This window comes from Seriola aureovittata, chromosome 10 (assembly GCF_021018895.1).
Source record: "Seriola aureovittata isolate HTS-2021-v1 ecotype China chromosome 10, ASM2101889v1, whole genome shotgun sequence".
Taxonomy (NCBI): Eukaryota; Metazoa; Chordata; class Actinopteri; order Carangiformes; family Carangidae; genus Seriola; species Seriola aureovittata.
Window position 1 is genome coordinate 19,821,448 of NC_079373.1, and position 111,857 is coordinate 19,933,304.

Sequence of the window (111,857 nt, forward strand, 5' to 3'; positions counted from 1 at the left end):
GGTCATAGTCTGTGATCACGTTCACTTCTCCCACTGGGACGAACAGACTCATTCTCCTATAGGTGCGGGGAAGTGGCGAAACCCATGTGACACAGTTACAGGAAATGATTGTAAGTGCGCCGTCTCCTTTCTCAACTGTCGTCTCTGCTTTCAATCAATTTTCTCATCCACCTACCGTTAACTCTTGGGGAAAAAAAGACAATAGGCAATTTTACCCTAATGTAATGTCGAACTATTCATTGAAGTCACAAGAAATCAGTTTCATTTGAATTGACATCTCCGGTCTTCTGGCATGTGGATTCAGGAGGATAACTAATACAAAGTGAGGTGATTAAGGCCCACATGTTACTGTTTCCCGAGAACAAGTAAGACCCACTCAGAGAGGTGCAAATGCTCATTAACAGACGCGTGTGTGAATACACATAACAAACCCAGGAAATCCTTCTTTGCATATCAGTCAATTGTTTAATGGGAAGACAGCCTTCACTTTTGTTTGCATGGGGTGGAAGGAGAGGAGGAGGGAGTAAAGGAGGGGGTGTTCCTTCTTGTCTCCTCCTCCACAACCACTAGGCCTATATGTGAAGAAAAAAAAAAAAAAACTTGACCAGCCCCCTTTCCATTCCCATGGATCGTATTACTGGAGACTCCAGCTCCGAGACATCTGCTCCGCTACTAACAACGGAGCGCGTCCCCGCGTCCCAGACCTGCGACCGATCCCGTCTCCCGTGGTGCCCCCTCCTCCTCTTGCTCTCTTCCCCAGAACTATGATCACTCCGTTATTTGCTGTGGTCATGAGGAGCCACACTGCCCTCCACGTTTCCCGGCTGTAGTTCAACACAGCCAAAAGCGCGCCCCTGCTCCATCACGCTCCCTCCTTGCGTCCGAGAGACGAGACGAGCAGCGGCGGCGGAGCGAGCAGCGGCCCCCGGTGCCATCGAGCAACACATTTCTTATTGTCTGTGCGCTCCGCAGGCTGCTGGCTGTGGGCTTAGCGGCTTCGCATCCTCTCCGCTGCGGGCTACATTGTTGTAGGGGAGGACAACGAAGGGCGGATGAACAAAACAAAGATCTCCATGTCCGCTGTTTTAATAACGTTTCACCAGTCGGATATTTAACCTGATTTTTTTGTCTTACTACGAGCTTTTTGTTTTGTTTTTGGCACCATGGAGTCGGTGGAGAAGGAGTGTGGAGCGCTGGGTGGATTATTCCAGGCCATCGTGAACGACATGAAGGTAACACACACACACACAAACACACACATATGTATATTAAAGTAGACAGGGGATTGTATGTGACCTTTGTGGCTGCACGGTGGCTGATCAGACGCATATTTTTTTTACTGCCTTTGTCTCTTTCACCGGGTGCTCCCCCACTGGAAACACCGCTGCAGGACAAATTGAGAGATGAAACATGTTTCTCTTTGTGTTATTAGCATAATGTGCAGCAGGTCTGTCAGGGTCCTAGCCACATTTAACAGTAGTTCAGCCGGCGTGTCAGTCTGTGTGCCATATACTAACTGCTTGCATGGAAGTATCGGTAGAGTAAAATGTTTATTTTGTTCTGTTAAGTGTTTTGGGGCTCATCTGTTTGGTCCAGGGGTCAAAACCTAGCCACATCATCAACATCAAGAGAGTCAGGTTAATCAAGAATTCCCTTCACTTTGAATAGAAAAATCAGTGGACAAGAAGAAGAAAATTACAATCGAAAGTAGCAGATAATTTACATTTTATGCAGTTATCACAGTGCAAATGTTCTGGGCTGCGATCTGACCTCAAGCAACTGTTCCTCCTTCCTCCCAGCCTCCAAGGTTTTCTAGATTAAATGACAGGCATGGAAGGATGCTCTGATAGAAAATAACCGACTCCATCACCTCAACCTCCTGGACAGAAACAGGCATGAAAGGTTATTGATTGTGCTTCCTGATGCTTGGCCTTGTGGCAGGAAATCGCTACTTTACCAATAAGCAGTTTAATACAAATTTAACCCACGCCTTACCACAGAATAGACTTCTGTTTCACCCTGTTTGTGAAAAACACGAGTTCTCCACCATTCAAGGCAGTTTAAACAAATTTCTTATGCAGGAACTAGATGTCTCCCATTATCTATCACTCAACATGCAAGTGAGTGTTTTTGTGTGTGTGTGTGTGTTGGGGGAGGGGTCAGGTCAAGGAAGTTGAATCAGGGTGGTCTGTTGTTGTTCACCACAACAGATGGAAAGTGTGAACGTATTCATCTGGCCTGGAAGCAGCTCCCAGTCATCTCGTTGTGGAGGACGCTTTCCATCCAAAGTGTTGATAACGGCGAATAAGTCAAGAATCGGGCGCCACTTTCCACCTAACAGATTTCTTATTGATCACTGGCTCACAGGGGCATGGTGCCGCTGGACAGACTATTTATGGACCCTCGTTCGTCAGGCTCCAATGAAATCAGCTCTCAGCTATTGGCAGCCCCAGTTGGGCTTCATATATTTCCCCTTTTGTGTTGCGCTCATGCCAGGGTCAGAGAGAGAGAGAGAGAGAGAGAGACAGGAGCTCTTAGAAAAGGCAGTCTGTGTATTGATAAGCAGCACAGATGAATGAAGCTGAAGCCCTGAGTCAGCACAGTGTCGATGTCCACTGTCTGAGACAGACATCTGACCTCATTCCTGCCGCCTGGCTGGGCCACGCAAGCCTGTCAGACTAGCTTTACCCCCTGGGAGCAACGCAACAGCATGGCTTTCCTGTGCTGATCTCACTGATTGTGAACAATGTTACAGTATAGTGTACAACTACTTATATGATGAAGTACAGTGCACACACACACAGCCTCCTGTGGACTGTACTGTGCTGTTTCAAGCAGCACCTGTTGGTTATATAACTGTCTGATGAAGCTACAGGAAAAGAAGTAAAAGAGTAGGAGTTGGTAATACAGGAGGTGTGGGGTGAGATGATATGAAATAAAATGATTCACTTGGATTAAATCACCAGCCAAGAATTAGATCAGCAATGGAGTTGGGTAGATGTGAAAGCAAAAAATGTCCTTGCCAACTCTAAGGATGATAGTTTTGATCTCACCCTCCAGTATGAATGACAAGGCATGGGAGGAAGAGCCTTTCTCTCCTTCCTTCCCTCTTTTCACCCCTCCTCACCTCCCTGGGCGCTGCTGGGTGTGGATGAAGAGAGAAATCCTCCCCCCCCCCCCCCCCCCCCCCCCCCCGCAGCTCTGTATGTAGTTCTCTATGCCTGCTTCTTCAACCTCCTCCCTCAGCTGTCTTGGCAGCGCATCCCTCCTGCTCTGGGAGTCACAGGCCACACAAGCTAATTAGACACCTGTTGGAGTCAAGTGCAGACAGCGAGGCAGGGAGGAGGTTCATGGCAAACATTTTTGTTAGGGATGATGGCTCCTAAATCACCTGTGAAGGCTGAGGCTTTATCCGAGCTCGAGAAGGTGGGAGTTAAACGCTGTCATTGCTACAATGGAAGTTATACCAGAAGTGATGAAAAGCAAGACTGTTTCCAGATTGCATGCTGACTATATATAGCCAGAATGTGTGGCCTCTTTCGGTTCCTCTCCATCAAAGAGGCGCATAGGGGTTATGCCCTTCCTGTCCTTTCGCCAGGGCTCAAGCTCTTGCTCTAATGGGATCGAGTCCTGAATGTGTTTTATGTTAGGCTTCTGCTCTTATAGCTCAAGGCAGCGTGGGATGATCCTGGGGTAAATGTAATCCAGATTTTTCAAAGACCAGCTATAGTACCTGCCCTGTGCATGTAAGCGCTCAAAATATGAGAGCTTACCCAGATCATACATGTGAACCACACCAAAAATATATGCACAAAGTATACATATACTGGCTCACAGCAACTTGCAAGAGGAGGGTGTGCAGGTTGATTGAGGATAACAATAACATAAGTGTCCAGCGTTAAATCACATCAGAGTACGGAGCTTATACACCAACCTGTTTCTAACCATGGGGGGAAGAAGCCAAGCTCTTTGAGTCATTGTAGCCATATATGGATTTCAGTATCTTGTCAGTGTAAATAAAGAAGAAAAATAGTTTGCAGTGAATAAATCTGCCATTGAAATTTAAACAAGCTGTTCTATCAAGTTGGAGAGAACATTATGTATTCTTAAATCTGTATGCATTCACTGGTTTGTATGTGTGTGTGTGTGTGTGTTTGAGAGGAGGATGTCTGTGTGCTTAAATGTCCTTGGCGAGATATTTATTTGACTCATCTCTTTTCCCTTTTCTTATCAGAGCTCTTACCCTGTGTGGGAAGACTTCAGTGCCAAGGCCACAAAACTGCACTCTCAACTCAGGTGAGAAGTAGTCCCAATGAATGATATAAACCTCAGTGAAAAGATACTTGTGCAACATTTGCAGCCACTTTTATGCAGTCACGGTGCAGTGAACATGTACCAATGTATTTACAGGACCACAATTCTGGCAGCAGTGGCCTTTTTAGATGCCTTTCAGAAGGTGGCAGACATGGCCACCAACTCTAGAGGTAAGAGGGATGTTTTTCAATTAATTCAAGGTCACACACTGTGAAAGAGCTGGTGGTGGTGGGGGTGGGGGTGGGGGTCACTACCTTTTTTTTGGGCAGTTCGATTTGTTGTCTTCACGGGGTGTTGCACAGTGATTGTTTGGGGCTGGGTTAGAGAAGTGAAAATCTGATCTTATTGTTTCTTTGGTCTTAATGAGGTCTGCTGATCTGCTTTGTCACCCTGCTGGCCAGAGAGGCAGCCGATTAACACAGATTTCTTTTGAGTTGATCGTCGAGAGCAGTATGTAGGTCAAAAAAACCCTGCACACCCAGACGAGCGTGCAAAGGCTCCTGACACATGCACAAACACAATCACACGAGCATAGAGGCACACACACACACGTACACACACACACACACACACACACAGACAGATATTCAAAGGATGACAGCTGGTAGCCAGCCGCCTGACCTTACAGGTCACATGCCACCATGCTTTGAAACAGTTTGTACCAGCACAACCCCTTACTGACCACTGACTGCTGGTGAAAATAACTGAAGAGGCATTTCTTCAACAGTGTTCACACATTGTCACCAGTTTCACTCCTATAGCCTCTCCAGTAACAGTGGAAGTTTATTGCCTCAGCGATACATCAGGTTTCGTTAAATGATTCCCGATGTGAGTGCACGTGCACTGTGGGATGAAATGAGGTAGACTAGGGTCAGCCTGCTTCAATAAAGCACAGGTATGGAGGATGGCAGGGCAGGACTTCAAAGCAGAGGTGTGTCTGCAGTAAAAGTAGGGAAAACAGCAGAATGATAGATGGTCCAGAGAGAGAGAGAGAGATGAGTGAGAGAGGGACGAGAAAGATGATCGAATTGAGTTTTACAGCTATAGATGCATAAAATCCCCGTAAGTGTGTCACTCACACGCCCGCTCACTCTTCTGCTACTCTCCCAGGGACATTAACTTTAGGATTAATGTCATCTTTCTCAGGCCACCGACTGTATGAGGGATGGAGGGAACACTTTGAGACGACAGACTTTGAAACAATTAAAGAGGAACTAATGAAACATGGCCTAGTATAGTGCTGAGTAGTTGATGGACAGAACATTTTTTATCATACAAAAATATCAAATATTTGATGGTTTTAACATGTCAAATGTCAAATTTTTATGTTTTCATCTAGTAAGTATTTGTGTGTTTTCCCATGGTGCTCTTAACCAACGTAACGTTTCAATCCCATTTCTCCTCTGGGAGCTGTGTTGGTCTCCTCGTGTGCTCCAAACCCTAGCAATTAATTTGGCAGGAGGAATGTCGATATTTACTTGACCTGGCTTGTGGTGGCCTGGAATAACCTTTGAACCCCAGGCTGCAGGTCCCATAGACATAGTTTAGGCAAATTTACCCTCCTGGCAGCTGCAATAGTAAAAGTTATTATCCCAAAATATATTGGCATCCAGATGTTCCTCTCTCTCTCTCAAACTCAAGACTGTTCAGGAAACAGCGGTAGATAAATAGAATTCTGAGATTACTTGCTCAACAAGTCTCTGCTTCTGTCTCTGTGGCTGTTTCTCTCCCTCTCCTTCCGTCTTTCTCCCTTCACGTGTGTGTGTGTCTGTCTGCCTGCAGCGATCTTGTTCGCCTCAGCGTCTGCACAGCCATATAGGGCTGATTGCACCACAGGGGAGTGGGGGGGGGGGCTGCCTTGGCTATAAACTGTTGGCCGTCATCACTGTCACCCCGATTCCCCTCTCGTGTTTGGGGACGAGCTGCAGCTGCTGGCACAGCTGGAGGTTTCATCGCGTTCTTCTTCTCCTTCCTTTAATCTACCTTTGACACACTCACCCCGTCACCCCTTTAACTCCGACACACACTCTCCAGACTGTAGACGTTTCCCTGCCAAGGAAAGCAACATTTCCTCTCATTCAGTGCCTCTGGATGAATCCAGGGAGAGAGGGCAGTGAATGAAAGAGGATTTCCTGTCCTGACGTTTGTCTTGTCTTTAACTGGGCGGGCAGATTTTCATATATATACCCATAATAACCGCATCATATTTGAGATCGTCCCCTCTGTTTCCACCTCCATACCGCCTCCTCTCTGTGTCTGCATGTTCATGTGTCAGAGTGCCTTGGTCTGCGTTCCTGTCCAGGCTCCTTCTCGCCCATGTTGTCCGCTTTTAGAGTTTATGGTCACGGTCGTGGCGTCAGCATCTGTGTTTTATGTAGCAGCTGGGGGAGTCGGCTGCCAGGCGTTTTGGCACTGTGTCTGACAGCGCTGTTTCTCTAAGCTGTGTTGATGGATCTGTGTCTAAAGGCACGTCTGTCTCCCTGAGCTGGCGGCTCGCATCTGGGTTCAATAGTGGTCCGCCAACCACAAAGTCTATATTAGATGGATGTATTTGGAGAATTTTAGCCCCTTTTAAAGATAAATGTTTGACGTTTCAACACCCATCTTTCCTGGGACTTAGCTTGAGGCCCTGCAGCTCTCTGGAATGTTTTTATTGTTAGATTGGTCAGCCTAATGGTTTTTGGTGTGTTGTCTAGACCAGTTTAGTCGTTTATATGAAATTGTTGTGTGATGTATTTAAAAGGACCGGACTTATCTGGAGAATAGCAGGCTCTGTGTTTGGTGTTTTGTTGTTGCTAGGCTGGATGACATGTGTTTCAGTGGAAGGTTGACTTCATTTCTTTCCATTTTTGGTCATGGTTGAACTGGATACAGGTCAAAGAGCCGGTAGTTCAGGGCTAACGTTCCATCATGGTATGAGATACAGGCTCTATGTTTTTTCGGAGAGCGAGGTGAGTCTAGTGAGGGGTGGGTTGGCCTGGGAGTGGGGGTTGTGGTTGCAGTGGGATTTCCACAGCTCTGGGTATCCAGGCTAGGCAGAGGCGTTTAGCTAATCCTCTTAGCCCCACTCTGTAACACACAGACACAGACTGCCTTCCCTTCCCTTCCTGATCAGCCACCCCCAGCTTTAAAAATTCACACTCTGGGATCACCGGCCAGACTGCGATGCACTGCAAGTTTGTGTTCAACAAAGACCGAACCTTCCTCTCTTTACATCTGTGCGCCAGAGACTGTAGAGTAAACACACCATTGCACTCGCTCATAATGTTCCAGTGGGTCATTGCAAGCCCTCGCTCTCTGTCTCTCGTTCTTTTCTTTCTTACTCAAACAGTCTATGCTCAGTGGAGATATGGAGGTACTAGTAGATCAGTGTGTCAGCGAAGCAGTAATCTGCTTGGCCGCTGTGCTTCTCGGGGTTGGCAGATGGGATGGATATCCTTACCCGCCATCTGGACAGCCTGGCATGGACGAGATGCGGCCGTGGCCTTGTGTAGAGCGAGATCAGGGGATTACTGTCCTCTGCGCTATCCCAGCAGCGTAGCTATTTTTACGGACATGTCAAATAATGAGAGTGTGCCCATGTGACCAGCACTGACATCCATCAAGCTTGGCATTTCATGTTCAAGCCTTCTATGGGCCTGGGAGGTGAGCTCTGCATCTTATGTTGGTTCGAAAATGGATTTTGATTCTTTTAGACCGGACATGCAGTACATGTACATGCAGCCACTCTGATGAATGCACTAGCCATTCTGCTGATTGTATACGCTGCGGTCTTGAGGTATTTCATGACCTCCAGCCATCAGGTCACATTAAGTATCGACGAGAGCCTCTTATTTCTCCTTCAGCTGTCTACCTCGTGTGTCAGACCGAGCTGAACAGTTCCAAACCTCCTTCCTTTCTCCCCCTCTCTCTCTCTGGAGTTTGAGGGCTTCAACCTCAAAACTCAATGTGGTCGTCCCACAAATGAATGTTTTCCAGCTATTATAATGACTACATGCGAAAAGTAAAGGGTGAAGTGGCTGGAACAATGATGTGAAGAACAGATGAAAAGAGGGGGAGTAATGATGGCAGTGAAAACAAATCTTTTGGCGCTGCGTAACTTTCATTCTGAGGAATGAATACCAAACTAAGTAGACAAACATGAGACCTGAGGGGAACAGTGTGTTCAGCTATATCCTGAACACGGAGTCGGCGTGGAAGGGAGCTGGAGAGGGGAGGGAAAATACACGAGAGAGCGAGGGAGAGAGAGAGCGAGAGAGAGAGAGAGAGAGAGAGAGAGAGGAATGTAAGGGAGGACATTAAAGGAGGGAATGAAAAGGACACGCGCATAGTTTTAATCAAATGAGGTGGCTGATTGAAAACAGTTGGAGAAATTTGCTGAGAATAGAATTTACTTGTGTTGACTTCACCATTTTTTTTTTTTTAATGTGCTGCTTTTTTTTTTTTTTTTTTTTTTCACATTTTGCCATTGTAGTGACACAACCAAAGTCTTTTGTTTGTGAGCCAGTCTACCAGACGGTCATGATCTCCTGAGGTTGAATCCCTTTGACTTTCTCAAGCTATTTGTAATTTTTGATATTGCTACATCGCCAGCATAAGCATTAACAGCTGCTTACTTACCAGTCTAGAAGAAATGTTGCAAGCTCAGCATCAAACTTCCTTTTTACTCACCAAGAGCTATCTCCAGAGGTGGAAAGCAACACCAGTGTTAACTCTTTTCTCTTCTCTTCTACTGACGTTAGCACCGTAACCAGCTAGCCCCGGCCTGTCTCGTCACTCTCTGATAGCGACTCACTGTAGCCTCCAATCTGTCCTTAAGATTATAAGAAAAGGATTCAGTGTGAAAACAGGTGGAGTTATGTTTTAAAGTTTAGGTCTACTAGTAAGAGAGACTTGATGAAGGTCACAGAAAAACTCATTGTTTTGAGAGTAATGAAAATTTTAGTCACCTAAGTAAAATTTGACGTCAAGGTTCTTAAGCATACACCAAGCTCAGTGCAGAGGAGAATGGAGACTGACCTGACGATAATAGACTTCCCCCCAGGTTAACTTAAGACTCAGAGGCTACAGGTGGAGATAGAGCTTATTAAATGCCTTATGAGCAGCAGCAACAGCACCCAGCAGTGCTGTCAGCATTGTTTGGAGGGTTGTTCGCAAATGAGCCGTGCAGCATTAACTTTGGCCGAGCAAAAGAGTGGGAAGTGCATTGTCAGCTGAGATAAAGACAACCTTATTGCAAAGGGTGTAAAGCAGGGCAACCTACGAGTCATCTGATTGAACTGGCTCGCAGGCTTTGCTCTATTTAATACTGAGTCATTCACTGTTGCCTCAATGTCTGTCTTTTTTTTTCCTATTTGGAGCTTGGATACATCTGGGGTCCTTTCCCTTAGCTGCAGGTGAAGACAATCCCCTGTGGATCTTCTGTTCTTTCCATTAATTGCATGATACATTGCTTCTCTCCTTCCCTGTGTGTTACATTTTCCCATTTTCTCTCTCTGTGTCCCTTTTTCATGTCCAACGAAAAAGCACATCTGGACAAGAGGCGCTGTTTATTTTTAGCAGCATTTATGTCCCTGAACAGGAAGCTCCTCCAGCAGCAAAATAAAACTTCCTCCTTGTTCTCCCACTCCTCCTTTAGTCTCATCGTAATGCTCTCCAGAACATGTTTACACCACATCAGGACACACTGAGATCTGTCTGCATCTGTGGGTGTTTCTGGTCGAGAGGTGAAACTTGCCGTGCGTATTGTCTGGCCAGACTACAATGGGATGAGTGTGTGTGTGTGTGTGTGTGTGTGTGTGTGTTTGACTGTGTGTGTGTTGGACTAAAACAATTGATCTTGAGGCTGTTTCCTCTGCCTTTCATTAGTATTGTTTCTGGTAAGAAGAGACATTGTAAGGAAGTGACACAAAAGGCTTTGAATACTGTTTTGATAGCTACTGCAGACACATATATGTTCACTCAAAAACATTCTCACATTTGTGTAGGGTCTGGGTTATTCCCAGCTTCTCAAATGTGTGAGTGTGCTACTTTTCTTGGTTTTATTGCATTTTAAAATAAATATCTTTGGATTTTGGACTTTAGCTGGGACAAAACAAGTAAGTTGAAAGTGTCACCTTGGGAAATTGTGTTGAAGTTGTGGCTGTTTACACTATTTTCTGACATTTTATAGACAAAACAAATGATCAGTTTAGTCAAGAATATGATTGACAGATTCATGGATGAAAATAATAATTAATTGCAGATTTATGTATATTCATATTTACAAAAGAATCCTATTAACCTGCACAAACCTATACATCCACATCTTTGTTCTTTCTTGGATGGAGTGCCATGTCTAAAAAAAACAGAACCCTAATGTTCTGTTTGGGGTCCAGGAGGTCCTGGGCTCAAAAAAGAAAAGAAAAAATTACTTCATTGTTTTATCAGTTTCAAACTTAAGGACCTCTCACTTATCTCACTTCATAACAGTTGCTTTAATTAAGTTTTGAAAGTGTTTTAAAACTGAAAAACTATTGTTTAAATGTCTGAAATAACTGTTTCACTCTTACAAATTTTTGTAGTGTAATGTTTTCAGTGTTGCAGATATTCAACACACTCCTTTCAGAAGTTCCTGACTTACCTTACCATTGTTAAGTCTCATTGAACTGAAGGAATATAAACACAGATGAATGCTTCTAGTCATTTCAGTATGAAACCCCTTTCTCAAAATATATATTGTGCTTTGTTTACAGAGTAGAATACCCTTTTCACCCCAGTCTTTCATTTTGCACATTGAGCTTATGAAATATTAACATAAAAACCAAGTGAAACAGACTTTTACTTTGCATTACAGCCACGAACCAAGAATCTTTCTGCAGAGTTTCTCGAAAGACTCGCACACTGTCTGTGTCTGTCATCCAGTATTTATGTAACTTCGCTTAGATCTGTAACTCTGTTGCTGCGGGCGTACAGCACTGTAGTCTTGTTCCACAATCAATGTCCGCACGTGGCTGTTTTATCCGTCACTCTTCCCTCCATCAGAAGCTATTGCTCCCTTACCAGCAGACACATGGGGGTGCTTCTTTATTAATAATACTGACTGCTTCGACTGAGCTACACCAGCAGAACTCCAGCTGTGCTTTGAAGCAAATGTTTGATGATGTGAATGTATGATGTTCTGAAGTTTTTGAATTCAGAAATCTCAGCTGAGATCTCGTTTAGTTAAAATCAAGGTAATTCTCCCTCCAGTCTCTTTTTTTTTGTTTCTTCTCTTTGCTGAATAAAGTGTTTGTTTGATGTTTTGGCTTCATTGAAGGACATACACACACAAGCTACATGGAGATTTTGTTGATACTGGAAAACATTACATCAACCAACTCTTCCTACGTACTCTTACTCTTCATCTGTCAGAGCTTATAGATATATTTACTAAAAGTGAGAGACTTTGTCCTGGCAGTGACTGCTACACCTGCAGCAGCCGGCTAACACTTCCTCTGCCCCGTGACTGGCCAAACCCAGCCGGCACCTCAGCAATGTGTACCCTCTTTCATCCTCCCCTCTCACCCCACAGCCCTTTTCATCCATCAGTGGCCTCCGCTGTGTCCCTGCCAGTTCACATTCTGTAGCACTTAAAAGGGATGAGGGAGGGTAAAGGCAGGGGGCTTAACTGTCTGTGCCAGCCACAGTCGGCTCCGTGGCCAAGGTGCCAGCGTGAGGAATAATTGTTGTCTCACGGACGATGGAATTTCCTCAGCTCAGCTCTCCGTATGAGGGTGTAGCGAAAAAACGCAGGGACTTCATATTCCTGGAAGTGTAACCATGAGGATGTTCTGTACCTTTTTGCTCCACATCCCACGCAAACATGCTTTATTGACACAGGAAGCAGCCCCTGCTCCACTCAGGAGAACTGTATTCAGCTTGCGAACCGGCAGCAGAATCTCACTCCAGCTCGGTAGTCCTGAGTGCAAATGAAATCTGAGCTGAGCTGCAGGGTTTAGATGCTGAGAGAGAGTGAGAGAGAGAGAGCGAGAGATAGTTGAGCTAAGCTCCTATGTTGAAGACATCAGGGAATGAGGCCCGTGGCAGTTTAGCTCCTGGCTCCCGGCTCCTGGCAGGAGAGTTCCCTATAAAGCAGTCCTATTAAAACGCTCCTCCTTCCCCGAGGAATCAGGGGAGTTAATCAGAACCAGAGCTCTGGATGGAACCACTCACTAAACGCTTAGACCACACTGTGCTGGTCCTGGATACTGGAGCTTAAGGTTCCCACCAAAACCAACAGCGGGGGCTCGACCTTCCCACCAACAATCCCATGTACTCCTCGACATGCACAAGCAGATCTGATGGCAATTTTTATTTATGTTTGAATCAGGCGCCAACCGCATCAGAGACATGCACAGCAATGCTGTTATAATTAACCACACATTGCTGCACTGTTCAGTTGCTCCAAGTTATTTGCTCCATGTCTTCAGATATACGGCTGGGTTGCATAAAGGCTCTCTTCCATCCTGATCTGTGTTTTGCTTCATTCATGCATGTGTGGGTGTCTGCTGTGAGGTCGGCCCTGCTCCCCTTAAAGCCCCAGGGGTCCACGCCTGCTAAATAATCACTTTCCCATTTCCTACACAATGTTCGCCAGGTTCCAAGCTGCTACAAGGGCAAATATCAGTCGATCTAGATGCAGAGATAGAGTTGAGTGGATTTTATTTATGCAGCCCAGAATCACAAATCACCTTTTATCATGGGTGAAAAAAGGAGGAGACCTCAGTAAGGGCGACAAAAAAAGCAACAACTTGTCTTTCAAGTCAGTCTTAACCCTCTTTCCAGCTTGTATGTGTTTGTCACATGTCTGTGTACATGCAGGTTGTTGAGGGAGTAAATCTGCGTCCCTGTCCGTCCGGTTGAGGCCAGAGGCCAGCAGGGCTCTTGGACATGGGCAGGAAGCCTCTGGACCTCCCCAGGATGTAGCTGTCAGCTGATCCCCCTCTGGGAGGGGAAGGAGGAGAGGAGGAGACGGGAGGGAAATTGGCAGGTGTGGATGGGACAGGAGAGTGGGGGTTGAGGGCTCTCTCTGGCTTGACAGTGACATTGAGAAAGTCTGTTAGAGAGATAAAAGAGCCAACATTACTCTCTCTCGCTCTCTCTCTCTCTCACTCCCTCCCGTCTCTGTTAGACACAACACCCCCCCACCCCCACCCTCCCACCCAATCCTGCACATTTACCCTGCAAGAGCTGATTTGCAGCTGTGCATGCCTCCTGTAATGCTTTTAAGAGATGCATAACCTGTGGATACGTGTTCTGTGTGCGTGTTTGCATTTCTGATTCTATCATTACACTTGGCTTTATGAGGCACTGAATCAGTGCCAATAGAGGCTCTTCTACGACAGATACTCAACACCAATCCTTTAAATATGGAGACTTCTTTGGCTATTTATAGCAAGAGCTCAGAGTATAGGTTCCACATGTTACTTCAATCACTTCCTGCTGGTGTTAAATGCCTTTGTGCGATACAGCTGGATGACCTTTCATCTCTCAACCCTAGAACAGCGATGCACACACAGGACAACCTTCCCTTCCTCTCCCCAGTGCACAAACACACTCAAGTTGTTCTACATCTGCCTGTCAAAAATGTCTCTCCGAGATCGAGTCCAGATCCGCAGCTGATTGTCTTTGAACTAGTGCAACAGTCAGTGAAGTTGACAGCCAAGTGTTGGCGTGAAATGGTCTTTGTCTCACAGTGTGACGTGATATCGACTGGAGACAGTAACCTAGTTTCTTTATATGATAGCTGAAAAAGAGCACAGATCTCACCGGGCAACCATCTGGAGCTTTTCTTACACAGTGTCTGATTTCAGACCTGCTATGTCGGTCTTGTTTTTCTTTCTGTTTTATTTTGTGTATCGCTCTTTGTTTTTGCATTGCAGGTTCAAGCCAGTTTCTTTCTCTCTCCCTCTCTCTCTCTCTCTCTCTCTCTTCTCTCTCTCTCTCTCTCTTCTCTCTCTTTCTGCCCTGCATGAATGGTGTTTAGGAAACAGAGAGAACAGGAAAGGCAGAGCAGGCAGGGAAGAATAGAGGGATATCCCCTTACAGGGTTCCCTCCTTTTTCCTCCAGGATAGAGGGGGTGAGAACTTTGGAAAAGGGGTGGGGTGGTGGTAAATCACACCACCTGTCCAATCACACAGAGACACACACACACACACACACACACACACACACAGACACGCATGCATGCCTCCACTCTGTGAGGCCTGTCTGCCATCTGAGAGATGTCCTCTCTCTTTCCCTGTGTGTGTGTTTGTGTGTGTGTGTGTGTGTGTGTGTTTGTGTTTGTGTGTGTGGTGAGAGACCCTCAGATTAGCCCTATGTGGCCCAGATTACAACCGGATCAGTGCTGCCATATATTACACCGGCCTGTGAACTATCAGAGAGACAGTGGGCCAGCCTGGGCTTTAGGGGCTTAAGACCCCATTTAATTACACTTCAGCAGAGAGGAAAAGTACAGTAACCAATTCACACGAGCTGGTGTTTACACGGTTGCGAGCATCATGTGATGATCTTGAAGTGTCAAAAGGAAAAATGCACTATTTTGGCAAGAAGAAAGGAGGGAGTGTAGGGTTTCAGTTTGCAGGCACTGTGTCACATTTGCTTTCCCCAAACAAATATGACATTTATGGGCTCTGCAGTCCATTACAGTCCATACTTGTCCACCTAGTGGCTGCAGCTGGTGACGCCTCTCCAGCAAGGAAAAAAGATGACAGATAAATTCATCTGACAGTAGAGAATTAGACCTTTTCAAAATGCTCTCCTGATAGGTTGTCTCTCCTCTTTGAATATCATATTCCTCTAGGCCAAGAGGCAAATCTGTGATATGTAAAGCCAAGCTCTTAGATTGTAAGTGACAATTTGTTTTTTCGTATTGTTTTTCTAAGGTGCCACCAGGGACATTGGCTCCGCTCTGACAAGGATGTGTATGAGACACCGCAGCATTGAGGCAAAATTACGCCACTTCACCAAGTAAGCTGTATTTTTTTCTTCTCCTCCACAGTCATTTTCTATGCTCCCATTTTTGTTGGCCTTCCTCTCATCGTGCCACTCTTTGCTGAGTGTTTTTGTGTCATGGAAATAAAACTATTATGTCCCTCGCTCTCTCACTGTCTGCTCTCATGTTCTTTCACCTTGTCGCTGTAGTGCTCTCATGGAAGGTCTGGTTACGCCACTTCAGGACAGGATAGAGGAATGGAAGAAAACAGCTAACCAGCTGGACAAAGACCATGCCAAAGGTAAACAACCAGCAAACACAAATGACATACCACTTTCCAAGTGTTCGCAGAAGTTTGGACCCCACTGTACACCCTTTTTTTAAGCAATGTATATTGGACAGAAAATTGATACGCCTTTTGGCTTTGGCTTTGACTTGTTCTCCACAGAATATAAGCGCTCTCGTCAGGAAATTAAAAGGAAGTCGTTAGACACCATAAAACTCCAAAAAAAAGCAAGAAAAGGTAAGGCAATCTTTCAAGACCTTGTTGACTAACAGACCAGCGACAAAACTCTATTAACATTTTACTGCTGATATTCACAAAGTCGGCTTGGCTGCTGGTCCCTGGTCTGTACCAATGTTTTAGATTGAACTGGTGCCATCTACAGTGTAGAGCTGGATATGACAACTCAATCAAATCAGAACGCCTGGCACAGTTTCAGAGGCTCCTCTCCAGCCTCGGATGATTTATCACTGCCCACCTTATAAATCAAAGAAATGTTCTTCTTTCCTGGCTGTGCATGCATCAGTCCCTGCTGCTGGTTGTAATTAAACTCCTATTTCCAAACGGAGCTTACACCAGTGGTATGGGCTAGTCATAAATAAGCAATGTGTCCTGATTTGATACAGCTAACACTGCCTGTTCTTCTGTCTCTCCTCCCCTTGCCTGTCCCTGCAACCCCTCCTCTGTTTCTGCCTATTTCCCCTGGCTGTAGAGCTTCTAGGTATGTCTGTTGTGCTTAGCCCCGAGTGCGACCTTCACGCGATTGTTTCAAAGTCATCATCATCATCTTTAGGGTGAAACTGCCAGTCAAACAAAACCCAGTACTGTCTTAGCAGATGTGGTTAAAAGAAATATGCTTATTCACTTTCTGGATGAGCGTTAGGAATTTGATGCCACTTTCATGTCTATAAGGTAGATATACTATCACTAGAAGCTGGTTAACCTAGCTTAGCACAAAGGCTGGAAACAAGGGGAACTACTTGCCTGGCTACTCAAGCGTAAAAACAGTGTATCCTCGTTTCCAGTGTTTATACTATGCTATGCTAAGCTAAGTGGCTGCTGGTGGACAGACATGAGAGTGGTATCCTCTCACCTAACTATTGGCAAGAAAGCAAATAAGCATATTTCTCAAAATTTAGAACTATTCGCTTTTAAAGAGAAACCTCAAGCAGTGCACTCATTGTAAATATCCTGACTTCTAAGAATGTAAATAATACCCAGGAATAAGTGAATGGGCACAGGTCAGAGTGTAAAAAGCACAGGCGTTAACATAACAATTGTCCTGTTCTAATCATGAGAAAGAATGTACAATGCCAGCACCCAGAAACTGAAGCAGCTAAATACAAAAAGCCTTCATTCATTTTATTTTTTGCACACATACAGTTCACCTGACTTCTTTCAAATATAGCTCCTCCATTTTTTAAATGCCTTTTAATAGAGTAGGAAACTGCCAATTTTATGGCATCCCATCATTCCTCTGGGTAATTAAATCTTGTCTTTGTCATCAACTGACATTTGGCTCCATGATGACAGCTAATTGTTCTACCGAAGACCTAAATTTCTCTTTCTAAGGACCTATTAGCCTAACTGGCAAGCTGTCATATCCTCATCCTCATCCTTCGTTTAATCTGTGACTTATTAAATGCAGGTCTGCTGAAAGATTAGCCAATTAAGCTGATAAGTATTACACATAAGGAAAGTTGTAAGACAGATGTGCAATGTGTTGTCTGCTACAGATGACTAGAGCGCTCATGTTTTTGGGATCAATGCAAGATACAGTAGATATATATACATTTATGATATAGCCAGACACAAATTTGAATTTATTCACACGTATAGCTTATAACCTACTATATTTTCAAGTTGCATGGTACATACAATGAGTGTACTGCTTGAGATTTAGCCAAAAATGTCAAGACACGGTAACGTTTAACTGGCAGTGTAAATCATGCAGTCAGAGCAACGAAGAATTGAGCATCTCAGTGGTCATCTCCATCCTTTCAACTGTCATCTAGTGTCATTGTGGTGTTGTAGTGTGTCGCATTCATTTCGGGACCTCACCACCAGCGGCTTCGCGTCGACTCATGATTGTCCTCTCATTCCCATGTACATGAACCATTTGAGTGTAATGTTTGTCAGTGCGTTGACCTCTACCACACAAGCAGTTTATCATTGTGTCTTCTAATCATGTCTCATTTTTTCTTTTTTCTTTTACTCTTTCCCTCCTCCCTGCACTGTGTACACTTTTCTTCCTTCATGTCACCATCCATAATTATCACCCTCCACTTTCCAATCTCTTTTCATTCCTCCTCCTCTCTTGTTTATCTATACTCAACCCTCCTCACCCCTGTCCTCCCTCACTCCGTCCTCCCTCCCGTCATCTGTGCCCTCTGCCCCCCTTTGCTTTGCCTCGCGCAGGCCGGGGTAACCTGCGCCCCCAGCTGGACAGTGCCATGCAGGACGTCAGTGACTTGTATCTGCTGATGGAGGAGACGGAGAAGCAGGCAGTGCGCAGAGCCCTCCTGGAGGAGAGGGGGCGTTACTGTACATTCATTAACCTCCTGCAGCCTGTGGTGGTGAGGAACATTTGGCCTTTGTACAGCTGAGAGTTGTAGAAAATAAATATAAATAGCACCAATTATAAAATTATGTTTTACTAGGCTCGCTCTTGTTGTTAATGTGGTAGCTGTTTAATTCAATCCATCCTGTTTTTCTTCCTCCAGAATGTAGAGATTGCCATGTTGGGAGAGATAACACATTTACAACCCATCGTTGATGACCTCACTGTGTTGACTGAAGACCCACACAAGCTGCCACCAGCCAGTGAGCAGGTAACAGAGGTGTAACGCTTAAGATATTTCCTCTAATGCTGCTCATGCACTTATCATCCAACATCCCCAGAGCTGGTCAGGTTATTTGGATCATAATCAAATCTTCTGTAATTGTAGTCCAAGGCTATGAAATGATGAGTCTGGTGATATTCTATATTTTTCTTATTATCAACAAAAAGATCCTAATAATAAGCATTTTCTGTGTATCCAGCGTCTGATACAACTTATTAATTGCGTCAAGTGTATATAGTGTATCACTCCATCACTGAAAATAGTCCCCAAATATATACTATTGACTCCTTCTTGAGAAATATTTGTTAAAAGCTACTGTGCCCAGGTATTTTTGGAAGTTATTTAGCCACTTCTACAAATGAAAGTAGGTTTGCTACCTGTCTGTAAGGATTTATGTTTTCAGCAGGAGCGAATGGGCTCCAGGCTGAGAGTAATAGATTGGCTGGAACAAATATTGCGAGACTAACTAATGCACTCTTGGTTTTGTCTTTTCATGACATTTGATGACAGCAGCAACATTATAGAATTATGCCTTGTCCTTTTAAATTACAAAATAGTGCTAAGATGCATCACTGCCATTAGCCAGTTGTTGTTGTTGTTGTCTGATGCATTAATGTATGTTTTTAGAAGTGTGAAGCTGAAAATGCTTGTTTTCCATCTATTGTGACTATGTGTCTGCAAAATCTTTTTTCTGCTCTTACTCTCCGTCTTAATCTTACACAACAATAGCCAATTCCATTATGTGTTTTTTTTTTCCCCTTATCTTGTGTAAAAGCAATTTCACCTGATGGCTGTTGTTGCCACTGCATCATCACAGTTTGTTTATGTGTTCTCGCAGGTGATCCGGGATTTGAAAGGATCTGACTATAGCTGGTCCTACCAGACCCCTCCCTCCTCCCCCAGCAGCACCGGCTCCAGGAAGAGCAGCATGTGCAGGTATATCCTTACACACCTTGTTGCTCTTTGTTGTCTGTTTAGTGTGATTATTTTGCACTTACGCTTGTTGTGCAATGTGTTAATTACACCTTAAGATGTGATGCATATTGTGTGCTGTGTCAGATGTGTTGTTAATTAGTTTGTGGATTTAGTTTATGCTGGATCAAAGCTGTTTTGAACACCCTGGCATATTCCTGATTTTAGCCCACTCTATCACACAATAGCAAAGGAATGAAATATTAAAGGTCATCATGAATACATGAGCAGGTGACCCCCCCCCCCCCCCACACACACACACCACCCCCCTCCCCTTACCACACAGCCAGACTAGCACGTGACGTATCTTGCCAGCTTCACAGCTCTTGCAGATTTGCAGTTCTCAAGCTTCTTACACCCAGATTAGGTCCAAAGCTGTGAAACATCACAGCCTGAACCATGAGCCTGGATGAGAATCAACATCTACATATTTATAAGGCTGATGGCAATAGTTCAACAATTTATTTATAAATGTGGGTCAGAAGTCCATTCTCTGGGAGGAAATAAGCCTTTCTTTACAAAAAAAAAAAAAACCTTTAATGTTAGAGGAATATCAAATCTTGTTGTCACAAATCCTCGTCTTGCTTAGTTGCTAACAGAACCTCCTTGATATTTCCACCAATTAACACTGCAGATTAAATAGTGTTCTGTATTTTCAGCCACTGACTATACAGTATGTTTGACTAATTGACAAATTTTAACACAGACTTTGGTTGTAGATCCTAGTTAGTTTGATTTTTTAGGGTAAAATTAGACTTTCCCATGAAAAACACATATCTCCAAAATGTCAGTTCTGGAACTTACAGAAACTTCAGTCTGGGCTTGACCGCTTCATATTTTTCCATTTATCTACTCAGTCTGAAAAGCTGTCACTGAATTTCCTTTGCATGTGGAGAAACATGACATGATTCAGTTGTTGGTAGAATATAAAAAACTCCCAAGATTGATGTTACAGGATTTTCCCACTACAACAGTGATATAATGAAAAGAAGTCTCAAAGACTGGATGGAAGAACAACAAGCTTAGTGAACACAGAACACAAAAAAACACAGGACAGAGAAATCGTATGAGGTTATTTAATTTGTCATGTTTAATTTGGCATTCCTCCTTAATCCTCATCCTAGAGGACAGTGATTACTTCAGATATAGTCCAGAGGGAGAGGGGGAGAAGGAAGTGTGAGAGAGGAAGGTGAGAAGTACAAGTTGCACATTTAAAATAGGGTGGGTGACAAAGAGAAGCAACGCTGAGTGAGAACGACACAACAGGAGACGAAAAGAAGACATCTGTTAATATTCAGAGGGAAAGAAAAATCAAGAAGGGATAACTTTTTTTGCTGTTTGATGCACCAAAATTAGAAGAATGGCGTCGTTTAGAATTTTCGCCTTCATGTTCACAGCTTTTGTGATCAATTTTTCATCTAGCTCTTTCTGTTTTTGCCACAGCCTGCTCATAAATTCTCAGAAAAAAAAGATAAAAACAAATTAAGGGAAGAAAATATGTGCTAGAATCTTGATCACGATCCTGTATGTTGAGTTATATACTGATGTGATGTCCTGTCAACAGTCTCCTCCAGATGCCCTCTGCAGGAGCCCACCGGCTCAGCAGCGTGTCCTCCCACGACTCAGGCTTTGTCTCGCAGGACGCCAACACCCACTCTAAGCCTCCATCGCCCATGCCTTCTGACATCACCAGCCAGGTAACAGTCTCGGGCGTAATACTGAAGTTTAATCTTTGATCAGGTGGGGGAAAAAAAAAGGGATTTTATCGCATCAAAACCAGGAACAAAGCGGACTTGTAAGCTCCAGAGATTCCTCTGGCAGAAAAGCTGCAGGGCAGGAAGACACAGCAACAACACCAGAGACTCTCTTTCTTGTCAAAGTAGATCTACAACAATTCAGCCCTATTCCATCTGGCATCTCCAATCTGGTGTGAGATATACGTTTTGTCATGTTTGCATTTCAGGGATAAACACGTAGTTACAATAAGAGTCAAACCCAGGCAGTTCTCTTCGTGTTTTGCTGCAATAGCACTTTATCAGTTGCGAATGTTGAATTTCTATCCCACTGGATTGATAAAGTTATTCAGACGGTCTGGACAGATTGCAGTGTACAGAATACGCTCGGCAGCACACTAGCTCACCCAGTGATGCAATGTTCTTTTTCTGAAAAAACTGATCTAAAAGGCTGCTTTATTTTCTATCTAGGCTATGGTCTATAGATCCCCTCAGAGAGGAAAATAACTCCCTCTCTCTAGAACTCACCAACACTCCAACTCTGACCCCGGTCCTGTGTATCTCTCATCTCTCACACCTACCCCTCTCTCTCTCTCTCTCTCTCTCTCTATCTCTCTCTCTCTCTCTCTCTCTCTCTCTCTCTCTCCCTCTCTCCATTTGCTCTCCCCCTCCACTGTTTTTACTCCATCTCCCCTTTCCCAGAAATCAACAAGCTCAGCCTCCTCTGAGGCTTCAGAAACCTGCCAGTCTGTCAGCGAGTGCAACTCTCCTACAGCGGTTAGTACTGCATGCATCTAACCAATCGACTTGCTTTATTAGACAGATATACACTTGCAGACGTGCACATGTACACACAGGCGATGCGCAGTGCCCTTCACTCATTGTTATCTATAGTGTAAAGAGTCCTGTGGGCTCTTCTTGACAGCTGCAGTGCGGTTTGACGTGGACTATTCATGGATGTTGAGCACTTTGACTCAGACTTGTCTGTCCGTTCCGCAGTTTGGCTCATGCTCATCCTTCGGTACCTTCCGCCCTGCTTTCTCTCACACTGGCACCATCAGGCCTCTCTCTGTCATACTTCCTGCGTCCCCCACATTTAACCACTCCCCTGGATCCAACACCCCCTCACCCACATCAAAGGTTCCTAGCTGGAAGGTTTGTTTTCATTTGCAATTTTACTTTTGAGTTTTTTCTCTTTTTAAACGTTCTTGCTTCTTTGCTTCTTGTGTTTTATTGCCTTTAAAGCACATAAATCAGCGTGAAGATTAACCTCACAATCACCATTTTGCTGTTGCTCATGAAGCTCGGTTTTCTAATCTTTCCTCATAAAGATGTGCTAAACTGATATCATTTAACAACGCACTCATAGCCTACTGTAGTCTGCTCATATCTTCCTCAGCATCTAACCAGTTCATGAGCCAAATCAGCAGCTTCCATGTTAGCTGCTTGTACGAGCGGTGGATGGCAAACACTGGAGATGCTCAGTTGGAAGACAGTCTCATTGTTCCGTCTGCTGCTGCAGGACTGGGCCAAACTGAGTTCCTGTGAGCCGTCGTTGGCCAGCACTCTGCAGCGTAGGAGGGAGTCTGTGGATAAGATGAGAGAACTGGAGGCTCCGCCCAGTCCACAGGGGTATTCTGGGATGCAACCAGATGATCCACACAGAGGGAGAATTGGCCCAGGAACCATTGCAACCAAGGTAAGACGTCCTCAGGGAGTAAAAATGTAAATGTCAGTATATAAATTTATATACCTTGGAAATTGTAGTGTGGTGAACTGCATATGTAAATGTGTGCTAATCTTTATGTATTTCCTGCCTGCCTGTATCTCTTGATGTGCGTGTTTGTGTGTGTGCGTGCGTGCACTTCAGCATGGCGAGCCCCTCTCTCCAGCAGCCAGCACTCTTGCTATGGTTCTGACTAGAGGGTTAAGTATGGAGCAGCAGAAGAGCAGCAGAGACTCTCTGCAGTACTCGAGCGGCTACAGCACCCAGACCAACACCCCGTCATGCTCCGAGGACACCATCCCCTCACAAGGTAACACTCACCCTTGACAGTCACACAGTCCTTATGATACGGCACACATGACATCCATATACAGCACAGACCTTCTGAATTCCCTGTTCTTTTTCCAGGTCATTTTGATTGGAATCTTTGGACTTGCGTGCTTTTAAAAGTGCAGTGCTAATTACCTTTTGTGTCAATGTGATTACTGTAAATTACTATGTAAAAAAAGCAGCTGTGAATAACTCTTCAAAGCATTGTTGTTGTCAGTATTTTTTCAGTGTGAAAAATAGATACTCATGACTCATTGTCACTTCTAGGTTCAGATTATGAGTGCTATTCACTCAATGGGGATGCTGACAGTGAAGGACAGGCAGACTTTGACAAGTCCTCCACCATCCCTCGCCACAGTAACATTGCTCAGAGCTATCGCCGCATGATCCAAACTAAAAGGCCTGCCAGCACAGCAGGTCTGCCTGCAGGTAAAACTCTGCAGGGAACTCCAAATGGTGCAGGGGGAAGCGGCTCTGGAGTCATTGCGTCGGGGACGGCCACTATTCGCCGGACACCGTCCTCCAAAACTGGTGTGAGGCGCACGCCATCCACATCTGGCCCCATTCCCATCCGGCCCCCCATCGTGCCAGTTAAAACCCCCACAGTGCCGGACTCTCCAGGGTATGCCAGCCCGTCACAGCATCGTACCGGCAGCGAGGAGTTTCTTTATGGTGATGACCCATCTCCTAGTGACTTCATGAGGGCCTCTCCAAAGCGGATGAGTCTTCCCGACAATTCATGGGGCTGTGGAGGAGGAGGGGTGGACAGGACTGTTTATGCCCAGCAGGCCCCCGGCATGGCCACCCACGGTGCTGAGGAGGACCCTCTGCTTGCTGCCAACCGCCACAGCCTGGTGGAGAAGATAGGAGAGCTGGCAGCCAGCGCCCACGCCCTTGGTGAGAGTCAGTTCCCCTTCCCCAGCTCACTGCCTGGGGATCTGGCACAGTGTGTGCCCCAAGAGCCATCTCCTGCAACCCAGGAGGACAGGGATATGCTGGTGTCGATACGCCGGGGAGTGAAGCTCCGCAAGACATTGACTGACGACAGGTCGGCTCCTAGGATCCTGCGGTAGCTGAGGGAGAAGAAGGCTGTGAAGAAGCAGCTGTGCTGTCCTTATTTACAAACTGAAGCTTTGTAGTGAAATACAACAGCATTCATGTAATACATGAACTGAGGCACAAGTAACAAAGAGGATGTAACACGTGGTGAATGAAGGCCAGTCGATAGATTAATGAGTGACAAAGGACAGTGTCAAGTCATTTCGTTTTATGTCATGTATGTATTGCGTACGTACAAAGTAATCCATATTTTTTTGGTTTTTATTCTTCTTTTTGTTTTTTTGTCTGTGGGCTTCGTGGCTGTGCATCTCTGCTCCCTGTGTGACCGGTTGTTTCAGCCTAGTTGGTCCCTTTAGACCCAGTGATCAAGACATCACTCATGTGCATCATGGGATCGAATGCTCTGTGTCTTTGTTCTTGCTCTTATGATTATTATAATATTGTGCGTTTCTTAATTAACACAGCCACCTGTCAGTGGAAAGTGATGGGCGAAGTGCTCTGTGAGCCTGTCTGTATGTTGTGTTTCTCATCATTACTGTACAAGTACCGTATTACTGTTTTGTCTCATAAGCTGAACAACAGCTGTGTAATTCATGTAAAATAGGAGCAATATGGCAGTGTTTTTATTGCTGTACTGTATTGTCAATATATTCTGCAATTAAACAGGCTTTTTACTGGTATAGGGCTTGATTTTCTTTGTCAGAAAATGTAATGTCTTTAGAAAATCAATATTTATTTAGTTATCACTACCAACATGTATTAATCACTGTATATTTATATCTTAAATGGGCTTCAACTCTTACCCCCAGACTTTTTTGAAGTTTTACTTCTTATTACTTTCTCCACTTTAGATATTTCCTCTGGATCTCTCTACTGGAGATTTTATACTGCAGTTACAGTGGGCTATCAGTATTTTATGATATGTCCAATGCAGTAATCTTAATTTTCCAGCGGTCTGTGGGCTGTAGTTTTTTATGTTAAAGTCAATTTTTAAACTTTTGACTATCCCTATTTTCTTCAGTAATTTTCTGCTTTAGTTCTCTATAACATTGCCCACAGTCATACTATTCACAAGCCTGCAGTCCTCTAAGAAAACAGATGGCGGCGCCAAAGACCCTTCACTGTGGCTGAGCTGACTGGCGCCAAAAGGAACAGTAATGGAGGATATCCATCGACATTACTGCTTCAGTAAAGATATTTGGCAGGCTCTGAAGATGGATAAGAGGTGGGATGAATAAGGTAACCAGGTAAGGACGTTACACAGCGCCCAGGAAGAACTTGTATACCCGCGAAACAACGGTAACATTAACAAGCTTTGCTAGCAAACTCACATTTACTATGTTTACAAAGAAACAAAAATGGCCAAAACTGCATGTCTCTCACTTGAATGATGTCGAATGACAAAACTATAGCTCACATAAGCAGCGAAATATAGGCCATAGCTTACATGTACAATTCATTAAACGGCACAAATTCATTTTGGCCAATTCTGTGGTGGCTATATGAAATTTATAAAACCCCGTCATTATTCTTTTAATGATAGGCCCTGCTGGAAAACAACTCCTAAACTGACTATAAAGCAGTTTCCCTCCTGAACGGCAGCGAGGATGAACCACACTGCGTTTTGCGATGATAAGGAACCTCTGTTGGAGGGCACAATATGATATATGAGCATGAAGTCCAGAGCTACTCTTGTTAAAAGGGCACTTAACAGTGTACCATGAACAATATGTTTCATAGAATTAGAAGAAGTGGAAGAATGAAGCAAGGTTGAGTGTGTTTTTGAGATAGAGAGGAATATAAGGGATCTATTTTAATCTCTCTGACACTGAGTCATCACTGACAATTCTCACTGATTTGCAAAGGAAAATGGAGGCTCATAAGGTTTGAATAGGAAAAGATAATGAAGATTCTGCAGCTGGATCCAGTGGTTTGACCATGGATAATGAGCACTGGCAGTGTCTTTGCGTTTGGTCCCATGTGTAAATCATATAAGAGATGTTTCAGGACCACCATGACTGAAGAAATGATTAGTCGGCTTGGATCTGGAAGCCTTTAGTATTTTTTATGTTCTCTCTAAATGGTTCCCTCATAATCCTCTCAGAATCATAAATAGCACATTATTGAATTTACACTTTTAGTTCGTAGCCTTGAACTGGTCGAGTAATGGAAACCTGCCTAATGGCAGGGGCTTGCTGGGATAATTAACTGAGAAAAAGAACTGTGGAGTTTCATTGTACATCCAAGGCAATGTTCTTTCTCTCTCAACTGTGTTTCAAAGAGAACATTATCACGGCTTCTCTCGAAAATCTCACCTCTTGGTTTCGCAGAGCGAGAGGGACACCGAGCTGTGCTAATTTTCATTTTCTTTTATTTTTCAATGACTATCTCCTGTGTCTTTTGATGATGTGAGAAATCTTTTAATGTGCTAATAGAAAGTCGTCTATGTTCGGGGCTACAACGAGACACTGTTTAAATCAATGATCATTTCTTGTGTGCTAATCACTGAGGCAACCTCAGGCTCCCTTTAATCACAATGTTGATATAATAAAAGCTTTCCTCAGACAAGATGTGGCCCTGAAGTTGCACATTTTGTTTCTATTGAAACAACAGGCCATGCATTAATCATGAAATTATTTTTGGCTTTTTTCCTTCAAAGTGTTTGCTGTTCTCATTTTATCATACTCAATGAGTCTTTCAGTGAACAAAACGTCAGCCTTTAGGAGACAAGGCGTTCAAAGTACAAAGGCTAAAGAGAGACACAGTAATGAGATGGTTTGGTTTTGTTGGTCTTTTTTGTGCAACTGACATTTTCAAAAACCTGATGGCAGCTCCACTGCATAATTATTGGGGAAAGGTAAATTCTGAGCCAGGTTGCACACTTTGCTTAATAATGAATACCTATATTAATAAACAGCTATGGTTTCTACACCATAGCTTAAATACTACAGTAGGTGGTAGGAGCCTTAAGGGAATCATAGATCAAATCTAATTAGCCGTACCTAATACACGAGGGAAATGTCTTTATATTTATCCAGCTCCTCTAACTGCTTTTTGCCTTCAGGTTGTGATGAGGGAAAATGTCCTGAGGGACCCATATACTCAGGAACACAACAGTGAACACTTCTACAGAGCTGCTGCTCCTGTCGGGTGTCATGGTGTTTCCAGAAATGGCTCTTTGCAGCTCTTCCAGGAGAGCATGTGGGGTAGGGTTTCCATAAATGTTCACAGATGAATAGCAACCAGAGAGCTGGATGCTTAGTCATCCATTTTAATTGTCCTGTCATTCTTTAATAAACCTGCCTGTCTCAGCCAATTATTTCATTGACTTCTGCTGAACAGTCTATTTTTAAGACATTTTTAAACACTGTACTTACTCTGTGACATAAACTGCCTATTAACTGATGTTAGTGCCAAGTCCTCTTAACTTTACCTTCCATCATTTCCTGTTCTTTTCGACCTTGTTTTTCCAGGAAAAATAAGATGACAATCAACAACTTACAGAACATACAAGTTACATTAAGGAGCCGTCACCCCCGCCCCCAAATCCCATCATCCCTTGTCTCCGAGGAGCACAGAAGCAAAGGTAGAATGTTTTAAATGCTACAAGGCTACAACCTACAACCTTCAGAAGCCACGTCTGCCTCTGCCTCTGTCTGAGTGAAGGGAATGGATTCGGTCAATTATTCATTAAGTAAGCATGAAGCTTTCTAATGTTCGTTGGCTGCTTTCTTCAGTGTGATTTTTTTTTTCCTTAAATGCCCTGCAGCTCTCAGTTATCTGTTGGAGAAGAGGGATGATGAGACCGTTTTTTTTAATTCATTACAGCTTTGTTGTTTTTTGTTGTGGTGTGTGTTGGCGTTTCATCTCTGTAGATAACTGCTGCAACCCTCAAGTAAACTATCCCTCACACTCTGGCCTGGCCCCGTGATTGAATTAGCCTTTGCTACAGCTATCTCCCATGCTGGCAGTCACAGTGAATTTCACCATGTGAGACAACATGATAAAAGACAGGATTTGATTTGCATTCATGAAGCACTTAGGAAGTTCAAAGCGAAGTTACAGAGCAGAACAGAGCACGGGGGCCCTCTCAGACAGTTCAGACAGTGTCTATTTTAGATTTCACAATTTCACCTTAATGACAGTACCAGTGATGCTACATGAGGTCATTTCCCATCAACAGACTCCTGTCATATTTTGGTCTGAGGCTATTTTTGTGCACATATTTTTGAAATGCTTCTCCCTCCTAAGGTCAGATATTGTAAAAACACCAGTGAGTGTGGGGTGGCTCATGTGTCCTAGTGACACAGCCCACAGCTTGTGCCACGTAAAAAGAATGCACTGATCAACCAGTATGAGTTTTGTCCTCCAGCTGCAGGCTGAGATTCAAAATTGTCTGGGGACTCACAGCCAGTTACCAGTTATTGCCTGAAAAGAACAGTTTACTGCAGAGAGGGGTTTCGTCTAAAATTGCAGTGATGGATAGTGGTTTCAAATTGATAAGGATCTTTCAACGTGAGCTTTGATGAATTTTCAAACTGAATAAAAATGTAGTCCACAGTGTGTATGAGCAGAGGAACATTGCATGGCACTGTATTACATACAATGCATAACATTGCATCCCCAATGCTTATGAATATTGATCCATGCACATCTAAAGTAAAGGTTGACATGACATGGGAGAGAAACTCAATAGAGCACACAGCCGTGCTCTCTAGGCCATTATTTCCTTATCTTTTTGACAGTTCAGAGCCCTCAAGTCCATGTAATATTTAGTCTTCTGACTTGTCACGTAAAGAGGAGTGAGGGGAATTGGAAGTGTGCAGTCTGTGGGAATTAGCAGTAGCCACCTACAGATTAGGTTTAGAGTGCTCTGGGTATTTGGCACGCTAGCAGAGTGGGAAGGGAGAGGAAGAGCAGTCAGGGTGACAATGTTAATTTGAACTCTGGTGTGCATATAACACTGACTGCAAAGACACACGGAGCTACTCAGTGTAGGCTGTCTTAAACCATCATGTTTACACAGTTTAGCGGCCCAGATCCCAGCATTTGCATTTATATTGATGGATTTTACAGTTTTTTCTTCAAGCTACAAATGAATCATGGTTGTGTGAACATGTGATTGAAGAAATGCAGTGCATTATAGCAAGTGTGACCTGAAGTTTAGAGAAGACCAGAGGGTGGTGAGTTCAGTTCCTAAGATAGCTACACAGGGAGAAGGTGAGTGCAGTGCATGAGTAAGTCCTCTTTCAACAACAACGGCTGCAAAAGTGTTCTTGAGCAAGGCAGCTCTAGCTGCTTCATTTGAGCCATTACTTTCAGAGAGACTTTATTGGTTGGTTTCCAGACAGAGCGTCACTTGGAAAAGGAGCATATGTGTTCACTCGACCTTCTCTGGACCAGTAGGATGAGCGGTTTTCTCTCTATCAACACTTCTTTACGCTCAGAGCGGATTTGTAGCAGACTGTGTCATGCAGCTGGGAGAGCTCTAGCTGCGTGTGCACAGGCTCAGCCAGTGTAGAGAGGTTTGAGGCGGGCACCCTCCTGACCATCACACAGGGTGGGGTTCACCGAGGAGTTTCCGTCCCTGTGCGCCGCCACGCCCCCGCGCTTGGCGCTGTCCGGTGCTCTGGTGCTGAACGCTGGGTACGAACACAGCCGACTGCCTGCAGCGCTGTTGACTGCGCTCACACAGCCGTGTTACCTGGAGCCACGAGACGGATCTCCCAGGATGAAAAAGCCTGAAGTTCAGAGGGGTCTCCAGGAAGGATCATATCGTGGATAACTATGAGGGAAATGTTTCTCAAGTGTTTCTCTTTTCCTTTTTAATGATTTTCTACCAACCACCTTGAGTCGCTTGGAGGTACATAACTTGGCCACCAACATGATTTGGGGTGTTTTGTTAAGCTGCTTTCTGACGGCGGCTGCTGGATATCAAACACAGGCGCGACTGCCTTTCTTTCACGGGCATGTTTTTGAAAACTCGCCAACGGCTTCTAAAGTGAACGGACTAAGCATTCCGGTGAGGCGCATCAACGCGCAAAAATGGTGTCCAGTCTCCGGAATGCACTTCAAACTGTATGGGAACGGCAGCGAAGATTTCCGCGCCTTCGCCCACCACAAACGAGGAAACATATTATTAAAAACTTCCCGGGTTTTAGACAGAGAGGCTCGCTCAGAATACCTGCTGAGCGTGGGTCTGTGCTGCCAGACCTGCGTATCGGAATCTGTCGTCTCCGAGGTTGCGTCGGTAAAAGTGGATGTTTTGGACACCAACGACCACGAACCGACTTTTCGCAGTGCAGACACCCTTCACATAACTTTAGACGACACCACTGCTCTCCGTAGTGTGGTGTACAGGCTGGAGGCTGTGGACGCAGACAGCGGCAAGAACGCAGAGTTGACATTCATTTCTGTCCCCAAAAATGGCAGTTTCTATGTTGTCCCGAAAACAGGCGAAGTTTTGCTGGTTGACTCCATCCTGGGGCTCCCCTCGAAAGTCAAATTCTGCGTTTTTGCCAGAGACCACGGCTGGCCCCCTCTGACCAGTAAAGCTGTAGTGGTTACTATTGCTCCACAGAGATGGGCGACGCGTTCTGCTGAATTAGCGCGCTCAGGAAGGGCAGGGCGGTCGCCGAGGGCATTACTTGACCCTGGCACCGTGATTTCCCTCAACGTGTCTGAAGATGCCAGTATTGGCTCGGTCATAACGAGCCTGAGTCCCACCAGGTTTCAGTCAGCCGCCTATGAGTTGATCTACCCGGAGTCAGAGACCTCTCCGGTCACCGTGGGGCGCGACAGTGGAGATATCACGATAACCAGGAGGCTGGATAGGGAGACAGAGCCCTTCGTGGAGCTCACTGTTAAGATTCAGGATAAACGAGGTGTGTAGAATATTCCTCCATTAATCCGCACTTAAGTTGGGTAATGCACTCCCCTGCTTTCCCCGGGAATTATTTGCATTGTGGTGATCATGCCCTATTTAAAAGGAAGGCTGCGCATTATGTGCACATGGTAAATTGTGCCGCCATCTGGACACCTCACCCTTCATCAGTGGAGCCCCCCAACAGGCCTGACATGTCCATCACATCCATACAGTGATGTCAGTGTATCTGCACCATAGGCTTACTCCACAGGTGTGCCTCATTATCATCAAGCCATCCACATACCTGAAATATCCTCCCAATCATGACACCTTCAGTGTGGAGATTTTTCATGTACACTGATATTTGGTAAATTTATTATGATATGCATGAGATGTTTGAATTGTGATCGAACATTAGACGCTCGTTTGAAGCAGGGAGCACATGAGTTTATGTTTAAGGGTCTTTGTGAAGTGGTTGAATTATGTCCTTGATTGACATAGTTTGTGACTGTGAAGTTGTTTTCAGAGCTAATCCTTGCAGAGTGGCAATCCACAGCGACCCGGTCTCTCTCATCGTTTGGCATTACCCCTCTAATCCTCCTCTTATTCACTCTCTAGTCCCAGGGATTTGAAGTAGCACTGCCACATTCAGGCATCCTCTGAAAATCTGGGAGGAAAGGTGAATCCTGTCAGTTGTTAAAGTTCTGTTTCGCTCCTCCAAAAGTTCGAATTCAAGCTTAAAAACAAGAGGGGAAAAAACAAAAACAAAAGCAAGGAATCCAAATGATTTGCTTTGTAATTGAGCTGCACGGTGTGCAGGAAACAGTGTGCACTGTTTTCATTTGAATTGCGTACTGCTGTTACATTGCACAGCATGTTCTAGATTGTAATTGCATGCCTGATTGGGACACATTCTTGTAAAGGAGTGTCTGGAGGTTTTTCAGAGAGAGCAAAAATAGTCAGAATTCTGACGGCTTTTTTTTTTTTTTTCTTTTTCCCACAGATGCGTAACAGAAATAAGCCGCTCTAGCCTGACAGATATTCAGATACCTTCCTCCATTTTACCTCTCTCACCTGCAAAACTCTCCTCTCCTGATCAAAGGCATGGCATGTCCTTTATCCTGTGACTACAGCTTTCCAGACAGAATCCTGACGGAAGTCTGGGAGGACAGGCCTTTCTTCTGCTTGTCTCATTCCCAATCCTTTTTTTTTTAAAAGAATTTTTAGAGATTTATGCTAATCTCCCATGTGAATTTGCTTCCTACCGTTGCATGTGGGTTTGCTTGGGTGTTGCAATAAATTTGTGGTCTGTCTCACAGATAAAGGAGCGAGCTCACAGATACACGAGAGAAAGAGACAGGATGAGTGAGCTGCTTTGTAGGTGTGCATCTGCCCTTGTGGGTGTTTGTTTGTATGCAAGTGTGAGACTGCGTGGTCATATGAAAATTGACCCCAGGTACAAGAACAACAGTTTTAATAAGGCCCCATGTGTTGCATCGTCTCCGCTTATTTCACCATGGTGAACTCGCTGTAGCACAGAGCTGTCCGTGGTGCTGACAGTCACCTGCTGAATGTCAAACAGAAAGCACTGTCAGGCAACAGTCTGGCAGCAGTTCAAAGAATAGTCTAGTCAGCAGCATTTAGTGATAACCTTAAAAATATTTACTATATTATTCACATATATGGGTGGACCAAATGATAGCATGCAACAGCATGACAAGGCAAGGCCTCAAAAACCAGTGCAACAGTTGAAAAAAACAAGGCAGTGACAAAGGTATAGTACCACCTGTACCTTTGTAATAGTGCAGGTAGTTCTTATTGCAGCATCATTGTCGGGATTCCATTCAGCTGTCGAGTTTCCTTTCATTTTATCCACACCTTGTGCACTCTGAGCCTGTCATTTCATTCTAACACTAAGGTACCAAAACAGATGAAAGTCTAGCCTCTGATGCAACTACTACTACTACGACTATTAGCATTATCACCATACAGGCATCTCCTATAGCCTACATGTAAATGTGTACATTAGTGATTGGTTTTCTGCATAACTACATACTGTTTGTTCGCCAGTATAATTCCAAGAACACACATGTTCATGTCCCCCGTGAAGGGGGAAAAAAGTCCATGTGGTTACTGGTTAATGCAGATTTACTAAATGTGTGGTGAATGTGTTCATTAACTGGTTAATGTGTGCATGAAATGCTAATCACACTGGTGCAAGGCTTTCTTATGTTAATATGTTTGCTGTGGGTACAGTGTTATGATTAGAGCTGTTATTTGTGCTGTTCAAATGGTGATTAAAAAGTCTAGTTTGACACTTAGATATCTTAGATAAATTATTCTGGCACACTGCAGATAAGGGGGAGATGGAACAGCAGTCCTGGATTACTCTCAGTATGGGGTCTATCCTCATTGACATACTTACCTGAAAGAAAATGTGCTTACTAAAAACTCATCCTCTGTCCCCCCATGGCTCTTAGACGTGACATGTTTGAACACTGAGCTGTCTTTGTTGTCTGTTGTATTGATCAAAAACAACGATAAAAGATTTTTGTTTGGAATAAATGTTGAATAATAATGCTATAATTAGCCAAGTATGTGCCATCGAAATGTTTTACTATTAGGGCAGGGAGTGGAGTGCCACAGTATTATGCACAGATTTGACTCAGGAATTGCGCAGTTTGTCCTCCATGCAATAAAGAGACAGGCCTACATGGACCGCAATGTGTTTGCTCCTCGTAGTTATGAATATAATTAAAATAATTTACCATAGCTCTCATATCAGCCCCTGCTGATAACCACATCTGAAATAATTAGTCAGCGGTGTGATTGGCATTTTCAGCAGAAATTGATCAGTTAATGTAATCATGCAACATATTCTCACATCTGACTGCTCAATGGAAACAGTTTCATTGTTTAACCAGTATGCACGTATTCTTTACTCTTGCTCATTACTGAGGTAATATTATATCGCATATTACTTTCATGGCACTGTGATTCATTTCACCACTTACTTTTTAATTTCACCCCCAAAGTTAGGAATTACTTTCTCTTTTGCAAAAGCAAAACAAACATTTCACTTAATTTCTTTTCGTTTAATTATACTTTAGTCAAAACTTTCTTTAACTTGATAGGGAAATTAGGTTGTGTAACTCTTTATCTGAGAATATTTACAGTATGGAGCATTATTTTTAGATAGCTGTACTTTTTCAGAGATCATAATAAGAGGTTTTTGGGGGGTTTTGGGATCTAATTAGGACTTTAGTGAATGTACATAAAGAGGATTTCAGGACCCCTGACAAGCTTTGACACTGTTCCTCCCACTCTGATGCATCAGATTTAGTACACAGTAGTATCACCTTGTTTGTCTAAGGAGTCTGTTCTTGCTCAGGGCGCCATGAAAGCATTCCTTCTTTATCCTTGACTAGATCCCCTGCTAATGCTGGAGAAATATTTACCTTCTAAACTCTATTCAGAACACCAACAATCCCCAGAGAAAACAATGAAGTGATATTTTTCTGACATAGCCTCTGTGTATCAAACCAGCAGTACAAGAAAAAAAAAAAAGGTAAAAAGCAATGGAAGTAGGCCATGACTCATGACTCACAGTTATGTGGTGTTGTTTTGAGGAGAGGGAGTGAGGGACCTCTACAGCTCTTCCTGTAAAGGATTTTTGCTGGTCCACAGAGGACGTCAGTTTAGATTTGTATTGGTGGGGAATTTCTGCTTTTGGTTGTCCCTCCCAAAGAATCCTTTTCTTTGCACTTGAGTAGGAATCTGTTAATGGTATTTGACGGGTTAGGAGGAGTATTGAACAAGTGGTGCAGTCCTTTGTGAGTTGGAGTGGGGGATATTGGAGTGGTTTCCCCCTTTCCTTTTGGTATATGTGGGCAGGGTGGCATTCAGCTTGTGGTAATCACCTCTTCTCAACCTGTTTTGTCGGGGGGAACCTTCTCCCGCTCTCTCTCTGTCCTCTTCCCCCTTCCTGTCTGTCTCATAGTCAGCATCTGGCCTCATGCTGTCTTTAATCCAATTTCCCCTTTCCTACCCCCCTACCCCCCACCCCCCACTCCCACCCCCCCACCGCTCCACCCCTTCCCAATATTTGCATATTCCCCTTGTGATGTGAAATGAATTGAGAAGAGACCCGATCTCATTTTTGTTTGTAATTTGTGACTGTGGGGGATGTTTGTTTAAGTAGAAAACAATTTCACAAAAAGCTGTCTGCATTTATTCAATGTAGTAAAAAAATACGCCCGCGGTGATAATGTTTTTTATGTGATTGTGAGGATGTGTGTGATTTCATGTGCATATGCATGAGTTTTTTTGATTTTCCATGCACACGTCTAATTGTGTAAATTTGTTTGTGTATCACTCTGTGCATGTGTTAAATGTTATGATTGTCCTTTCAGTATCCCGATTCCCTGCAGCAGAGATTCTCAGATTTGTTGCATGTGACGACATGCTGCGAAGCTGTAACATGCCTGCAGCATTTGATTTCTGCTCTGTGGTCTCCCAGATATCAAATGGATGTGTCTATGCAACATCCCTGCAGTCCTCTCTTGTCTACAGTCCTAGCATGTATCTGATGCCATGTAGGAGGGAAGGGGAGAGCACAGTTTTTTTTTTAGAGATGGTTTTAAGCACAGATAACAAGAGCAAGGAGATGAAGGAAAGTGGATCTCTTGTACATGCAGAAGAGATTTTCAAAGTGGTTACAAGACTGTGCTATCAGGGGCACAGAAAGGTCAGAACAAGCTGTGTTGCTGGGGGCATGGTCAAGATCAAGAAGGTTATGGCAAAGGTAAGAACCCGGAGGAGGAATGAGAAACACAGGGAAGGATGGGGGCAGAAAAAGATGGAAGGAGTGTGTAAAAGTGTGCCAGTTTGTGAGATTGCTTTTTCCTGCGTGCCTATAAGCTTTACTCAAGACAAGTGAAAGGCATCCAGATCAGAGGCAGGGAGTTGTATACTGCTGATGAGAGGTCAGCTTGGTGAAACATAATTGTCAGATGGTTAGAGGGCAGAAGTGAGAAACTATTGGGGTGGTGGGAAGGGAATGAGGTGTGTATGTACTCCAGCCTGCAGTGCAGAGTGGATGGTTACAGGGCACAGAGGGGTGGGAAAAAAATATAGTACTGTACAACTGTGAAAAGGGCAGTGTGCGCTAGTATTGTTGGAAGACTGTTGGGGGACAAATAGTGGGAAGATGAGAAGTATGACCTCGCCTGTGGTATGAAGGGAGAAAGCAAAAGATATTGTGTGTGTTATATAGTAGCAGATAGGGATGTACCTATCTGACTCTTCTCTTTCTTCTGATTCTGATACCTTATTCGGTTACCTGCCGATCCTGAGTATTGATCCGATACCAGTGCTCTGTTGTTACCTAACTGAAACTAACGGGGATCATTTTCATATAAGGTAACATGAGGCCAGGTGTTCTCCAATAAGTCTTTCAAAGTAAAAGACACAATATGCTCTTCGTAGCTTTCCTTCAAAACAACACGTCATTATTAGGCACTAGAAACTGACTTGACTTAAAGGTATAATATGGAACTGCATTAAAATGTCGAATATAATTTGTTCAGTTGTGTACTTACGTTATCCCAACTGCTTCCAACAATTTACAAACCTAGAGAAATCAAGGTAATGGTTCTTTTGATGTGTCAATGGCCTGTCTGCTAGAAGCGGTCAGAATTATCCTCTGATAATTCGGCTCCCTTTAAAAACCTCCTGAACTTCTGGATCAGAAGTTGTCAGAGAAACAAGCTCAGCAAATGTTTGCAGCAGCTCAGCTCGCAGCCCACTTCAGGATGATTTTTAATGTGAAACTACTTTATTCAGTTGTTTTTTTTTTCATGGGTTTTTCGATCACCTGGTCTGTTTGTTTTGGAGAGGAGACCTGTGTGAATAATTCGGCTCCTGGTAAAAAATTTCCTGAAAAATTGACACTGACAGAATCGTAACTGGGAGAAGCTGACTGCACTGTCGGCAGTTGTGGTAAAGACAGCAACTATAATACCAATATCCCATTATATTTCAGAATATCACCAAGCTTCGTCTTTTGCTATTGTTTTGATTGAGAGACCCCTAGTGGCAGAAATATATAATATTACATATTGTGCGTGTAATAATTTTAACTAATAGAAACACTAAATAGAAACACCCCATCACATAATGACAATGACAGAATCTGCATTTATTATGAATCGGTCTTGTATGACTAATATCTGATTTGCTTAATAAGGTCTGTGTCAACCCTGACACCTGCATCAAATTCAGATTCTTGCATCACTAATACCACTACAGCAAGAAGAGGGAGGAAGAGAAGATATTTGTGTGTGTTTTTGTGTGTGTGCTGATGTCAAAGCAGAATAAGTTGACTTAAATTAGCAGAAAACATACAGTAATTATTAGAGCCAAAGTTGTGGAATGATTAGGTACAGTATGTGTCATTCTGTTTACACAAGCAATGTAATATCTCATTACGACAGAAACCTCAAGACTTAACCCACATACTGTAAATTATGCAAGTTTCGCGTGTGAGGTGTATAGGCGGATATGAGTGCTGCATACGACGCAGTGCTGTGAGGATAGTCATGGCGACAGAGAATTTTTATCTGGCAAAGGGTCTGCATTATTGATGCCCATTACCACAGGCATTGTCAACTCTAGACATTGCATGGAGGCAGGCGCTGTCAGGTAAATGTCTTGCTGACCTCCAACGGCACAGATTCCCAGAATGCCTCCATGCAGCCTGGTGTCTACCTGTGTGATAAATGAGCACGACTTGCACATTGTACAAGGCGCTTATCACCAACGGAGAAGGTTTTGTTTTATTAAATCTAATCTGTGATGCGCTGACATCAGCTTAGTGGGAGACAAAGGTGTGAGTATGAGGGCTTTGTTGACATAATAACATTTTCTGCTGTGGTGTTTGTTGCAATTGCCTTAATTTAGAAAGATCTATAGTGAACACATTAACTGCCTGGTCCTCTCCGCACTTGCCATTTTCCCCCGTCCATCCAAAACTTTTGTTTTGGCTCCACCTTTGCATGCTGGATAGCCTCTCAGTGGCATTTCCCCAGAGAGAGCTGAATTGATTTTGTGCTATTGATTAACCAGGAGCTGTTTTGCCCCCAGTCACAAAACATCACTTTAAACAACAATTTATATGTCGCCGAATAGGCAGTGACAGACTGTTGCTGATAGTTTACAAACTCGCAGAGAGGTAGGTTGTGTGATTGAGTCGAAGGGCTGATAGAACTGTCCTGAAGCACTCTAATGAATCAGCCTCTCAGACAAGCCCGCCTATAGGCTAGAATGAGCAAGGGAAAATTGGAGCTAGCGCCGGAATATGTCGTGGGAATTCAGTGCTTGTGCTTATTTATCTATTTGGTCTCGAATTTCTCAACCTTTTGTACCCAAAGGTCCAATTAACTGAGCATAACAATGGTTGCAGCTCTGCTCTCTGTGGCCAAAGGAGGCACTGATAAACACACAGGACACAGACAACTTTGGAAGCTTTGGTGGGTGAAGTGTGAACAAGGAGATTTTTAATGTAGGAAAAAAGATCACATGGCTGGCCAAGTTGCCTAGTGAGATGTTTTGACATGCCATGAACTTTGCTTTGGAGTAAAGCGCACAAATTGCAGAAATTGTGCGACACCAATTTGCACAGCAGAGTGTGTGGCTTTTGTTGAAAAGATGAAAATGACTGCCAAGCAAAAAGAGAAGAAGAAGAAAAATACTTTTGCTAAATTTTAGTCTGACTGGTGATCAAAAAGACTATGCAGAAGGCAAAGGAATTGCCACTCAGATTTGAAAACGTGTTTGAAGATGATGTCCATCTCATGGTTCAGCTATTTAATCAATCCCAGGAAACAGAGAAATAGTCCACAACTCCGTCATAGCCAGAGGACGGCTGATTACAGTAGCAGGTGTCTTTGATGCAGAGAAAATGTAGTGTCTCTCAGGGCTGATGAGCATCTAGCAGAGAGCATCTAGCAGAGAGCATGGGACTACATGGGCTGATATGGATATTTCAAGGTGCGAGATTGAGTGTGTTGGAATGTGTGTGAAAGAGAGCGGGAGATAATATAGAGAGATATGCAGACAGAGGCTCTGACCACCACAAAGGATGATATACAAAAAAACACTTTTGTTCCTGCTTGTTTTGTGAACTGGCTTGGACTGTTTATTGTATGCTTTTGTTGTGTTCTTCCCATCTGCATTTGAACATTTCTGCTATGCCTGTTCCAAACTTGGCTCATGTGCTTGTGCATGTGCATGGGGGTTGTGTGTGTATGAGGTTTTTTTTCTTTTTTTTTTTCTAACAGTGTTCCAGCTACCAATGTGTGTCTGCTCTCAGCGGAACTAGTGAATGTCTCTCTCTCTCTCTCTGCCTCGATAGCGTAGGGCTTAATTCTGTGGTCTAATCAGACCATATGGTCTCTACAGTCTTATGATGTGCTGAGAAGGATGGGATAGAGATGCTGCTGTGTAGTTAATAGTGCCAGCCTTGCTGCGGAAACACAAAGACATGCGCCACTGCCACACATTAAGGATCAAGACCTGGAACTGAGTGCACAGAGTTTGCTGCTGCTCTCATAACCCGCTTTACTCAAAATTAAACAAAGGAGATAAAAGAAAAAATTAAATAGAAAGTGAGAATTTACAGCTTTTACTTTGTGTATCCTATGCAGCATTATCTGCCTTTCTGCTGTTTAGACTCTGTCCACAGCCTTTGCATTTCATTTTTCATTTTTCAAGTTATCGACTCATAATTACTGCTGCCCTTTCTGCCCCGACACCACAGCTGCTGTTTAATTGAGTAATTTCAATAATTAATTGTGTGAATGTGCGTTAACTTGGTTTTGATGGATATCTCTCACTGAGAAATTTCTGTGACTGTCAAACACTAAATTGAGGATCTGTCCCGAAATGTTGGGTTAGCCCCATGAATAATTGTACGCTCAAAGTTACAAATGAGTCACTCAGCTTGTCTTAATATTTGGATTGAGTGTGAGATCATATATTTACACCAAATCCTACTGATGGAGCATTAGTTTTTTAAAAATATTAATATGAGATCCTGTTCATCCACTGTCGAACATGTGAACATTATCACAGATTTGGGGCATTAAATTTGATTAAGATCGCTCTTTAACATGTATGTTAGATATGATCATAGATTTCTGTTGTTAACTTTGCATCTGATAGCAGATGCTGTGGTAAATCGTGATGAGGTGGGGGAGTTTAACACTTGGTTTCTCTCGCACACAGTGGGTGATAAACATTGATCTTGTTTAATCTTGCTGGCCTGCTGCTAATGACAGGAGATGATGGGCCACACAGGACAGACTGCTCACTGGATTAGATATCTAAATGAGGACTTTATCCTCATCCTCTCTTCCTCTTCCCCCATTACCAATAAGCCAGACAGCACATGCTGAGTTACAGTTTAATGCATGTGACTAGTGGTAGTGTGTAGCATGTTTTGTGTACATGTGTGTGTATGTGCGATGCAAACAATGGACAAATCATGTTCATGCAGCATTCACATTGGAGGGACACTGTCAGAGCTTGAGTCCACACTCACACTGCTGCTCCATACCAATCTGCCGTACTTCCAAAGGAATACATTTGCAATGTTCAATTCATTATAGTACCTTTGCACAATAACAGACAGTGATAGGGTGTTCCCAGAATGCCTCCCTCTCTGGAGTGCTAAACAAACACAGACCCAGGTTCTGGTTTCAGTGATAGATTATTGCTGTCTCACCCATACACTGTGGCTTGTTTTCCCATTAAACCTGCGCGGCTCCCTCTGTTGCTTCTGCCTGGCCCTGGTCTTTCAGTGCGTACGTGTTTTGTGTGTGTTGGCATCTCCCACCGTGCATACACTGTGTGTGTTTATGTTTGTTTGCCTATATACTCGTTTCTATGGAAAGATATTGAAAGGGCTCTGAGGACAACCCCCATCAATCACCAACTCAGAAGGAAATGGAGAGAGGGATGGAGGATGGAAAGAGAGATGGAGGTCACCACAGGAAGCAGCATCTGGAGAAAAGGAGAGGGGGAGACAGAGGAAAAGTGGATGAATGGATGGAGCCGTCCGTGCTGGCTCTGATTGAGCTGGGTAGTGTAGTTTATATCCTTTAGAGATAAGGCCGGGGAGCACTGCTCAGCAGCTTCCTCCCCCTGTAGCTTGAACTGAGCGTGATAATAAGAAAGCGTGAATGGGGCAAATTGAATTAATGCCGCGGCACACCATAAAAGCCCTAACTATAATGCATTTTAAAATCCTATAATGAGCAGAGAGCTAAAATAATTTCACACTCCAGTGAAGAAGATGGCCCTCTAACAGATTTTGGGCCTGGCTGACACTGCCAGGGCCTTTGTCATTTAATGTGACTCTAGGTGCTATGTCGAAATGATACTTACTCTTACTTCCTGGTGTACAACAGTGTGAGGCAAACTTAGCGAACAAGCCATTCAGATTCCCGCAATACATACAGAGCTTAATCAGAACAGGAAGCGGCTGCTTGCCTGCTGATGTCTCGCTTGGGTCAGTTTTACCGTCTCAGAGTAAAACAGAGTTGCAGAGAGGGCACATCTGCCATGATAGTACTCCCTCATTACTCTCCATTAACAGCCCATTCAATGATGGGGACAGCAGTAGGAGTTGGACCTTATCCGGCTTGTGTCCACACGGACGCGCACGTTCATACGCATGCATATACACACAGAGGAAAAGCACAGATGTGTGCCCTTGTATGTGCACACATAGAAACACACAAAGTATTTTTCACTGTTTCCTGCCCTCACATGCTCTCAGCGCTCCCATCCTCATCATTAGAGTCATGCCATCATAAAGCTGAAATTACCTCTCCATCATCAAACCAGGGAGAGAGAGAAAGATAGCTCTCTGACACACACTAACACTAACAGACGGGTGCTGATAGAGACTAATGACCAAATGAAAGCCTCTGGTATAAACAGTGCACCTCTCTGGCTACAACATATCAACTGCTATTTCCTCTTTTCTTCTCTTCTCTTCTCTTCTCTTCTCTTCTCTTCTCTTCTCTTCTCTTCTCTTCTCTTCTCTTCTCTTCTCTTCTCTCCTCTCCTCTCCTCTTCTCTTCTCTTCTCTTCTCTTCTCTTCTCTTCTCTTCTCTTCTCTTCTTTTCTCTTCTCTTCTCTTCTTTCCTCTCCTCTTCTCTTCTCTTCTCTTCTCTTCTCTTCTCTTCTCTTCTCTTCTCAACCTTCATGAACATCAAACCCAGCCCTGCTCACCATTCCTTCAGGAATATAGATTTTTTTTGTTCTGGAGCTGTATTGGGTTTCTTGCAACTTCTTACCCTTTCCACTTAACCCCAGGCAACCGTGAGCCGAGGGGTGCATGGGAGCATCTCACTCATCTACTTTCTGTTCACACATGTACACAGCTACTGTTACACATCAGTACACAAACACCACACACTTAGAGAGCACATCACGCTGACATCACATCCATACATACACACACAGTTTCACACACATAAAAGCCCATTAACACACATGAATGCACAAACACAACGCAATTCAATGAAGCTTCAATACTTTGACACAACCAAGCAAACAAATACACACACACAAAATATACATGCCACATGTTCACTGCTCCAAGCTGAAAATAAAAACCCAGAGTGAGGTGTAAGGCAGGACTGAGAGAGGCCAAACAACACTTTATGTCTGTATACCTTAGATCATCTTGTTTGTTTCTTTTTTATTTCAAACACAAAAACACAAAACATATGAAGGAAATATAAATGTACATGCAACTCCTCGATATTTTATGGAAAATTGATTGTATCGATTGATCTAAGGATGTTTTATACAAAAGAAATCTGTAGTCTTGTATCTCTTTTAAATACTAAATATACAGATTTAAGGAATGTTGATGTCAAAAATAGTCAAGAACTGCAATGTCAAAAGAGAAGTGCACTTGGTACAACAGTTTTGAAACAAATTGCTAATCTAGTAAAGTGTGTACAGATAAGTTGCAAAGGTATTGCCCATTCAATATTACATGTTGACCTTAGTGCAGACAAAACCAACTTGTTCTCTCCAAGAGAGTTTATCATCAATCAGAATATCTAAAAAACATGTTCATGAAACTTTGATTTGATTGATTTCATTGTTATAAATATGAAGTGTGATTTGCTCATTGTCATATTTCTTATTTCCAGCAAATAACATGAAATTAGACTTTTTAACATTTACAACATTTGAAAACGTATTTGTTTGAAACCATATAAGGAATTGAGAAGATGATTTAGTTCTCTAATGAGATTCGTTAAATGCCTATTTGAGACAAAAAGATTGGTGTCATCTGCGAAGAGCAATGTAAATGTGATATTAGACACAACGCAAGATCATTTATATAAATAAGAAATAATCCTAGGTCATCATATGAATCCTTGAGGTACAGCATATTGCATTTTTTCTTTTTGACTCATGACTGTAAAAACATATGGTTTTCTATTAGGAACATAATTACTGAGACACTTACAAACATGACCATGAAAGCCATATCTATACATTTTTGAGAGCAAAATAGCATGATTAATATCAAAAGTTTTCGATGGGTCTAAAAACATACCTATTGCATACTCATTATCTAAAGCTGTATATACAGTATACTATAAGAAAGTTCTAGGAGTACCATACAAGTTGAATGATTTTTAAAGAATTGATACTGATGATTAGAGAGAATATTGTATGTGCTCAAATGCACCAGGATTCTTTTATATTCTCTTACCAAAAAATTGCACTGGAATATTCCACCTTGCATTGTCATTTAGATTAACTCTCCTTGCCACCTTTCCAAATGAATAGTCTCTGCTGTGAACTGTGCGACAGGGCGTGCATATGTGCCACTGCACATCCATGTCATTTGTAGTGTAGTGGGTTGGTGGGTGGAAGGATGGGTGAGTTCATCATAGACTGCTGCACTGTACATATGCTCGAGTGCATATTATTTCTACAGTAAGTGTCTGTTTGGATAGCAGCAACATTGTTTCAACATAAATTAGAGAATAGAAAGGATACTTCACAGTCAGATCTAATTATGTATGATATCACAGGTAGTTGTGAAGATACAATACTTGACTACTAATGTAGTGCTTATGCAAATGTAACCTAATACCTGTGTGTACCTGTGTTATTTCTTCCCCAGTTTGATTTGAGAAGAAGCAAGGAATCCCACACACTGTCAATCACCTGGACTCACTTTAATTTCATTTTAAAATTTCCACCCAGAAAGCTTCAATTGTTTATCTTCAACACCCCATCCAAAGCTTCTAGTGAACACAGACATTTATAGAACTGAGAAGAGAGCTACTGTTGCCGTATGCACATTTTAGCTTTTTCAGTTGCCATTCAATCAATGTTTAGGCCTTAAGATCTTGTTCTGACACAACAAATGAGGTGTGTGTTGTTTAGGCTGTTAGAGATTCTAGAAAAGAGTCAGCAGGTGATTAAGCATTTTCAATAAGGGCCTCAAAACTTTGACGCCAGTTGCCTTAAGAAATGCAAACAGCAACACTTAATCTTCTTTTAAGACAAAACTGAAATCCTAATTATCTTGCATTCAGCAGTCAACCTGTTACTACCCTCATTATGCTGTAGGACTAATATCGATCTGTTGGCAGCACTGCGTCCTGTTGGCTTTGATGGTGTATTTAGCATTTTCTCAAATGGCAAGGGGCCTTTTAAGACTGTTTGTCATGTATTGGTGGTACTCCTTTGCTGTGTGGGTTTTCTTGATGGAAAAGTGTAGGCCTTATTGTTTATTAGTGATGGTTTGGTAACAGTTGTATTGTCCTACTTGAAAAAGTTAAATAAACACTGCAACATTTGGGGAAAATCAGTATGCAATGCTGCCTACATAGAGGCAGATGAGAATGTTGATATCAAAGGCACATAGGCTGTGGAAAATGTAAGCCAAGGTATACTACACTACCTAGAGGTAAACAGTTAGCCCAGCTCTGACAAAAGTCAAGCAATTTATTTTTCAAAAGCTCTATATTGTTTAATAGGTGTAAAAAACAACAAATGAGTCATTGTAGTTTAAAGAGCTGTTATCTTATAGCATTCTGGCCTATTGAATTTGCTTGCTTTTTACAGTGTCATAAACCAAACAAAACTGAGGTCGGTCTTGGACATACCGGTGGGTATTTTGCTAACTAAATATGAGTTTGTTTAAATAAGACCGTGTTAGTACTTCATCGACCACAAGCTAAACCAAGCAATAATAGTAGGAACTGTATTTACAACTCTCAAGTTCCATATCCTACATCTTTTCCCACGAACCTACAAATTAGAATAGTTAAATTTAGTTAGATGGTCTTGAAAATACTTTTCATTAGTGTAACAATAATCATAGAGTATTATTTTTTTTATTACTTGAGTAAACTGGATTTATCAGCAATCAAGTTTGGAAAGACCTTTGTAGCCTCCATTGCTGGCAGGACAAAGCTTTGTCCTTCCATCTATATTCATCCACATATTCTGACTAGTTAGAAAAAAACTCAGTATATGCTCCATCGATCAGGACTCTTGACATTTCCACATTACCACAAATGGATTTTCTTTTTCTTTTTCTTTTTTTCTTTTACAGAAATTGGCATTTTAGGAGGACACAATAACTATATATATGGAATTTTGTAATGTGGTGGCCAATGTCAAGTACTGTTAAGTAAATGTGCTCAGAAGTGTGACTCAGTTGAACATAAAATTTGATATGATTTGAAACTGTTTTTTGCTCTTAAATAAGTAAAAATTACAACTTTGAGCCAGCAAAATGAAAGAGGCTGTCTAATGTGTGACTAATAATTTCTCTTTGCTGCAACATACTGTGGCCAAGGCAAATGTAGGATGAGGTCCAACATAAGTATAAAGAAAAACAAATGTTGAGAGAGTTAAGTGACCAATCATACAGCTTAGTGTTTTGTACCTTGATGTCTGTGTGTCACAGTTACTGTGATGACTTGTGTGAAAGCAAAGCAGAGAGTGCTTATACTGTGAGTCTCATCAACAGAGCTTTGTTTGGTAGCTAACATGAAGGTCTGAAGTATGCTTTCCATGGAGGCAGTTCAGTGCATCTCACTCCTGTTGTAGGCTTTTGGGCAGAATAAGGTCTTTTTTTCAATCTCATATTGATTATCTACAGTCAAAGTCCAGGATCAATAAATTGTCCCTTGTCTACAAAGAACATGAGGAAGGAGGAAAAGAAAATGTTTCGTCTTTGCCAGAGTAAGAATGTGTATGTGTTTGAGGTCACACACTCTAAAACGTCAGGCTGTAAATGATCAGGTTTTAAATCTTTCATGAATATTTCCTGAAATTCTGAGAAGAACAAGAATACTATTTGAGTTTTGTCAACAGGTAATCAACCACAGCAACAAACGTAGCCGTGTGATGAATATAACAACATGACTAAAAAGATCCACGGCAGCATGACTCACATTTCTTTTAAAAGCAAGCCAAACATTTTTGTGGGATGGAAATTGGAACTGGCTCTATTGACAGCTATTGACTTGAAAGTAATCTCACCCTTACTTATGTTTAAATAAAGTATGTGAAGATTGTACATCAGAAACGTAAACAGATTTTGAGGAGATGGTATGAAATTTTTATCTCAAAGGTGCAGAATAGAAGATTTCTCCTGCCTCATAGCACAAAATACCCTTCAACTATCTGAAGGGGGTTGGTAGGATTTCTGATCAATCCCCATGACTCAGTTATTGCTTCTTTAAAATTCTGGCTCTCAAAACTCCCTTTCAACCTGTACTCACCAACAACAACAACAACCTTGACACTAACTGATCAGGTACTTTAGTTCTCCATGATTCTGGATTATTGAGGAGACACCGCTGAAAAAAAAAAATAGAATATTTCATACATTGTTTCCTATACAGTGTGGGAAAAAGAACAGGTTATCCATTGTTTTTATGCTACATTATAGATCAGCAGCCGTATGGAATCTTACATAAATGTGTTATCACAAACGAACATAGGATTTGTGTGTGGTGTGTGCCAGTAGAATTAAATAAAGATTTACTTATTAATTCCAATGCTTTGAAATAAGTGGAATAAGCATTTTCAAAAATAACTTTCACACTCAACACGAAGTATATTCACATGGGCTGTACACCAAACATACAGTGCATTTTAAAAAGGACACAATTTAAGACACACAGGCTGACCATATTGAAATTTGCAATGACTACCATCCATCGCAATATTCCAAGTCGAGTACAGTTGTTTTTTTATCAACCTCAAATTGATGCATCATTATTTGTTCATACCACTGTGGCTGGAGGTTTGTGCTTGAGCTTTTGTAGCTTTCATACAGTATCTTTTGCTATCACTGAGGTTACTAAAACCTGAAAAGTTTCCACACAATGGAAGGACCAAGGTCCGTTTTTCACTGCAGACATGACATTTTCGTTTTGGCTAGCAGCACTTCGATGAGTCATTTTGAAAATGACTAACGTTCCCGTCATGGATGTATTTTTGATTTTGCTCTCTTCTGTCAGTTCACGTTCACATGATGTCTGGTATGCATGTATTGCTTCAGCATGTAACAGCTCACAAGCTTTATGTACACAATCTCAGTGACAGAAGCAAATAAAGGGATGCTTGTCCTTTTTTTTCAAATGCAAATGCTGCATTATTCAATCTCCCTAAAACAACAATCAGGGTTTAAACACAGTAGACCTTTTTCACAGCAGACATTTTGACCTGTCACAGTAGGAAAAGCACAGGTGGAATCAATTTAATTAATGATGACTGCATTTCATTTAGGTGAGTCACTTTCAGAGCTCTGGTATTGTGTTTGCTTACTCACTGACATAGCTTACCACAACACATATTGGAATGGAGCCATCAATAATATTATTATTTAACACTTGTGCTTGTTCTGTATCGACAAGTCGGCAGGGGGAATTTGGGCTGTGTGGGTACCAGGCTTATGTTTCCGACCGAAAGAAATGATCCACTCCAGCTTGCAGTATAACTGAGTAGCTCCCTTTACAGTTGTAATAGTCCTTTGCATTATTGTGTGGAGGAGTAATGGGCATATGGGATCCATCCAGTGATCCACAGCACTGATAGCAACCTCATCTTTCTTCAAAGCTGTCCAGGATCTCCTGCAGTTTACCAAATGGCAACGGCAACCCTCCTCTTCGGCTCCATGATGTGGTGTAAATGTGCTTGCTCTCTGTCTGAAAGAGGTTGAAGTTTTCTTCAGGGGATATCGAAAGTGTAATGCCACATGCAAAAATGTGCAAGCCACTGGTCATCTGTGTATGCTGTTGTTTCCCACCACTGCTGAGATCAATGTCTACCCCGTATTGCTCTTAGGGGTAAAATTCCTCCTTTATTGTCTGGTCCTGCGCTCTTTTGCAACTCGCAAATGGCGTTGTCCTGGCAGTTTCAGATGTTGGAACAGCCTGTGCATGTATATTAGTTCTTGTAACATTTTTGTTTTTTTAGCCAGCCTGTGCGAAACAAGTCCGGCAGTTGTCTGGTGACAGACTGATGTAATAACTGTCCACAGGGCCCATTGACCTTCTAGTGGAAGTGACACAGGCAGTAACGAAATCTGAACACAAGTGGTCAGCTGGACACGTTGGAGACACATGATAGACACACGCGTAAACGCAGATGTGTCTCGGCTGTCCACTTGTGTTCGGATCACCCAAGATGCATGTTAATGCCAGGTGTAAACAGACTGTGAAGAGGGTCTATTCACTGAGCAGCCCAACTCAGAGATAGAGGAAAATACTCTGGGCCAGTGAGAAAAATACACTCAGATGACATCAGAACTTACTGAGAGGGCACATTTACCTCCATGTCCATCAATAATAATACATAGTAAAGTACTTTTAAAAAAAAATGTGCATTTAATCAGTAGTTGGCACTAGAGACGGACATAAAAATAAAACATGGAGAGACGGGGGGAGATAACATGCAGTAAAGATTCCTAGCTGGAATTAAACTGGCGACGTTGCGATTACACAGCATCAGCCTTACACCACAGGGATGCCTGAGTATTCTTTTTCACACTGACTGCTTTTGTCAGAGAGTTCCTGTGTGTGGGCAGTGCCTGTAGTGCACGGTCTTACTGGGTTTTAAACCTTGGACCCTGGAGTTATAGAGGATCCCACAGAGAGAAGATAATGATGCACATAGGCCTGTTTCACTAAGGAAATGTGGGTGGAGGTGGGGGTAATGTGGCACTATATCTTTTTCTCCTCCTCAAAAACAACACCTATGCAAAGAGGAGTGATAACCAGTTATTGATCAATCATTTTGTGTTTACTTTCTTTTTCAGCCAATAACTAACACAGTGTTTTTTTTTTATAAATGACTAACTGTTGTCATTAATGGATTGGCAGAGGTTCAGGTGTGTGATTTTTCACAGAGCAAAGTCAGCACATTAATTATTTAATGTTCATTACTGTGTGGAAAAAATGAGATGGAATATGTCTTGCAGATGTGAGCATGGGCTACAGAAGAGAAAATACTTTAAAGCTAATTTGCACATTTCAACATAATAAATATTGTGACATTATTATATTATATATAACATGTTAAGCCGTGTAGTAAATTTTAGGCCATAGTTGTTTTAAATTTAAATGGAATTTAAAATATTTTGACTAAATCATATTATATTTCCCTTCCCTGAAGGCTATACCAGGCTGTACCAGTATATCTCCATTCAACACTTGCTTCTCTCTAAATCCTCCTCTTTTATGTGAGTGAATAGAAGTGAATAGGGCACATTTTTCTCCGCTCAAAGCAATAGAACAAAAGGGATTGAATGAGTTTTGTAATTCTTTTGGCTGAACTACAAGAAAAAAAATGAGCCCACCAGAAAGGGGGCTATGGCTGTCTGAGGTCTGATGGGAGAGAACCATCCATCCATCCATCCATCCATCCATCCATCCATCCATCCATCCATCCATCTTTTAAGGATCATGCAGGGGGTGAGCCAACTCCAGCAGAAAACATATTTACTACACATACAGGGTTTAAATGTACTACTAGAATAGTTGCTGCTGTGTGGATCTTTTGTGTTTGCTGCTTAGCTCCCTATAGCTAATTGTGGGCTTTGATAGCTATATATAAATTAATCTACATCTAACTGTATTTTTCTGTCTATTTCTTTATCACTGCTGTGGAAGTGAGTCACTAGTACTGTGAATGGGGCTGGGTCCTCAGTTTACACTGAAGTTTATGGCACTCAGAAATTAATTACATAGAGAATATTATGTACACATTTTTCTTTTTCCGGAGAAGAGCTGGATTTAAACTTAAAGAACTAGAATATATATGTGAGGAGGTGTGTGTGAAAGCGCCTCATGCTCCCCTGTGAAGCAGGATGTGTGAAGAACAGTGCTGTAAATAAAGGAGAACTAGAGAATTATTTATTGTGATATTGTTTATTGTGATACTATATAGTGTCATTTTATTATATGATTTATTCCCGATTGGGGTGTTGTCACTCATCTCTGTCTTGTGAATCAAGGAGCACCCAACATGGTTAAATGCTGACCCTAAAGATGTACGCTGAAGGCCACCCACTGTTCACACTAATCGTGTGAAAAAAGTGAATGGGGAAATTATTTTGCAAAATACAAACTCAGTAATTTTTCCTTTCAATGTCAAATTTCACGTTTCCTAATATGTATTGGAGACCATTCTGAAAATTGTTCCATTTAAAGTCATAAGAGTTTATGTTTGGAGGAGAGTGAATAGAGTGCTGCACGAATGACATATTTTCATGGGCTCACCAGGAGGTTAGCCTGGTTCCCTCGACAAAAGGCGATGTGATTTTTCCATTGGCTTTAGGATGGTTGCAGGAAACATGCTTTGTGACAAACAGTTTATGATACTGACACACCTTGTACAGCAAGATAATCTTCACAAAGGAACACCACTTCTCGAAGCCTAAATATAATCACCAGAGATAAAAAGCTAATGTTAGGTTATAAACGAACTACACCATGGTCGCATGACGTAACCACCACTAAACTTCCAACTTGTGGTTTGATTCAGCTCCTACCTCTTCTACAAAAGCCTTTTTACAAAGTTAGTAATAGTTCTCAAGAGTGCGATTATAGACACGACGAGGCTGTAAAGGCGGACTGATGAGTAGATCTGTTTTCGTGTTCGCCATGATGACATTTAACATCCCCGACAACCTCTGCAGCCTTATTTAGACACTTGCTAGCAAGCGACCATTTTTAAGACATGTAAAAGCTTAAAATATGAGATGTTTACTGATGTATCTTTTGTCATAGGATAAAACGTGAAAAAGTCTTGACCTTCTTTTAACTTTAGACTTTATTACTGGCATCTGACCCATTCAAAAAACCATTAACTTTGGGATGAGGGAACCAGAAATTCAAAAATGCTGACAGATTTTTTGGGTTTTATCTCTCATTCCTGCAGCACTCTATGGTGCCAATAATCTGATGGTAATGCCACAGATGCTACATCAGTGTTGTACTTGTCTGTATTGCATATATGTCTTATTTTTTATTTCCATTACTCGCAGACATAAGCTGTGCCACAATCCTGTCAAAATTGTTTGCAGATATAGTTGCTAAAAAACACATATTGGCCGCTTTATCGAACACAATTATGTTCATTTTTGGCAGACGTGCAGATTTGGAGTGAAAAATGTGCACAATTTGACCATTTGTAATTGTTCTGGGTTGAAATTGCCTGCATGTGTGTTTACATGGTTAGTGTGTCAGCCATTCTGAGCCGCTGGAGAGTCCAGGGTGTGTGGTGCCGGGATCTCTGAGTTAATAGATTTCTGTCCCCAGTGCTTTTAGCTGTGTTGATCTCCTGCTGACGGTTTCACACTCAGCTTTAAGCACAGAGATGGGGAGGGGGGTGGGCGGCTTATAATAGAGCCTCCTTAACACTGCAAACATTGGGTTAATGTACCTTATTACTCCCCCATTGAGCTGACTTTCACTTTCCATTCACTCGCAGCTAAAAAAGCACCCCCGAATTTCCATGTCTCGCACGGGCCATTGATATTTATGCTTGCAGACGCAATTTGTTTAATTCCACACAGAAATATTTGTATCTTAATTTCCTTCATCACTGGACGTAGGAGGAACAAGGGATACATAAGAAAAACCTTGTGTTTTTAATTATACTGTAAGTTCTATCTTAATTTCCTCCTCTTGTGGCCTGCGCTCTGCTACTGTACCTCTTCTTTCCAAACATGGATGCTCCCGGCATCTATTGTTGTGCTCCGCTGTTTGTTGTGCTTCCCTTGTGCTCTTGTCTCTATAATGTTATTTTACGTTTTCTGCTAAGCATCACACAATACTTCTTCCACCACGCTGCCTGCCTCTCCCTCCTCTCCGTATCTTTCTCTCCCTCTGTAGATATTTGTGTTTCTGTATCTGTGCCTCTCTCCTTCACTCTGTTTCCTCTCATCTCCTTCCCACACACACTCAGTGTCCTTGTACTGTGGGCAGTGTATATGTGCACAGAAGCACTTGAGACAACTTTTTTTTTTTTCATACAGGCAAGCCACTTAGCAGCTTTATATAGCAACTACCCAAGGAGGGGATTAACAGCAGGAAACATCAACAGAATGGCTTGCAGTGAAATAGAACACACACTCATACAAAACTCGCGCACACACATGCAAACGCTCCACGCTCAATGTACTCCCTGAGCCTTCGCCAACCACACACTGCACCCCTGCCATCCACCTTAGTATGATACATTATTATGTTAGTCATCCAGCAGATGCTCTTATCCTTATGGCATTGTAGCGTACAGTATAGACCAGCTCTTCATCACACAGAACGCACTGAGCATATTTGAGCTTGTGAGCCTCTGACTCGCGCGGTTATTTGATCACATCTTTTGTCTCAGTCAGGTGAGGCAGATTCTGTCGGCTTGGTGCTCATGGGGCATCGCTCACAGCCGCTTTCCACTTAACTCGCCAGATCAGAGAGAAGTCGCAGACATTTGCAACCTCAGCACATGCAGCGTGCACTCTCGCCTCTCTCATCTCTCACCTCACAAACACACACACACACACACACACACACACACACACACACATACATGCTCAAACACACTAGTACATTCTTCATTATCATTCCAGAGCTGATAGGCTGTAATTATCTGCCTTGGCTCTGATTAGTCTCTCTGTAACAAGCTAATTAGATGGAGCCTTGTAAAATCATCACCACCATTACCACAGAGACATGGCTGGGAAAGACACCAACAAGCAGGAAGCAAGGAATGTATCTTGCACTGCTCCCCGCAAAGATTTGATAGTCAACTAAATGTTAAGTGCTGAAGCTCTGATTTCTTTTTGATTAAGTGCCTTTTAAAGCCCTCTACTTTGCAATAGAATCTTTATCCTTCCTCATTATTCATCACGAAAGGATTGTTCCGTCTTACAGGGCAGGATGATCTGGCTTAAACTGCATAAACTGCCGCTGTCGACATTTTAGGAGATAGCATCTGAACATTGATTAGTTTCTCTGCCCCCACGATACAGTGGCTATTTATCCAAAACGAACGAATCGTCAGATCTGAGTCAGAACTTTTCTCTCTGCAGAGCAACTTTAAAGCCTGAGCAGAGAGCTAGATTAATTCTCTCCTCTAGCTTCTTCCTCCCTCTGTTATTATCCCTCTAACAATCCTTTTAGGAGCTGTCACACACTTTATAGCTATTGTGTTTCAGTTGTGAACACTCCAGAGCTAGTTTGGTGTGCAACACATTGTATTTTCCATCAAAATGCATCTTAACTGTAAGCCAGTTAAAAAAGAAATAGGAATTGCGATCTGAGCATCTGTTTCCTGCTTTCCAACTCATTTGAGCGAACGCTAGGTGCTGTAAAGATTTATTATAGCAATTCGTACAGTTTGAAGACTTCATACCATTTTCTGTATGCATGTGCTTCTCATTACCAACATATAGTTTTTCTATTGTCAGCTGTAATTGACTTTGGATAGACATTATTTTTGCAGAATATTAGGGAAACCAGCTAAATAAAACTGGTTTGTACAGTGACAGCACATCTGTTGAGTCGGCCCTCAGGGCAGTGAAAGGATGCATCACAAACTCCTGCTGCTTTTGTCTTGGATTAAAAAGTACATTTATAGCCTGGGGTCACACACAAGAGACCTTTTACATAATGGGATTTGAAATCCATAGTTACTTTTAGCCCTTCGGTAACTCACCTCAAGTGTGCACTGGCGTGTATGTGTGTGTGTGTGAGAGAGAGAGAGAGATAGGGACTGGAAAAGACATGCTAATGTCAGTTCCGTCAAGTGTGCAAACATGTGTCTGGGTGTGACGGGACAACTTGCCTTTATGTCAAATCTTTGTGCTTGTGCTTATATCTGTGTGTGCGTGTGTTTGCATATGTGTGTTTGTCCTGGCAGGGGGTCCTTCCTTTTTGGGGAGAGGCAGATGGCCTCTGTGGATCGCAGCCTACTGAACTGTTTGGCAGCCCTTCTGACATAATCCTTCATGCTACGTTGACACAAGATCACAGCCAATATTTGTGAAAATAGTGTCTTAGCTCACAATTCTGTGACTCGCTCCAGTTTGCAGGAATAGATTCTGCACAAAAGGTGTCCTAGATCGGGACCGTGACAGTGTCAGAATTTTTTTGTGCACATTGTTTCCAGATTGTGTCATGGTATTTAATGTGGATAATGATCCCCTACTATCAGTTCCAGCAAAAGGCACGCTACACGCTCCTGTCATAGAGACTGCAACGCAGTTGTACACTGCTTCTCTTTCAGCCCTGCTGTGCACTCTTGCTGTCTGCCCCAGCTCAGGGTGAGCGAGTTGGTAATTGGATTCCTGGAATCTTCTTATTCTCTCCACTGAGGCAGTGTGCAGGCGACAAAATGCCTGCAGCCATGAGGCATCATCCCTGGGCCCCTGTGGGAAGATCAAGGTAGCTTTACACGGACTTGGTAGATGAGACTGTGGTTGAGGCTCCCTCCCATGGGAACCTGGATATCTGGATGCATGTATGGGATCGTTGATGGAGAATGGATGGATGACATCATGTCCACCAACCTCCACCACTGGCAGCTTTCCCGACATCCACTCACAACATTCTTCCCAAACCCGGCAGCTAGGGGGAAGTAGAGGGAAGTGGAACAATATGTGTGGTCATTGACTTTGACCAAAGCTCTGCAGATACAAAAATTACTGAGATATATTCTAATCCTGCAGCATTATGTTTTGCCATCTAGTGGAGAACGCTTATGTCTCACATACCTGTACCCTTAGTTGACTCGCTGCTTGTCGGTGCTTTGGATTCCCCTGGCTGCTTGTCTCCCCTCTACACACACAGTTACATGACAGCTGTCACTTTCAGTAACCAGAGCTCCGTCACTATCTTTGCACCATCCCCCAGGCCCAGACTGGTACCTGAACAAGGTGAAGCTGAAGATCATCGATGTCAATGACAACGTCCCTGAGTGGAATATGAAGCCGTACCCTTACCAGGCTGTAGTGTCCCCTGAGGCCCCAGCAGGAGCATTTGTCTACCAGCTCCAGGCTCATGATGGGGATGAGGGCAAAAGTGGAGAGGTGGAGTACTTTTTGTCGGATGGTAAGCTTTCCGCTGTTTACACACACACACACACACACACACACACACACACACACATACACACACATACACAAGATGTATAAGAGGAAAAGGTATTAAAATAGGTTTTCTTGTTAAAATAGGTTGACAGGCTGTAGAGCCTTCGAAATAAATCCATCTAGTCAGACACCAGCACAGTCAGTCAGACAGACAGCCACAGGCGTTCACACATTCATTCATGCATTCATACACTCTTTAGGTGTCCATTAGTTTCTGTGTCTCTCTGTCACCCTGTCTCTCTCTGCCTCTGTATCTCCATCCCTCTCTTTCTCTCTCTCGCTCTCTCTCTCTCTCATTCTCTCTCTCTTCCTTCTACACACACATATACACACATACGCAATCACAGACACAGCCAGAGGCCTTCACACATTTGTTTATGCACTTATCATGCACTCTTGTCTATCTGTCTGCTTCTCTCTGTTTCATACACACAGAGTCATGCGAACACACCACACACACATGCACACACACACACACACACACACACACACACACACACAACACACACACACACACACACACACACACACACACACACACACACACACACAGTGGGCTTTTGGAAGTCAGCCAGAGTAGTAGACCCCCTGGTGGTTGAAGGGATAGAGGTTTGTTGGCATGTCAAAGATGGGGGGATGTGCTAATCTTGCCAACAGGGCTTCACAAAACACTACCAACTTCCCTCTGACTCGTGTTAGTCCATCGCACAGCTCCCTTATGTGACTTAAACCACAGTTACCACAAGGTACCCATGCTCTATATGGCCATGCTAAGAACTCATATAAGCAGGAGGTTTGCCTCTAAAGGCTTGTACAAACTAAACAGTTTCCCTTCAAAGTAATCTAGACCCAATTTCAAGATTTCACATGTATTAACAACCCTCTTATCCTGTGCTTAACTTTTAAGACCTCAAGAGGATGAGAGGAGCTGGCCTTTTGATGAGTGAGGTCAGCCTGTCTGACCCCATTTTTTTGTATTTAACAGTACTGAAAAACCTATTTAGATCTTTTATTTAAAGCTGCCCTGTGGAGTTTTCTTTAAACAAACAAAAGCTAGTGTTTGTCACTTAAAAACATTGTGCGGATCCTTGAGGTCTAACAGATGTGTTGACTGCATTTCTTTTCTCATTGAAAATTTGCAAGGCACATTTTTTAATTATTCAAATCCTGCAATTTTTTGCAAGTAGTCTTCTTCTTGTTCTTCTTCTTCTTCTGCTTCTCTGCCTTTGATGGCCGTTGCATTTATTTGCACAGCATTACCACCGACTGTCAATCAACAGAAAAGCATGAAACAAATGGCAAAAAAGTGTGTTTGGTGACCCATTTGCTTGCATGCATGCACATACATCGTTGTGCAAGATACACAGAACAAACAAATGTGGACTCACTCATAAAACCCTGCTCCATAGCACTACTAGTGGTCAAAAATGCTACAGGGTACCTACTTAATCATAAATCAAGGTGCTGCAATCTTTCTAGGAGAGAAGTATTCAAAGTGACAGTATTCACCATACAGCATAATGAATATGGCTACTTTATAAAATGCAAGTCTTCAAGGACAAGACCCTGGAAAAAGCTGTCGATATATCTTTTGTATATTTTTCATCATTAATAGGAGCCAGTGGACACTAGGTGATACATACAGGGTCGGGAAGTCAGACAGTACTGAGACAGATTAACACAATATCGGTTTTCATCTTTTCCTGGTATTTATTGGCAAAATGAAAAAAATATAGAATAACATCAGTCTTATCCTTTAAAGATGACTGCAGGCTTTTAGCCACTCGTAACAGTACGGAGCATTGTCTTTATGAGTGGGGCTAGTCACGTGCAGCCTCATGCTTGTGCACAAACATGTCATGGTGATAGTTTCACACTATGAAAAGTAGGTTGCAAGCTACCAAACATGTAGGTACCAAAATGTTTTTAAAAAATCTGGTTTACTGACAACCTGTTTAACCTGCAGTGTAATTAATAGTTCTCAATGGATTGTGAAATACTCCCAAGGACAGCCACCCTCAACTATGTTTCTTCAAGCCTGAACTGGAGAGATCAGCCAGTCATTCAGTTCTAATAAGAAATAAATACATTTTTAAAAAATACATTGAAATTATTATACAAAAGATCCTGACACACTACCACTCAGAGATTTCACCTTACAGATGTGAACACATTACCATAATTCTTGCTTAGTGCCAGTCATTATTCTTATAATTATTTGCAAACAAAGGGTATCAGAAAAAAAAATATAGCCATTGGTTATGAGGAGGAGGATGTAGAGGCTTCCATTGTTGATGGGATAGAGTGAAAGATACTAAATACAAAATGCAGGACACTCCCAGTGCATATGTAAGAAAGTACCAGTATGCAAAGTGTGACTAATGTCACTAATGCTTTCTTATAGAGAGGCCATTAACACAGCACTCACCTACCTAAACTCTCTCATTCAGGTTCAACAGGTTGCAACATGAATTATATTATAGAAAAATAAAACTCTATGTGTTGTGGGTCTTAACTCAGCAAGCCTAGCAAGGGAGAGTCACCTATTTTAAATTGCCATTTGGGTAACATTTCCGAGTTAGTATTCAAAACGGATCAGTTTTCACCTAAATGTTCTGTGGCTCATATTGGTTAGTATTCAAGCCAGCATTATTGAATTACTTTGGATCCAATGCTAGAAAATAATGTCATTGTATTTCCCTGTAGGCGGTGATGGCTGCTTTGCAGTGGAGAAGAACACAGGCCAGGTGGTGACCACGGGGCTGGTGCTGCAGAGGGACAGAGAATACTTGTTAAGTGTGGTGGCCCTTGACGGCCTGGGCAGCCGCAGTGCCCCTGCCATGCTCTCTGTGATGGCAGGAGCCAGAGCACCGCAATTCACCAATATTAGCTACGCCATCTCCATACCAGAGAACACACCTGAAGGACAGCCGTGAGTACTAACATCCGCCCACACATACATAAGCAGGGATGAATTAGGGCTGTGTGATACAGGTAACACATCATGATAAATATATATATATGTATACAGTATGTATACAGTGCTGTGAAAAAGTATTTGCCCCCTTACAGATTTCTTTTGTTTTTGCTTTTTTGTCACACTTTAATGTTTCAGATCATCAAACAAATTTTAATATCAGACAAAGATAACCTGAGAAAATACAAAAAGCAGTTTTTCAATGATGATTTCATTTATTAAGGGAAAAAAGCTATTCAAACCAACCTGGCCCTATGTGAAAAAGTAATTGACCCCCCCTTGTTAAATCATGAATTAACTGTGATTAACCACATTCTTTGGAAAGCTGAGTTCAATTTCACTAGCTCCACCCAGGCCTGATTACTGCCAGACTTGTAGAATCAAGAAATCAATTAAATAGAACCTGTCAGACAAAATGAAGTACGCAAAAAGGTCTCAAAAAGCAACACATCATGCATCGATCCAAAGAAATTCAAGAACAGATGAGAAACACAGTCATTGACATCTATCAGTCTGGAAAGGGTAACAAAGCCATTTCTAAGGCTTTGGGACCCTCCAGCAAACCATTGTGAGAGCCATTATCCACAAATGGAGAAAACATGGAACAGTGGTGAACCTTCCCAGGAGTGGCCGGCCGACCAAAATTACTACAAGAGCGCATTGACAACTCATCCAGGAGGTCACAAAAGAACCCAGAACAACATCTAAAGCACTGCAGGCCTCACTTGCCTCAGTTAAGGTCAGTGTTCATGATTCAACAATAAGGAAGAGACTGGGCAAAAATGGCATCCATGGGAGAGTTCCAAGGCGAAAACCACTGCTGACCAAAAAGAACACAAAGGCCCGTCTCACATTTGCCATAAAACATCTTGATGATCCCCAAGACTTTTGGGAAAATATTCTGTGGATTGACGAGACAAAAGTGGAACTTTTTGGAAGGTGTGTGTCCCGTTACATGTAGTGTAAAACTAACACAGCATTTCAGAAAAAGAACATCATACTTACAGTCAAACATGGTGGTGGTAGTGTGATGGTTGGGGGCTGCTTTGCTGCTTCAGGACCTGGACCTTAGACAGGCCGTTCATGCTCGAAAACCCTCCAATGTGGCTGACTTAAAACAATTCTGCAAAGAAGCGTGGGCCAAAATTCCTCCACAGTGATGTGAAAGACTCATTGCCAGTTATCACAAACGCTTGATTGCAGTTGTTGCCGCCAAAGGTGGCACAACCAGTTATTAGGTTTAGGGGGCAATTACTTTTTCACATAGGGCCAGGTGGGTTTGGATAGCTTTTTTTCCCTTAATAAATGAAATCATCATTGAAAAACTGCATTTTTTTTTTTTTTTATTTAATCAGGTTAACATTGTCTGATAATAAAACTTGTTTGATCTCAAACATGTAAGTGTGACAAAAAAACTAAAATATATCTATCTATCTCTCTCAATCTCTTTCATATTTCACAATTTGTTTTTTCAGTTGAAATTTCAGTTGCACTGTATATATTTAACATTTTTCTGAGGTTTTTTTTTTTTTCTTGTTGTTAAACAGTTATTCTGGGGCTTTTATTCAAATGTAGACTATTCCCTTGTGGCTATCAGCAAACGCTCCTTGTCAGATTCTTTATTGTTACCTCGATAGGTATAACTGCCTGACTACAGAATAACAATGCAGTCTAATGAAAAACAGTATTAAAAATGCAACAAGATTGCTAAACCGTTGTCAGTATACTCGTATATGTAAATTGCCAGGAAATAGAGTGAATGCATGTGTGACAACAGGGAGAGTTTTACACTGTACAGCACAGTATGAGAATTAAAACTGACAAGCATGCATGTCTCTTCAAACACCACTCCTGTTATTACTTAATGCAGACCCACATTTGTCTAAGGTGTCACTTTTCACATACTATCTGTTAAGACTTTATGAATAATCATATTTTAGCACCAGCACACTCAAGCATCAGTTGACTTACCATCATCACACGCCACCAAACTCTCCTAACCATGAAGACAAACATTGATATCTCCATACCAGTATTACATTATGACACAGAACTGACAAGTACTGATTGACCGTGTTTATAGCACATAGCCAATGGGCCATATGAAAATTGATTTCATTACAGCGCGGTGCTGATGTAGGAAAAGAGGATTTCGATTTCAATTTCACATGTGTGCAACTGAAATCGAACAGCAACCACTGCTTCCCTTTTTTTCAAAATCACTTTCTCTTTGTTCTGCAGTTTCCTGGTGGTGTTTGCCATTTCCTTCCAGAAGCAGCCAATCAGCTACAGCCTGCTTATCAATCCCAGCAGCCTTTTCAGCATCAGACAGGAGACGGGGGAGATCAGTTTGACCAGGACGCTGGATTACGAGAGTGACCAGCGACGTTACCTTCTGATGGTGCGAGCCAGTGAGGAGCCCGGCAGCCTCAGCGCTGCCACGGAGGTTAGTTTAATTAGAGAGCGACACGGGCAGCGAACATGAGTCATGTAAGAATTCGAAGCACACAGGTCCAGTAACCCCAAAGCTGAGGTGCACTGTGATGTTTTATTATTGCATCTGTCACACAAGCATTTACTCTTACTGTTCTGAATTACACTGAAATTTAAAAAACAAAAAAAGGGCTGTATTGCTGAGATTGGTTGTGTTGTGCTCTCCCTATGGGCTTTCACAAAGCTCTCAGACAGATCAGTTTTCACCTAAATGTTCTGTCGCTCATATCGGCTGACTGAGGGTGTATTAACAGCAATGATCTGATCTCCACGCTGACCTATTGACATCACACCACTTGGCGATAACCACAAAGGAGAGGCAGCGAGGTTTGAGGCTGTCTACACGAATGGCACGGCTGAATGGTTTTGAAAGGTTAACAAGTGGACCGAGTGGCCCAAGTGATTTTTTTTTTTTTTTTCCTGTGGTTTGTTTCACCCTTTTGTTTCTGTGTCTCAGTGAAGTGCTTTCTGTTAAAAGTGTAATCTGGAGATGAACTGTATAAAATACAGAACACACTCGGAGGCACTTCGCAAAGAAACTCAAAATCCAAAAACTTGATTCACAAACGAATATTTCTAGATAAACTATTCATGAATTCAGTTTCATTTAAATTATTAATTTGAAGATTTTGTTGCCCAATTATCATGTCAGGCGCTCGCTTCCTACCACAGATTTAGTAGGCAAAAATCTTTCTGCTCAGCAGCATGTTGTGGAGTAGGAGATGGAGACTGGGAAAACCTATCCCAGCTATTTCAGGACTATTACTCAGCTGTCACTTCACACTTTACACACAGTGGTGACAGGGAGCTTGTAGGGCGGAGGGCGGCTAAGGGCCTTTGTCAAAAACACACAGTGAGGCACACACATGCTCAGAACATTTCTATTTTTGACTCAGGGAAATCATGAAGTGGAAGATAAAGGATGTGTTGAACTGGTAACTTGAGAAACTATGAATGCAATTTAGATTAAGTTTTGAGGTCAGCTTCCTGTACAGACAATTTCATATGGTTGTCTCCTGGATTTGAGGGTTATTAAAGAGAGGCTAATTTTGTATTATTCTACTCTGATTCTCTCCTCTTCTCTCCTCTCTTCTCCTCTCCTCCTCTTATCCCATCATGCTGGCGCTAATCAGGTTCAGGTGTTGATAACGGATGAGAATGATTGTGTCCCAGAGTTCCTCCAATCCATCTACAGTGTGGATGGAGTCCCTGAGACTGTAACTACGGCAACGTCCCTGCTACAGGGTGAGACTCCTCTGATCCCATATTTCACACCCATCTGTTTCTTTTTGAAGTGGAGAGAGAAACTATCAAAAAACTCACTTTTCTACAAGAAAACAACAGATGTATTTTGGTTGAAAGCCAAAGATTCAGTCAGTGTTTTGGCTTTTGGACCCACAATGCTTCCATTTTTACATAGTGAAAGAAACTACATCTTTCAGATCTGCGATCATAATCTCTATTATGCTAAATTAAACTAGCTGCAAAGACACTATACATTTGATTTATTGTGCGCTGTGTGAATAATGGCATGTAAATTGATCTATTATGGCATGAGGTTACCTTGTAATTGTCAATTATGAGGTGTATGTGTTGCCATCATGATTGCTTAAATTGTAAAAATGAAGAAACATATTGTGCTGTGGGAGGTGTAGAAATTTACTGTATATCTGTTAATTAGATCCGGGTGCTTGTTCCATTATGGCTGATGTATACTACGTTCCTAAAAAAGATCACTGACACTTTTTTTCTCGTTTGCTGCTTGAAAAAAAAAAATTACACTTCTGATTGCATTCGTGAGCTTCAGGTGTTTAAAGATACAGTATTTCTGAGTTCCCTTTGCAATATTTAGCATCACCCTAAGATAGAAAAATACCTCAGCACGAGTTGTCCACAGTCTGTTATACTTTACTCACTAATACCCTTGAAATCACAGATAATGCACATTGGAAAAAAAAAACAAAAAAAAACAACAACCCATTATTCAGGAGTTCAGGCGTATTCTTTCTACATTTTACCTCATTCACTGTTGCAGTTTCTGTCAAATGCTCCTGTGCTTGTGGGACTTCTGTCCCCAATGGGCTACCATTGGTGATTCCTGGGAATCTCTGGCTGGGCAATTGTTTCGAGTGCATTCTGGCTGAGAAAAATGGAACAAATTTAATCTGAAAACATTCGAATACACAGCCCAGAGTGGTAGAAATTGTTGCCACAGCAGAGCCAGCGGCAGGAGAATATGGCACCCAATACAAACCAGCGCATCAAGGAAAAATAATAAAACAACCAGTACAGAAAGGAAAATCTCAGCAGAGGAGAGATCAAAGGTATAGAGAGAAAGAAGACAGGGAGTCCTCTGAAAGATCTGTCAGTGGGAAAGTTAGATCTCAAAGCCACAAATAGACTGAAGCTGATATACCTTGCAAATGTATGACTTTATAGTTCACCAGTTTCCTCAGACGAATGGCCAGAATGCTCCCAACAATTCAGAACTGGTGGGCTGCGCAGCTAACTAATGAAATGTCAAAGATCTGAGGCACAGAGGGAGTGAAATCCCCATTATCCCATCAACCCTGCTTTTACTGGGCAAAGACACAGATGAACAGGTTACAATGAGGCTATCACTTCAACTTTACCCACTGAGGTTGATGGTAAAAAACATATAAACTGTTAGCACTGGTGACAGTAGTGAGGTTTAAGGGAAACTTACTCCTTCAGTTCTTTAACATTTAACGAGTCAGTCACATACAGACTATACAAAGAGTGCAGGGTAAATTGCCGGTCTTCAACTATATTACAAGACATTGAGATGGAAGGAGAATGAAGCATGGAGATACACAGGCTGCAAGTGCCGATGCTTGACACAGAGGAAATAAACACATCAAAAGAATATGCAATATGCAAGTGTTATGAGCTAGAGGGGAACAGTGAGTATAAGTGAAATTCACCATATAGCAAACTTAGACTTAAATTAGCTTTGCAACCAAGGGTGTTGATATCTTTGGCTGTAGTCTTAGGAAAAAATCTCATCTCACATTCAAAACAAATCTATAGTTTTTCTGTGTGATTACCTCAGAATGAAATCATTTCCAAACAGTCTCTGCAGAAAATACAACTCGTTCATTTCACTGAGTCTTTTTGCTGTCTTTAAGCTCATTTTTGCAAATGATGGTAATCATTCTGGAGGGCTAGAAGACTGCAGTGCAGTTTGTGTGCTAGTAATTGTAGCTGTCAGAGCTTATGATCTATTACATGTTTAGCAAGGCCATAAAGAGATAATGATCTACACAGATGTCAACATATTCATCAGCTGATGCCATCTCATCAGCTCTTTTCGATTAACTGTTAATTGATGGTCCTTGTGTGATGTCTTCCCTCCCGTCACAGTGTTAGCCACGGACTGTGACTCGGGGTTAAACGCTGAGCTCACCTATTACACCCTGAGCCCGGACTTCAGCATTTCACCCCATGGGACCGTTTTCCCCGCGGGCCGGCTGGACTATGAGAGGCCTAACCATCTGTATGAATTTGTGGTGATGGCAGTGGACAGCGGGGATGAGCCTCATTCTGGCACTGCCACGGTCCGTGTGAGGATGGCAAACGTCAATGACGAGGATCCTGAATTCTCACAGCCAATGTGAGCAGCTTTATTACTTATACTTCCAATACACCTACACAGTCTTTTCATAAACCGTGTAATTCCTCCATCATTTTCCCTGTTAATGCTGGGCATAATCATTTGTAGTTTATTTTGAGTCTATTTTTTTTTTTTTACCTACACCAAACAAGAATTTCTTATTTTAATAATCTTACCTCCAAAATCAGGACCAAGATTTTAAGAGAAAGTTGTAATAATTGTAGTAATTGACAGTAATACCTGCTTATTGAGGACTCCAATTTATATATTGGAATAAAAACAGTGCAAGGCCAAGACACAAAAGTGAGTAGATCAATAAGCTATTAGAAAAAGTATTCAGTGTTTGTTTGTGTCCTTGTATGTTATTGAGTTTAAACAACACAATAAGTTTATTTGCAAGATGCCAAAGGTGCACTTATGAATATCTGAATTGTTACTGTAGGCCATATCATAAAAGCAAAAGTTTGAGCCTTAACCGTGGAGTGAGTTCAACTGCAAAGATCAAAGTTTGTCACCAAAATGACAAGTTTAAATAATGTTCCTCCTGCTGGCGCTGCCTCATCTCTGGTCCACCAGCTGATCACATTTCATTATATCGAAGCTTTGCTCTTTGAGCAGACAAGGTAGTTGCATCACAGATATATAAGTCGTTACATCACACATCACAGACCTGCCTTCCTGCAGGCTATTCATTGCAATAATATTTGATGCTGGGAGTCCTGCCATTAATAGTGGCCAAGATGTGTCAACCCAGCAGTAGTTAAACCACTACCAGTAAGACAGACTCAATATATTTGATTTTACCGTGTTAATCACAGCCATCTGGCATCAAAACAATTTGTTACTCACTTCTCACACATTAACCACAAACAAAGTGTGACATTGTTACTTTCATAGCACATTCAGGGGGTTTGCTAAAAATGTCTCTTGTTGAATATTGGAGTAAAATCAAGGACTCACACAGCGTCACGCAGGGTTTATTTTTGGCCTTCTCTAAAGGTATGCAGTAAACTGACATACGGATGCAATCCAGTGTGTCCTCGACCGCCTTTATGGCGAAGCTGTGTGAGTGGGTGGGCAGCAACTGTCACTGTGGCTCCACTGCATTTATTCCCCCAAACGAGTAAGAGGCTTGTCCTGTCAGTCATGTTTCAATGACCTTCAGAAAAGACTGTTGCAGACCTCTGTTGCTCGCTCTTGTTCCATTGTCAGGTGTCAGTCTCAGTGGGTGGCCAGACACAGCCAAACAAACAGGTGGGCAGAGAGGTGGAGATGTAGGCAGACAAACATGTAACTGAGGAGAAAAACACACACTGAAGCATGGTTGCAGGGCAGGCAAGTAGAGAAAACCAAAAGATACGTAGTGAGTAGACAGGAGACAGCCAGTAAGAAATGCAGATAAACAGAGAAGCCTGTCGGCAGTCAGTCAAATACTCTTGCCAGACCAGCAAACAGATAGTTAGAAATGCAGGCATTTTGCCAGGTAGGGTGTGTTGGCCGCTTCATCATACAGTGGCTCACTGAGATGTAGATAAATGCCGTGAGGGCAGAGCCGGACGCTGTCCAAAAGACAGACATGTAGAGGAAGACTGATGCGTATTATGTCAGACTAATTGAAATACTCAGACATGTGATTGGACAGGTTAATATTTCCTGACATGTCCTGTTAGTTCACATCTGAATGAGTTGTAGAGAGGCTAGAAGTGATTTGAAGAGAGGGACGGACAGGCAGAGAGCCTATGGAAATGCAAATGGCTGGACTTGCAGGCCAAGCAAATAGACGGACAAGCGCACTCAGTCCGAGTATAACTTCGCAGTTCAGTGAGATGTAGGGAGATGCTTCAGGAAGCATAGCAGAGGGAGTGTATATGTCTCATCCCAAAGAGCTGCGGAGAGGTGGCCTCTGAGCCGGGTGACAGATTACAGGTCACTCATGTTGCCACGGAGACTGTCGCGGCTGGCGGAGATGAATCACCCATCAGTGTTCTTCTGTAAACCATCAATCACCTCTAACTTCTCACTGCAGACACCGACCCCCACCTCCCACCCTCAGCCCCCTCCACCACAGACACACATACGTACGCACACGCATTAGAAGAGGATACAGCACAAAATCTCACAGGGGATGAGTTCTGCTGACGAATCAACTCAAACTCTGTGAGAACGCCGCCCCCTTTTATATCTAGCTCCTCTCTCTAACTCTCTCTCTCTCTCTCCCTCTCACTCCCACATATCACTTTACCTGTCATTTCACTGCCAGCCTTCCTTTTTGTCACCTGCCTTTTGCACTGTTTTCCATTTCTCTTCATCTCCACGTCCTCCAAGTCACGTAGTTCATCTCCACCCCATTGTGCTTTGTACCACAGTGGTATATCAGTCTCCTGTGTCTCGATGGGCATCTCGCTGCCCAGCACCACAGAGCAAGCAAATCACTGTTGACATTTTAAAAGGCACTGGATCAAATGGCCCACAGTGGGCTGGGTATGTGGAAGCACCATTTGTTCAATGACTTCAACATCCCAGTCGACATTATCATTTGTCTCTGGTCTTGCCAGCTAAGAGGACAGGTTAAATCATAGTGACAAGCAAAAGCCACAACCATAAGTCTAATAAGCCGGCTGATGCTTTGAACAGTGTAAATGATTCATATCTGCTGTCTGTGTGTGTTTCTATCATTGACTCGTCACTTCCGTGCGTGTGTATTCTCATTTCCCTGCACTTGTTCAACTTGAGCTCCTTTTTGCAGATATCGAACGTTTGTTTCCGAGGACGCGGGCCCCAACACCCTCGTCGCCACTGTTCTGGCCAAAGACCCAGATGGTGATGGTATAATCTACTCCATAACAGCAGGCAATGAGGAAGGAAACTTTGTCATTGACAGCCAGAAAGGTGATACTTCTTAATTCTCCAGCCAGGCTTCACATTTGCACCTCTCACTCTAATTGACAGGCTTTCCGTCAAATCACACATTAAATTTTCTCTAATACATTCCCGCCACACTGGTGTGGAATGAACGCCCTCTACTTTCAAAGTCAATGTGGAAAGATATTGAAAGCTGATATTAAAAGCTGTAACTTCAATATGAGTGCCGCCTTTTCTATTATTGGAGTCATAAATATAAACGATGACATTATTTAGGAAATTTCCACACTTGGCTTTTCTTTTTCCAGATACAGAGAGGAATGTTCCCCATGTTTCTGTGCTTTCTACCATTGGTGACTGCGCAGTTTATCTTTTTTATTTACCCTTTGATCCGAAACCAGTGGCAATCGCTGTGACATTTGTCACCCAACCCTTTCAATTCAATTTCACAACAACTGCTCTATCATAGCTCACAATCTTCAGGCTGCGCTCCGCCAGCTCCTCTTTCTTTTGTGCCGTCTTTCTATATTCCTTTCTACCCTTTCTGTGTATCCTCAGAGCAAGGAAATGCTAAGGTCGGCGTCCTCTGGGTGCAGGGAAACCACTACACAGCTTCCCTCTTACTGTATGTACGATGAGTGCTGTCTCATTGAATAGCTGCTAGATGTCGCATTTGTAAACAAGGTTGACATTTAAGCTGGAAGAATTACCATGTACATCCCACAGTTCACTTATTTTAATGTAGTGGTGCAGCACTGTCAATGTCACGCATTGTCATTAGGAGCTAGGACCCTTCTCTGCTCTGTGGGCAGCCGGGCTCATAAGTAAATTGGGAGAAGGGAAAGTCAGGCACCCGCATCTTCGTGTATCAGCGTGCTGTGCTGTCTTTAATCAAGAACATTGAAAGAGATGAATAGAAACACAACGCGAGAATAAAAAGCCTCCCCATGCTCTCACTTCAATGAGTTTCCCCCACATCACAGGCTGCTTGCTCGTCCTGCAACCTCTGATGTTTTTGTATTACTGTTGACGAGAAAGATGTTGACTCAGATGGTGCATCCTTTTATCCCACCTTTTATCTTGACTGTTACATGAAAGCAGACAAAGGTGGGAGAGAGGAACAGCTAATAGGCATCTGCTGAGCCTGGTTAACTTCTAACCCGAGTCACTTACTACTTTATGTTTCCGCTCAAGTGCTTGAGCTGGATGGGCATCTTTAGAGGAGAGCATGCAATTATTAGATTAGAAAATGCGACAAGATCACAACTGTGAAATGGGTTTTTGGATTTAGTCTGCATATCACATTCTTACCTTTCTGTGGACTTTGGAGGTGAATTTCCGCCACTCGCTACCTCACTCCAGTTTTCTAGAACAACAGCAAGATGTGGGCCTTTTTCTACTGCGTTTTTATCGATAGCACATCCTTCACCATGCAAGGCCACAGCCGCAACAACATCCTGTTTAATGACTAATGGAACGGTTGTACTTGCTCTGTTAGGACACACCATGTTTTATAATGTGTAGTTTAATACGCCTGTGGTCTTTGTAGGGCTGATTCGTCTCCGCTCCACTCCCCTGCCCAAGCTTCAAGGGCTGGAGTATGTCCTTAATGTGACGGCCACAGATGACAATGCATCAGGCGGGCCTCACCCTCTCTCCTCCACTGCCCGGGTCATCGTTGGGGTTGATGATGTCAACAACAACAAACCTGTATTTGAGGAGGTGAGGATCCTTTTTTTAAGGAGAAGTCATTCTACTCAGCCCGGGTCTTTTTCTCATAATTGTGTAAATTTTTTAGCGACAGTAGCTCATCCCGTGGACTACTTTCCTGAAATGATATATATTGTTTTTCTGGAGTCGCTGTGTTTTGACAGTTGAATAAAAAACAAAATTAATTTTCAGTCAGTTTTAAAGAAATTAAGAGAAGATTGATACCACTCTAATGTCTGCTAACTTGGCTCAGCATAAGGACTGGAACAGCAAGCCTATCCAAAGGCAACAATATCTTTACTGTTTTGTTGCAAAGACCAATTGCAAAGCAACTGACAGATTTTCTTACCTTTGGACAGAGCTGGGCTTGCTTTTTCCTGATGTTTTCAGTCGTTCATGTCATTGCAAAGAACGTGCTCTCATCTGCCTGTCTGTCTCATCCACTCAGAGCTCTTCAGCTACTCCTCTGTCTATCACTCCTTCCTCCATCTCCCCATCCCACTCACCAACTCTATTTTTTTTAGCCCAGGCGTTCTCATTTCCCTGGCCTCCGTCTCTCTCCGCTCTGTTTTCCCATGAGTTCTGATTAGCCTGCACAACCCACTCTATCTTTAGGCGCTCCATTGGGATTTCAATTAATTTATGAAAAAAAGTGCAATATCATCACAATATACTATACCTGTTTAATTAACTTCCTTCTTAATTAGGAATGACTTGAACTTCGGTAGAAGACATACTCGTGCAGAGACGAAGCTCCTGAGGTGGGCAGGAAAGTCTTGGCAACTTGACTTGTTTAAATATCAACTTATGCCTTAGAACCGTCTAGGCTGGCATCATATTATGTCGTTTTTGATGAAGAGCTACCTACAGGCCATACCGTCTTTGCCATCACATCCCATGAACCCTTGCATTTTTCTTCTTTCTATCGCTTGCTCACATCCTTTGATCCATCTCCCTCCCTCTGTTTCACTTGCACTCCTCCTTGCCTATTGTTTTTCTTTTTCATGGCCATTCTGTTAAAAGAGTAGCTAGCATTTATATCTGATTATAAAAAAAGGCAGACTCCAGAGAGCAGCTCTTTATCTGGGGCATATGTTCATTAGAGGGAATGGATTGAATTCTTGGCTAAGACAAAGCTGTTCACTGCTGGCTCTCAAAAAAAAAAAAAAAAAAAAAAAAAAATCAGCTCATGTGTTTTCGTTTCCATAGATGCTACTGCTACTTTATCTATAACTTCTATATTTTGTTTTGTGCACAGTACCTGTTATGTGCGTAGTGACCTTCTATTTAATGAGTCTATTTTCTTTGATCCCTGTGTTCTCGTTAATGTAACATATTCTGACAATATATTTTCATATATGAGAATTGTTTCTTGTGTTTGTGTGCCTCTACCCCCCACCCCACCCCTACCCCCCTCCCTCTCTCCATCTCAGTGCCAGCAATATCGTGAGCAGGCTTCAGTGCTGGAGAACCAGCCAACGGGGACTTTTGTGTTGCGAGTGCATGCTGTGGATGCAGATGAGGGAGCAAATGGAAAAGTCAAATATGGCTTAATGCACAGAGACAGCGCTATGCCTGCCTTCAGAATTCATCCAGACACAGGTAGAGCAGTTGCGGGTTGTCTGGGCTAAAATAGGCCTCAATTAGACATAGAGCACAGAGATTACTCTAGAGAGACAGTGCTGCATTTTAATGGTAATTGACATCTCCACTGGTCATAGCAGTTGAACCTTGATCCGAGAGCAGAGGAAACGTTCTCATATTTCTTTTTTTCTCTTTAAGAGTCAAATACAAGTATCTATCCATCAGTCATCATTTCCTTTGATCTGGTGTAGCTTGGCGTGAAACTTCAGTCTATAAAAATGGCTCTACATAATGAAGTGAAAGGCAGAAAGAGAAGCTGTTCTGAACTCGTGACACGTGGAGTCAACATGTTATTCTGTCAGTCATTTGCGTTCATGCTTGCGTTCTGTCGTCTTCATCTCAAGATTTAATAACAAAGTCACTGTGCTTGAAAGGAATGCTTGACTTATTCAGAATAAATTTATAACTGTTTACTTGTTTTTTTGATTTATGGGTGGATGGTTAGATGGATATCTAGATGGATGGATGGTTATATGGATTGATGGATGGATGTACACGTGGAGGGGTGAAATGAAGAATTGCTGAATGGATGAATGAGTGTATAAGTATTCATGTGTGCACATTTGGGGCCGGGGAACGAGCTGATTATTGTTCTGTATTTACAGGAGTGATTGTGACAGCCAGGCGGTTCGACAGGGAGCGGCAGAGAGAGTATTCAATTACAGTAACGGCCACTGATTGGGCAGAGGAGCCGCTCATCGGTATCTGTCAGCTCACCATCCAAATACTGGACCAGAATGATAACAGCCCCAAGTTTGAGAATTTGCGCTATGAGTGTAAGTGTTGCTGGTATCCAAATGAAATACAAATAGTATCACTGAAGCAGAGCATAACCAGAACCATTAAAAACTGCTCAAGTAAACAAGGTGAGATGGAGATGTGTATATATATGTGTGTGTGTGTGTGTGTGGGGGGGGGGGGGGGGGGGGGGGGTGGGGGGGCTGATTTAGGAGAATGTGCTTTAGAGTGTGAATGCAGTAAATATGCCTCTAGATTGGGTTTTATTTAAAGAAAATATGAAATACCATCAGTTCCTCTGCTTAATGAATTGCATCTGTGTGTTGAAATTGGAAATACTTTGGTGTCCCTGGTGGTAAAAACTTATATTACTTTTGCATTATAACAAATGCCCATAGCATTCCTCATGCTTGACCTTTCCTACCCTTTGCCCTCAGATTCATAAGCTTCTACTCTTTGGCTAGAAAACTGAGTGCACATGCATTATTTCTATCCCCTGTAGACTTTCTGAGAGAAGACACTTTGGTCGGTACAAGTTTCCTTCGCGTAGCAGCTCACGATGATGACTTTGGCACTAATGCAGCTATCACTTACTCCATGTCCCTGGAGCAGCCTGAGTACCTGCAGGTCAACCCTGTCACTGGATGGGTCTACGTTAACCAGCCCATATCACAGGTCAGTCAGCAGTTATTAGCAGGCTCTCTGTCAGCCAGCACACACACACATACAGTCTGATTCACATGGAGGCCTGTGGGTCTGTGTCAACAAAGTTAACGAATGTGCCACCTCATAGTTTTTCTATGCTACTCCCAATCTGGCATATGTGTACTCTCGAAGGTGCTGCATGTGGAAAGAGAGAAAAAAGATAGAAGGAGACTAATTCAGGCTAAACTAATTATTTAAAAGACTAAGTATAAATCTAGTATATGGCTGGACTGTTCATGGGTGTGCGCACAGTGCAATCTGGGGGGGGGGGGGGGGGGGGGGGGGACAAAAGCTCAAATGCTAATCTCACATGCCAGAATATTTACTGGCCATCAGGAGCCCTGGAAGAAATCCTGGTGGGCCGCCACATCAGTGTGCCGGTTCAAAAATCAGAAATGCCAGCACCCAGAAATGAGACAACATGCTTACAGCCGGACATCAGCACAGCAATAAAAGTGAAGTCCAATACTCAGTCGACCAGTGGTGTAACTTTATCACTCATTCAGTCACTCACGCAGTCACGGACATATGCAGATGTATCACTGGACCGTGACCGGTCCAGCCAAAAATAGATGTTAAGAGCTTGGGATTCCTGTGGTTATATTTGATGACTACAGTTATGTTTATTGGTCTGTTACTAAAGACCATCCTCAAATATGCATTAAAAACCTCCTCTAACCTGCAGTAGCTGTCAAAAACAAACATTCTGTTTTTAAATGGTTGGCACAGGTTTTTAAGCAGCTAATTATCACAAACCAAGACTCTTTGTCCATCTTAAATACTCTGGCTTTGATATATTGAATTCAAGACTCTTTCATTTGAATTTATCATCTGAGACTTTGATGAGGAGGCTGACAGCATGCAGCAGCTTGGGACGATTCATGTATTTTGAGGCTATTAACTGAAACAGTTTGGAGGCTGGAAGATTTAACTTGCAAAGCACGGTTACCTCAATGCTAAAAGCGTCTCAGAAACCAAAACGCTGAGCCATATGCCCAGGAAAACTGCTACCGAGATCATCGCCGCCAAGTTAAATCAAACACTTCTTTTGAAAAGGTGAATTCCTTTAGTACAATACGCTGTTCAAAATGAAAACTAGCTATAAAATATATCAAGCTGTCCCTCATTAGTTGATGTTTGTCAACTAATTGATATGCTTTAAGTGACTTTCTGTGTCAGCGTCAGTGATGTAACACAGTTTTTAAATTTTTTATAGATGTGTTGTTGATTTACATGTTTTCTGTTGCCTATCAGCGCTCTTCTCCCTGTTTTCCTCTTTCACTTATTCAAATCTAAGAGCTGTTCTTTGGCTAAAAACTTGCTATAGCACTATAGAGCCGTCTATTATTCAGCATACCTTTTTGCGTACCGGTGATAGAAGTAGCAATTTTGCCGCTGACTTCATGCAAAATTGAAAGTCTTAAGCCGAAAATCTAACTGAACAAAGCTGTTGCATATTTGAGAATGGTTTCAGAAGCTATTTGAATCATCCAACAATCTCTGTGCTGTAACGAAGATTATAAAAGCACTTCATTAAATGTTAAATATTTTAGGTCTGAGACATTGCTCTATTTTGATTTTCTCATCACACTTTCTGATTACAGTGAACAACTATTAGGGCAAAATTTTCACACCACACTTCACAGTAAGGTGTGCAGCACAGTTCCCAATTTACCTGCAGCTTTTCAGTTGCATATGAAGAGAGAGACAGGCCATTGAACAAGAGCCAATATTCTCCTGCCCTAAGATTGTGCAGCCAGAGACAAACATGCGCAGTGTCAACACACTGTACAGTACAGCTCCATTGAGAAATAAGTGGAAAGGATGGAAAACATTCTTTGTCCGTAGCCAGAATATAATATGTATATTTTCTTGTCAGATCTGATACTATTACCGCAAATTTAATTGTAAATCTAGGTTGGATGTTACCAGAAAGTCAGTCAGTCAGTCAGTCATTCATTTATTGTAAAAGCAGCAGCTGCTGGGGTCCACATTGGACATCACAGATTATAATCTTTGTTCTCTGGTTTCAAGCTTTGGAAAAGAGTTGTACTTGTTCACAAATACTAATTGGATTGTCGCAGGACTGGAAAATGTAATTTTGAAGTTAAGTGAGATTTCTTTTTATCTGGCTACTGCAGCACAATAATGGAGTTGCTAGGGCCATGATTTGCATTGATAGAATATTACAGCTGATGGGTGAAATGTGACATCTTAACAATCAAATACTTATTTGAGCAATTTTTTATTAACAATGTGGTGCAGCTAGGACTCGTGTTGACAATAAGAGGACCTTTAGGGGAGTTTTAGTGGGTGTCTTTTATGAGACATTATGAGTTTAATGTTGATGTTACACATTGTCTAATTTAGATAAACAGAATCCAACACTCTAATGACCTCTTAAGGAAATTTCCAGCTTTCCCTGCAGTGTCCATTTAGATGAAATACACTTCCTCAGTCAAATTTACCCCTTCATTTCCTAGTGGTTCAGTTGCACAGCACAATAACAAAGGAGGAGCTTTTGGTGCAAACCTGAATAATATCTTAATAATTCTTTTGTAAGACTCACATTGCTGCTTCTGTTGTTCTTGTCCTAATTAAATGATTTCCTCAATGGAGTTCATAGAAAAGGCAGGAATATGAAGTCATTACCGCCAATCAGCTGATCATGATTTGATTGCTTGGAGCGTCAACTAAACACCTAACAGAGAGGTTTATTAAAAAAGCCAGCTCTACACATTTAGTTATTGATGCTATTTACTACTGTAGCTGGCCAGTTTCCACCAGCCCACTGCTGCAGTTTAATGTGTAAGATGATTCATGGGCTATTAGCTAATTTTATTACTGTTTCTATGCCATATTAGGCATTTGAACATACCGTGTCTGTTACGCTTCTGGTATGTTGTCTTATGAAGTGTGATTTGTCAGAGAAGCTGATTTACTGGCCATCAGAGTCTAAGGTGACCTTTTCAAATGAATTGTTTTGTCCAATCTGGGGGTTCAGTTTCCAAATTATTAAATTCAATAGAATTTAAGACAAGGGAAAGCAGCAAATTATCACATTTTAAAAGAAGAAATCCTCACATACTTGGCCTTTTGCATGAAAAATTAGTAAGCTGATTAATTAAAAAAAAAAAAAAAAAAAAGAAGTTGCTGCCATGTTGATAAACTGTTACTGTTGACCACAGAGAACTTACATTGCACGGGACATCATGGCAACTGACGGTGGAAACCAAAACACTTCTGTAGAGCTGGCAGTCACTATCACCAATGTCAAGAACCAGCCTCCACAGTGGGAAGAGGAGAGCTACAGTGTTGTCATCCCTGAGAACACCGCCAGGGACACTCCCATAGTGGTATGTGTGTGTGTGCATGTTACTTTGATTGCAGGTACACTGTTTATATATAAGGACATGTGTTGTTATGCTGGTTTCTCCATCTCTTGCCATTTTGCATTGCTGTAATTGAATCAGCTGAATATTTGTTTGCTTACTTACCCTGGATTAGTGCACAGTCTGAGCGTTATTAAGACACTGTGGTCTCTTTGTGCTTTGAAAGCTTGTCAGTGCGCTTAAAAATCTGCAGATGTGTTTTAGTTTGATGCTGCAGGAGAAAGCTGACATTGGATTGTATGTCCTAAGCAAGTTTCATGACTGCAGGGTAATTAAATCCATTCAAAATGTCTCCTTTGATGTGAAAAACATATACCTGTCATCTTAAGAGCACAAAAATTCATTTTTTCCCAAGGTCTTCACAAGTGGATTCACTTAAAGATAAGAGATTATTTCAGGGCTCAGACAACAGGTTTGGCTCTCATCCTACTCTATTTCTTACTCAGGTAATCAATCATCACAGTAATCAAAATTTGACATAATTTGTGCTTCTTTCAGCCTACAAACCACAAGTACAGTTTCTAATGCAGTCTGCCACATTTACACAAATGTTACCTAACCTATCTCAAAGAGAATCCTTGTTAAAGGAGTAGTCAGACATTTTTGGAAATGCGCTTATTTCCTTTCTTGTCAAGATTTGCATGAGAAGATTGAAACCACTCTGATGCTGTGATGTTAATTATGGAGCTATAGCCTGAAGCTGGTTAGCTTAGCTCAGTATAAAGACTGAAAGCAGGGAGAAACAGCTAGCCTGGCTATGTCCAAATGGGTTATAAATATGCCTACCAGCAGCTCTAGAGCTCACTAATTAACACGAAGTATCTCATTTGTTTTGTCAGATTAACCATTTTTCCCTGTTTCTAGACTTCATGCTAAACTAAGCTCACCGCCTCCCAGCTCTAGCTCATAATCTGACTTACTGCAAGAAAGCAAAAGAGCTCATTTCCCAAAATGGTAAACTGTTACTTTAAACCCAGAATAATAACCTTCTTTTTAGTTGCTCAAAGCAGTTGCATATTAAGCATGAAGCTAGCGCTAAAAGATGATTAGCATAACTAGCATTAAGACTGGAAGCAGGGGGAAACAGCTGGCCTGGATCTGTCCAAAATGAAACCTCTATGCCTCCTGCCTCCCTATGCCTAAAAGTAACACGCTATTTTTTGTTTATTTGCTCAGCACACAACTGAAGTGTAAAAACAACAAATTGAGGTTTTTATGGGGAGCTATGTATTGTAGCATTAAATTTCGAAATGGGACAGAGCCCCCTGTTTCAAGTCTTGTATGCTAAGCTAATTATTTCTTGGCTCTGTACTTAAGGGACAGACATGAAGGTGATATTGATCTCCTCATCTTACTCTCGACAAGATTAATAAACATTGCTCAGGGTTGTTCTGCTTTTTTTGGTTCAGTCTTCCTTAATTTTAACATAACCTGAGCTTTCACCCTTGAAAAATCATTATCGAACTTCTCATCCTGTCCAGACAATCAAGGCAACCTCTCAGCTGGGTGACCCAAGGGTGACCTACAACCTAGAGGATGGGATGGTCCCCGAAACGAACATGCCAGTTCGTTTCTACCTCTCCCCCAACCGCGAAGATGGCTCTGCATCCATTCTGGTGTCCGAGCCATTGGACTACGAGACCACACCCTTTTTCTCTCTCCGGGTCCGAGCGCAGAACGTGGCCGCAGTGCCTCTTGCAGCATTCACTACAGTTTATGTCAATATTACAGGCATGACATGTACTTTTTTTTACTTTAACTGTCTTTGTTCTTTATTGGGAAATTGCCATTGGCAGACTTTGTCATTCCATTATCACCAGGTTTTCCTGCTGGTTTTCCATTAATTGGTTTGATTAATATTCTCCTACTGTTCATATTTAATTGTATCTTTTTTAAATTTTGATTATACTCATACTAAATAGCATAATTAACTGAAGTGATAATGATAATGTCAGTATCAGTGGGTATTTAGGTTTATAAGATGTTGTTCATGATGATGTTGTATGTATGTATGTATGTATGTATGTATGTATGTATGTATGTATGTATATGTGTGTACACAGAGAGAGAGAGAGTATATGTATATATGTGTGTGTGTGTGTACTGTATATATTTATGTGCTTTATCTGCACAGACGTTACAGCTTTGGATGCAGGAGAATTTATTACATACTTACCTACTTGCTATCTGGAAATTAACACATTATCTTTATTTGCTACTGAATCCGTCCTCTTCTTTTCTCAGATGTCAATGACAACGTGCCCTTTTTCACTTCCTCCATCTACGAGGCATCAGTAACAGAAGGAGCCCAGATAGGTACTTCGGTTCTCCAAGTGTCTGCCCATGACAAAGACCTGGGTCTTAATGGAGAGGTTTGTAGTTATCTACTTGTGTTCATGTTGTGCAGGTACAGACAAATGAAGAGTTGTGATAGAAATCTCTTCAACCACATCTGCAGACTGATTGTTCCTTGCTAAGCCATCCTTTTTACACTAGAAGGATTGTGCTGTAACATTGCACCACAATCCCTTAAGTGCAGAAGCTTTTGTTTCAGAGTTATCAAGTGTTGTCGAAATGGCATTGAGAAATGTGCCATTGCGACTGTGACAATATCGGTGGGATGTGGTGTTTTATGAGACTCTGGGAATACAACATTTTCAGCTATAAAGCCTTTAATTTCTGCTATTTCTGCATTATTGTAGAAATATAATGGCTTAATTTTCAAATTCCCTGTGCTCCACAGATCACTTACTCACTTCTGAGTGACAGTAGTGGCGACCACCATCTGTTTCGCATTGACCCTGAATTTGGGGTCATCTACACAGAAGCTGTGTTTGATCGTGAGGCCCGCAGCTCCTATTTGTTGGAAGTTCAGTCAGAAGATGGCCAGGAGTCGGCGCGACCTGGCAAGAACAAACAGCCAAACTCAGGTTGGAAATGATCAGGATTTTATTAATGGCATCAGACCCTCTCTTCTAGCATAAAACACCTCATGAATTTATATTTCGCTTCCTTTTATGACATTAATGGTTTGACATTTCGGGAATACACTTATTTGTTTTCTTGTCAATAGTTGGATGAGAAGATTGATGCCACTCTTATGTCTATGCAGTTAATATGAAGCAAGAGGCTAGCTGTGTCCACCTGTTTCCAGTCTGTATGCTCAGCTATGCTAGGCTAACTGCCTTCTCGACGTCGCTTCATATTGACCATAAAGACATAAAAGTGGAAACAATCTTCTCGTCTAACTCTCTGCAAGAGAGTCCCAAAATATTGAACCACTCCTTAAAGACATTTCTAAACCCATTTTAGTGTAATTACTGTTCAGTTAAAATTAGAATATAGTAAGTTACATTAGATTTAGTGCATTTCTTTTTAGTTATACAAATAGTTGTTTTTCATTGTTTTAACATTCTAGGAAACTAAATAAGCTGGCAGAATTAACTTTGAAGTGACCTCTGCCCTGGTGAAATGCCCTATTCATGAAAAGCAGCATTGTTGTTTCCCCATAAGCCTAGAGGCTAATACTGAAAACTCAACCATGATGAGTGCTTCCTCTGTGCGCTGTGTATTAAAGGGACTGCATTGACATTTACACCTTGGGATTGACTTTAAAAAGTGAATCTTAATTTGATTTATTCCACTGCCATGACCAGACAGCCTCACTTTCTCCCATGTAAAAATAGCTCAGATTTCTTGGCACTGCTTTTTTTTCTTTCTTTTCTTTTTTTGTTTGACAACCGATTTTTTTTCTCTTCCCTTTTTTAATTTTCGCTGTTCAATATTTAACCAGTACGGCCTTTGTTTGGTTACCATGTTCTCTTTGTGACATTTTGGCAGTCATAAAACCCCAGTCTGTATCTTGAATGATGTAATATGACGCTTGTATTCAGAAGTGGGTCTTTTGCCAGTGTTTGTGAGGGAGGTATTAGGGGTAAAGGGTGAGGTTTTGGAGCAGCAAAGCCTTTTCTCCAGGGTTGCCAGGGCTGCTTAGCATTTGCAATGAGCCTTAGCTGTGTCTTGTGCTACGTATCTCCCACATCCAGAAGGGCTCATCTCCTCTACAAACATTACCTGTCTCTCTGCGTTATCCCTGGGATACACCAAGAGGAGGAGGTAAATGTAAAAACAAGCTGAGGAAATAGGGCCACCCTCCACCACCATCATCTCTTGCTGCAGCAGCTCCAAATTAACATGTCACCCATGTGTTCTGTGAGCAGATAATTTACTCTTTCTAACTAAAGAAATAAACAGCGTAATGAGGAGGGCACAGATAAGACACAAACACTTGTCATCTTATAAATATTTAACCTTCCAAGTAGAGAGGTTCTTTATCTACTCTCTGCAAAAAAGCAGCTTGTTGAGAAGGCTCAGCCCCATGACTGTAATTCTCTCTGTAGAAACCAGTTACCCCGTTAAAACAATAAACTCTTAACAAAATGAATAATTTATGTAATTTACAGCACATCTTTGTGAATAATGTTTTGTCTGATTTCCATGTCAATGAGGCACATTGCATTGGGTTAAGTGCCTCTTCCCCACTAAACAGTGACAATGAATTGTAAAATCAATAAACAGATGGAAGGAGAATATGCACATGCGGTGTTGGCCAACTGTGTGAGTGTGTGTGCGTTTGTTTGTGTGCTGTGTCATTTAATGTTCTGCCATTCTGTCATTTTTGCAGACACAGCGTATGTGAGGGTTTTCATCAGCGACGTCAACGACAACAAGCCGGTCTTTGCTCAGCGACTGTATGAAGTCGGTGTCGACGAGAATGCAGATGTGGGCTTGGCTGTTGTCACCGTTAGTGCTAATGACGAGGATGAAGGTATGCTTGATGAGGCAGCCGTCTGAGGGGCGTCCCATGAAGATTTTACTGATGCCACTTCCTAGAAATAAAGGTTATAGAAGCAAGCCAACCAGAACCAATATAAAAGTTTTTGCGAGCCACTTTGAGACTTTATACAAGTTTCCAGACTGCACTTTCTTTATCTATCACCAGACTCTCTTTCGTGAAATAACAGAATTATTTTGGCAGTCTATCAGTCATTTTTTCCAGCAGTGACTTGTGTGCCAAGTAGGCACCTTTTTGCAAGATTGCCTGCATTTGTAACAGTATGCATGAACTGACCCTCTGGGCAGTCTTTCCCAGTCTGGCCTGAGCTCTGCTGAAATCATGCGGTGTGCTAGATTTAGCAGTAGTCATTTGAGTGCTTGTTAATGCACTGTAGCACATATGTTCCAAAAAGAGTGACACGCTCCCACACAGTAGGTGGGCGGGATTTAAGCAATAAAGCAGTTGCTCATCCTCCATACAGCAGTAGCCTAAGATGCCTTTATCAAGCATGTTTAGGTCCGTTAATCAAGTATTTATGGCGAGCGGGGGTGCAGCTTAGGCCAGGCTGCAGCTCTAATGATGAATTGCTGTGGAATAACACCAACCCCCAACATTAAAGTTACAATACTGTTGCACTTGTGCCCGAGAGGCTACCCTCAATCTGTCTTGTTTAAAAACTCCACCCTGGGCTTGACTGCTGTAAGCCTGCCAGATCCCTGTGGGAGGCAGGGAGCACTTTGTCAGCTAGGGTTGTGTTAATAGTACAGATTAGTGTATTTACATGGGATTGTAGCTACTTTAACCCAACAGGATGATTGAAAGCAAATACTGTACATTCCAGGAGATTATCTTATCTATTCCGATGTTAAACCAGTAGATTGGATGGTCTCCATGGAGACACAGCGGATAAGTTAAGATATTGACTTCCTCTTTACTAAACTACATCCCTCCACCCTCTCACAGGCCTCAAAATCATTCCCTTGAGGGTACTATCAGAGTGCATTATACTGCTTTTCACTCTCATGCTCCCTTTTACTTTTTCGGCACTCTTTTTTTAATTAGTATCTGATTAAAGCCGAGGAGACGAAGTACAAGGTTTCCATTTAATTAAGTAATCAAAACAAGAAAGGCATACACGAAAACCTACTAATGCTCAGGTCTCAGAGGAAATGAGGTGTAATACCCTTGTGGTTATGCCCCTCTGTTGTTCCTAGCATCATAGTGCTTCCACTAAATGTAAGAAAATGGGCAATACTGAAGTGTTCAGTATGTCCATTTCTTAGCATGTTGGAGCACTTCTGTCCTTGTACGTATGCTTCACCTTATTACTGTTACAAAATGTGTATTTGTAGCATCAGGACTGTTATTTCACAGTCCCAGTCATGCATTTTGTAATTCTTGACACAGGGGCCAATGCCAAGCTGCGCTATCAGATAACATCTGGCAACAAAGGTGGTGTTTTTGACATCGAGCCAGAGGTGGGGACGATCTTCATTGCGCAGCCACTGGACTATGAGCAGCAGAAGAGATACAAGCTGCTGGTCCTCGCCTCTGACGGAAAGTGGGAGGACTACGCCGCCGTGGTGGTTACTGTGGTTAATAAGAATGACGAAGCACCTGTGTTCTCCATGAATGAGTACTATGGATCTGTCACAGAGGAGCTCGATGGGTCACCCGTGTTTGTACTACAGGTGAGAGGCTGAGATGATCACTGCTAAGAGGTTTTACACTGCAGTTTTTTTCAATATTGATTTTCATTATCTTTTAGATAGCTTTTTTTTTAAATAAAGAGCCACTCAAAATTTTAGCTCTATGTAAGAGTATTGCTTAGAATATGTCAGTGTAACATGTTATTTCAGACATCTACTGTCAGTCTCTTCTTGTTTCAACATCATAAAAATATCATACCAGTAAGTTGGAGAGACAGTAGTAATGGATTTTGAGTGGAGAAATTCAGCAGTAAGGCTGTCAGGCCCACTCTGAGGCCGGATGTAAGAAACATCCCTGGTCAGAGCTCATTGCTTCAATTTAGGTGGTCAGCAAAAAGTGCAAACACTTAAATGGGTTGTCTGAAATGATCCAAAAGCAAAGAAGACCCAGGTGACAGTTGAAAAGAGATAAGAGGAGGCAGTAATTTGGGTTTGACTGGGTGAATGAATATCCATTTTCTTCAGAAGTTGTCTTTATCTCTGCAGGTGACGGCAACTGACCCAGACAAAGATGCAGACCAGGGCGCCATACGGTATTCCATTCATGGCCAAGGGGCAGAGTCACACTTCATGATCAACGACATCACAGGGGAGATGTATGCCCAACGCACCATGGACCGGGAAGAGCGTGCCGTTTGGCGCTTTGTTGTCATGGCAACGGACGAAGAGGGTGAGGGACTTACTGGCTTTACGGATGTTATTATTAACGTGTGGGACATCAATGACAATGCCCCGGCCTTCTCCTGTGCCCCTGATAATTGCCACAGTAGCGTGGCGGAGAATTCCCCCCCTGGAGCGTTTGTTGTGGAAATGACAGCCGTAGACCTTGACGATGCAGCCGTAGGTCAGAACGCAATCCTCACCTATAGGATTACTGAGAACACGCACAACACAAACAATGCAGACCTCTTCGCTATTGATTCCAGCACTGGCACCATATCTGTAGCAGCGGAGGGTCTGGACCGGGAGTTTGCTGACAGCCACCGGCTGGTAGTGGAGGCCCGGGACGGCGGGGGTATGACGGGTACAGCTACTGCCACTATTGTTGTAACAGACATCAACGACCACGTTCCAAAGTTTAGGGAGGACTGGTGTGGTGCTCGTGTGCCAGAGAGCACTAATGAAGACGCTCCTGTTCTGGAGTTGAGTGCCGTGGACCCTGACACTGGCACATATGCACAGCTGACCTTCAGTGTGGTGGCTGGAGACCCAGAGCAACAATTCTACATGGTCAGCCACAGACTGGAACAGACAGGCACTCTGAGACTGAAGCAGAAGCTGGACTTTGAGAAGCCAGGGAAGCAGCGGTTTAACCTTACAGTTAAGGTAGAGGACTCTGACTTCTCTAGCCTCATCCACTGTCTGGTTCAAGTGGAGGATGAGAATGATAATGCCCCCGTGTTTGCCCCGAGCTCCCACCCGCTCACTCCCTTGCCTGAGGACATAACTGTAGGAACCAGTGTCATTCAGCTCATGGCCACTGACTCTGACTCAGGTCTGAACGGGGACATTTTATACAGCATTCTCCCTCAGTCCGACCCATATGGACATTTTACAGTCAGCCGAGCCGGTGTGGTCACAGTCGCTAGGCCGCTGGACAGGGAGACGGTAGCAGGTTATGAACTGGTCGTCATGGCGACAGACCAGGGTACCCCGGCGCTGACAGGCAGTGTCACGGTCCACTTGCTGCTGCTAGACATGAATGACAACGGGCCAGAGCTGGAGACAGCCTACGCTCCCGTCCTGTGGGAGAACAGTCCAGCACCTCAAGTGGTCTGGCTCAACAGGAGCTCAACTCTGCTTCACATTGTGGACAGAGACTCCCCAGAGCATGGGCCTCCTTTCTTTCTCTCCCTGCCCTCACTTTACTCTGCCGACTTCCACCTACAGGATCATGGGAACGGCTCTGCCACACTCACTGCCCTGCGGAGTTTTGACAGGGAAAGGCAGACTGAGTTCCACTTGCCGGTGATTATGATTGACAGTGGCAATCCGCCAATGACAGCCACAAATACGCTCACGATCACCATCGGCGACCAGAATGATAACGCCCATCAGGCAGGAGAGAAAGATGTCTATGTGCACAGCCGCAAGGGTGAGTTGCTCGCTTCCCCTCATTTCATTCTCTTTGCCCCTTGTTTTCGCTACAGAGCTTTGCTCAGCATGCAGAGCTTGAGTGAAGAGGGGAAACTGAGGCTACAGCTGAAGGGAAAACTTCTCACTCCCATACCTGCTCAGTGTAGTCTGGAATTTATAATTGCGCTCTTCCTTTTACATTCAGTAACAGTGTTTTGTTATGGTAATATTGTTGAAAATCCTTTCTCAAGCCCCCAGCACATTCTTCTCTTGCCAACCCAATGCCTAAAGCTCAACTGAACACCACGTTATGATAAGGATCACGAATCTTTTTGATTTTTTGTTTTTTTTCCTTTTTTTTTGTAGTCTTTTTACCCTTCGGGTAGGTTGGTTAGGTATGTTGGCTTGTTAGTGTTTTGATTGCACACTCAGCTACATGGCAGTTTTGGTAATTGTGGAAAACAGGAGCGCCGTGACTCATCCAGGCTGCCATTGTTTACCCAGCTGCAGTACTCTGGCACTGCAGGTCGATAATAACATAATCCATACTGAGATAGCCCCGCTTCCTTAAGCTCCAAGCTCTCTGAAGTGGAGCACTGAGAGCCTATTCATTCCAGCAGTGGGGCCTCCACAGTTATGAGCATAATAAGTAGAACAGAACACAAGAATGCAAGATAAGGAGAAGAGAGGGATGAAAAGATAAGTGTTGGCATCAGCAAATTCTGTCCAGACGGAATCAATGTGTGTGTGTGTGTGTGTGTGTGCGCGTGCGTGCGCGTGCACGCACTCACTCACACATATGTGTATGTGTGTTTACCTTGAACAGGAAGGATGGCAAATGCAGCACTGGGGAAGGTGTATGCCCCAGATCCTGATGACTGGGACAACAAGACCTACACTCTGGAGACAAGCGCAGCCAAGTAAGAACTCACTGTTAAATGCATATAATTTTTTCTGAAAACATGCTGATCTCCAAATGTGCTGCACAAGTACAAGTGCTTAAGCAGTACAGTACCAGAGGAACTGCCAACAGTGTAGAATTTGAAAAACAAAAATAAAGAGGATGTGGCTGTATTTCTCTATCAAGGTCTGTCTGAAACATGCCTTACAGGTACTTCTCCTAATCTTAGATCCAATTCCCTGGCCTTTAATATAAGCTACACTTTCCAAAGGGACTTTAATAGCTGTCAATGGTGATTGCAGGTTCTAGAAAATGCAATCAGATTCAAACAAACTAAGCAATCTCGGTCCACCTGTATGATGTTCCCGAGATGAAACAGCCTGTACGAGCAGGGTCTGACTCCATCAGGGACCTTGTGCAGCTATTCAGTATTCACACAGTCAAGATCAGATTAGAAATACCAATTGCATATTTGTTTTATTCATGTAACAAATTCTGACAGTTACCATGACAACTATCAAACTCTTTTAGGAGCTTTTTTGGATCAGAAGAATAAGTTTTTTTTTTTTTTTTTTTTGGTTTTTTTTTGGTTTTTTTTCCTTCTTCTTGATGGTTTTTGTTTTTCTGGATTTTTTCTTTGTCTTTTTTTTTTTTTTTTGTTTGTTTTTTTAAATGAATTCACATTCACTTCCTGCTGGAGGAACCCAGCTACAGCTGACCAATTCTCTACTTGTCTGTCTGCCATCTACCAGGTATTTTTCCTCTGAAATAGGAAGCCACTTGTCTTTTTTTTTTTTCCCTTTCTCTCATCTTCCACTGAAGTCATCCTCTCCTACTTAACAGCTCCTCTGCTTTTCTTAGATACTTCGGTCTGAACCAGAGCTCGGGGGTGCTGACCATCCGACAGAACACTCCAGCTGGCAGCTACTGGTTGAGGGTCGGGGTGTCTGATGGAGTGTGGCCCGATGTGATGTCAGGTGTCAGGGTTCATGTCAGGGAGCTGGAGGAAAAGGCCATCCAGTCGTCCGCCTCGCTGCGTTTGACAGGTAATGTTAGCAGAAACACTGACTCACCTGATGGCATAACTCATTGTATTAATTCTGAATCACTGGGTGCCTGAAGCTTGGCACGTGTGATTTAATTTACCTGTTATATCTCTACATGAACCCCAGAAGTATGAGTCCAGAAATTATTGAGTGTATTTGTTTTCCAAGTGGATTCCCTGTCTCAGTCATCCTCCACAAAATAGAAAGCTTGCTCTTTGTTGTCGCTGCCGTTGTTAATTTCCTTTTTGAAGCTGATGTTCAAAGAGACAGGCCACAGGCATGAATAAATTGGTACTTTTCATTGAATGATTATCAGGTTGTCAATCCAGTTAACACAGAAATAATAGGCTGTCAAGAGAAACTTTTATACTTGCATTATTTAGCATTTTTAAGCATTGTGAAGCAACTATTCACAGTGCTTGTTGGTAATAGTTTCCTTCTTCTTCAACACTCTGAAGTTTATGTTCATTTTTCTGTCAATCTCTCAGAGCAAATCGGAGATATAAAGGTCAATTTAGAAGTGTCAGGTAAAGTCCTTGACATTTAAACAGCCATTCGGCGAATAGAGTCGAAGGCTATTATTGGATGCCTCTGACTTCAAGTCATTATCATTTTTCAGAGATTAAAGATGACTGCCCACATTCTCCAGATATTATTGGAAGGTGGCACCACAAATTTGATTGATCTTCGGCCATTAAAACATGTTGGACAAGGCAGACCCCTAACTTTATATCAGTGAATGAAACAGATTTTTTCTTGACTGCATCTCAACTCATTCACCTTATGGATGAGTCAGTGAGGAAATTGATCCATAGAGGGAGATGTCAGGCTACTTCTTGTGCTAATGGAATCAGGAACCTGGTAGGCTTTGATCAGCTGTGTAGTTGTCATTGATAAGTCAGTAGTTCTTATTGCATGAACCCCTGCTCCCTTTGTCTCCTGAAGGCATTACAGCAAGAGATTTTATCGACCCTCGCGTCGAGGGGAAGAGTCGGCTGGAGACGTTCTGGGACTTCCTGTCTGAAGCCCTGTCTGTCAGAACGGGGAGTATCAACATTTTCAGCGTAGCAGACAGAGAGGAGAAAACAGTGGACATTCATTTCTATGTGCTCACTGATAATGGCTACCTGCACCCAGAGAAACTGCACGCTGTCCTCGCCGCACATAAAAAGAAGGTATATGTGTCTGATAGATAGCGATCAATGCTCATATATCAAGTGATGCACCTGGGAGCTGGAGGGGGAAGAGATAACAGGGCTTTTTATCTGCCCTTTTATTTTCACACCAACTTTCTGTCTGTTTACTGCTTGGCCCTGTCATGTCTCTTTGTCTCTCCCATTCATTTGTTGTCTTTGTCTCCCCTCTTTTTGCAACATGCTTTCATGTTTTGATTGTGATTTGTCTCTCATGCTTAACTCTATGCCTTGCTGCTATAAAGAAAAATGAACAATAATAGAATAGACTTTATGTAGATTCCTCTTTTGCACTGCCTGTGAAGTCATTTTATCTGTCCAAATGTATCTCACTAAGTACCCCTCACCACCAACATTGGAGCTATAAAACCTTGTATCTTCAGTGACAATTACTGTAATTCCCATTTTTGTCTCCCCCACCTCCTCCCTTCTTCCCTGCACTCTCCACAGCTGCAGTCACTGCTGCGTGTGAATGTGAAACAGGTGCAAGTAGATGAGTGTGTGCGAACAGACTGCAAGACTTCCAGCGGCTGCTCCACGCAGTTAAGCATCAGTGATTCGCCCACTCTGGTAGACTCTGGTGCTTTATCCCTGGTGTCAGTGAAGGTGACATCCTCAGCTGTGTGTGGTTGCGCCTCCAGAGAAATGACCCACCAGCCCTGCTCGTCCTACCCCAGTAACCCTTGCCTTAATGGGGGGAACTGCATCGACACCCAGAATGGATACAGGTGAGAGGCATGCCTGCAGCTGTTCAGAAGAACTGGAGATGAAAAAAAAAAAGGTCTTAAAAGACAGAAAACAGAAATAGGAGTTTCCTGATGTGCTGCAGTTTTCGCTCTAGTCTTGTCTGAGTTACTGTAAGAGTGGCATCATGGAAAATGAACCCAGAATTACTAACGGCATCTTTCGTGAGAAAAATCTCCTTCACCTGCAACTTCAGCAAACCTAGTTGAGCTGCTCTCCCATGTTGTCAGCTGAATATAGAGTAGCAGGATTATTTGGCCTTGGTTTATTTGCCATGGAGGCAGTGTACATCTACAGTATGTGCATATATTCTTACGTTAGTGAGTATCAAGATGGAGCCAGCCATACATGTCTGAGACCCGGAGTCAAATGAGGAGTTTGGTGTGCACCAAAATGACTAGCAGGCATTTTTAACATGTTTCATCTGTTTGTGTTGTTTGTTAGCTTCTTAACTTGTAACTGGCAGTGGCTGATGCAAACTCTTGCTCTCTGTACTTACAAAGTTTTGTTTCTTTTGCGCCCACACCCCCAACCCCACCACTCCAAATTGACAGGATTGCTTCATTAGTTTTGTGATGTATGAAATCCTGGCTGGTATCAAGGTGGAAATACTCAGCCATGGTGTTGTATGTCTTGTATCATATATTTAAAAAAAAAAAACACCATATGCACATGTTGATAAGGTTAAAAATTAGATTTTCATCGGAGGGGGTCTTTGAAACTGAACCCTGAGTGTATCCTGTGAAGATTTTTAAATTATGTCTGCAGATTTAAAGCCTGATATTGAAATTTTAAAGTTTTGGTGCGCTGTGTTTCGCAGTACTTAACCGTAAATAATGAACATAGCCTTTGTATCAAGGTCATTAGCGAGTACTTTGAATATTAACCCTTAATATTGATAAACATCTGCAGTCAATATAAAGGCCTTCACCTTCAAGTGAATAGGTCTCTGTGGTAGTCTATCACAGAAGAAACAGCATGCAGTTCATTTCATGCACACACTAATGCCCAGATTAAATAAATATAGGGCAAAGGGATTAGTACAACTCTGGCCCCCCTCTATGCTCACAACTTTAGGAAATCTCATTTAATGCCATTTACATGAACATGCAAGTTTGCAAAGGCACAGTCTTCTGAGAGAAAATGTACAGAACTTGTCCTTTTTTTTTTTTTTTTTTTTTTTTTTTTTTCACTTTTATCTTTTAAATTGTCTCCACTGCAGTTGATCTGCACACTGCTGAGAGAAGCCCTTTCTACTGTGAGAAGAATATCTCCCCACATGTGTTATATGTGCCTTCATATGAATGCAGTGCAGCCATAAAGAATCCAATTTCTGGTTCTATCCTCTGTCGAAGGAGCTTAACAGTCAACCTCAGACAGCAGCTGATCAGATATTGTCAGTCCAAGTGAGAAAAACATGCCACGCACTTCTTGATTTGGACTGGCATTGCTCTCACGAGCCACATGAAAGAGCAGTGAAAGAGTAAGATGCTGTGCTTGGTGTGTGCATATGTATGCATAGGCTACATTCAGCCTAAGCCATCCCTTTTGCCGTGTATGGATCAGTATTCCTGACATGTGTTGCCCCTCTGCAGAATAAACAGCGATGGGGAGAAACAGCCCCTAACAGCCTCAGTACACACAGCCCTCCTCAGACACTGCATGAAAATAGATGGCTTTGACATTATCAGCAAAGCCAGCTTGTCTCACATGCCTGCAGTGGAGGGGACAGGATGAGATCAACCGGTCCCCTCAATCCCCACCATAGCGGTGATTGAATGGGCTGTTTTTCATCGCTGCATCTATCTCTTCCTTTATGGTATTTTTGTGTCATTGTTAATATTTACCATTACGGTCTCATACACAAACACATTGAAGAGAGCCGTGGAAAACATTTCATTTCCATTTTTTTTCACGAGCAGTGATCCTTAACACTCAAGCGCTAATCAAAGTAGATAAGTACAAGAGGAGGCAATTGCACAGATATCAACCAGAGTGTGTAATACCTTAAGAATGAGGAGGGGGCAGGTGGGGATAAGTGAGAAAAAGTCCAGGAAATCAGTGGTGGTGCAGCACATAGAAAAGTGAGAGAAATAGAATTAATTATCTCCTAACAAAGGAGATGTGATGTGCCGAGCAGGAACAGTCTCCACAGGGTTCAGCTTGGGCAGCTGTGATAGATAAAGAATAGAACTGAGTAATGTTTTGTTCATGGCTAATTGATTTAATATAGAACTGAATATTCAGGGTTTTGCGGCAAATGCAAACAGTCGATTGATAAAAACATTTCCTTAGCTGTCCGTTGACAGCCGCCGTGTTGGAGCAAAGTCAGAGCCCCTGCCTGTGTAAATCAACAAGACTGTCACGTCTGCCAGAGAAGTCACCACGCACAGATCCAGAGATTGGACAGTGTGACCATTTCTCAGAGCACAAAACATGAACAACACTGATTGTTTCTTTCCCTGTGTTTTGCCTTGATTTTCCTCACTTTTTTTTTTTCCCACTCCTCGCTGCTACAGGTGCCACTGCCCCCCACAGCTTGAGGGGCCAGACTGTCAGCAGACGAGGCTTAGTTTCCTTGGCAACGGCTATGCCTGGTTTCCCCCCATAAGGCCATGCTTTGATAGCCATCTTTCACTGGAGTTTATGACGGAGGAAGACGATGGACTGCTACTGTATGCCGGCCCGTTAGCCACTCTCCTGCCAGGGGATGCTGAGGACTACATGGCCATAGGTAAAGAATGAGCTCGGATAATTAGATGTGCGCTGAGGGGCCTCTGAGACATTATTACCCTAAAACTTGGAACTTAATTTTGTAAGTTTAATTACGGTGGTAGCTCTTCCGATATATGAGACAAATTTTGTTTGTTAGTGTACTACTGAGGAATATGAGCACTCCTGAGTCACACAGTCAAAACCAGTTTTACTGTTAAATGTACATTTTTGTAATTCTTTGTTGTGTGCCACAAGGAGTTTTGTTTTTGCCTCCCCCCACCCCCTCCACCAGCAGAGCTTTTGAACAGACTCAGTGGCAGGTAGACAGTCAGTGTCTTACTCAAGGACACGTCAGCAGCAGGGTTTATTCTTGCTGACACAAAGGCTCAAACCTGGAATATGCACGTGAAGGCCAGCAGTTAAAATTTTATCGAACTGAATAGGCCATTGGGTATGGTGACGGTTACAAGGGTACAGTGTATCTGATAATATTTCAGTGCACTTAAAACCGACCTTATAGATTACTTATGTATGTATGTATGATACTCATGGATACAAATATCCATGTTTTTCTTGGTTAAATGAGCCGAAGAAAATCGTTGCAGGAGACAAAGACCATGATGATGATTGAGTAATAAAGATGTGTGTCGCAATTCTGGAAGTTTCTTACTCCCAATAAATATCCTAAAATATAGTAGAAAGCAGTCTAAATCATGTATTTTTGATGCCAGTGCCTGCAGCTATCATGTTATTACTTGTAAACATGATATCTACACAAACACACACACACACACACACACACACACACACACACACACACACACACACACAAACTCACTCACTCACTCACTCCTACATCCATACACTTTCCATTTACCATTCTCTTTACCCAGATGACACAAAAAACATATTTTCTAATTTACCACTGGTAGTATCTCGCCATGCAGATAGTTTAAATTTTTTTGTTCAGGTTTTGAGATATCTGTCACTCAGATTTGAGCCTGCACCCCAATATGATAAAGGTGAATTCAATTTCATTTGTGGGCCTCGCATCATTTAAAAATGAAATTTAAAAAAAAAAAAAAAAAAAAAGAAAAAAGAAACCTCAGCAGCAGCATCTCATTCCAGAAACAGCGTCATCATTATTTGGCATCATCATCATCAGAGCTCACTGTGAACAGTCATTTGGGTGAACCGAACCTTTAATTGATTTTTATTTCCTATTTTGCAACCACGTCTAACTATTTTCCATCACCTTGTTTCTGCTGAACATTCAGATTCCCTGCTATAACCCAGCTGTGTTATATTTTATAGCCATCTCCTTTTTTTCTTTATACTGTGTGTTTGTTTTGAGGTGAGATGCTTTCATATGTCCCCTGGGTTTTTTCCCATGCCTGTACAAACTTGATATTTGCATCTTGCTTTTTTTTTTTTTTCTTTTTTTTGCAAAGCATTTCATCACAGATTTTTTTTTTTTTTTTTTTTCTTGACCTTGCTTGCACATTTTGTCTGGCAAGCAAGTTGTTTTTCTACACTACAAATCTGTAGGAGTTGTCTTTTTTAGGGTTGCAAAATATTCATTAAGGTCTAATAATGATATTTATTAGCTGATGCTAATTCTGAAATCCCTTTTCCTCAGAGCTGATTGGAGGGACGCCCAGTCTGAAAATTAACCACGGTTCTGGGACTCTGGTTCTCCAATTAACAAATAACGTTGGGGTGGCTGACAGACGCTGGCATCGCCTCGATGTGAGGAGCAACAGTAAAGTAAGACAAATACATTCATGCGAGTGCCTTTACATGCCGCTTTCTCTGTGTGTGAAGACGCTGTATGAAGAGTAGAATATATGCTGCTTATAGAGAGTCTGGCTACTCTATACTCACTTATCCACACGTGCGTCAGTGATAACCCTTTCCCACTCTCTCCCAATTTAAAGGAAGTGCGCTTCACTCTCGATCGATGTTCCAGTGCGATTGTCATGGAGACAGAAGGCGTGGACTCATGGGCAATGACAGAGGACCGCTCCTCCTGTGAAATCCGAGGGGTCACACCGAACAGGGACAAGTAAGATCAATAATTAACTGAAACAAGTCTGACCAACTCTGCACAGTATAAAAAAAAACAAGCAGCTCCTCTGAATCTTAAAGGGAGCTAATCAGCACCTCAGGCCTCCAGTACTAAATTATGAGATAAATAATAAATTGTATTTTTACATATAAATATATGTAAATAAATATATCAACGTGGCTACATTTGTGTTGAAGAACCCCTGTATTTATGGTTGAAGAAACCAACGATAAGGGTTTAGAAATTCTCCAGAGATCCTCCTGGGTATTTCCTGTAGTTGCAAACTACTAATCTACTGAGGATTTCTTCTGTTTTTCAAACTAAAGGCAAGTAAGACCCATAGGGATGATGTCTAAATGGCCCCTGCCCCCATAGGGGTAAACAATCCTCTATGGTGCAGAGCATTAGCAGTCACAACAGCAGCAGTTTGCAAGTTGGTAAAAATGAAGAATGAAGTTATTTATTTCCATACACACATATAGAACAAAGGTATACTGTATTCAAATACGGTAAATGGAGGATTTTCTTTCATGTACAGTATGTTAACACATTCTGTGTAAGGACCAGCACCCATTCTGAGGTTTCCAAATTCTGTCTTTTTTCAGGCACTAAGCTCAAGCTTTATTGGAAGGATTTGAAAGGATATGTTTGTTGTACCCTAGTAGCAGCAGTTTGTAGCTGGATGTGTGCTGACATGCAATACTTACTTGGTAACACTGTAATTCTAATTGTTGTATTACTATTTGCATAAACTAATGTTAGCCATTGTTCAAGGGACTGTGATATTTTTTCATGTTAATGATGCAAAATTGACTTCAACATCAGCTACTCAGTCATAGTCACGAACTGTTTGTTTGGAACTGTTCCCTGAAAGATTAGATAGAGCCTCACAGTTGTGGTTTGTTTTAAAATTAATATTAATATTTAATTTACATCCTTTTGCAGTAAAGTTTGTCTTAACAATTAACAGCACACAGATAGGACTAGGACATAGTTTTATAGTTAGTTAAGGAAAAAGTATCTAAAATGGTGTTTGTTTACAAGCAGCATCATTTATCTGAATCTAATCAGATAGCGACTCAGACTGTTTTAGGTTCACAGTGTTCAATTTCTCAGTGTATCAGGCTGTCCTCTCTGGAGGGAAGAAACTGTTGATGAAATCCTCCTGTATAATCCTTAAAATACCAGCTAACCTTTCTGACCATGTTTCTGCAAATAGCCAGGTTTTGCTTTGCCACAGCTGAGTTTGTTTTCCCCTATCTCGAGCTCAGCCCGCCGCTGTGTAATTAAGTTGATGAAGGTTAAAAGTGTACCACTGCTTTAGTTTTAATATGTTCTAAATTTTAAGAACCTTTTCACTGTGTGTCCTTCAGACTGGATCACTGTTTCAGTTTCTACTTATTAGGTAATACAAATAGTTGTTGCATTCAATAGGGAATATGTTTGTGAAATGAAATTGTTTCGTCTCTTTGTTTCTTCTGTTGCCAGTTTTGTTTTTGAAAATAGCACAGTTACTGTGCTGAGTCAGTTTGTGTTTTTTTGATCATTTCAGGCAAACGTATCATGCATATATTTTCAAAATAAAGAAAAAGAACAAGAATAAGATGTCATATTGGTTGTCAGAAAGGAGTAATAGTGATGACAGCCTCAGCAGGAGAAGAATGAAACCTGAATTTTAACCTTGACAGCTTATATGGAGTTGTACGTGTATGTGTGTGTGTGTGTGTGTGTGTGTGTGTGTGTGTGTCTGTGTGTTTTCCTTCTCTTCGGCTTGCATTCTGTTTCTTTGTATTGATCTTTGTGTTTTGAATAGTAACCATGAGATCTTTACATGGTGCCTGTTTCCTTTTCTTCTTACTTTCTTCTTCTCTGTTTACTTGTATATTTAGAGTTGCTTTTTCATTCACAGGTACCTAAATGGAAGTCATGTGTTGCAGCTCGGAGGAGTCAGTAAGAACATATCGTATGAATACCCACAGCTGCAGCACAAACACTATACTGGATGTATAAGGAACCTGCTTGTGGACAGCAAGGTGAAGTATGGAGCAGACTTTACGTTTCTCTACTTAATCCCTTTTATTCTTTACGTGTATGGATGAAGGAACACATAGGTGCTGAAGGACTCAACTTCAATAAGAATGTAAATCTGGCCTCAAGGCTACACTAGAAAACCTCACAAATGCTGATGTTTCTCACTTTTCCCTTTTGCTTCTGGTCAAATTCCCTCGCACCATCTCTTACTGTGTCTCTGTAGTCAACATGTTGCTACAGGGAGTTTGCCGAGTAGAATTATTCCATCCATGGTTTCTATACCTTTTTATTGCAGATGTACAGAGAGCAGCATAAAAGCTGTATATTATACAGTATATAGCAACACATGGAATATCAATGAGACCGACAGCTACTGCATTACAAGTTAATGAGACTACTCCACTGTTACTGTAACATTCTGCACTATTTACTTTTGTCTTGCTGGCCCCAGTGTAATGATTTTATTTTCATGCTGCTAAGACGGCTGCAGACACAAGACACTTTACAGACTGCCTCGATGGCATTTCTTAAATGCAATTTTCTATCTGCTCATTTCAACTTAATTATTTAGCAAAATGATTTGTGATTATTTGTGTTCAAGCTCTCATGGTGCGTAGTAGATTTTTGTTTTTCCAGTTTGTTGAGGTTACATCACTTATTTTGTACTTCTCTTTCACGCTTAAACTTCCCTGGGAGGGATCAATGAAAATTGATTTTAATCTTCTTAAAATTTGTTGTTATAAAAATAGTGCTTTTCAGAAAAGATAAATCAAGATGCGACAGATCATTAAACTATCAACAATCAGATATCAATTTACATTATTTTACATTTAATGATAAGATACAATTTTCAATCTGCAATCAAATTTCCTTTCCTTCATCTACTATGATTGCAAGGACGGACACATCCACCCTTTCATTTTCCTCCCTTCATTGAATTTGATCCTTTTCATATTTTTCTCTTCTTCTTCTTCTTCTTCTTCTTCTTCTTCCATTCAGCTATATGACCTTGGTTCCCCAGCTGAATCCTCCAATACTGTGCCGGGTTGCTCTCTTATTGATGACCAATGCACCAACATGGAACAACTTCCCTCCTGTGGCAAGCGGGGTCACTGTCACAGCGAGTGGGGCTCCTACAGCTGCCTGTGTGAACCAGGGTTTACAGGGCCACAGTGTGACCAGGGTAAGCATGTAAAATTGCTTTTAATTGGCAGTGAGATTTCGAGGCAAAGCACAGTGAGATCTCTGTGGAGCAAGGGATTTTAAGCTTCACAGAGTGTACAGACCAAATAAGTGATGTGGGAAATTCTGTGTTCCAAAATGTCACTTTGCTGCCATAGGAAGATAACCTCGCCTTACATAAAGTGCTTTGGCAGAACAGCACGCCCTCGCTGCGATATGCTCGTGTATTTCCCATATGACAGCTGAATTAATTGAACAAGTCTGCCTTGTGTGCTTTTGATTGACAAGTGGCTCCAGAGTTCTCCTTTGATGGCCGGAGCCACATTCAGTTCCAGCTCTCGTGGTCCCTACCTGCGCGACAGACTAGAGTCGGGGTTGGGGTCCGGACGCGTGCTGCTACCGGTGTCATCCTGAGTCTGCTCTCCCAGGAACAAAATGAATACCTACGTTTAGAGGTGAGTCATGGCTGGTCACTCCCCCTCCACCTCGACAGCTCTGATTGTCTTGTTTGTGAGCCTTAAAATGATGATTAGGGCCCGGACAATGATTGCTACAAATGCTTGTCAGGCTGAGAGTGAATAATATCAGGGCTGGAGACATATGGGTGGATACTGAGGGGGCTGGTGAGTGACATGTGTATGTTCTCGACAAGGTCTTTTAGTTAGTCTGCAGAATACTACTATTGAACGGCTGCTATTTAAAAAAAAAAAAAAAATTAAGCCTGCTTTATTCAAGGTTATTTCTATCTCTGGTTAATGTTTCAAACACAATTCAGTATGGCAAGGCAGCAAATGTGAGCACTGTAATTCGAGGGCAGAGTGCTCTTAAGCGAAGGTCAGATCTCCTGCTCTGTACTTGAGGGTTTTGACACAGCTTGCTTCAAGTGGTGAGCTCAAAGTCATGCTGCTCGCTTTGCCACAACCGGGGCGGAGCGGTGCTCACGCAGCGCGTTTCTTCGGGAGACAAGTCTACTTCACTTTGCCAAACCTTCATACAGCATACCTCTCCTGCCTGACACATTCCTGAGTGGATATGAAGCCAGTGTTTCTTGTCAAAGCCTTTCATCTCACTGACTCACAGGCCGAGTGTGAACAGCAGCTGGAAGTAAATGGCTCTGTCAGGACCGTTACTTTTGGCTAACTCACAGGTCAGGTGTTTGTAGTGAACCTGTTTCCGTTGTGTATTCCACACCACTGGTCTGTCTTTGAAAACATCTTGTCTTTGTTATTTGTTAGACAGCATTGTTTCAAGCGTCAGCCTCGTCTCTTGTACTTCTTTGGGTCTTTAAACAACATGAGGAAAAACAACGTTGTCCTCTTCCCCTATCGCAGTCCACAGTGACAGGAAAAGGAAAAGGCTGTAGCCCACTGTATGTGGGCTATGAAGCTCCTCTCTCTGAAACCCTCTCTGGAGCTGAATTGGTGAACTGTATAAAACATCTGATGTCTGTCTGCGGCAACACACTGAAGCATTTTCAGCCTGGTTGTCTCAAAGCTCTTAGAAACAGTTGAGCGCGAGGCTGGTGTGTTTGCCGACAACAGGCTCTAATTTAAAGGGCTGTCTCCCTCCCCTCTTTTTCTTAAGGGTAGATATGGGATAGAGTGCACACTGAATAAATAACCACACTTTCACACAAAGGTTACCAGGGGCCATCTGGGTATAAACAGCATTCAGCTCTCCGAGGAGTATGGTGTCTCTGTAAAGAAAACATTTATCCAATGCAGTCTGTGAAGGAGTTTTTCGGGAGTCACTGGCGTGCACTGCTTTGTCAGAAACCACCAACCCTTAAGTACAGTAAAACTCAAAAAACATAGTCTTTCATTTTTATTTTTCTCTTTTTCTTTAAATGTGATTTGAGTTTGAAAAGTTCTATAGAAATTTAGACTTTAGCAATTCACTTTTTTGCTTAGTGCTGATTGCATAGATCTCTGGCGGCGCTGCACAAAATTTATATAATCAGATTTTTTCCTGAGTATTGATTGAGTCCTTTGTCCTTTGCTCATTTTTGTTGTGGACTTGAGGGCAAGATGAGGCAGTGGGGAGAGCACACTCAGCTTTTACTCTGTGTGTGTGTGTGTGTGTGTGTCTGTGTGTCTGTGTGTCCAGTGCGGGAGACGCATTTGAGACATCCATGCTGAGGGAGCAATAGTTAATGCAGGCTGGGTTGAATGTGAATTATCTTGCCCCACTGTTTCCAATTAAGCTTTGGACATGTACAAGCTGCCGTTATGGGAGCCCCTCATTGGTCGAGTCCATTGTGTTCGCTCATCCTTAACTGCTGAAGATAATTGTTGTTTCTTGTATACCTTCCCTTCGGGATGACTCTGGCTTTTGCCATGCAATGATGCGTACACCAGCGCTGCAAAGCATCATGGCTGCAAAATTGCTGAATTAATTTTAACCACTGAAATTTTCATGCCATTTTCCTGGCAGGTTCACACCACAGAGTTTTCTCTGGGCAGTTAAAGTTCACAATCCTTCCCTGGCCCAACCTTTGCTTTCTTTTTCCTCACCACAGGATCTGGCCTACTTCTTATAATGTTGTTCTGCTCAAGATCTGTTTTTGCCCATTAACACAGCAGAATATGGCAGGAGCCCAGGCCTGTCAGTTTAGAATTTGTGTCAGCCCGTTAAAACTGAGCCTTGAAATCACCACTAACACAATACTGTCAGAGCAGCTAATGGCATAACAGGCCATCTAGTTTTAAAGCAATGCAAAAGACTCCAGTAGTAGAGTTTTGTGTGAAAGTGAAGCTCATCCACAAGATTACAACATCTTTTTTTTCATGCTTCCACTGCTGTGTATCTCAGGTTATTCAGGGTCTCCTGGCTGTTTTCTACAACCTCGGCGATGGTGACTACAACATCACACTGCCCTACCATCGCATCGATGATGGAGAGTGGCATGATGTGGAACTGGACCGGTATGGCAGAGAGTTCACCCTGGCCTGGATGGAGGGGGAGGACGTCGAGAGGTCACAGCCTCGCCTGGGCGGAGTCAGGAAATCATTATTGACCCCTCGGTTGTGATGATTGGAAACTCTTTTCCATCAGGGCACAACCGGAGCTTCATTGGTGGGTTCCAACTCATCTATTTTGAAAGAATGAGGCTGAATGAATGTATATTAAGATAAATTAGTAAATGGATGAATTGTTAGATGCATGGAAAAGTCAACTGATAATTGATGAATGAACAAGCTAGTTTGTAAATGGATTCATTGGCAAACACATACCCAAAGGAGTGCACTTGTATATTTCTTGAAATTAATGGGCACATAAAAGATTCAGTTTTATCTTTGCCACTCACTGGTTTTTCTGCTTTTCACAACCTGGCCCAAAGGTATTTTGATCCCTTAGTTTCAAGCAGATGAGAGAAAGTGAGTCAGTGACTCTGATCAGTATTTAAATAATGCGTTAGACCCCATGCTTCCCACAGAGTGAGCAAACTAACCAGCAGAGAAAAAAACATCCTAAATATCCTGCAAAAAAAGAAGTCCATGCTGACAGCTTAGCCTCAGGCTGTTTGTGTGTTTGTGTGTTTGCATAGGTGAAAGTGTATGTTAGTCTGCAGGTGTGTCATCGAATCAGTTTATATGTGTCAATGCGTGTGTGTCTGTGAATTTGAGTTTACACCCCTGCCGTGTTGTAAATGTGTGTCCATAAAAGATTTTGCCTGAGGACTGGTGTTTTAGTCTGTCTTTTTGCATTGTAAACTCTAGAAACTTATTTTTTTTCTCCTCCTCCTTTTTTCTCCATTTCTACCAGGCTGTTTGCGAGATGTAAGATTTAACAGCCGCTTCATTCCCCTGGATAGAGAGCAGCCTTCAGAGGGACTTCAGGTGGTCACTTTGCAGGGCGTTTCCGTCGGCTGCTCCTCAGAAGCCTGCAGGAAACATCATTGCTCCCCTCCCTTGGTCTGCGTGGACCTCTGGAGACACCATGAGTGCAGGTGCTGTAAATATACAGAAGAAATAACCCAGGATGCTAATGAGATCTTACAGGATGCAGGCACATTCTGTACATATTTGCACGCATACATGCAGAGACAAGGATACCACAGCCTTGCTTATTATAAAGTTAGTGACTCAACTTGCAAATTGTATTAACAAATGATGTGAAGAACCACACACCTGCACTGTATGGTTTTATTGCAGAGGTAGCCTGAAAATTAACAAAAAATGTTGACATATGTCGAAGATGGACAGCTAAGTTACCATAATGGTAATAATAAAGATACTGAGGATAAGAATAACAGACTTTATTTTATATCATATTTTGTTTACAAAATGCAGCTCTAAGTGCTTTACATTAAGAATAATGATTTCAAAATTAGTGTTTGTTATTTTTTAGAGCAGCTATTATACATTTTCTTACAATAACAATTAGGGCTGCACAATCAATCAAATTATAATCGAAATCGCAATATGGCCAAGCGCAATATCCAATAGCAAGAGCTGCAAAAGATCGTTTTGATAAAGGTAAAATCTGTCACAACATTGTTGTACATTGTTAGCAACATAAGCGTTGTGGTGCTACAGAGATGCCGCGGCCTACAAATCATATTCTCCAGATTTAAAGCAACATGCTAGTTTAGTACAAGACGCAACAAAAATCACATCTTTATCATTCCAAAAAAAAAATTCTGTGAAAATGAAATGCAGATCATTCAAACTCAAACAGAGACTCATATCACAATTGCTGTTAAAATAATCACAATATGATTTTTTGGCATATCGTGCAGACCTTATTATATATTGTATTATTATAACAATGCAACAGTAAACACAGTGACAGTGTGAAAACGGTAGTGTGCTGATGAATCTATAGAGAATTTTCACCTGAATCTATAACTTTCCTTAGCTTTATGAAAGTTTATAGTGAGTTTCAGCTCATTGTTTAGCTGACTTCCTGTAACTTTACTTTGCTTTTACCGCTATTTTTGGCTGTTGCTGTTTTTAGTGAAAAAGCTCTAAAAACCTGCTGTACACTACCTGAGAGCAGACAAACCGTTGACTGGCTGGTTAATGAAGTGAAGCATTTAGTAGTTAAAGAGCCAGATATGTCCCTCAGGAGAGACCAGACCCAGAGCTTTTTACATTCAGCAGGTGACCAGACACACAACTCCAAATTAATGATAATGTTGTTCTGTAGCTGCTGGATGTGTAATTAAGCAGTTGTTTGCGAAAGCAGTTGTTTGCGAAAGCATTAGCAGGTATCATCTTAAAAGGTCAGGATATGTCAGTACTTTGTTCACAACTTGTTTCCACTTCCCCAAGTAATTGCAGGAGATTGCTGGTTTCAACAGTTTCGTACCACTTTCTAATAACTTATTTATGTATAGTATATAGTGAATGAAGTGAAAATGAATGAATTTGCAGATCATACACTACTTGCATACCCTATACAGTCTGTGCATCCGAGTGTTTTTCATGGTCTGATGAGTTTCCTGCAGCACCCTTGAAATCAAAGTGTCCACCAGATGGCAGCTAGGCTGAGTTCAGCTCAGTTATATTGTGTGTCTAATAGTGTGTCAACCTTAGAGAATGGTGTATAACACCAGCCACTGTCAGAGTCTCGGCTGCCCCTTTAAACTCTACAGGGCCACTAACTCTCCTGGCTGTGATTTCAAGACTCTGAGCCAGTGTGGGACTTTTCACTGCGGCTGGATATCCATATTCTGTGAATGCAGCACAGCCTCAGGATACAAAGCAGCGGTAGAAGCAGGGGGCAGGGGTGAATGATATTCAGGGGATATTTTGAACAAATATACTGAGGGACCAGTACTGCAAAGCCAATCTTAGCTTCTTGGTTTCTCTTTGTGTTTTTTCCTACAGTACAGTCGACACTCTGTAACCTTCAAAGAGCATATCTTTGAATCTGATATAAGAGGTGTAACTCCTGAGGGATTTATTTTTACACTGTCAGCGTAGGTTTCATAGCTCTGTAGAATTCAGCCTTCCTTTTATCTGACAGTTTCCCAAGTGTCTCTTGTCTTTGCTTTACACTATCGTCTCTTCTCTGCACAGGTGCCCTCCAGGCCACCTGACCAAAGAGAGCTCCTTGGGAAAAGTGTGTGTCTATACACTGTGTGCCAGCCGGCCGTGTCGCCATGGCACCTGTGTGGCCCACTCTCCGTCCCGCTACTCATGCCGCTGCAGCGAGGGCTACCGGGGCCGGCACTGCGAGGTGACGCTCGCCATGTTCCACAACGAGGACAGCAACAGCCTCAGCCTCAGCTCCATGTTCGCTATCAGCATCTGTGTCATGGCCTTTCTAGGTAGCTATGTCGACTACGTCCTTTTCTACCTGTGGTAACAAGACTCATCATTTTTTCTCATACTTTTTTTTTTTTTTTTTTTGTACCGTCTTTTGTGTGTTTTGGTTTGCCAGTTTCTTTCCTCTTCATCTTTAATGCATTGACTTTCATCTTGTTGTGTTTTTTTGTTGTTGTTTTTGTTATCTTCATGGTATAATTCTTGCATTATGTCTGGTGTTATCTGTAACATCCACTGTTTTATTTGTTTTCTGCCCCTGTTTGGTTCTGTGAAATCTATTCATACACATATCTTGTAGCTATATTGATCTCTTGAGTTGTGCCAGGATGTGATTTTTCCATGCAGTGGGTTTCATGTTTCCACCAACCTCTCATGGAGGTTGGTGGAAACATGAAATAAATAAATGCACTGGAAGGGAAGCATGGAGGAAGACATTGTACACTTCAACTTGTGATTCACGGGGAAGCTGTAAAAGTCCCCACAGAGTGGTGGAATTTTTTGTGTTTTTCTATATTTCTCATCACTTCTGTGTCCTCTGTCTTTTCCAATGTTACGGTCTGACTTCAGAAGTCAATTTCACTCTCAGCCTTACTTTTATCTGTCCAACTTATTTTATATCCCACCATCCACTCATTTTACTCCCTTGATGTTTTTTTCCCCCTTTCCTTCCACACTTCTGTGTACAGATTATGTTTTCCCAAGTCAACCTAAATGTGCCCATATTGTGCACTTTAATTTTATGTACAGTGTTTGGAACTATAAACAAGAGAGAACCTCCAAAGTATGGACCAAATTCATATTAGATGAATTCTAACTGAGGGTTGTATTTAGGTTAGTTTTTCACAATCACTTTTAAAATTAGTTATAATTAAGGGATTGTAGGTTTTTAATATAGTATGTTTAGATTTGACAGTGACATACTTATTGAGATACAAGGAAGTACATGTGCCGAGACTCCTGTGGTCCCTACCTGGCATCTAGCAGATGTAAGAAAAATGAAAAGAACAGTCGTAAACAGGCCCATTTACAAAAACATTTTGTGTCAACATACAAGATTCGAAAACATTTGAACCACTCACAACAAGCAAACAGCCCCTGCAGCGTCTCCTCGCTGTAACTTTCAGTTTGGAGAAACAATTTTGCTCATTGTGTATTTTAAAAAGTGAAAGCATGATTGCTCTCAAAATAACGCCCGAGCTTGCTGTTTACATCCTCTGATGGGAAAAATACCCACTGCTGGCTGCACACAGAGGACTTCAAAATAAAAGCACCCCATGTGGAGGTGGTTCTCTTCATATTAAATGGTTTCAATTTTTCCTAAAAAAAAAAAAAAAAAAAAAAAGAAAAATATTCACAATTTTTAAATAACACACAATTTATGTGATTTTTTTTTAGCAAATTTTCTTTGATATTTTTACCATCCTTTTACATTTACTGTATTGCCAAATTTCAAAACTAAATGGATTTGAGCTTGAGCAAGGTTTTGAGCTTGGTAACCATGCATGATTGAGATAATCTTGTGGCTCTTGAAAGGCTTTAATGAGCATAAATGGGTCCCATAATTGAGCATATGATCCTTCAATTTGTGTGAAAATTTAAAATTAATTGAATTAGTGACCTTTGATCATGAATTCCTCCTGTAACTTTTAAGTACACATGAAAAAATTAACTTTTTGTTAGAAAAAGTAACTTCCTCTGAATAGCTATATACATCCAGTAAGGTAACAAAATATTTGATATACTAGCCTCTTAAATTATGACCATTTACCTTCCATCTGGGGCATTACATTTGTATGAGACTATGGTCTCTGGTCAGCACTTCTTCAGACATTCAATGTTTTTTGAGGTATTTGAAAAACCAAAAGAATAATAATTTATTACTTATGTTATGACTCTTAAACTAAACCACAGTCTCGCAGCACATTCACAGAGAGCACAGCATGCAGTCAGCACAATTCAGAGGTGAGAGAGTTGTATTCCTTATTTATGGGCATAAAAAAGCTAACAGTAGATTCAACTCGATTTATACTCTTTTTAAAAAGCATATTAAAATGGAAGTTTTTTTGTAAGATATATTAAAGTAAAAACTGAATTAGTAAGTCCTTAGGTGTGTGAGTTAGAGGGCCTTCGCTGAAAAAAATCTCACTTTGAAGATTTTGACTTATCAGATGATCTAAAGCTGCACTCTGACATATAAGAGGTCGTATGTTCAGAAATGTACACCAGAGCCCGACCATTGATTGCTTTGTAGGTGAGGAGTAGAATCTTAAAATCAATAAGTATAAGATGAGGGTTATGTGGTCTCTTCTTTGTGCCTGTTGAGAGCCCTGCTGCTGAATTCTGAAGTTTTGAGTGATGCCTAGGTGCATACTGTTATTTAAGTGAGAAGGTATGAATACATGGATGGCCTTTTTCAAGTATGGAGTGGTTAAAAGATATTTGGATATATTTCTCCCAAAATAGAAAATCTTATATTCAAACAATTTTAAAGCCTAAAATTGAACCCTGAAGAACACCACAAGTGATGTGTTCCAATTAAGAAATTTGAACTGATAAAAAATTGTTTAAAAAATTAAGATTTTGATCATTGATTAATCCTACATTTATTTTCTACATTAATCATTTAATCAATGAAAAGTGAGAAAATAGAGAAAAATGCCCATCATAATTGTCCAGTTTCTCTGGTGACATTTTCAAAGTGTTTGTTTCCTATCAACAGACCAAAACCTAAAGATATTCAATCTATAGTGATAAATGATCCCATTTGATGTTTGGTGTTCATGTGAAAGAGATTAATCAGTTATCAGAATAGTTGTTGATTAATTTTTCTGTTGATTGATTAATCAACTCAGTGTTTCAGCTCTACACTTGAACCTGTTAAGTGCTGATTACACCGGCACACTTGTGTAAACAACAGTCAATAAAATTGCTAGGTTGATGGTGTTACAAGCTGTGCTAGGATCTAATAGGATGAAGATTCAATATAAACCAAGCAACTGCTGCCAGCAGGGCCTTTTAAATGCATATGCATTGATATGGCTACACAAACACACCACTCCTGTGTCACAAAGATGAGCTATCCCTTTAATTCGTTGTTAAGGCTCAGGAAAGAGATGGTTTAATTGTGTTAGTTTCAGGGAATGTAGCTGAGGAAATGTGATTTTTCCTGTCCTCACAAAGATAGAGGGACAAATGTGTGTGTGCACGTGTGTGTGTGTGTGAGTGCCTTGCATGTTGTTGCACTCAATACCCTCTGTAGGGCCACATCGCTGTTTATGAGTCTTTCTGTCAGAGACAGGCTTATAAAACGCTTGGGCGATTCAATACACTGTCCCTGCCTTTATAACTGACTCAACATTCCCTCCAGGGCATGTGGCTAGTATTGGGACATCAGTTATTCTGACACTTGAGAGTGAAACATATAAAGCAGTCTTCAATATTTGATAATGAATTCAAAGATGATAAAGTGTGGCCTTGGCATCATTCATGAAAATCCATGTGTTGCGTGCATGCTAACTAAAAGACAGTGCTGCCCATTTGAAGTAGCTTGCCCACCGTTGCTGATGAGGAATTTATATTCAAGGCTCAAACTTCTCACCTCACCACACTGTCCTACATTATAATTCAGATTCAGTGGAGTGCTCTTTGGTGGCTGTGCATTTTCACACCTTTTTATTTAAATAAAATAAGCTGAATAAATGATTTTCTTGAACTTAAAGCAAAAAGAACACCCAGTTTGATCGTTAGGTGTCATGATCATCAGTCCTGAATGTAAGAGTAAAAAAATGAGTTCAGTGGTTGGGTGTAATGAACATCTGGTTATACAGTATGCAGTTGTTCAGTGATAACCCCCATCACCACAGGAACCACTACCATAAATACACACTCACACTCTGTAGACTCGCTGCACGAAGCGAGACTGCTGGCTGCTGGGCGCTAAATTAAAGGGGGACTCTTACTCTGCCTCAACATGCATTAAAAGTTAAAATGATCATCCATTATTAAGTTTTACATAAGCCATCACAGGCCGACTAGAATGTGAGTTCAGCGTGAGCTATTGACTGAGCCAGATGAGCTGATATCTGACCAAGCCTCATTAGTTCGGCATCAAATCTGACATTCGCTTTTTGAAGAATGGAAGAAATTAGCTTCCCATATGGGCTTCTGGATGCCAAGCGATCATGTAAAGTGCCTGTTCTTTTTATTCCCTGAGTGACTCATAAATAAATGATTTTTTCAACTCTTCCCCATCTCTCACCTGTCTCATTTCCTCCTGCTCCTTCGTCAGTTTTCCGTTCTCCCAAACCTTCCCTTGATGTTTCATCTGTCTCTTTTTTTTTTTTTTTCTCATTAAGCTCAGACTGGAGCTACAGCGATAGGGTTAAGTGTTTTGATCAAGCTGATGTTGTTTACTCGACGCTCATTCATAATGCACAGTCCGGTCCAGGCTAACATCATAATACCCTGTTCATAGTAACGGTTAGAGGGCAAAGAGGCAGCAGTATTATAGATTGATGAATGACTGTGAGGTTTGTTCTCAGCCCTGGGTGATATTGATCTCACTGGAATGTAGCTACATGGAGAGACACACACACACACACACACACACACACACACACACACACACACACACACACACACACACACACACACACACACACACACACACACACACACATTCAAGTAGGCAGTAGTGGCTGCAGGTGTAGGAGCCAAAACAACCATAGTGTGTGTTTACCTGTGCCTAATTGTTTGTGGGGTGGAGGGTTGTGTATCGAACACCTCCCTTATAGACATGTCTTTAATATCAGCTCAGGTGATGTTGAGGGTTGAGGTGAGCGCAGGCCTGCAGGCAGCAGGTAATTCTGGAGGTGAGGAGGAGGGCCGACGTCTGGTTGGCGCCGGGCCTCATTGAGATTCTGGTGTTTTCTGCGAGGGCGCTCTGGACACAGCGGTGAAGGAGCTGGGTCAGCTGATCAATACCGCTCTCCCCTCCACCCCATACTGAGGACGGCCGGCTGTGGAGCGAAGGGGGAAGCTTACAATCTCTTTGTTTCTGTCTGATATGAGAGCAGCATAGAAATTGAAAAGTGTGGCAGCCCAGGTGTTTAAAAGATGTTCCAGGCAGTGAATAAATAGAGATGATGATTTTTAATTGAGATAACATTTTTCTGTAGCAAGGAATAGCTCTCAGGGAGTTGTTTTTTTGTCTTTGTTTATGAGTACCTGCCTGTTAGTGTGACCCCAAAGAGCTCTTGGTGCATTCTTCTCTTTCCAAGCAATTACTTTAAAAATCCAGACTAATGTGATTACCCTGCATTTCTCAGAAGATTTCCAATTAAACTGATACTTAACACGCACCATATAAACTACCCTAGTTGAAATGGATCCCATCTAGTGTGAGAGATAAAAGCAGAGGCCAGGCAGAGGCCAGAGAGGTACTGAAAAATAGGAACAGTGAGAAACTTAATGAGTGAGGAAGACGAGGGGAAATTCCAATATAGAGACCAAAAAAAAAAAAAATTACAGAGATAAAAAAAGAAAGAATCAGTCTGAACTTGTAAAAACAGATAGCAAGGAAGAGAGAAGGAGAGAGGGATGGCAGATGGGAGAAAAATACTGGTTGAGATTAATGGACTTTAAAGGTCAGTCCAGCATGTTGTATAATTCAGCACACAATAGCTGTGATTGATGTGTGTGCTGTGGGACCTTTCCTGCTTGGTTCCCGCAGCATTCCTCTCGACGTTCAGCCGAGCCACTGAGGCTTTGAGTTTAAGTTGGGAGGAGTACAAATTCAGCTAATAGGTTTCCAAGGAACTGTGGTCTTTGATAAGACAGGAAGCATCAAAGGGAATAGGTGGAAAGGTGGTGCCTCTGTTTCCACGTATGTTCCATTAGTATGTCTTAACTGTACAGTCGGTGCAGCTAATAGGTCGTACAGGACAAATCTGTGTGATGGAAAATCCATTTACAGTCAAATATCAGGCTGCATTGCCTTTCTATTCAGGAGGATGCTGGCTGTTATTTTGCATTTGATGAAAAATACATATATTCACATTGCCAGTCTGGTATTTACTAGTATTTCAGTGTTATATCATCACTTTCCGCTCACATAGTCAATTTCATTTACACCCACAGATATGTTTTTCTGCTCAGAATCTCAATTGTAATTATGTGCTACTGCTCCTGCTGTGTTAACCTGCTCTCTGGCACCCCTCAGTGTTGATGCTGGGCCTGTTTCTCTACTCCTGCTGGAGGAGACACAAGGGCCTGAAGGAGGGTGTGTACCATGTGTCTGCGCACCACGGCGAGTGGGAGGACATCCGAGAAAATGTGCTCAACTACGACGAGGAAGGTGGAGGGGAGCAGGACCAGGTAAACACACGCGAGCTGGAATTTAGAGAGGCAGGGGGAGTAAACAGAGCGCAACGCAACACAAATATGGCACCACTTTAAGTTTTCATTTCCATGGCTGAGTATTTTAAATGTCATCACCTTATATTTCAGGACATTTTGAAAGGATATAAGAATACAAGTAAGGGCAGAAACTAAACTAACATAACATTGACATTTAATAGAGAACGGTGTTTGTTGGTGAAATGAAAAACTAAATATCATTTCCCTGGAGATCTATGAATGTGAGTCAATTAGCTGAAATTAAGCAAGTAGACACCAATAGCTGTTAATGCCTCTGTTTTAATAGTGCTGGTAATAACAGCCCCCCGCACCCCCACCCCCCTTCCTCTGCAATCAGATAATTAATTACTTGGCTAATCAATGGGGCTGTTGTTGCCAACATCTCTTCCTACATGGTAGATCTTCGTCTTAGTCTCGGAAACAAGTTCATTTGCTAGCAGATGCATTAGCTGTGCTACGCTGCTCTGAGCACAGATTGGTGTCATGTGGCAATGTTGCTTTTCATTATCTCTTGCATTCCTAAAAAAGATTACACTGGAACAAAAGAAACATCTCTTTTCTCCTCTTCGTTTTCTTGTCTCAGAATGCCTTTAATATGGTAGAGCTGCAGCGCTCTCTTCAGCCCAGCCCGGCTCAGTCACTCCGCTACAGCTATCCACACAGCATCATCTCCTACCCGCAGAGTAAGCTTCCCCAGGAGAGCAACAAGAAAGGGATGTCTAATGGGAATGGCAGTGCTGCTATCGCCCTGCGTCTGGCCATCCCCCCCTCAGAGACAGAAACCCTGCCGTCCCCTCTGACCTTCCGCCGCTCGCAGAAAACCCTCTCCTTCTCCAGCCAGGACTTAGCCCGCTACCTGTGTGAGGTCATCAGGGACATGGAGCACCCGGAGGAGCTCGGCACCATGACAACACCACGCCGTCCCTCCGGAAAGGAGCGCGGCCTGGCAGCGGTGCGCTCCCTCAGCTCCCTCAGTGCATCTCAGGGTTCAGAAGTCAGGCTTCAGGGGGCCCAGAGCACCCGGATGGACAGGTTCAAAACCCTCCGAGCTGTGGTTTGCGATTTGAGAGGAGACTCCAAGGCTCCGGAGGGCCAGAGAGACAAAGTGAAGGAGAGCAGAGGGCAGCTGAACTGCGAGAAGAGTGGGTGAGGCTGCATTCGGAGAAACTGAACTGAAGGTTGCAGAAAAGCAACACTAATCAGAGAGTGATGGAGGAATTCCAAAGGGAGATAATTAGATGTGAAATACTCCGAGACTGGGAGGTTGCCTGGGGTGTATGTGAAGTCTGCTATAAATGTACTGTATTGATGAAACTCTGAACACTTAAGTTCTTTGATATAAAAGATGTTTACCAATGAATGATCAGATGTGATGTATTGTTTACTTGGCATTGCACTGTACAGTATTTACTCCACAGAAAGCACTTTTTGGAAGCGCCCTGTGTCAAAACTACTCATGTCATAAAACTCATAAGAGTAAAGTCTGCAAGTAAGACAGCAAATGAGTTTCCTGTGAGAGAACTGGAATCTTTTTGCTGTTAATGACTCATGAAATCGTTTGTGTGACAAAATGATTTTGTTTCATTTGTATTATCTATTTCCTTTTAAATAAATGAATATCTTTGATAATATTTTGAGCTTGATCTTGTTCAAACACCAGTTCACATTAATGATCGTCAATTCTCCCGTTTTTGAAGTTCAAGCCCACTTTCATCATCAAATGTTGGTCAGGCTGTTTTTTTTTTTTTTTTTTCTGGTCAGCAGACACAAAGTGAAGTAAGATGTCTTTCTTATTACCTCCACATGAGTAATCCGTCCATGTATTTCCAGTTTATTTGTCTTCTTTTATTCCTGGCAGTGATCAGGATGAAAAAGATTCATGACCAAGAAATAAACTGGAACAGCTGTTCTTGTCTTATTCAACTAACTATGACCAGCAACAAAGCTCTGATGGGAGAAACAAAGTCAATTTCAGGATTAATCACTCATGTCCAGAGCTTGTAGCCTCCTGACCTGAGCTTCTGGGAGTCTCCAGCGTGAACTCCAAAGTGTGGGGGTCCCAGCAGGCCGCCCTACACCATACTTAACTGGCCAGCATTACTGGAGTTAAACAGCTGTGACACCGGAGCAAGCCGCCGGGGAAGAACACAGAGCCGCTGCATGCAGCTGATGGTTTTTATGTCTGTATCCAGTCCATCTACGCACCTACATAATGCAGCATGCTGAGAGATCTGAGAGGCAAAGAGGATGGTTTCAACTCTGTCGGTTTTTAAGGAGCTGTGCATATTTTCTATTCATGAGTCTCGGTGAAATGTACATATGAAATCTCAGTGTGAGCTCACAGATTATCACTGCTTTCATGCCACAGTACATCTGCGTCTCGGTATGGTTGTTAACATTACTAAATTATGTGGAATCCAGTCATCACTGAGGTAAATATGTTACGTGAATACACACTGCCACCTACTGACAAGCTTCCGACACTGCATTTAATACAAACAACAGCTCATTACTTCTCATTTACAGTTTATCTCTGCAGTACGCACAAGCGGGATCTCCCATTGTGGGTTTGAAGGATACTTGAAGGAGTTCATGGTTATCTCTGGAATCATGAATTACAATTTAGCACTAATGCTATTACATTTTTTTTTTAAATAAAAAACTAATCCAATTACTGTATGCATAATGAGTTTTGAATTTAAAATGC

At 42.2% G+C, this 111,857-nt stretch overlaps 2 protein-coding genes and 1 long non-coding RNA gene across 4 annotated transcripts; all 3 read left to right on the forward strand.

Annotated features, from left to right (window-relative positions):
• Positions 1-610: 610 nt before the first annotated feature.
• mtss1la (MTSS I-BAR domain containing 2a) lies at positions 611-24,898 on the forward strand. 2 transcript variants are annotated; one of them, XM_056387920.1, is made up of 15 exons: positions 611-1,232; positions 4,235-4,296; positions 4,411-4,484; positions 15,223-15,307; positions 15,482-15,573; positions 15,721-15,795; positions 17,974-18,131; positions 18,279-18,386; positions 19,237-19,334; positions 20,935-21,067; positions 21,806-21,880; positions 22,103-22,258; positions 22,626-22,802; positions 22,974-23,139; positions 23,427-24,898. In XM_056387920.1, the coding sequence occupies exons 1-15, from the start codon at positions 1,164-1,166 to the stop codon at positions 24,230-24,232; spliced, it is 2,334 nt and encodes a 777-aa protein (XP_056243895.1). In that variant the 5' UTR covers positions 611-1,163; the 3' UTR covers positions 24,233-24,898. The 2 variants fall into 2 exon arrangements, with proteins under 2 accessions (XP_056243895.1, XP_056243896.1); XM_056387921.1 differs by lacking the exon at positions 22,103-22,258.
• Positions 24,899-25,178: 280 nt separating this feature from the next.
• Positions 25,179-28,122, forward strand: LOC130176654 (uncharacterized). Its single transcript, XR_008828901.1, has 3 exons — positions 25,179-25,465; positions 27,283-27,424; positions 27,692-28,122. It is a non-coding gene; the product is annotated as an uncharacterized LOC130176654 (long non-coding RNA).
• Positions 28,123-29,602: 1,480 nt separating this feature from the next.
• LOC130176932 (neural-cadherin-like) lies at positions 29,603-110,781 on the forward strand. Its single transcript, XM_056388370.1, is given in 34 exon segments — positions 29,603-31,102; positions 55,566-55,763; positions 58,508-58,733; positions 61,020-61,224; positions 62,405-62,516; positions 64,656-64,905; positions 67,652-67,794; positions 69,317-69,489; positions 70,911-71,079; positions 71,727-71,897; positions 72,362-72,534; positions 75,753-75,920; positions 77,438-77,687; positions 78,201-78,328; positions 78,700-78,886; positions 80,641-80,784; positions 82,201-82,484; positions 82,989-84,597; positions 85,405-85,498; positions 86,341-86,525; positions 87,471-87,700; positions 88,169-88,446; positions 90,982-91,196; positions 92,817-92,944; positions 93,115-93,242; positions 95,155-95,278; positions 96,276-96,459; positions 96,747-96,913; positions 99,270-99,402; positions 99,405-99,533; positions 100,224-100,407; positions 102,485-102,735; positions 108,954-109,108; positions 109,734-110,781. Coding segments are annotated over 34 exon segments (8,742 nt in total). The 5' UTR covers positions 29,603-30,102; the 3' UTR covers positions 110,301-110,781.
• Positions 110,782-111,857: the final 1,076 nt, after the last annotated feature.

Bases quoted from the DNA above. Each gene is read 5' to 3' on its own strand.
- mtss1la (XM_056387920.1), top strand. From the start codon at position 1,164: ATGGAGTCGGTGGAGAAGGAGTGTGGAGCGCTGGGTGGATTATTCCAG. The intron at 15,308-15,481 runs GTAAGCTGTATT...TTGTCGCTGTAG, and splicing joins AAATTACGCCACTTCACCAA to TGCTCTCATGGAAGGTCTGG. The intron at 22,259-22,625 runs GTTTGTTTTCAT...CTGCTGCTGCAG, and splicing joins CAAAGGTTCCTAGCTGGAAG to GACTGGGCCAAACTGAGTTC.